This window comes from Phyllobates terribilis, unplaced genomic scaffold, assembly GCF_046119375.1.
Source record: "Phyllobates terribilis strain yellow unplaced genomic scaffold, ASM4611937v1 Scaffold_5__5_contigs__length_657084704, whole genome shotgun sequence".
Classification (NCBI taxonomy): Eukaryota; Metazoa; Chordata; class Amphibia; order Anura; family Dendrobatidae; genus Phyllobates; species Phyllobates terribilis.
In genome coordinates this window covers 531,318,977-531,463,155 of record NW_027362765.1, presented here as the reverse complement: position 1 = coordinate 531,463,155, position 144,179 = coordinate 531,318,977, and the positions used below count along the sequence as shown (strand labels likewise).

At 39.1% G+C, this 144,179-nt stretch overlaps 1 protein-coding gene and 1 long non-coding RNA gene across 14 annotated transcripts; one reads left to right on the top strand and one right to left on the bottom strand.

Moving 5' to 3' along the window:
• Positions 1-42,605: 42,605 nt before the first annotated feature.
• Positions 42,606-115,578, bottom strand: PAX2 (paired box 2). Of its 13 annotated transcripts, none has more exons than XM_073685764.1 (12): positions 114,992-115,578; positions 111,969-112,137; positions 111,023-111,220; positions 94,915-95,000; positions 93,091-93,210; positions 66,364-66,539; positions 61,996-62,122; positions 53,699-53,908; positions 49,959-50,060; positions 49,361-49,459; positions 44,888-44,974; positions 42,606-43,545 (listed from the first exon to the last, which is right to left on the bottom strand). In XM_073685764.1, exons 1-12 carry the CDS (start codon positions 115,032-115,034, stop codon positions 43,469-43,471), a joined length of 1,494 nt encoding a protein of 497 aa, XP_073541865.1. In that variant the 5' UTR covers positions 115,035-115,578; the 3' UTR covers positions 42,606-43,468. The 13 variants fall into 13 exon arrangements, with proteins under 13 accessions (XP_073541865.1, XP_073541864.1, XP_073541867.1 ...); XM_073685763.1 differs by having other exon boundaries at positions 42,606-43,526; XM_073685766.1 differs by having other exon boundaries at positions 111,969-112,134.
• Positions 115,579-120,999: 5,421 nt separating this feature from the next.
• LOC141271322 (uncharacterized) lies at positions 121,000-125,598 on the top strand. The gene is made up of 3 exons (XR_012321895.1): positions 121,000-121,333; positions 121,423-121,499; positions 125,225-125,598. It is a non-coding gene; the product is annotated as an uncharacterized lncRNA (long non-coding RNA).
• Positions 125,599-144,179: the final 18,581 nt, after the last annotated feature.

Here is a 144,179-nt window from a genome sequence, read left to right as displayed (position 1 = left end):
ACATCTAAGCAACAGCTCTGGGAGGGTATTCTGTCCTCATGCAAAACAATTGAAGCAGAAACCATCCAAAACCTGACAAATTCAATGGACGAGAGAGTTCAGAAGCTCCTTTCGAACAAGGGGTCCTATGTGAAAATGTAACATCACCTAGAATAAAGTTTTGAGTTGAAAACTGTTTGATTTCAGTTTCTAACAACCTGCTAATGCTTATAATTTCAAAAATGACCATTTTTTTGGTCTTTATTAAAATAAAAAGGTTGATCGAAAAGTTTGGGGGATCTAAGAGTGTGGCAACCCAGTAGTCATGATTACTTCGAATTCTGACAATATGAGGGTCATGCTGCATGTAGTGCAGCAAGAAGGCACTTATGTGTCTTGCGCATCTCGGAGCCCCAAAATTATTTTCCGGGCTAGATGCAGCTAAAAATTATTTTTAATTTTAAATCTGGTGAAGCTTATTATAGATGGCCTAATAGGATCAGTGCTGCACACTGCTACAAAGCCCAAATTATTTTCCAGTCAAGATACAGATAAACATGATTAGTAATTTGAAAGCTTAAAACGGTTGGTAGGGTGATTTTAACCAATCATTAAGCTTTTACTCTCCCCAGGATGACACAGAGGTAGAAAAGTCGTTTCGGATCCATGATTTGTTCATCTTTATGAACGTGAGTCTGTCTACATTATCAGTGGAGAGCCGCGTGCGCTTATCTGTCAGCACACCACCAGCAGCGCTGAACACACGTTCAGACAGAACACTGGCTGCGGGGCATGACAAGATCTCCAAGGCGTAAGTGGCTAGCTCCGGCCATTTATCCAGATTGGAAGCCCAAAAAGAGCAAGGGTCCAGTGACACAGTCGTGGCTTCAATGTTTACTTGGAGATACTCCTGTACCATCGTCTCTAGGCGTTGACTATGTGTCAGACTTCTTGTCTCCTGTGGCCTTGCAAAGGATGGGATAAAAAAGTGGTGAAATGATTCCGCAAAATTGATCTTACCAGCAGATACTGTGGTTCTGTTACGGTTTGAGTGCTGAACACTTGACGGTCCTACGGTTGGCAAGTTGGAACTGTGAGATTCACTACGTGCACCACTGGTATTTTGTGGAAAAGCACATGTAAGATTCTGCAACAGTCTCTGCTGATACTCCTGCATGCGTGCATCCCTTTCTATGGCAGGAATAATTTCTGCAAATTTACTTTTGTACCGGGGATCTAACAGTGTGGCAACCCAGTAGTCAGGATTATTTCTAATTCTCACAATTCGAGGGTCATGTTGCAGGTAGTGCAGCAAGAAGGCACTCATGTGTGTTGCGCATCCAGGAGCACCAAGTCCCTGTTGTGTTGGTGGCGAGGTAACAATCATGCTTCCTTCCTCTGTCCTCTCCCCCCAACCTCGCACAACAGAAATGTGATCAAGGTCTCCCTCATCTGATGAGTCTTCCATCAGTTCATCCTCCACTTCTTCCTGGGCTCCTGCACCTTCCTCACTAGTTTGGCTGCTACCATGCGCCCTGGTAAAATCATCTCCCCCACCCTCACATGCCTGCCGCCTTGGTGCTGCCGACCGTCTGGACCTTGCAGATGTTAGCCCTTCCGCATACAACTCCTCCTCCTCCTCTACTTCCTCCACCTCCTCTTGTGCCACCACCTGACTCCGAATTCTGTTTAACATGTGCTCCAGCATGTAAATCACCGGAATAGTCATGCTGATAATGGCATCGTCAGCACTAAACATCTTCGTCGCCATTTCAAAACTGTGCAGAAGGGTGCATAGGTCCCTGATCTGAGACCACTCCTCCAGCGTGATTTGCCCCACCTCTGAATCTCGTTGGCCCAGGCTATACGTCCGAACGTATTGCACCAGGGCTTGTCGGTGCTGCCACAGTCGCTGCAACATGTGCAGAGTTGAATTCCACCGGGTAGGCACATCGCATTTTAGCCGGTGAAGTGGCAGGCCCAACGACTTCTGTAGAGATGTAAGTCGCTGAGCTGCGGGATGCGAACGGCGGAAGTGAGCACACAGCGACCGTGCCCTCTGCAGAAGGCCATCTAGTCTGGGATAGTGGGCTAAAAATTGCTGGACAACCAGGTTCAACACGTGAGCCATACAAGGCACGTGTGTGACATTGCCCCGGCGAAGGGCCGCACCCAGGTTTGCAGCATTGTCGCACACGGCCTTCCCTGGTTTCAGGTCCAGTGGAGACAACCATTCATGAAATTGGTTCTCCAGAGCTGACCACAACTCCTCAGCTGTGTGACTCACATTTCCCAGACATTTCAATGTAAAAACCGCCTGATGACGTTGAGCCCTACTGCCAGCATAGTAAGGAGGTGTGCAGGATCCCTTCTGCGCAGTTAGAAAGCTTGTGGCATGACCAGACAGGCTTTGGGTGCAGGTGGAAGACCGAGAGGAGGTTGAGGAGGCAGAAGCAGTGGAGGAACTTTGACATAAAGAGGATTGACGCACAACTCGTGGGGACGGCAAGACTTGGACAGCAGCCCCTTGTCCTGCTGTCACCATAGTTACCCAGTGCCCAGTCAGCGACATGTAACGCCCCTGTCCATGCCTACTCGTCCAAGTGTCTGTGGTGAAATGCACCCTGTCACACACAGAGTTTCTCAAAGAAGCGGTGATGTTGTGTGCGACATGCTGGTGGAGCGCAGGCACACCTTTCTTTGAGAAGTAGTGCCGACTGGGCATCTGGTACTGGGGCACTGCGACGGACATAAGGTCTCGAAAATCCTCTGTGTCCACCAGGCGGAAAGGCAGCATTTCTGTAGCCAAGAGCTTGCAGATGGTGAAATTCAACCTTTTAGCTTTCTCATGGCTAGGAGGAAATGGTCTTTTACTTGTCCACATCTGAGGGACCGAGGGCTGGCTATTGTGCTTAGACGGGGTTGATAAGGGTGTCCCCGGCAAACTGCCGGTCTGTGAGGAAGATGCAGGCGGACATGTTAGGTTGCCTTGATCCAAAGGTGGTGCTATCGATGTCGGACAGCGCTCAAGACCAGCTGGTGTTACCACCTCCAAAGAAAATGATGACCTGCCAATCACGCTGGCTGTTGCGGGTAAAGAGGTGGCAGGTCTGCGCCCCAAAACAGGTGTGACTGCTGTCCCCCCAGTCACAGAGGATGAAGAGGCCGCGGATGCACAAGATATGGCAGACGGTGGTTGGCCCGGCCGGCTAGGCCGCATTGTAGCACACTGAGCTTCCCACTGCAACTTATGCTTCATGTCCATGTGCCGGTTCATGCATGAAGTACTCAAACTATGTATTTTTTGGCCTCTACTTAGCTTTTGCTGACAAATGTTACAGATAACACGAGTTGGGTCATCTTTATCGATCTGAAAAAATGCCCAGGCTATGCCAGGCTTAGCACCCATGCGACCTGAAGAGCCACCACGACTTGTGGTGAGAGGCAGAGTTGTGTTTGAGGATGCAGTTGTTGACGTGCTTCCAGTACTACGTCTCTGTCCAGGAAGGCGCAACCTGACCTCGTCGTCACTAGCATCTTCCTCCACCTCCTCTGCTGACCTCATCTCTTGGCTGACTGTGGGTTGACAGTAAGTGGGATCTCCGACCTCATCATCATCACCCTGTGCGTTATCACACCCGTCGTCCTCAGAGCCAACCTGTTCCTGCCCTGACAAAAAACTAAAGTTGTCGCTCCAATCAGGTATTTGAGTCTTATCATCGTCTTCCTCATTGTCTCCACCAACAGGAGTTACAGTTTGGGAATGAGGGTCTACATTATGGTCAGAACCTTCTGCGTCTGGTCCTGGATCCGACTCATAAAGATTCTGGGCATCAGTGCAGATCATTTCCTCGTCTGGATTCACAGAAGCGCTGGAGTCGACCTCTGATTCCCAGGCTATAGTATGAGTAAACAGCTCTGCAGACTCAACCATCTGTTCTACCTCATACTCAGACGGGCAGCTGGAGATTTGGGAGCTGTGAGGAAGCAAGTGCGATTTGGGTGACACCTTTGAGGACTGGAGTATTTGTGATGTTGAAGTTGATGTGGAGGAGAGCCCACTTAAAGGAGCACTTGATATCCGTTGAAGCACCTGCTGTTTTTGTGCCTCATCTGGAATTTGTAGCGATTGGCGTGGCCGTAAGAAAGGGATCTTATCACATTGTCCGCTAAAAGAAGTAGACATTTTAGTTTGGCTGGAAGATGGTCTTTCTTCTGCACCTACCCCACGGACACAACCTTTTTTCCCCTTCCCAACACGCCTATTCCCCTTTCCACCAGCAGCAGGCCTTTTTCCACTCATTTTGGTGGTTAACTAATTCACAACTCTGGAGTTGTTTGCACAAAAAAACAATGGATGGTAACCGAGCAGAGCTGAGTGGCCAAACTGTGGTATTAGGCCAAAACTATTGGCTGGGTTAGATGCAGAAAAAAATTATTTTTAATTTGCAACCTGATGGAGGTCAGTATAGATGGACTAATAGACCAAGTCCCACACACCGCTAGAAGCCCAAATATTTTTTCAGAGCTAGATGCAGAAAATTTTTTTATTCAATTTGCAACCTGATGGAGGTCAGTATAGATGGACTAATAGACCAAGTCCCACACACTGCTAGAAGCCCAAATATTTTTTCAGAGCTAGATGCAGAAAAAAATTATTTTTAATTTGCAACCTGATGGAGGTCAGTATAGATGGACTAATAGACCAAGTCCCACACACTGCTAGAAGCCCAAATATTTTTTCAGAGCTAGATGCAGAAAAAAATTATTTTTAATTTGCAACCTGATGGAGGTCAGTATAGATGGACTAATAGACCAAGTCCCACACACCGCTAGAAGCCCAAATATTTCTTCAGAGCTAGATGCAGAAAAAAATTATATTCAATTTGCAACCTGCTGGAGGTCATTATAGAAGGACTAATAGAACAAGTCCCACACACTGCTAGAAGCCCAAATATTTTTTCAGAGCTAAATGAAGAAAAAAATTATTTTTAATTTGCAACCTGATGGAGGTCAGTATAGATGGACTAATAGACCAAGTCCCACACACTGCTAGAAGCCCAAATATTTTTTCAGAGCTAGATGCAGAAAAAAAATATTTTTAATTTGCAACCTGATGGAGGTCAGTATAGATGGACTAATAGACCAAGTCCCACACACCGCTAGAAGCCCAAATATTTTTTCAGAGCTAGATGCAGAAAATTTTTTTATTCAATTTGCAACCTGATGGAGGTCAGTATAGATGGACTAATAGACCAAGTCCCACACACTGCTAGAAGCCCAAATATTTTTTCAGAGCTAGATGCAGAAAAAAATTATTTTTAATTTGCAACCTGATGGAGGTCAGTATAGATGGACTAATAGACCAAGTCCCACACACTGCTAGAAGCCCAAATATTTTTTCAGAGCTAGATGCAGAAAAAAATTATTTTTAATTTGCAACCTGATGGAGGTCAGTATAGATGGACTAATAGAACAAGTCTCACACGATGCTAGAAGCCCAAATATTTTTTCAGAGATAAATGAAGAAAAAAATTATTTTTAATTTGCAACCTGATGGAGGTCAGTATAGATGGACTAATAGACCAAGTCCCACACACTGCTAGAAGCCCAAATATTTTTTCAGAGCTAGATGCAGAAAAAAATTATTTTTAATTTGCAACCTGATGGAGGTCAGTATAGATGGACTAATAGACCAAGTCCCACACACCGCTAGAAGCCCAAATATTTTTTCAGAGCTAGATGCAGAAAATTTTTTTATTCAATTTGCAACCTGATGGAGGTCAGTATAGATGGACTAATAGAACAAGTCCCACACACTGCTAGAAGCCCAAATATTTTTTCAGAGCTAGATGCAGAAAAAAATTATTTTTAATTTGCAACCTGATGGAGGTCAGTATAGATGGACTAATAGACCAAGTCCCACACACTGCTAGAAGCCCAAATATTTTTTCAGAGCTAGATGCAGAAAAAAATTATTTTTAATTTGCAACCTGATGGAGGTCAGTATAGATGGACTAATAGAACAAGTCTCACACGATGCTAGAAGCCCAAATATTTTTTCAGAGATAAATGAAGAAAAAAATTATTTTTAATTTGCAACCTGATGGAGGTCAGTATAGATGGACTAATAGACCAAGTCCCACACACTGCTAGAAGCCCAAATATTTTTTCAGAGCTAGATGCAGAAAAAAATTATTTTTAATTTGCAACCTGATGGAGGTCAGTATAGATGGACTAATAGAATGATGCTATGCCCAAAAGATTTTACTTCACTAGGTGCAGTAAAAAAATTGGTATTCTATACACAGGTGGTATATCTTGCAACACAGATAGGCTACTCCACTGACTAACACACTCTGCAATAGGCCAAAAAGGATTAGCTTTGCTAGATTCAGCCAAATGCTGTGAAAAAAACTTGCACAGCACTGGCACAGACCTGCCTGGCAAAAACTGATAGGAACTGATGTAACCTAGTCCTGAAAAGGACTCCAATTACAATTAGTCTTTACTCCCACAATCTATCTATTTAAGAGCACAGACCTGCTTGATAAAAGTCGTAGGAAATGCTGTAACCTAGTCCTTAAAAGGACTGCAATCACAACTATTCCCTACTCCCAAGCTATCTGTATATTTGTGCGAAAATTGGCTTGAAATTAACAAGGTATAGCGCACACAGCAACAGCGGTGCCGTCTAACACGCAGCTGCAGCAGTGAGAAAATGGTGGCGACGGGGAAAATGGCTTGGTCTTATAGGGCAAGGACATGTGACATACACTGCCAATCACACATGCCCTTGCTTGTGTGAAAAAAAGCACTTCGCTTCGTGTGTGCGCTGCTGATAGGCTGACAGATTGCACCTCCCCACTGTAAATGCGGGAAAGAGAAAAAAAAATGGAGATCTTCATTGTTCCTGCAGAGATCCATCCCCTGCCCCTCCCCCCACCCCGCTGTACACTCAAACTGCGTATTAACATTAATTTTCATCATTACTGAGAAAAAATCCAGTTATGATTTTGGTGCACGAACAGTTATCGTACATAACCTCGAACAGCCAAATTTTTCTCAAATTGTTCGTGTTCGCCGACCGGCTCGAACACCGCCCAAAACAGCTCGAATTTGAGATTGGCGAACAGTTCGAGTAGAACAACGCTCATCTCTACTTAATAGCTCATTTACATATAAGAAAAAGGTAGATTTCTCTGGAATGAAACATTGGATTACAGCTATCAAGGTATCATTCTATTCAAGTTTCTATGACTTGCGTATCCATATAGATGGCTTTGGAGGGTCGATCCTGCAGACAGATCCTCTTAAACAGGTGCTGTAGCATATCAACCATTTACTACGTTTACTTTATCCTTTATAGATATCCACAGGATAAAACATTTCTGGTTCCAAATAATAATAACATATAATCCAACGTACGCCTTGGAGAAGTACTGGAGAACTATTTTTATAGAGTTTAACATTTTTTTTCCCCCACAACATAATTTCATTCCCATGTTGCAGTAGTTAATGGCTAATGCTGCAGCTTGTATAGATTTAGCTGTTTTCTGAACAGTCACTTCACTTTGCTATACATCTCAATCTACAGGCAGAGCACAAACACGTCTGTTTTGTTTGCTCCGCTTATATTGATTCCTCCATTATGAGAACAGAAATATTAGGATTTACATGATGGCTTCCTTAAATATATCCAATATTGATATTTGATTTCTTTGTATTTTGATATCTACTTGCTGTTGAATTTTTGTACTGTATTGCAAGTTTTCTTGGCAGTATGAGACTTTTTGGTCTGTCTGTACTGGAATACATCAGTGGCCGTCTTAAGACTAATCAAAAATGTAGCACAAGTACATGAATCTTAATATGCGTTCACAATTTTATTAATGTAAAATCTTTTTTGATTTTAGTGACTACCCATTGCTTTAATGTTACGCTTCTACCCAAAGGAAGAAGAGGGGGAGGAAGCTCTGCCACTAGGGAAGGATACAAGGGGGCACCCCTCATACTTGCCCTGTGTCAGAAGAGCTGCCTAGCGTCCCTAGATGGGTTCTTTCACCATGTGCTGTGATCACGTTCCTATCCCTGTCTTACCCTAAGTACCACCCTGAATAGTGAGTAGGACAGCAGAAACACTAGTCCTGCTGTATTGTAAAGACACAAAAGGGAAACAGACAGGGATAAAAGAAAACCGCAATCATAGAAAAATACTTTCAAATAATTGGGAAATTGGGAAGGAGCGTGGGAAGCAAACCAAGTGGGAATAGAGACTGGGAGACACACACACAAACCAACAACATGTAGATATCTCCTGAAACAACTGCAAACACCTTCTCCTTTCTCAGCTCACTCCTCCAGCTTCAAACCAGGTAGTTGAAAGCTATCACTGGCAACTACTAAAGTGAACAGGGGAGTATTTATACCAGAGGGGAGTGGAGAATTACAAACAGCTGAGATAACTGAGGACTGAGAGCTTCAGGAGACCAACAGGACTGCTTAACCCTTGGAACAATAGAGCAAGTGAAATCTGCACAGCTTAACCCTTGCAACACCAGAACAAGGGAAGATCTGCACATCTAACTGGAAGGCAAGGCAGATCCATCCAGTGCAGGTGCACGTGTAGTCGGACGCCGAGATCTTCTGACCACTTAACTAGAGGAGACCACTCTCTGTCGCGGTACTCCCTTGATAAATAAGGCCACGTTTACACGTCCAGTATTTACTCAGTATTTTATATCAGTATTTGTAAGCCAAAACCAGGATTGAGTGAAAAATGCAGAAGTTGCAGAAGTGGTGACGTGTTTCTATTCTACTTTTCCTCTGATTGTTCCACTCCTGATTTTGGCTTACAAATAGTGATGTAAAATACTGACCAAATACTGAACTTGTGAACGTGGCCTAATTATAATTTTATTTAAATAGCACCGACATATTCAGAAGCACTTTACAATTAAGCATGCCTATCCTATCATTGTCTATAAGACAGAAGATGTAAGAAAAAAAAGCTGTAGAATGTGTGCAGATCACGTGTACAGTAACAGATTTTTGTCCAAGAAACAGCACCAAGCCAAGATAAAGGAAGAATAGTTTTTCTGGCAGACAACTTTCACAATGACAGAGCAGTAAATTGTATAAATGAATGCAAATAACTTCTTCATGCTGGAATCACCGGTGCCCCATAATGAGGTCCTATCTAGTAACAGAACACCACCAACCATGGCAGGTGCAAGCTGACATGCCTAGCTGAGAAGATCCAATCGGAAACATCCCTGCTCTTTTTATTGTCATCTGGCTTTGCTCTCAAAAGATGAGTTTGATTGGCAGATGCATCAAGGTTCACACTTTATTGGTTTTTGCAAAAGAGCCAGATCTGCCAATTTAGACAGGGGAGTGACACAGAAGTTTCCATCTAAATGGACTAATTTTTCTATGGGGAATTCTCCAGCAGAGAACGTGGATGCAGGCGGAATCCTGTTTTGTTTTGTTTTGTTTTTTTAACAAGGACTGAATGACAAATATAAACGACAGTTCAGAGTTGACGGAACATCAGCATTTGACGCTTCACAGGGGAGCTGTGAGCGAAACAATAGCTGAGAAATTGAATTCGAATCAGTTTACAAAGATAGAGCACCGAATGGTGAAAAGTACTATTCCTTAACTGTCTCATTTCACAACTGCAGGAGAAGCATTCTTCATCACCTTTTTCACAAATGACTGGGGTAACAAGAGGGTTAGTGAAGAAGTTGGCAAGCCATTTTCGTCATGCAGGTGGCCAGTATTTCTCTGAGACTTTAGCCAGAATCCAGTATGAGATATAATTGGGGTTGGATTTACAGATACGATGTTGGTTGTAAAGCACTGCGTCGCAGAACAGCACTGCCTGGCAGAACAGAACTACCCACTGAAGCATGCTGCCATTTTTGCTTCTTGCACTGAATTGCTAGAATTTCAATAAGGCGACAGATTATTCGGCATCTTTACAGAGTAGCTGACGTTGTGCCATATGACGCAACAAACTCCTTTCTAGCCACTCTTTGTTAAATTATTACATTACATTTTTTTTTTACTTACTAATATTAATTATTGGAAATATATACACAAAAAACTGAATTCCACCCTAGGCAGCCATAAAATTATATTTAATATAATGAAGGCAGAAATGTGCTCATCATATTTTATTCCCTTCTACTGATTTTTGGAAATGCTCAGTTAGCACCATACAATTTTTACATAGATGGGCTCTTCCAGACATGATGTAAGGGCTGTTCCTCTTCCTCCCTGCATCTTGTGCATTTTTTGAATCAGTGACAGGGAAGCTGCAGCTCCATTTCCCTCCTCTCCCATTTTTAGTTTTTCATTTACTTTAACTCCTTCAAGGGAACCTGTCACCTCCAGAAACACTATTAACCTGCAGATACAGTGATAAACTGCATGTACAGTTGAAACCAGAAGTTTACATACACTAGATAAATGGACACATATGCATGTTTTTCCAAATATCTGACTTGAAATCAGATTAAACCTTTCCCGTTTTAGGTCAATTAGGATTACCATAATTTTTAATATTTGCTAAATGCCAGAATAAAGAGAGAGAGAATGTTTTAAGGCATTTTTATTACTTACTTCAAAGTCAAAAGTTTGCATATACTAAGATTACTATGCCTTTAAACAATTCTGGACTGCCCATATGATGATGTCATGTGTTTGGAAGCTTCTCATATTTTTTTGGGCAATATCTGAGTTAATTAGAGGCACACCTGTGGATGTATTTTAATGCACACCTGAAACACACTGCTTCATTGTGTAGCATCATGGGAAATTCTAAAGAAATCAGCCAAGATATCAGGATGAAAATTGTGGATTGCACAAGCCTGGCTCATCCTTGGGTACAATTTTAAAATACCTGAAGGTGCCTCATTCATCTATGCAAACAATTATACGCAAGTACAAACAAGATGGGAATGTCCAGCCATCATACCGCTCAGGAAGGAGACGGGTTCTGTGTCCCAGAGATAAATGTGCTTTGGTCCGACATGTGCATATCAACCCAAGGACAAACGCAAAAGACCTTGTGCAGATGATGGCGGAAGCTGGTAAGATTGTGTCAATATCCACAGTGAAACAAGTACTGTATCAACATGGTCTGAAAGGCCACTCTGCCAGAAAGAATCAATTACTCCAAAAGAAACCTAAAAAAGCCAAATTAATGTTTGCAAATGCACACAGGAACACAGACGTTAATTTTTGGAGACATGTGTTACACGCACGCCGCTATGTTCAGATAGGGCGAGACGGGTTTCATGAATTCTTTGGAATCCTGGGGGAACCGTTACTCAGGGCGACCATAGGCTGCAGCTTCTCTCAGGCACACGATAGATTCAATTGCTGACCAGACACATCTGACAAGAGTCTTTTTTAACGGTTTAACAGTGGAATTTAATCTGAAGCATGGCCAGAGCAATTCAGGGATATTACAGCACAATCTTCATTACAGTACAGTCTGAGTTTCTTGAGCAACCGGCACCAGTAACAATACAGTAGTTTCTTCACAAGGCATAGTATTACAGTCTCTTCAGTAGCATAATTCAACATAGATTAGATCTCTTAGCAGCACACTTCTGTGCATACACAACCACAGGCTTTTCCTTCACAAGGATACAATAGTACACAGCATTCTTTATCTTGCATGGAGATGGAGGGGAGGAGGGTTTGAAGAGGGAGATGATTCTTGTGACACAATTCCTTCCAGTCCTTATCTTCCTGCCAGATAATACTCTGCACTATTAGTTCAGGGAGTTTATCTGACCTGTGTTTAGTTTCTCTCCTGATCTGAATCATGTTCAGTTGCCTTCTGTCAGATCCAGGTAACACACCACCTTTTTCTTTGGCTTCAGCCAGACTACAATAACAAGTTCCCCACAATCCCCCTGGGGCTCTGCTAAAACACTCCATGTCTCCTGTGACTGTGTTAGCCCCTCTAGTTGCTGGAAGCAATAACACTACTTCTGCATGTCACACTCTTCCCTCCTTTTTGAATGTCGTCCTCGACATTCATCTTAATTGGTCAATCTGACTAATTCTGAGACAGTGGTGAAAGTTGAGTAACTTTATATCCAAATTGCATAACATTTATAAACATTTATAACAACCTATTCTACGACCTTTTTCTTGTAGTACTCTTGTAAGAAATAAACAATTAACACAATCAGCGTCTCTTCAGCTGGAGCTTTTCGTACGTCTTCAACCAGCTCTCTCTCTCACTAGGCCTGAACAGTTCTTCGTTTACACAAAGTCTTTTAAGGAAAATCAAAGCATGAAAACAAGTCTTTCTGACTCGCTCCCTGGGCCGTGGGGCACTCGGATCCGGGCAATAGGGGAACGATGGGGGTAGTAGTGGCAACCCGGTTCCGTGGCTCAGGGTGGTCAGACCAGTGGTAGTCCGTTATGTGCTGATGTTTATGTCCGACTACGCCACCCGTGGATTGCGGCTATTAGGAACCGCCGCTGCATGCAGACCGCTGGGGCTGATGAGGTGTGCAGCTAGGGTAGTGTGACTCCCCACGGGAAGAGTGCGGCCCCAGGGCAGTATAATGGATGGTGGGAGTGATGGTGGTGAGAGTCCCAGTGCTGATAGTGCTGGAGGAGCAAGGAGCACGCAGACAACAGGTTGCAGTCCAGGGTCTTTACTAGAACAGGTAAATTGACCCACAAACAGTCCCGGCTAGGAGGGGACCTGGATGTCTGAGAGCAACGGGGAAATTGGCCCTGGTCAGGGTGAGGGTGTAGGCCTACCGTGCTTTCTGTGCTCCTTCTGGCTATCTCCTCCTTATAGGGTAACAGCCCACGTTTCCGAGCTCTCCGTGTATTCTCGCCTGTATGGCCTGCGACGTGGGTTCCTTTCCGCTCCCAGCCTTGTACGGCTTTGCTGGTCCCTTCTGTTGTGGCAGGGCCTCCAGGCTTCTTAGGCCAAGGAATATACAGTCCCCTGCGGACTGGTTATCTGCTGGGGGATGTGGAATCCTCCCAGCCTCAGACACCAAAGTCTGGTAGATTAAGTCCTTTATCTGCTAAGACAGGCTCACTTCGCCTCTTGTCTCTGGCTTGTGGCTCTCCTCCTGCCACACTTCCTCTTAGGTGCAATACAACTTTCTGCCCCTGCTCTGCTCCGGGACACGTCTCAGTGCTGAGACAGGCCATCCAGTTCTCCCTAACCCTGCCCCCAGTACCAGCTTTTATAGAGGCAGCCAGCTCCCCCTACTGGCCTGAGACAGGAGGCACTGCATGCTAATGTTCCCCTGACTAGAGAACCTCCCCTTGCTCTCAGACACAGCTTTATTACATTTTGTGGCATCCAGGCCAGGGTGACACATTTCCACTAGGCAACATCTTCCATACTGCCTCTTGGTGGTGAATACCACTCCAGTGGGCTTACCTAGTCCATAGGCAGAGATACCTGTTTACAGTCGACAGTCCTTGGCACTTGACTTGGTTCACCAAGTGTCTCATACGTCAGCATCACAGGCCTCCTCACTTCTTGAGTCGACATCCTCCTGGTGGGTTGTTCCTCAGATACGACGGGTTCTTCGGTCACAGGAGTTTCTTCCGCCGCACTCATTTCCCGTGCTTCCTCAGATGCTCCTGGAATGGCCTCTGTAAGCTCCTCTACTTCTCCGGAATTGCCTGGTTCCACACGGTCTGGTAATTCCACTTCTCCTGAGTGTCGATCGGTCTCTCCAGTGACAGGTGTTCGATCATCAGATCTGAATTGGACTTCATCTGTACTACTGGGTACAAACTCTGAAGCCTCGGGACTTAGTTCACTCTCCTGACGATGGTACATCCCTCTCCTTGCTGTCCGAAAAATACAACGGTGTGCTCTTCTACATCGGAACTTTCAAGGTCACTATCCACCACCGGAGCTTCAATCTGTTGTGGTCTCTTAGTCGATCTCGGTCGATGTCGGTCTGCTTCTGGGAAGTCTTGTTGTGGTGGGAGATAATCACAGGGTAGTAATAAATTCTGATGGACTATTCTGGTTTTCTTGTCCCCTCTTTCCAATCGGATTTCATACACTGGACTGTCATCAGCTTTCCTCTTTACAACCACATACACCTTGGCTTCCCAGTACGAATGAAGTTTTCCTGGACCACCTTTCTCACGTACATTCTTAATTAGCACCCGGCTTCAAGGTGCCAATTCTGCTCCATATCATTTTCGATCATAGTACTCCTTACTCTTGCTCTGTCCTTGCGTAACCACTTTTGACGCTATGTTGTATGCCTCTGCCATCCGTTCCTTCCATTTCCGAACATACTCCGGATGCGTTCTGTAAGTCTCTGACACCAGAGTATCGAACATGATGTCGATTGGCAGTCTTGGTGATCGTCCATACAATAGGAAGAAGGGTGAGTAACCCGTTGCATCGCTCTTTGTACAGTTATAGGCATGTACCACTTTTGACAGAGAACTCTTCCAGTCTTTCTTCTCGTCAGCTGTTAAAGTGCGCAACATAGACAATAATGTCTGGTTAAAACGTTCCACTTGTCCATTACCCTCTGGGTGATAGAGGGTTGTGTGGGATCTCTGAATTCTACAGTACTTTCCTAGTTTGGCAAAGAGCCGGTTCTTAAATTATCTTCCTTGGTCGTGGTATAACCTTGTAGGGAACCCAAACCTCAAAGCAAATACATTGAAGATCTTCTCTGCTGCTGTACGACCAGCTTTATTGGTGGTGGCATATGCTTGGGCAAATCGAGTAAAATGGTCCATCACCACCAATATGTATTCGTAACCACCCTTGCACGTCTCGAGATGTAGAAAGTCTATTGAGACCATCTCAAACGGATACATAGTTTGGATGTTACCCATAGGTGCCCGGGTTGATGTGTTGGGATGTTTATCTTTCAGACACCCACACTCCCTGGTCACGTACCTCTCAATATGTCTCTGCATGTACGGCCAGAAGAAACATTCACGGATCAAGTTGGTTTTCCTTTCCACTCCCAGGTGTCCCATGTTTACATGGAGTTCTTTGAAGACCAACCTACGGAATACTCTGGGTAGTACCAACTACCAGTTTTGTCCTCCTTTACGATACAGGATACCGTCTTCACTGAGGTAGAGCTTCGTCCATTCTTTAACTAAAACAGATACTGCTGGTGACTCATTAGCTCTCTCCCGTTTACTTTGAAACCGATTTTGGTCCACATAAAGTAGTATTCTAATAATAATAATAATAATCTTTATTTTTATATAGCGCTAACATATTCCACAGAGCTTTACATACATAATTATTGCTGTTCCCATCAGGGCTCACAATCTAAATTCCCTATCAGTATGTCTTTGGAGTGTGGGAGGAAACCGGAGAACCCGGAGGAAACCCACGCAAACACGGAGAGAACATATAAACTCCTTGCAAATGTTGTCCTTGGTGGGATTTGAACCCAGGACCCCAGCGCTGCAAGGCTGCAGAGTATTCTACCAATTATCTGATCTTCCCGTTGTGCTCTACGGATTTTTCCTTTTGGCAGTTGTTGAATGGACAGGGAGTGATCTTGTTCTCTTGCTTTTATGGTGATTTCCACCGCCAACGGACACCACAATGGTGTGTCTTCCTCTTGATAAGCTTGCAATCCTTGGGTAGTGCTCTCAATTGCTCCCAGACTGACTTCCTCCGAGCATTCTTTCATGAACTCCTCAGGCTCTAGTGGCATTCTCGACAATCCGTCAGCATCCGCATTGCATTTTCCTGGCCTGTACTTGATGCTGAAATTGAAGTCAGCTAGTTCAGCGACCCATCACTGACACGTTGCATTCAGTTTGGCTGTAGTGAGGAAATAGGTCAAAGGGTTGTTGTCAGTGTATACCTCAAACTCTTTGCTGTAGTAGAGATAATCTCTAAATCGTTCAGAGATAGCCCATTCCAATGCCAGGAACTCCAATTTTCCGGAATGTAGATGGTAATTCTTCTCGGTGTCTGTCAATGTTCTAGAACCGTAACCAATGACTCACAATTTTCCATCTTGATGCTGATACAGGGCAGCTCCCAGTCCAACTTGAGAAGCCTCACAATGAAGAACAAATGGTAAGTTGAATTCAGGATATCCCAAGATGGGTGGTTTTACCAGGTAGTCTACTAGTTCTTCCAATACCTCCTGGTGGTCTGCTGTCCAGAGAATGGGCTGTTGGGACAAAATGGCATTGTTTCTTTTAAGCCCGGTCCTACCCGCGTTCTTCTTTTTCTCAGTGGGTGTTGTTGACTCTGCCATCCCCCTCAAGAGGAGGTATAGCAGGGCGGCAATCCTGGAGAAGTTCCGAATGTAATTACGATAGTAGGAGAGGAATCCTAAGATCTGCCTCAACTCCCCGACAGTAGAGGGCCGCTTGTCTTTTAAGGCCTGTACCGGAGCGATTTCTGCTGGGTCCATGGTATATCCTTCTCCGGACACAATTTTCCCTAGAAATCGGACTTGCCTTTTGAACAGTTGACACTTCTTTGGGGTCAACTTAACTCCGTGTTGTTGATACCGCTGTAATACGGTCCTCACGTATTCAACATGCTCCCGGAAGGAATGTGTACCACATCGTCATCCAAGTACGGCTGGCAGATATCGTCCCACAATCCTTCCAAACAGGTCTCTATACTCCTCTGAAATTCTGCTGGAGCTTAACTGAGCCCAAATGGTATGCAGATCCACTCATATAACCCCCACGATGTGATGAATGCTGTCAAGGGTCTACTGGACTCTTCAACAAACCCTTGATGGTATGCTTTACCCTGATCGAGGACAGAGAACCAGGTACTTCCTGATAGACTATCCAGCATATCTTGAATCTTTGGCATCGGGTGTAGATAAGGTGCTGACTTTCGGTTTAGTTCCCGGTAATGACAGCAGAGTCTCAACGTACCGTCCTTCTTCCTAACACAAACAATAGGAGAGGAATAAGACGACTTTGACTTTTGGACCCAACCTCTGTTGATTAGATCTTGTAAATACTCTTTCACTTCATGGTGTAATTGTTTCGGCACAGACATGTAACTTCTGGTTACTGGGGTCATGTCTTTCAAATTGATTTTCAATTGCAATGATTGGATACAGCCTATACCAGAGTCATCTTTAGAGAATACATGAAACTCTTCTCTCAGCATCTGTTTTGCTATCGCTATAACTTCAGCTCACAAGTGTTCCAGGGATACTGGGGAATCCCAGGACCCCGAGGTGGGTCGTGAAATTTCTTCCCCTGGGCAACTCATATTCATTGGTGGGGAAACTGAATTCACGGTAGACCCTTTTCTGGACTTTTCTTCCTGGTTCTACCCGGACTCCACACCTCACCCCCACCATGTGGTTTGCAGGTATGATGGTTGGGTGTCAGCCTACTTTGACTTCTTTTAGGCCCTTTGTATTCTGTGCTTTCTTTACTCTATGAATCACATTTTCTGCCACGGCATTGGGTATGGCAAGTGATGTGGCAATTGCATCCCTGACTTGTGTTTCGTGATGACCTCACTGATTACATTATAACCCGGGATAGGATCCTCTGCCACGTTCTGATCACTGGTCACGAGAAAATGTACCAAAAGCTCAATGGTCTTGCTGTTCTTTGTGGCCCTCAGTTGGAAAGTCACTTGCACGCAGCCTATGAAAGGGATTTCGGTCTGGTTGACAGCTTTGCCGTGGAGTTCCACTGATCCTAAGAGTTCTTTTAGCGTCCGAAGGCAGGTATGTGGCGGGTAGCGCCTTCTCTATTCTTCATTTAAGAGGCTCGCTTGGGCTCCTGTGTCCCACAGTGCTTTTACCAGGAGTCCATCTAGCTGGCACTGTATAAAGTACATTTCACCTTTCGCTGATGAGGTTATCTTTACTGACCGAGGAATCCTCCTCCCAGGAGTACATCGTTTGACCTCCGCATTGGGCATTAAGTAACTGATGAACCTGTCTCTCTTGCAGCTGTTGTAGATGGGAACACACTTGGGGATAGTACTGAAGCAGCTGTTTTACCTCTTGCGCTGTTCTGGGGTTTGGTGAGATTTGGATTTGCTTCTGGGGCCTCCTCCTTGTCGTGGTTACCAGTTGCCCTGCACTGGCAACCTCCTGTCTTTTAACCCAAACGACCGTGACCATTGGCATTCCGTGGCATAATGTCCTTCCTCACCACATCTTAGACAGTGGACACACACCGTACTCTGATTTGATGAATGGCACGCTTCACAAGCTGGGTATCTTCTGTTTTGGAACCCACTCCTGGGTCTGAGGGATACTGGTTCTGGCCTGGAACGAATCAACTTTTTCACCTCAATCAACTCGGCTCACAGTTCTCCTATTACTTCCTCCCAGTCAGCGCTGGCAGGCCTCTCTTTTGTTGGTAATATAAGGTTCCCTCTCAGAGGTGGCACTGGAGGGTTCCATGATGATCTTTGAGCTGGCCACCAGGGGTCTCCAACTTCAGCTGACTCATTTTGGTGATTTTAGGAGCAGAGCCTTTCTTTAACTTCTGTTCGCTCTCTGACTCCAAACTAGCTGCCTCATTCATTTTTTCATTTAGGACTTAGTCAAGAATGCCAGGATCTCCTAGGTACTGTTTCAGCTGCAAATTGATGTCTTTGCTGATTAACCCCCGTTCCCAATGATTTCAAGAACTTCTTCTGGACTAGTCCAGCATCAAACTTCTCCTCCGCTTCTACATCTCCAGATGCAAACAACAGTCTATCCTTTAGTTCAATTGCTCTGAACAAGAAACTTTGGGTGATTCATTATTTTTATGTGAGAGGTTAATGAGTCGGTGGAACAATTCTGAAGTACTCTCTTCTTTATAGGCCCCTTTTAAAATCATCTTCAGCTGTTGCAAGGTCAATTGACTCTTCATTTCTAGCATACTACGGAGGTTCAGTCCTGGGCTGATCACTTTCACCACCCCCTCAACGATCTGATCTGACTGGTAGCCTTTCTGTAAGCCTGCATCAATCAGGTGCAACAAGTTCATAAAAGACAGTTTCTCTTTCTGTTTACACTCTCCAATCTGTCCCAGGATCTTGAATTCTTTCCTTATGGTGATTTGTGGTGTTAGAGAGGAGTGTCTTCCTGATTTATCTAACCCGAGCAGGGTAAAGGTTCTGTCTGAGTCTGTCACCCGTTCAGAGGTTTTGGTCGATTCCTGCAGGGCTTTGAATTGTTCTTTCAATTCCTGTAGTTCAGTCTGCAGACAGAGATTCCCGCTCTTAGTAATTGGTGCCACCCCTCCATCCTCCAACTTCAACCTGGTTAAAAACTGTTTTAGCTCCTGGAGGAATGTCCCCATGATGTCTTCAGCTTCTTTCTCACCCAGCTCATCCATTTTTGCATTAATGGCAGCTAATAGTTGCCTGTGATTGTGTGCTTTAGAAATCTGTTCTTCTGACATCTTTATATGTTCTGCTACTGTTCTCAATTGTTCACAGGTTAACTGAAGAAGCAGCTCACTAATTCTGTCCATTTGTATTTCCACATCCATTGCTGCTAGTGAGTTTTCTTTAGGGCTGGTCCCCTTTAACTGGTGTAGCAGAGTTGAATTGAGGTGCTGTGCTGCTGTGTTTTTCCAGACACTTTTCCTCTTCTCGCTTATTCCCACTCAGGATTCCCTGTACGGGCCACCAATGTTACACGCATGCCACTAGGTTCAGATAGGGTGAGACGGGTTTCATGAATTCTTTGGAATCCTGGGGGAACCGTTACTCAGGGCGACCATAGGCTGCAGCTTCTCTCAGGCACACGATAGATTCAATTGCTGACCAGACACATCTGACAAGAGTCTTTTTCAACAGTTTAACAGTGGAATTTAATCTGAAGCATGGCCAGTGCAATTCAGGGATATTACAGCACAATCTTCATTACAGTCTGAGTTTCTTGAGCAACCGGCACCAGTAACAATACAGTAGTTTCTTCACAAGGCAAAGTATTACAGCCTCTTCAGTAGCATAATTCAGCATAGATTAGATCTCTTAGCAGCACACTTCTATGCATACACAACCACAGGCTTTTCCTTCACAAGGACATAATAGTACACAGCATTCTTTATCCTGCATGAAGATGGAGAGGGTGGAGGGTTTGAAGAGCGATATGATCCCTATGACACAATTCCTTCCAGTCCTTATCTTCCAGTCCGATAATATTCTGCACTGTTAGTCCAGGGAGTTTATCTGACCTGTGTTTAGTTTCTCTCCTGATCTGAATCCTGTGAATTTGCCTTCTGTCAGATCCAGATAACACACCACCTTTCTCTTTGGCTTCAGCCTGACTACAATAACAAGTTCCCCATAACCCCCCTGGGGCTCTGCTTAAACACTCCCTGTCTCCTGTGATGGTGTTAACCCCTCTCGTTGCTGGATGCTTTTGAAGCAACAGCACTACTTCTGCATGTCACACATGTCCTGTGGTTTGATGAAACGAAAATTGAATTTTTTGAGCATAATGACCATCGTTATGTTTGGAGGAAAAAGGGAGAAGCTTGGAAGCCTAAGAACACCATCCCAACTGTTAATCATGGGGGTGACAGCATCATGTTATGGGGTTGCTTTGCTGCAGGAGGGACTGGTCCACTTCACAAAATAGATGGCATCATGAGAAGAGAAGATTATGTGGCAATACTGAAGCAACATCTCAAGACATCGGCCAGGAAGTTAAAGCTTGGGCAGAAATGGTCTTCCAAATGGACAATGACCCAAAGCATACTGCCAAAATGGTAACAAAGTGGCTTAAGGATAACAAAGTCAATGTTTTAGAGTGGCCATCACAAAGCCCTGATCTCAATCCTATTGAAAATTTATGGGCAAAGCTGAAAAGGCAGGTGCGAACAAGGCGACCTACAAACCTGGTTCAGTTACATCAGTTTTATCAGGAGGAATGGGCCCAAATTCTGACCAACTATTGTGAGAAGCTTGTAGAAGGATAACCCAAACGTTTGACCCAAGTCATTTAGTTTAAGGGTAATGGTACCAAATACTAATGAAATGTATGTAAACTTTTGACTTTGTAGTAAGTAATAAAAATGCCTTAAAACATTCTCTCTCTCTCTCATTATTCTGGCATTTGGCAAATATTAAAAATTATGGTAATCCTAATTGACCTAAAACGGGAAAGGTTTATTCTGATTTCATGTCAGATATTGAGAAAAACATGCATATGTGTCTTTTTATGTAGTGTATATAAACTTTTGGCTTCAACTGTAAATAGCATTTAAATCATGTCTGGCTGGCTTAGTGGAGTAGCAGCTACAGGGAGAAAATGAAGTTTTATTCTCCCTGCAGCCGCCTGTTTCAAGTCATTGGGGCAGTGTAAAGAGTTGTTAGTCACCCCTTACTACACAGTGAGTGAGCTGTAGCCCACCTGGCACACTGTTAGACAGCCTGCTCTGCAGCATATGTGGCAGTGTGTGTGAAGAGCAGGCTGTCAATCAATGTGCCAGGGAGAGATTACAGCTCACTCACTATGTAGTGAGTGGTTACTGTATTATCAGCCTTCACCGCCCCAATGACTGGAAGCAAGCGGCTGCAGGGAGAATAAAACTTAATTTTCTCCTTGTAGCCACTACTCCACTAAGCCAGCCAGACAGGATTTTACTGCTGTTTACCTGTAAATTACCACTACATCTGCAGGTTAATTTCTGGAGGTGACATGTTCCCTTTAAGGACAGGGGTTTTTTTTTGTCTTACCAGTTTCATTTATTCCTCCCCTTTCTTCAAAGAGCCCTACCTTTTTTATTTTTCCATTGACAAAACCGATTGAGGATTTGTTTTTTGCTGGATGAGATGTAATTTTGAACGACAGCATTCACTTTACCATATAGTATACAGAAAAATGGGGAAAAAAATTCCAAAAATTCTGAACTTCGTAATAAAAAAAATGTGTGCTTTTTTGTGTCACCATTTTCTGAAACCCATTGTTCATTTACTTTTCTGCAGTCAGGCATTATGAGGACGTTTTTTTGACTGCTGAGTTTTAAATGGTACCATTTTGATGTATATATGATGTTTTGATAACTTTGTATTGCATTTTTTGTGAGAGGTGGCATTGACCGAAAAAAAGAAGGGTTTTCATTTTTTTGCTTATGATGTTTGTCAGATGGATTTAACAATTTCTTTATTTTCTTGGATCAAACTTTTATGGATGCAGCAATATAAAGTCTGCTTATTTTTTTAATTTCTTTATTTTTAATTGGGGAAAAAGAGGTCATATTTACATTTCTAATATTTTTTATTTTAATATTTTGAAAAACATATTTTTTTTACTTTTCACTTTTTTTTAATTCTATAGGTGACTTGACCCTGCAATAATTTTATTATTGATTGTACTATATACTGTAGTACAATAATATTGCTCTGTATAGTCCTAATCACAGTCACCTGAAACTCAGCAGGTACACCAGCTGCCATGACAAACCATCGGTGATCAGGTCATGCGAGGTAAAGGGAGATGGGTGATCAGAATCTATAATGAAAACCTTGGCAGGATCACTGAGCTTTAAAGGGAATTTGTCACCAGGATTTTGCTACCTCATCTGAGAGCAGCATAATGTAGAGAAAGAGACCCTGTTTCCAGTGATGTATCACTTAATTTACTGGGTGCAGCAGTTGTGACACAATCAGAGTTTTTACAAGTAGTAGAGCTCAGAAAGCTGCCTGTGCCCACTAGAGATGAGCGTTGTTCTACTCGAACTGTTCGCCAATCTCAAATTCGAGCTGTTTTGGGCGGTGTTCGAGCCGTTCAGCGAACACGAACGATTTGAGAAAAATTCGTCTGTTCGAGGTTATGTTCGATAACTGTTCGTGCACCAAAATCATAACTGGATTTTTTCTCAGTAATGATGAAAATTAATGTTAATACGCAGCTTGAGTGAAAAAAAAATGGAGATCTTCATTATTCCTGCAGAGATCCATCCCCTGCCCCTCCCCCGCTGTTGCTGTGTGCGCTATACCTTGTTAATTTCAAGCCAATTTTCGCACAAATCTACAGATAGCTTGGGAGTAGGGAATAGTTGTGATTGCAGTCCTTTTAAGGACTAGGTTACAGCATTTCCTACGACTTTTATCAGGCAGGTCTGTGCTCTTAAATAGATAGATTGTGGGAGTAAAGACTAATTGTAATTGCAGTCCTTTTCAGGACTAGGTTACATCAGTTCCTATCAGTTTTTGCCAGGCAGGTCTGTGCCAGTGTTGTGCAAGTTTTTTTCACAGCATTTGGCTGAATCTAGCAAAGCTAATCCTTTTTGGCCTATTGCAGAGTGTGTTAGTCAGTGGAGTAGCCTATCTGTGTTGCAAGATATACCACCTGTGTATAGAATACCAATTTTTTTACTGCACCTAGTGAAGTAAAATCTTTTGGGCATAGCATCATTCTATTAGTCCATCTATACTGACCTCCATCAGGTTGCAAATTGAATATAATTTTTTTCTGCATCTAGCTCTGAAAAAATATTTGGGCTTCTAGCAGTGTGTGGGACTTGTACTATTAGTCCATCTACACTGACCTCCATCAGGTTGCAAACTGAATATAATTTTTTTCTGCATCTAGCTCTGAAAAAATATTTGGCCTTCTAGCAGTGTGTGGGACTTTCTCTATTAGTCCATCTATACTGACCTCCATCAGGTTGCAAATTAAAAATAATTTTTATCTGCATCTAGATCTGAAAAAATATTTGGCCTTCTAGCAGTGTGTGGGACTTTCTCTATTAGTCCATCTATACTGACCTCCATCAGGTTGCAAATTAAAAATAATTTTTATCTGCATCTAGCTCTGAAAAAATATTTGGCCTTCTAGCAGTGTGTGGGACTTTCTCTATTAGTCCATCTATACTGACCTCCATCAAGTTGCAAATTAAAAATATTTTTTATCTGCATCTACCTCTGAAAAATTATTTGGGCTTCTAGCTGTGTGTGGGACTTGTTCTATTAGTCCATCTATACTGACCTCCATCAGGTTGCAAACTGAATATAATTTTTTTCTGCATCTAGCTCTGAAAAAATATTTGGCTTTCTAGCAGTGTGTGGGACTTTCTCTATTAGTCCATCTATACTGACCTCCATCAGGTTGCAAATTAAAAATAATTTTTTTTCTGCATCTACCTCTGAAAAAATATTGGGCTTCTAGCTGTGTGTGGGACTTGTTCTATTAATCCATCTATACAGAACTCCATCAGGTTGCAAACTGAATATAATTTTTTTCTGCATATACCTCTGAAAAAATATTTGGGCTTCTAGCTGTGTGTGGGACTTGTTCTATTAGTCCATCTATACTGACCTCCATCAGGTTGCAAACTGAATATAATTTTTTTCTGCATCTAGCTCTGAAAAAATATTTGGCCTTCTAGCAGTGTGTGGGACTTGTTCTATTAGTCCACCTATACTGACCTCCATCAGGTTGCAAATTCAAAATAATTTTTTGTCTGCATCTAGCTCTGAAAAAATATTTGGCCTTCTAGCAGTGTGTGGGACTTTCTCTATTAGTCCATCTATACTGACCTCCATCAGGTTGCAAACTGAATATATTTTTTTTCTGCATCTACCTCTGAAAAAATATTTGGGCTTCTAGCTGTGTGTGGGACTTGTTCTATTAGTCCATCTATACTGACCTCCATCAGGTTGCAAATCGAATATAATTTTTTTCTCCATCTAACCCAGCCAATAGTTTTGGCCTAATACCACAGTTTGGCCACTCAGCTCTGCTCGGTTCCCATCCATTGTTTTTTTGTGCAAATAACTCCAGAGTTGTGGATTAGTTAACCACCAAAATGAGTGGAAAAAGGCCTGCTGCTGGTGGAAAAGGGAATAGGCGTGTTGGGAAGGGGAAAAAAGGTTGTGTCCGTGGGGTAGGTGTTAAAGCAACAGTAACATCTGCAGAAGAAAGACCATCTTCCAGCCAAACTAAAATGTCTACTTCTTTTAGCGGACAATGTGATAAGATCCCTTTCTTACGGCCACGCCAATCGCTACAAATTCCAGATGAGGCACAAAAACAGCAGGTGCTTCAACGGATATCAAGTGCTCCTTTAAGTGGGCTCTCCTCCACATCAACTTCAACATCACAAATACTCCAGTCCTCAAAGGTGTCACCCCAATCGCACTTGCTTCCTCACAGCTCCCAAATCTCCAGCTGCCCGTCTGAGTATGAGGTAGAACAGATGGTTGAGTCTGCAGAGCTGTTTACTCATACTATAGCCTGGGAATCAGAGGTCGACTCCAGCACTTCTGTGAATCCAGACGAGGAAATGATCTGCACTGATGCCCAGAATCTTTATGAGTCGGATCCAGGACCAGACGCAGAAGGTTCTGACCATAATGTAGACCCTCATTCCCAAACTGTAACTCCTGTTGGTGGAGACAATGAGGAAGACGATGATGAGACTCAAATACCTGATTGGAGCGACAACTTTAGTTTTTTGTCAGGGCAGGAACAGGTTGGCTCTGAGGACGACGGGTGTGATAACGCACAGGGTGATGATGATGAGGTTGGAGATCCCACTTACTGTCAACCCACAGTCAGCCAAGAGATGAGGTCAGCAGAGGAGGTGGAGGAAGATGCTAGTGACGACGAGGTCAGGTTGCGCCTTCCTGGACAGAGACGTAGTACTGGAAGCACGTCAACAACTGCATCCTCAAACACAACTCTGCCTCTCACCACAAGTCGTGGTGGCTCTTCAGGTCGCATGGGTGCTAAGCCTTGCATAGCCTGGCATTTTTTCAGATCGATAAAGATGACCCAACTCGTGTTATCTGTAACATTTGTCAGCAAAAGCTAAGTAGAGGCCAAAAAATACATAGTTTGAGTACTTCATGCATGAACCGGCACATGGACATGAAGCATAAGTTGCAGTGGGAAGCTCAGTGTGCTACAATGCGGCCTAGCCGGCCGGGCCAACCACCGTCTGCCATATCTTGTGCATCCGCGGCCTCTTCATCCTCTGTGACTGGGGGGACAGCAGTCACACCTGTTTTGGGGCGCAGACCTGCCACCTCTTTACCCGCAACAGCCAGCGTGATTGGCAGGTCATCATTTTCTTTGGAGGTGGTAACACCAGCTGGTGTTGAGCGCTGTCCGACATCGATAGCACCACCTTTGGATCAAGGCAACCTAACATGTCCGCCTGCATCTTCCTCACAGACCGGCAGTTTGCTGGGGACACCCTTATCAATCCCGTCTAAGCACAATAGCCAGCCCTCGGTCCCTCAGATGTGGACAAGTAAAAGACCATTTCCTCCTAGCCATGAGAAAGCTAAGAGGTTGAATTTCACCATCTGCAAGCTCTTGGCTACAGAAATGCTGCCTTTCCGCCTGGTGGACACAGAGGATTTTCGAGACCTTATGTCCGTCGCAGTGCCCCAGTACCAGATGCCCAGTCGGCACTACTTCTCAAAGAAAGGTGTGCCTGCGCTCCACCAGCATGTCGCACACAACATCACCGCTTCTTTGAGAAACTCTGTGTGTGACAGGGTGCATTTCACCACAGACACTTGGACGAGTAGGCATGGACAGGGGCGTTACATGTCGCTGACTGGGCACTGGGTAACTATGGTGACAGCAGGACAAGGGGCTGCTGTCCAAGTCTTGCCGTCCCCACGAGTTGTGCGTCAATCCTCTTTATGTCAAAGTTCCTCCACTGCTTCTGCCTCCTCAACCTCCTCTCGGTCTTCCACCTGCACCCAAAGCCTGTCTGGTCATGCCACAAGCTTTCTAACTGCGCAGAAGGGATCCTGCACACCTCCTTACTATGCTGGCAGTAGGGCTCAACGTCATCAGGCGGTTTTTACTTTGAAATGTCTGGGAAATGTGAGTCACACAGCTGAGGAGTTGTGGTCAGCTCTGGAGAACCAATTTCATGAATGGTTGTCTCCACTGGACCTGAAACCAGGGAAGGCCGTGTGCGACAATGCTGCAAACCTGGGTGCGGCCCTTCGCCGGGGCAATGTCACACACGTGCCTTGTATGGCTCACGTGTTGAACCTGGTTGTCCAGCAATTTTTAGCCCACTATCCCAGACTAGATGGCCTTCTGCAGAGGGCACGGTCGCTGTGTGCTCACTTCCGCCGTTCGCATCCCGCAGCTCAGCGACTTACATCTCTACAGAAGTCGTTGGGCCTGCCACTTCACCGGCTAAAATGCGATGTGCCTACCCGGTGGAATTCAACTCTGCACATGTTGCAGCGACTGTGGCAGCACCGACAAGCCCTGGTGCAATACGTTCTGACGTATAGCCTGGGCCAACGAGATCCAGAGGTGGGGCAAATCACGCTGGAGGAGTGGTCTCAGATCAGGGACCTATGCACCCTTCTGCACAGTTTTGAAATGGCGACGAAGATGTTTAGTGCTGACGATGCCATTATCAGCATGACTATTCCGGTGATTTACATGCTGGAGCACATGTTAAACAGAATTCGGAGTGAGGTGGTGGCACAAGAGGAGGTGGAGGAAGTAGAGGAGGAGGAGTTGTATGCGGAAGGGCTAACATCTGCAAGGTCCAGACGGTCGGCAGCACCAAGGCGGCAGGCATGTGAGGGTGGGGGAGATGGTTTTACCAGGGCGCATGGTAGCAGCCAAACTAGTGAGGAAGGTGCAGGAGCCCAGGAAGAAGTGGAGGACGAACTGATGGAAGACTCATCAGATGAGGGAGACCTTGATCACATTTCTGTTGTGCGAGGTTGGGGGGAGAGGACAGAGGAAGGAAGCATGATTGTTACCTCGCCACCAACACAACAGGGACTTGGTGCTCCTGGATGCGCAACACACATGAGTGCCTTCTTGCTGCACTACCTGCAACATGACCCTCGAATTGTGAGAATTAGAAATAATCCTGACTACTGGGTTGCCACACTGTTAGATCCCCGGTACAAAAGTAAATTTGCCAAAATTATTCCTGCCATAGAAAGGGATGCACGCATGCAGGAGTATCAGCAGAGACTGTTGCAGAATCTTACATGTGCTTTTCCACAAAACACCAGTGGTGCACGTAGTGAATCTCACAGTTCCAACTTGCCAACCGTGGGACCGTCAAGTGTTCAGCACTCAAACCGTAACAGAACCACAGTATCTGCTGGTAACATCAATTTTGCGGAATCATTTCACCACTTTTTTAGCCCATCCTTTGCAAGGCCACAGGAGACAAGAAGTCTGACACATAGTCAACGCCTAGAGACGATGGTACAGGAGTATCTCCAAGTAAACATTGAAGCCATGACTGTGTCACTGGACCCTTGCTCTTTTTGGGCTTCCAATCTGGATAAATGGCCGGAGCTAGCCACTTACGCCTTGGAAATCTTGTCATGCCCTGCAGCCAGCGTTCTGTCTGAACGTGTGTTCAGCGCTGCTGGTGGTGTGCTGACAGATAAGCGCACGCGGCTCTCCACTGATAATGTAGACAGACTCACGTTCATAAAGATGAACAAATCATAGATCCGAAACGACTTTTCTACCCCTGTGTCATCCTGGGGAGAGTAAAAGCTTGATGATTGGTTAAAATCACCCTACCAACCGTTTTAAGCTTTCAAATTACTAATCATGTTTATCTGTATCTTGGCTGGAAAATAATTTGGGCTTTGTAGCAGTGTGCAGCACTGATCCTATTAGGCCATCTATACTAAGCTCCACCAGATTTAAAATTAATAATAATTTTTAGCTGCATCTAGCCCGGAAAATAATTTTGGGGCTCCGAGATGCGCAAGACACATAAGTGCCTTCTTGCTGCACTACCTGCAACATGACCCTCATATTGTCAGAATTCGAAGTAATCATGACTACTGGGTTGCCAGACTCTTAGATCCCCCAAACTTTTTGATCAACCTTTTCATTTTAATAAAGACCAAAAAAATGGTCATTTTTGAAATTATAAGCATTAGCAGGTTATTAGAAACTGAAATCAAACAGTTTTCAACTCAAAACTTTATTCTAGGTGATGTTACATTTTCACATAGGACCCCTTGTTCGAAAGGAGCTTCTGAACTCTCTCGTCCATTGAATTTGTCAGGTTTTGGATGGTTTCTGCTTCAATTGTTTTGCATGAGGACAGAATACCCTCCCAGAGGTGTTGCTTAGATGTGAACTGCCTCCCGCCATCATAGACACTCCTTTTGATGATGCTCCAGAGGTTCTGAATGGGGTAGAGGTCAGGGGAGCATGGGGGTCACACCATAAGTTTGTCCCCTTTTATGCCCATATCAGCCAGAGATGCAGATGTTTTATGTGCAGCATGAGATGGTGCATTATCATGCAAAAAAATGATCTTGCTGTGAAATACACGGTTCTTCTTCTTGAACCATGGCAGGAAGTGCTGTTTGAGAAAATCCACATACATTATGGAGTTCATCTTTAGCGCCTTCAGGGATCCTAAAGGGGCCGACAATCTCTCTCCCCATGATTCCAGCCCGAAACATTACTCCACCTCCTCCTTGTTGGCGCTGTAGCCGTGTTTGCGTGGGGTGTCCATCAACCAGCCATCCTCCACTCCATCCATCTGGACGGCACTCATCCGTGAACAAAACAGTTTTGAAATCAGTCTTCATGTAATGTTTAGCCCACTGGAGCCGTTTCTGCTTGTGTGAAGTGGATAGAGGAGGTCGACAGGATGGCGTATGCACAGCTGCAAACCTCTGAAGGACCCTGCATCTTGTTGTTCGGGGGACGTTGGAGGCACCAGCAGCTTCAAAAACTTGTCTGCTGCTATGAAAAGGCTTTTTTGCCGCTGCTCTTTTAACCTGACGTAATTGCCTGTAGGAAAGAGTCCTCAATTTGCCCTTACCAGCACGCACACGTGTGTACTGTAAATCAGCTACATACTTCTTGATTGCCAAGACACTTCATCCTGATCATCGCACAATGTTGATTGTAGTCATGCCTTGACCTAAACACTCCACAATTTGTTGCTTCTCAGCAGCCGACACATCCTTTTTCTTTCCCATTTTGGCAGAAAATGTAGGCTGCTTAATAATGTGAGACAGCCTTCTTAAGTAGTCTTGCCTTTCATTGGACACACCTGCCAAACTAATTAGCACAGGTGTCTGCAATTGCTTACAGTGATATAAAGAGCCCTGACACACATCACCATCAATGAGTTTAACTGACAAACAAACAAATTCTTCCCTTATCACTCCTAAACACTTTTTGCATAATAATTTGGAACACAGTGTACATATGCTTTTCCACAAAACACCAGTGGTTCACGTAGTGAATCTTACAGTTCTAACTTGCCAACCGTGGTCTGTATGGAGTTGTTCAATAAAGGGCCCAAAATTAAGATAACATAGATGGGAGAGGTCTCTATGAATAGGAATTCCTAAGTATTTGATACCCTGTGAGGGCCAGGCAAAGGGAAAGTTGGACTGGATGGAATCCTATATGGATTTGGGGAGGGAGACATTGAGGGCCTCAGACTTCGCTGCATTGATTTTAAAATTTGACCATGTAACGAAGTGATCTATTTCAGCCATAACAGCATGGATGGATATATGTGATTGAGTGATATATACTAGGACATCATCAGCAAATAGAGAGCACTTGTACTCGGTGCCTCCCACCTCAATCCACCTAATATTGGGGTTATGGCGAATTGATGAGAGCAGGTGCTCCGTCACTAGGATGTATAAGAGAGGGGACAGAGGACATCCCTGCCTTGTCCCATTGGTGATTGTGAAAGGTGATGAAAATGTTCTGATGCACCCCCTGGGCCTTGGGACACCCGGAGCCGGACCCTTTTTGGTGGATGCTGGTGGTTGTAGTCTTCGTGGCGGCGACCCGGTTCCGTGGCTCAGGGTGGTCAAACCAGTGGCGGAACTATTTATGTGGTTTTGATGTTTAAATGTCCGACTACGCCACCCGTGGATTGCGGTCAGAGTGAACCGCCGCTGCAGGGCAGACCGCTGAGGCTGGTGTTGTGGGTGCAGCAGAGCATAGCATAACTCCCCACGGGAGGAGTATAGCCTCAGGGCAGTGTATGTGGAGGATGGGGGTGATGGTGCAGGGCAGCAGCAGTAACGACACGGAGTCAGTGATGCAGTCCAGGGCCTTTACTCACAGTTCTTATTATCCAGACCACGTCTGCAGGTAACGGCTGCCCACGTCGTACTGTGCTCACCAGGTGAGGGGCTCAGACAACTCCCAGATAACTTTGGAGCGCTTCACAGGACACCCTTTGTGTGTCCTTTGTCTGGCCTTTCTTACCAACCCTTCTGTCCGGCTGCCTCGGGCCTCCTCTTGGTAAACTTGGCGCCAGTTTCCCTGACCCTATGTGGTGCCTTCCTAGCGGGTGTAGTGAGGGGCTGCGCCACATAAAATGTCAGAGCCTCCGGTTTCTAGCTGAGGGTCGTTTCCTGCCTCCACTAGTTTCGGGGACCGGTCTCCCCCTTTGGCCTGACCCCTCCACGCAGGTGGATTCGGGCGTGCGGTGGCGACTCGCCCGTCCGCACCCCTGGGATCCCTTCATTCCTCGTTCCTGGAGCCTTCTCCGCTCCTCTTCCTTCCTTCTCCCTCTTCCAGGCCTGGGCCTCTGTTACTAGGCCCGCCTCCGGAGCAGAGCTCATGCAGAGCCCCTGCTCGCTGCCACTTCTGCTCAGACTTCTCTGCACTGAACTAAGATGGTGCCCACCTTTTATACTCCCTTCTCAATGCACCCAGGAACTGCTTCCTCCCTGCTCCTGCACTACAGGGTTCCCCTTCCTCAGTGTTCCCTCCCCCCACTCCAGCCAGGGACAGGGACTGTCGTGCCCATCTCAGAGGCATATTGGTCGCCCTGCCCCACGGCAATGTGGTGTAATGCATGCAGGTGTCGGGTCCTGATCCTCACTCCATCCTTACCTGAGAGTGAGATATCACACCTCTGGGTGAGGTGCAATACCTCTGTAGCAACCGAGCCCTCAGGGTGCTAGAGTTCCATTTATCTTCAGCCTAGGTGACGTATTGTGATACAGGGCCGTGATTTTGGCTATAAAAGGGTCCCCTAGACCCCTACCCCAAGCTTTTTAAGAGAATCATATATGGCGTGCCAGGAGACTCTATGGAATGCTTTCTCAGCATCCAACGAGAGTATCTAATTACAAATTTTTAACTGCATCTAGCCCAGGAAATACGTTGTGCCTAGTAGCAGTGTCTGCTAGTCAGCGGATTATCCCGGCTGTTAAGCAAGCTACACCACCTGTAGTTTGGACACTTAATTTTTTCAAAGGAAATGCTTCGGGACCACGGGATACTCAGTGAAGAGCATCAGGAGGCACCCCAAGGCATAGGGGCTGGGACTGGCAGTAGGATGCCTTGCGGTGGACAGCCGAGCTCGATCCTTATAAAAGCTTTTTAACTGCAGCAGCTTTAGTGGACGCTACTGGAGCTGGAATTACGCGGCTGCTGGCATGAGACTTGCCCTCCAATAGATCCTTGTAAATGGATTTAAAGTGTATTCATTCAAATTAGAGAGACAATTTAAATTAAAAAGCTTAGAGCTGCCTCCACCACAGGGGGGCTCGCTCGACCCACCAGCGGACAGGCACCAGTATTGGGAGAGGGGGGCTGGCCGTCAGGGTTTACCGCGGCTCTGGCACAAACCCGGCGACACGGAGGTGGCACGGGCAGGAGCGGACTGAAAGTGTCGGCTTCTCACTTTTTGGATTTTAGAAGGGCATGACATGCCTATATTTGTGTCTCCCCCTCCTTTTACTCCTCCACCTCTTTTCTTTTCGCATGACTATATGTACTTGTCACTTTTCCATGTGTTAGTTGTGTCTTCTGAGCAGTTTGTCAGCTTTTGGACACCTTTGAAGGTGTTTTCTATGTGTTTCTATGTGTTTTTGTTTGCCTGCCATTGGTTTTAACGGTGTTCGAAGGTGTTCGACGAACAGTTCGACGAACAGTTCGGCGAACACAAGGGTGTTCGACGAACCGAACCGAACTCGAACACTACGGGGGTGGCTCAACACTAGTGCCCACACTAGGCTCTCTTTGTATATTATCTATTGTCTAGTAAACTGCTTATCAGAGGAGGGGGCAGAGCTCAAGCGCACACCAGTCCTGGCAGTGTTAATGTCCTGTGATAAAACCTTCATTGTAAGTAAACAATAGCACACAGCCTGATAAGTGCCACATTGTTAAAATCTGCATTTCAGCCCCTGAACAATAACGTAAGGAAGATTATGTACAGTGGATAGTGAATGCAAATCTTCATGGACGTTTCTCTTAACACATAGAACATCTTTATACATATTCCTTCTCTATTTCCTAAACTCATTCAGTTCTGTCTCCGTTAGTTCCTCTGCCTTTGCCACAACCCAGCACAGTTCTTCTGGAGCTTCCCTTGTCCCCAATAACGGCACTACAGTCCTGTGAGAGTCTGTCTGTCCTCTTCCCCATAGGGGACCTTCTTCTGCCACTATGGCCGTTATTTTGCTTCTCTCCTTGCCAACGCCTCGGAACTACCACACGGAGCACTGTCTTCGTCTCAAGTTCCCTGCTCTGATTTGCCACATTACCTCTTTGACGAACTCAGGACCGTACCGCTAGGCTTTCTGCCCCAGATCCCATCTCCAGAGAATCACTCACTCCTTCTATCACTTTTCCTCGTCTCTACCCTGGATCATGCTATCCTTTGCCTCAGTCTCCTCTCACTTCAGGGATAACCCTCCTCATGTGGCCCTGCTCGCTGGTCAGACCATAGGTCTGCTTCTGCTACACACTGGGCACAATCTGCCCTTCGGACAGGGAGCTGCCTCAGTCCCTTTGCTTTATCCTCTCCCACTCTGGGCTAGTCCCAATCATTAACCCTAACTCTCTCTACTGTTGGGCAGAACACAACACTGTCACTAATAACACATGTCCCTAAACACTTCACGCATTTAAATACATTACAACAACACACGTCTTCAAGGGGAAACGTTGGAAAAACTTCCATCTTCTTACACTTGCATACTAAGAGTACCTAATAACCTACAACACCTAATAAGTTCAACTGAGCTTGGAAATAATGCAGCATAAAAGTCAGGTTAGCAGAGGAGAAGATAGACACCTGGCTAGAGCTCAGCCAAGTGAAGTAGATGAAATCTACAATTTGAGACAACTGCTGACAATGCTACTTAAGATTCATGCACTTAAAGGGAATCAGGAAGTACAGAATTACTGTTCAAACTAAGTACAGGCGCTCGGTGTGTAATGCAGGTGCCGGAATGCAACGCACAGAGACACAAGGCGAGAACAGTCAGAAATGTTTGTAAACAGTTTTATACAACAGGTATACTGAAACAAGGGATTAGCAACAAGGGTAATGAACAGTGGTTTGAAATATCAGAAAAATACGAAATTTCTCAAAATAAGGCGCAGTCTCTTAAAATAAGGCGCAGTCTCTTAAAGTAAGGCGCAGTCTCTTAAAGTAAGGCGCAGTCTCTTAAAATAAGGCGCAGTCTCTTAAAGTAAGGTGATGCCCTCAAGCATGAGAAGCACCACACAAGTTCTTTAACCGTGAATTTGGCCCTAGCGGGGGTCACCGGTTATTCCCGCTAGGCCGTGAGTCTCTTTCCGGATGAATTCAATTAAATCACGTTGTGCTACTTTAGCCCCAACCGTCCCCCTCCCAACCTGAGTACTTAAACCCAATTGTCCCCGGTACCATGGGTGAGCAGTGGAAGTGACGGCCCTGCTCACGTATGCAGCTCCTCTCTGCTTGGCTGTTGGGGGCAGTCTCTCGAGCCTTGGATAGGGGGGTCCAGGCCTCGCCTGTCGGCGGCCGACGTCGGGTTCCGCGAACTCACTCAGCACAGCGATCAGGTTCCTAGTATCCTCAGCAGGCACAGCACTCGAGTCACAACTGTGAGGGATCCGGAGCTCTTTTACTGGTGCCCGGCTGGAGCACCTCTCAGGCCTCTGGATTTGGCCTGTCACACGGGGTTTCTCAGGACGCAGGGAGCACGTCTGCTCCTCTCTGCTGCTTGGCGCCAAAGACCCCTCAGGTTTGGCGCGCTGGCCTCTTATCTCTCTGAACTCCTTCCTCGAAGTCACCTGATCGGGTCCAGCCTCTGAATCTCCCCTGCCTGCAACTTCCTTTGTGTATTTTGGTTCCGCTTGACTGTCTCTGGCCAGTAGATGGCAGTCTCGCTCCATCCTTGAAACGTCATGTTGAAGTTCTGTTACAAGCTTTGTAGCTCGTTCTACAGGTGCACAGAGGCATGGCCAATCATTTAAGTGCAACTTCCCACTTGCTTGTTTTCCTTCAATCTCCACCCCATCCTCTTCTTTGATTGACAGCTCTGGCTTCATAGAACCAAAGAAGGGTGGAGATAGATGGAAAACAAGCAGGTGGAAAGGTGTATTTAAATGATTGGCCCCGCCATGATGCACCAAGCACCTGTACTTGGTTTGCACAGTCATTCTGTGTTGACTGAAGTCATTTTAAAGGGAACCTGTCATGTCCTAGTTGCTATGTACACTGCCCCCTTAGCGTTGTTAGTGATGCAATATGCATCACTATCAAGCTGTTTTTATGAAAATCGATGGTAGTATAATGATGTTATAACGTTTTATATACTTTGTCCTATCTGCTCGTATTCAGTCATTGCTGACCTTAAAAGGCCTAGGGTGATGTTGTCAAGGGTCTTTGACAGGTTACCTTAAAAAACAGACGTAGACTATTGCAAAGGTAGGCGTCTGAAGGAGATGGGAGCCAGGCAGGCACTTGTGCCATGACAGGTGAGTAATATTTGCTTAAACTCCCGGTAATTTGCCATAATGATGATCATATTAGAGATATCCAGAAAGCAATGTGTCGAAGGGTCAAACTACGAGTCTACCTGATATTGGCATACTAATTTACATCTCCAAATTGTCTAGCAAGTTATATTTATTAATACAATTCTCTCCAGATGACTCAGCTGAATGAGATTGGTAAATCCCTGCCTAGCAGTAGATGGCATTTTTATTTTCAATGTCAATGTAATCCAGCCAACTGCTCCACCATGCTTCCCTATTTATTGTCTTTTTGTCTTTTGTCTTGTCAGATAAGGACATCCTGTGCTGATTACTGAAAACTAGAAGATTAATGTGCTTTTGTTCATGATTGTATATGCATTTTTTCCCTACCTCCCCTAGATAAAAGTTCATTTTTGCAACTGGGAATCAGCACCATAACAATCAATAATATTGTAGGACAAAGGCTTTATCAGAGCTGATGGACAGCAGTGCTGGATTTACGTGCAGTACACTTTGGGCCGTACTGGCACATGGCATAATTCTTGTATATCTAAATGTCTTACTATTGTTTTAATTGAACATTTAGAATAATCAAATATGGGCAGAAATAGAGATTTTCTAACAGGCTGCAATAGGCCCCCAAAATAACGATTCCTCCGCTGTTGTTTCCCCTGCTCCTCCAGCAGCACCTTGTCGGTACTCTGCACCAGTCACTGGCTAAGCGGTCTCATGCTATAGATCTCAGCGTTACTGTTAAAGCTAGTGATTGGCAGCAGTTCACATGTGAGTAGATGGCACACAGTGACCAGTGCAGAGAAGAAAACAGAGAATGGCAAGGAACACTGAAGTAGTTCTGTTGGAGCATCTATTATTATTTATTATACATCGCACTATCATATTCCGCAGCGCTTTACAGGCATTCTGGGCACTGTCCCCATTGTCACTCAGAATCTAAATTGCCTATCAATATGTCTTTGGAGTGTGGGAGGAAACTCAGGGCTGGAACTGGGGAGTCAGTAAAGCAAACTGCTGCCAGGGGAGAGGAATTACATGTTTGTTTGTTTTTTATTTTGTGCATCAATTCGTAATGGTTTTTTGAGTTTCAAACCATTGTAACTGTTGTGAGTCGCGCAACTGTATGACCCTGAAATGACCAAGACAGAAGTTTCACTAATTGTTGCTCTAGACTGGTCCTAAAGCCTAATAAAAAACAATTAATTCTGCATTTTTTGATCTGGCTATGGACAGTGGACCAGTGCACAACTGTGTCATGAGTTGGGTCCAGTTGGCTGGACACAACTGATAAATGGAAACCAAACCTAAGATGACTTTCTATGTACACTGTCTATTTTGTGATCATGATGTAACAAGTAAACCTTTACCAAATGAGAAGGTTCACCTGGTCCATTTTGACAGAATCCGATCCTGCTCTTGGCGCATGGATAACGTATGGAGCTCTGTCATGGCCTTCTGAATGTGACCATAACATGAGTTTTTTTCAGTTTTTTTATGTAGAATAGTTGCCTCAATTTGGTCTTAGGCTACATTTCCACAATTAGCTTTTGGTGAGAATTTGTTGTTGCTGATGTTCTGCATCTATTAGATGTTACTTTCATTTTTTCATTGCATTTTGAGTGCGTTTTTTCCATGAGTTTTAATGTGTCGTGTTTTAAATAAAGCTGCTTTGTCTTTGATACTTTCTAGTATTTGGCTTTGACAAAACTTTATTGATTCAGTCATGTGCGGATTACATGCGTATTTGATGCATTTCCGCTGCGGAAACGCACTGAAAATACATGTGCGTTTTTTACCTGCAGATTTTCCACATCTAAAGCTAGTCTATAGGGAAAAATCTGCACATAGAACTCAGAGTACCTGCAAGCAAAGTTGACATGTTGCAGATTTGAAACACGCACCGCAGGTCAGTTTACACTGAGTAAAAAAAAGCACAGCGGGCTGGAGAGTACTATAAATCCCATCCACTCTGATGGAACTTTAAGACACTGCATTTTTGTTGCAGGGAAAATAAAAAGTGTCAAAAACTCACCAAAAGCTTACTGTGGAAACACAGCCTTAGACCGAGGTCACACAACCTTCGGTTCTCTCATGAGAGAATCGGGTCCATTATGGTAATGACGCTTGGCTCAAACTTTGTCAGAGTGTGATCCGATTGTCTCACATGAGAGAATCGCATCACTGGTGCGGAGAAGACTGAGAATTTAATTTCTCCATCTTCTCCATTGTTTCTGTCCGTGGATGTCGGACTGCACTCAGAAAATATCCGAGTGCAGTCCAATGTTTCACACTCACCCATAGACTTGTCTGGTATGATCATCGGATGCACCCGCAGCATGCTGCGATGGTCTTCTCAATGCGAATCGGCATTAGAAAAATATTTCAGATCAGCACTGCCCATAAAATAATATTGGGCCGAGTGCCATCCAATAAAAAATCATATAGCACTCGGCAGTGTTATGCGGTCATGTGAGCGAGCCCTAATACTACTAAATCCTGCTTTTGGGTGTGCTATCCTTTATAATGCATTATTTTCACTGTAGAAGCATAGTAACAAAACTTTGTTTAATTGCATTTTTGCCATTGTGGCAAATTTAGGGCATAAACTGCAGCAAAATATGAGTCTGATTAATTGATTTAAATGCACCAAAAGAATAGGCCCACAAGACGACATAGAAAAGAATTTATTTATCATGTGCACGAAAAAAGTTAAACAACCGAAGCGATGATCAAAGCCAACTGGCTTTAGTCAAACACGTCCAATCAAATGCTGTAGCAGAGACGCGTCTCGTGTACCCGAGTCAGAGAAGGCACACTGTTTTGCATGCTGCTTACTGCAGTTGCATCATTGCATTAGTTCAATTGAAAAGTGTTCCCTGCCTAAACTGCAACGAATAGCACTTGTACTGTATTGGAAGATCAGATCTACTTGCCAAGAAGTATGAATGGATTCATACTATTATTCGGATTACCTATGAGTATATAGTCTTGCTCCTATATACATCTTAATGTCATTCAGAAAAAATGTAATTTAGATCTGGGACTTTTCCTTGACCATTGGATAGGGTTGAATGATAAAGCATGCAGATTTTGTGTTTCTCCTGCTTTCAGTAGAATAAAAGAATTTACAAATTGGCCTTATTCCTTATAACACAACACAGAACCTTGAAATGGTATGGGGGTAAGGTTGGGTGGGTTTACTGCTGACATTGTGGAACACTGATGACTGGCAGACATCGAATATCAAGTTTTCTTTTACGTATATGCAAATTTTTGGATGTGTGATTAAAACCAGGATTGAAAGGAAGCGATGGGAGGGAGGAAGCAAGCAATGGCAAGCACCAGCCAGGGCAACATGCAGAACAGTGTGTTTGCATAGTATTCTTTCGAATGCTTCTGTCGTGTAAAAATGAGGCAAAAATGAAGTCTTAGGCTTTTTTGCAAAACCCGCATACTTTAGCGAGTCACTAATGTTCATGCTGTGCTTTATTTGAAACATAATTTTCCTTTTTTTTCCAATGAGCACAAGAAGACTTGCAACATACAGACATTTTGTTGTTATCTACATGATGAAAGCTTCGTTTAATAGCATGTGTAATGAAATGCGGATGAACTTATATACAAAGACAAAATATCCTTCACTTTACACACATCATCTTTCTACAAAGCAGCAACTGTTTTGTTTGGATGTAAAAGAAATTTAAATAATTGCCATTTTTAATGTGTTTCCGTAGAGTCCACTTGGTTTAAATTGGATTCCACCATACAATAGTACCACATAGATTTAGTGTCAGCAACACACTCCATACATAATACTGTATATGCTTAATATAAATAAACAGGTAGGAGGACAGGAATGTTCTTAGATTTTCTAAAAAATTCAGCTTAAAAAAATAATAATTATTATGTTTTTGGATGCAGACCAGTAAACAAATGATAATTTAGAACTATTACAATCCAATTATAATCAATGGTATCCCAAGCTTTGTTATGTATACAACAGAAATTATTTTATTTTTAGGAGCTGTTTTCTTCTTGATAATTAATACTGATGATTAATTTGTTGATAAAAGCTATTCAGTCTTTCTTCAGCATTGTCGTTCCTGCAGAAATTGTCAATAAAGAATATGTATTCAACTAACATGGTCATCTAGAAGCATGTCTAAGAGATAGAACATCACAAAAGGAGCAGCCATAATGAAAGACAGGCATGTAAAACTATAAATATTTTGTCGAAGAAACCAAAGGACAGTCTCTAAAAAGCCCTTCCTTAATTGTATCAAGTTTCTGTTTTGTCCATCTTCACATTTAGTTTCAGTTACAACTCTGTATCCTCTTTTTATTCCTACCAGGAACTTATGAATCAACTAACAACTTGATGTTAACAGTTGGGAGTGTATCTCTACAAGCTCTTACACTGTCCAATCAGTGCTGATAGTGTAGGGACACACCCCTTTGACTAATAAATGAAAATGCCCAGTTGTCAATTTAATCATAAAAATCTTGGAGGAATGCTACAACTCCCTATTTTATTTCAGGGATAATGCAAGTATTCACTTATTTAATAGATGAAAGTTTGAAAATGTAGGACAGAAGTGGGTGCATGTGCTTGAATTATCCTTTTGGTGCCTTATGATACATTTATAGTATCAACTATATTTTGATAGGTGATAGTTTGAAAGACGTTTTTATTAGTGATGAGCGAGCAGGTACTGTCAACCCTTTCGGCGAGCATGCTCGGGTGATCGCCGAGTATCTTTAGCGTGCTCGGGTGTTACATTTGAGTCACTCCATGTGCATGACTTGCGACTACTTGACAGCTTTAATACATGTGAGGAATGCCTAAGAAACAGGCATTCCTCACATGTATTAAAGCTGTCAAACAGTCGCAAATCATGCGCACAGAGTGACTCAAACATAATACCCGAGCACGCTGAAGATACTCGGCGACCATCCAAGCATGCTCGTAAATCTCGAGTAACGAGCATGCTCACTCATCACTACTCTTTAACAATACTTTCCCCTAGATATTTTACATGTTAACCTGGTATATTTGTCAGGTATTGGGCTCTGTGTTAAACTTTGATGGTCATCAACTAGGTCCAAGCATAAAATATGACTACATTAAATTAGTAATATATGGTACTGTGCGTCACTCCGTCAAGGACTATGGTGGCGTTTCCTTTGCGCTCCTCTTCCTGAAGTGCTTCATCCACTGAAATACATTGCATTCTGATGAAAGTCCAGAATTTAGGACCGAAATGTCAATGCAAATTGCAATTGGATTGCTTAAATAAAACGGTCGCAATTCTACTGCATACCCGAGTGCCGAGTTTTTCTCTGTACATCAAATCATATGCATTGACTAAATTGTTTGAAAAAATATATGTATTTGTAGAAATGTTATTGCCTATGTAAAACTCAGCAATCTCTGCATTTTCATGAAAAAGAAAATCTGTGGATTATGTATAGCTTTATATTGCATTCAACCTATAGCTATCTATATATTGTTTTGTATGGTGTATATTGGATTTCAATTTATTGTGGTAAGCATGCCAATTTTGATTGGTAAAAGTGTAGATGTTGAGATGCCAGCCGATCCATTGATCAAGGGGGCAGCATTGCTTGGCTGAGCATTATTTGGGATATATATATATATATATACTTTCTATAGCCCATACATTCAGAGCAAAATAATGCAGACATGAGCGAAAGGAGAATAACATCAAAGCAATTTCTGCCACTTTGTTCTAGGAATGGGTATCAATCATGTTAAAGTAAAGTACCTTTACTGTCCTACTCCTATACTCCAGCTCTTTGAGAAGATTACCTCTTATCCAGATTTTTTATCTTTACCATGTATTATGTACACTAGCCATCTTGCTTGAGAAGACCACCCCACAGAAGACTACTTTTCAATAAAATTTTGGGTTGCTGTCTCAAAAAGGTTCCTTTGTACTTGTAGTTACAGTAACATTCTCTGTGATGATCTATGTCTATCCTATATGATTATTCAACTGTCCTTTGTTTTCTTTGATCAAAACAAAAAAAAACAATCCCTCTGTTCAACTTTTAATATGGTCCATACATTGCAGAACAAAGCAAAAAATTATTTTGTTATTTTGCCTATTTTTGTAAGGTAAATAGATTTGTACACAAAAATCTTTGACCGGTTAAAGTGTATCACCCTGCTTTTTGTAATATGGGCACCATCAGCTTCCATAAATGGTTGGATATTCTTTGTCATGAATTTGCCTTCCTTAATTTCAAACATTAATGTGAGCATTCAGAAAACCCCTTCATTTCAGTTGTTCCCCTTCCTGAAGAAAGCTTTTACCAAATCAATCATAGTGTTTGGCATGCCAGTTGAGTTAAGGGCCAAACCTAACAAGCCTGGATTCAAGAGGAAACCGCATGGGACACTGTCTTATTTAAAATTAAAATATTAATGTTCATTTTAAATACTAGTATAATATTTTTTTCACAAGGAATGTGATGTTGGCCAGAGTTACCATATATTTCTCGGATGTATTGGATAGGCAGTAAAACAAAAAAGTGCCTAAAAGATTGAAAACGTGAAATATGAGTAAAGCTGCTATATCATGAATTTGTAAATGTTATATTTTAGGATTAAAATCAATGGCAATGGAAACTGTATGTAAACCACAAATCTAGGTTGTAAGTGCCATTAAGTCTAAATAAAAAATGTTGAATTTACAAAGCCATATGTTGTATTTTGTTTGTTTTTTCCCACAATGATTTTATGGCGAAGGGATGTAACAGGATCCCTTGACATTGTATTCCGACACACTAGTGCAAACAAAACAAAAAAGAGGAAATATTATTTCAAGAACTGCCTTCTTTACATATTCCTATGACATTCTCCTCCATTTTCAGCATTTTTTGTTTTTGTGGTTTTTTTATATAAAAAAATGTCTATTGTAATTTGTACAGACCTTCATGATAAAGCATAAAAACAGTGTATTTTATATATATATTTATATATTCATATATTTTATTTTTTTTTCTCTAAGTCAATTGACTTTAAAATGTCCTCCAGTCTTCTCTGAGATGATTGTTTTTTTTTTTAATTTTTCATTTTTTCGTTCACTGGTACGGTGTCCATATGGAGTTTCATGACATGCCACGCACAATGAATGGAGTGTGAGAGACAGGCATCCAATCCAAGGTAGAAAGGAAAAGAGAGGGGTTAGTTCTGAAATTCCCGAGAGAAATCACTAATGAAACACTTTTTTGATTCCTACAGTCTCCCAGTTGCTAATTGCTTCATCATGATTCCGTCAGATCTCTTCTGTCCTCTGTAGATCTTTCCAATGGTACACATTTAGATGGGAAATATTTGAGAATATCTTCCTCCTTTGATTCTTTTTCTGGCTTACAAATTAGTTTCCATCTAGTTCTGATTTACCAAATAACATTGGTTGTTCGGAGTCCTACAAAAAATGTCTTCTTTGCATTGCTGATTTGAGCATAGTAACACTGGCTAATATGTTAAAATGTTGCTGCATTAAGGTCCCAAAGTCCACAGTATAAATAAATTTATGGGCCTTTCTTCTGCAACAAAAGAGTTCCAGTGTCAGGTGTGTGGATAAAGTAAGAATGGGGAGGCGGGTGGTAGACAGAAGCCCCTGAATAGTCAGTAGTTGTAGGTGAGTGATTGTAGGAGGCATGGCATGAGACACTCCTCTTCCCAAGATGATGATGCTCACACAGGTACAATATGGAGGCCTAAGTTCTCGCCATGTAGTTTCATATGGTTTCCATGGTAACTAGTGGCGGTCATAGGCAGTGGCAGCAGTGGGAGGTGCGGAGCCCCTGGATGTGGCACTATAATAATAAGGGGAACCTGAAAGTTAACACAGGAGAAGAATGGACTGGTTGAAAGGACAACAAGCAAACAAAACAAAGACAAACACAACAAAAATACACTTTATACTTTCCAAATATACCCCAATCTTATGGTCTGTTTACACTAACCGAACAGCGGTACTAAATGACCGTCATAGGGTAAACCTTTACTGATCCGCCGTGGTTTAATGCGCACTCCACCATCTGTAATAGATCGCTCAGTGCACATAGGCGGTCATTACTCCTCCTTGCAGCGCAAGTCCTGTTTACACTTGGCAATGGCGATCCAACCATAATGATTTTTCAGCAAGCATAGAGGTGATCGCCAGCCTGTTTAAACTGCATGATTATCATGAAACGAGTGTTCCTAGGAACTCTGGTTTACAATAATCGTTCAGGGTAAATGCACCTCTAATGGGAATATGTATCTCCAAGATGCCATGTAGCTGGCAACATGCAACACTATATGATAGACACATGGTAACACACTCACTGTACAAACATATAGCCTATGGAAGATATAAACAAAGTCTTATAAAGAAACATGTCTGCGCTGAATAGTGCTTCTGTCCTGGAATAACAATTTTATCAGATACACTTTTACAAGGGGAGTATGCTGAAATGTAACGTCACTGGGTTTCATTTAAACATGTGATAGTATGAATTACTTTCCATACTTCCCACCATTTTCACAAGGACGTTAGAATACAATAATTGTACATCAGGTTTTATTCTTTCCCATTGAGGGGATTTCCCTATGAATCATTTTATGTCCAAAGTCTAAAATTGCTATTAAAGCAGAGGATTTCACAACACAAATTGCATATTTTATTAAACAGATCTCTTAGATCTGATGAGACTGGTGTATTTACTTTCAAAATCCACGTTGGAATGGCTTTATAATCCTGATATTAAGATGAGTCCAGCTATAAAGTGAAATGAGTCAAGGTGTATTCAGCTTCTGCCCACCCAGCCTCACTGACAGCTGCAGCTTGTACTGAGCAGTGTGAGATCTCAGCAGCAGGAGGGACACTGAGGAGCTGATATTCAGGTTATATGTATAGATATTTAGTTAAACTATCCCAAAGTATTATACAGCCAGTATGACATGGATTGTCAAAGTAAATAAAGTTTCCTTAACAGGTCTAAGGGATTTATATAATAATATATGCGGTTTGTATTATTGAATCTGGTGACAGGTTCAATTTGATAACTATTTTAAAGTTACATTGGTAATTTTGTATTCAATGCACTAAAGATGATATTTAATACTGGGACAACCACTTTAAAAAGCATTGAATATTAAAATGCTATATCTCTGCATTTAGATCATTACTCACTTAGTAATGCTGGATTGCTAAACCTCCATGCTTCATTGTATGTTGTGTATTGAGGATGGCTGTAGGGATTTCCGGAAAATTCACTTCCTAGAAAGTCAAAATATTAAATGTTAATTAATTTTAAGTACCTACTATATATTCATCAAATGTAGACAAAAGATAGATATTTGTTTGAATTGACCAATAAAGTTAGGTTCCAGTGGTTTCATTGGTTAAGGGTTCACAAATATTGGTTTAGTCTAATGCATTAATGCATCTAGAATATACAGTTATGTGCTATATATCATATTTAACACTAAAGGTAACAGAATGTGAGACAAACAACTAAATATGTAAGGTGAACTCAAAATTACTTTATAGTTAAAAATGCAATATACATCAGTATTCCAACTCTTCCTTGGCTGCACTATGCGACCCCTTGATGAAGCTAGGTGCGAAACTCGCTTTGGGTGCTGGTTTCCAGACTGGTGAGGTTACCTATGCCACTGTGCACGTTTACTTGTGATCCATCTTTATTTGACATGTTTCATTTCTACTCTGTTTTGGCTATTTCTTCAGCATATTTTCTGAAATACCCTCTTCTAGACCTGGACTTTCATAGGTATCCGCTTGCGATATCATGGCTGTATTTTATATATAATCTGTTGCTTCTACTTATGTGCTTACTTGCCTGATGTCAGTATCTCCTAGTTGTACAGTCTTGTGTTCTAATTATTGTAGGCATGATTTTAAATATTGTTCACATAAAATTACATTATTTTATTTTTTGCATTAATGTGCTTTGAACTCCTTCTATATAGGTTTTTTTATGCATCTACACTTATTAGTACACCTAAAAGGCTGAATAAATAAATTGAGGCTTGGAAAAGCTTTAGGAATATCACCAAAGAAGGAAGAAAAATTAATGGTAATGTCTAACATGGAACAAAATGTCATTGAGATATTATTCACTTCCTACAATGATGTAAACAAATTGCTATTTCTTCTAATATTGTATCTAACATTGATCTGATATCATGAGCCCATTATGTTACAAATATATATTATATATATTTATTTATATATATGCATACAGAGCAGATCCCATTAGTTTATTTTAGCACTACTGAATATTAGACATACGAAGGATGTGTACAGAACAGCAAAAGTTACATGTGTTTATAGGTGTGCGCAGGGGGTGGAAGCGGAATAGCGGTTAGTGGGAAGTGTTTATTGACGAGAAGTGAAAGCATGCATACAGGAGGATAATGAGTTTTTGAGCTCAACTGTGACCAAAAGGGACTGAGCTATCTCTTTGCCTGATCACTAATGAAACAAGTGTAATTTCCTCATCAGCATTGAATTTTATTTCCATACTCCCCTCTCTGTTCACCCGGCCGCTAGGCCTTCCCAGCAGTTCACTGCACCAACCTGGACTCCTTTTTCTTTAAGTCATACAGTAATGTCTCAAACAAACACTCTTGTATATTAGGGAGTGGAGCGTTAGGGGTGAAATATATGTGTCTGTTCTACAGCTTTATGCAGTGTCATTTAATGGAGCATTCACTCTTATTTGTGTTATATAACTCAGAATAAATAAACATGGACATTAATGTATTGTCAAACCTGTGCCTAGGAGAAATAGCCCTTTGTCCGTCAGATCAATACACTGTATCTATAAATATGTTCAGTAAGAAAGTACTGAACCATTAGATCTTGTTATACTCCTGTCTATAAATGTGAAATAAGATGCCTGTGATGGCAGATGACTTTTTCTAACACTTCAGCAATTCAAATAGGACCATACGGTCATGAGAAAAACGAAGTACACCCTCTTTGAATTCTATGGTTTTATGTATCAGGGCATAATAATAAATCTTTAAATTTGGTAAATGTAACCTCAGATGAGCAATAACACATGACAATTAACACCATCTCAGTATTTAATTGACAAAAACTTGGCCAAACTGCAGAGCAGTGAGTGAAAAGTTAAGTACACACTTGCTGCTTTCTTAAGAATTTTAAAGGGTAAGTAGCAGCCAGGACCTACTAATCATATGCCCTTAATTAATTGTTTATCAGCAAGTGTGACCACATCTAGAAACCTAGACGTTTTGGTAGTTGCTGGTCTGGAGCATTCAGGCATGTGTTCACACAATGCCAAGGAAGAAAGACATAAGCAATGATCTTAGAGAAGCAATTGTTGCTGCCCATCAATCTGGGAAGGCTTGTAAGGCCATTTCCAAACAATTTCAAAGTCCATCATTCTACAGTGAGAAAGATTATTCACGTGTGGAAACATGCAAGACAGATGACAATCTCCCCTAGAGTGGATGTCTCAGCAAAGTGACCCCAATGGAAGACTGTACAACCCTCACAAAAATTGTAAAAAACTCAAAGAGTCACAGATCAGACTTTAAAAGCCTCAGTTAGCATGTTAAATGTTCATACCACTACAATTACAAAAAGACTGAGCAAATATGGCTTGTTTGGAAGGGTTACCAGGAAAAAGCCTCCCGTCAGAGCCTCTTACTCAGCTAAAGCAGTCCTCCTGCTTTGTACGTACGTGGGGCAAACACCCCAAAACATGAGTCTGCAAATGGAGTTTCTGGTTTGGCTATTTATCCTTAGTTAAGTCATGTGGCAAGGCCCTTTAAAGGGTTAATGTTGAAATTTAGGATTGCTTCCTTCAATAGGTGAAACCAGAGTTAATGTCTGAGTTGGCTGACATTTTTTGCACCAAATTCTTCAAAATGCTGAATGCATTACATGAATTTAAAATTTAAAATGCACTTTATTTTTGTCCTTAACTAGTTTTTATAACTTTTAATCACCAAAAAAGTAAAAAAGTCCCACATTTGACTTAACATGTGGCAAAATGAAACCTCTACCAGAAACCCTCCTCCAGGCAGGTACTGGAGTGAGATGTACCATAAAATGCTACATTTGGTAAAAGTCACATTTCTTGAATCTATCTGAAACTAAAACACAAAAAAAAGACAACTTAAAAAATGTAGCAAAATGTATAGAGAAAAAAGCTTAAATACTAAAGCCACTAATAAAGAAACCACTACAGTAAAATAAAATAGAGAAATTACAATAATAAATTGTGACCACAATGTTATTACATGAATGCTCTTCTTAAATACTTCTTGCCTATATTGTATTTGTCATATGCCTTTTTGAAGTATCTTTTCCACAGGCATTTCTTTGTATTGTTTGGCTCCTTTTCTAGTATATTTAAGCTTTTTAGCAACCCTTCCACCATATGTCTCTTTCTACTGGATAAATAAATCCAGCTGCTTCAAAATGCATTGTATCTCTAAAACCTGAAATAGAAAAGCTTTGGAATCTTTGTCTTCTACTCATTGTGGTGGATCTTCACTTCATTCCTTTGGATCTTCCGCATCCCTAGATGTCCATCATTTTCGTTTGGCCTAGCTACTAACCACATCTATAATACCACTTTGACCAGACAAGACCAAAGTGGAGATGTTTGGCCATAATGTCCTATCCTGCATTTGGTGAAAAACAAATACAGCTTATCAATATCTACACCTCATACCAACTGTTAAGCATGGTGGTGGAGGGGCAATGATTTGAGCTTTTTTTTGAGCCACAGAACCTGTGCAACTTACAGTCATTGAGTACAGTCAAAGTATTGTAGAGAAAAGCTAAATTGGGTTGAAATTTGTCATGCAACAAGACAGTGATCATAAGAACACCAGCAAATCTACATCAGAATAGCTGAAGAAGAAAAGAATCAAGTTGTCGAACAGGCCCAGTCAAAGTCCAGACCTCATCCCAATTGAAATACTGTGGCAAGACTTCGAGCGAGCTTTGCATAAAGGAATGCCCACAAAACTCAGTGAACAATGTTGTAAAGACGAGTTGGCCAAGATTCCTCCAGAATGATGAGAGACTGATAAACTCATACAGTTATTGCTTCTAAAGGTGGCTATACAAGATACTGATTCATGGGGTGTACATAATTTTTCACTCACTGCTTCTACATTGTTGGCTAGGTTTTTTAAAATAAATAATGATACACTGCAATTTGTCAAGTATTGTTCATCTGAGGTTGTATTTACCTAATTTTAAGACCTTCAAAAATATTTTTTTTATTATGTTGTGAATGTGATATCTAAAGTCATACAATTTAAAGAGGGTGTACTTATTTTTTTCTCATGAATGCAGGTTTATTAAATTATATTATCATAATGTTCACTATTTCGCCCATAAAAAGATTTATTCTGAAGTTTTCTAGAACGTGTGATGTTCCCCAAATGCTGAAAGAAAAACTTAACTGTTGCATAAGTGAATACAGGCTACGCTCAAGACTAGAAGTTGATCAAAACAATTAAGAAAGGATAAAATCATAATACATTGTCACATTTAGCTTTGATTATATTGTTAGTAGAATCATAATTACACAATGTAAGAAGAACATAAGTAGAAGACATGACATAGATATGCACAATGTGCTAGACTCACCACTCCCAGTCCTGCAGTGAAACAGACAAGGTTTAGAGCTGGACAGACATGAGCAGCACTCCACAGGTTGAACCGAATGGTGGACCGAAACGTTGGTGCCTGTCAATGCAGTGATAATGAGATGCTTCTTCCCTGTCAATGTCCTGTGGAGTGCTGCGTACTATGTGTGTCAAGCGCTAAGAGTACCTAGTGATATACTATGAGAGGGGAAGGGATTTAATCCCCTATTAATTGTAAAATATAGCTCCGGCCCCGTGAAAGCATTCCATTTACAGTACTATGGCCCATTGCCTTCTCTGCTCAGTGGTTCCTCTGGTTGAGCGACTTAACAGCAACCAGAACTATTGGCTCTCAGAGACCTTTTAGAGCAATCATTAGATAATCAACAAATACCGTTCCCCTCAATAAGTATGTATTTGTGTGCTTAAGTGTCAGTACCGTTCTTAACCAGTATTTTCTTCCCAAAAGTGTGTACAAATTAAAGGTAGTGTATCTAAAGGTGTAGTAATTAGTTATAAAATGTAGAATTCTCAAATATTTAGCATTTATGACTTAATACTGATGTTTAAAAATAAATTGCAATACAATATTGACTTACCAGGTACCATTCCAGCCAGTGTTGAGGTTGGGTAGCTGCCTTGTCCCGTTGGAGGAACATGAGGAGGGTAACCAGGCAAGGTTGTACTTGACATGTCTCGACCTATAAACACATAAACATTTTTTTTTTAGATGGTGGAATAAATCTTAGTTTGACATAAAAATGTAATTATTATACAGCTGGCAATGAATACACACAATGTTGGGTTAAAGAATAGTAGAGCAGTAGCTCCTAGCTCGTTAGTAAATTTTATATACTACTGTATAGGATTCCAATCAATGGAAAATATGAACTTAACATTCCATATTAAAGAGGTAAAAAGTAGCTGAAAAATCGTATGCCTTAACTTTATATTGGAATAACTAACCTGTGGTATACATTTCAAGAATTTAGATTTGGCTAGATTTGATACTCCAAAAGTAAATCCTGTATTTGGTGCATGCTAAGTACAATCCTCCAGAATGATATATAGGATTTTCTAGCATATAGTGTGCTGTTAGATATAGGAAAGTGACGAGAAAATAGCACACATTCCATAACCAGTGCCAGTCATGTGTAAATATCCGCAACCTAATCAGGCATAGCAACTTGGAAGTGATGTCAATGTAGCTGAGTTTCTTTAATCCCAGATAAGACTGCTCTATTGCCAGCCAACTTCCAATAAATACTAGCCGTGGTAATTAGTCTATAAACAGAAGTTAGCAGGACTGAATCTATATGACTGTTCTTATAGAACTTTATGGTTGACTTATACTTGGTTATCAATGGCATGCAAATCCTGCAGGAAAGCTCAGCTCAGGAAGTCGGGGGTGTTTCAATGTTCTTGATCACTTCACTGGACCCAGTGAACCTAACATTCCTACAGAAGTCTGGATTACTGGTTTACAAGATTACAAATTATCTCTGTTTTTCCTAGGTCATTATAATCAAATTATTAAAGTGCATTGACTATGACCATAATTATCTAAATCCCATGTTACATGCTTGCTGTAAGGTTAAACATCAAACCTAAATATTTTCAACAATTCACAGTGATAATTTAATAATTTTTATTAGGAGAGACATTGGAAAACCATAGGCTAATGTATACATATCACCACCGTTTGCATACAACAATTTGAACAGTATCGACAAAAATTGAAAAGTTTTCTTCGGGGGGAAAAAACATTATATCAGTAGTTTGTTAACTCTTCATACACATTCATTGTCTTGAAGTTGAAGTTCTTGGAATATAAAATCAACTCACAGTACTTACTTTTCTTCATATTATGCAGTTTTGCAGTGCTGACCAAAGGAAAGTGTTGTTAAAAAGAAAAGAACTCAGTCCCACCTTGTAAATCAGGTTTTTCACTTTTTTATTTGCCACATTCATCTTTGTCTGAACATGGTTTAAGTTTTGAAGATTTGTTTTTATTAAAGGGAACCTCTCAGGTGATCCATGCTGTCCAAACCAGGGGCAGTATGAATTGTTGCCTTGGTGCATGATAACAGCCAGGTATATTATCCTCTGAAACCCTGCGGCCCCGGCTGTCACTTTCTAGCACCAACCCAGGTGATTTACAGGTCTCTCTCATGTGTACTTAGGAAGAGACCTGTCATTCACCTTAAAGCAGCTCTGGGAAGAGCCAGACAGATTTTTAAAATGTATTTTGTCTGAAAAGACTGAGAGTTTTAAAGAATAATATCCTTGGCTGCAACAGTGCATTCAGACTGCAATTCATGCTGCCCTCATTTTTTTCTCCATGGATCGACTCAAAGGTTCCCTTTAAATCCACCCTTTTTAAATTTTAGCTTACCAGGAGATCTTTTGGTTGTTACCGTCCAGCTTCTGGAGCCTGCAGTGATAAGGTATTGAACATATATTTCATGTAAATAAAGAGGAGCTTTTACCAAATCTTTCATGTTGAACTGGACCCAAGATATAAGTCACTACAGAGCAAAATAAAACTTTTTCTATATATTTCACTTCTCCGTTGCAGAGATATTAGCAATCAAAGTATTCGGCACCTAAACAGCTAATTTTTTTTTTCATTCCAAGTGGGCATTACCATAAAGATATCTCTGGGGGTGTGTACTTATTCCTCTGTCTTACGCTGACCAATCATAAAAAGAGAACAACACACTGGGGAAAGAAGAACACGCCCCCACAATAGCTTAGAACAGGCTCAGTGTATTATATTTACATGTATTGCCAAGAAGTCTGCTCTCATCACTGCATCGCTTTCAGCTCTCATTTCTGGTAGTAAGTGTGGGGAAAGAGCAAGTACTGCAGAGTTGATGTCATTACAAATAATTCTAGTAGCTCTCTTCTCATAGTACTGTCAGCTCTGCAAATCATAAACAGGCATATACATGTCTCACAAAGAGCCTGTTCTAAGCTATAGGGGGTTGTTTTCTTTTTCCTCTTGTACGTGGATGCCTGTTTATGATTGGCAAAGCTGACAGAACTATGAGAGGAGACCTACTAGAAGTGTTGGTCATGGGACTGAACTCTGCAGCACTGTCCTTGCACCTACACTGCCTGCTGAACATGAGAGCTCAAATATGTCATTTAATCACACTCAGGTCTGCTGAGCTCCAGCACACATCATCACTCTGCAGCAAGGAGTGCAGACTGTTTGTCAATACATGTCTCATGCTGAGCCTATTCTAAGCTATTGTGGGGGGTGTCCTTCTTTCCCCAGTGTGTGGCTGCCTGTTTATGATTGGTCAGGGTCAGAAAGAGGGAGAAGTGCACATCCCCAGTGAAAGCTTTCTGGTAATGCCCACTTGGACTTTAAAAAAAATTACTGTTTAGGTGCCCTATTTTATCATATGTCCAGCTTAGCATGAAAAATTTACTGAAAGATCTTCTTTTAATGACTTATTTGTCAGAGGAAGCGCTGCTCTTTGTTGAAGGTTTTCTACTTATCCACATGCATATAGCAAGAGGTTGTCTCCATGAGATAACTCCTTTAATTTGAAGCTGCTCTAATAATTACTTGCTACTATGATTCCAGCTAATAAATTGTGCTAGGAGCATTACATAGACACACCACTGTACTGATAATAAAAATATGTCTTAATCATATTTTCTTCACTATACTGTAACATCTTAAGATATAATTTATTATAGGATGTTGCATTAGGCTGGTTTCACACATCCAAGTTTCACATTCCATACTCGAAGTGCGATGCACAGACTGGCCATGGGCCTCCTAGGTATATATGAGGCTGCCGAATTTGGATCAGTAGACATGTGGCCAGTCCATGTATCGTGGTCCAAGTATGGATCAAGAACGTCAGAGGTGTGAAACCAGTCTTAAGCATATGAGTTATATAAAATAAACAGCAATTATACAAGGTACATATACAGCACTCATTGTAAAGATAAATTCTAGTTACAGAGTTTTTCAAAAGCAAGTTAGAAGCCTCCACGCCACATATTTTTGCTTTATGAACTTTTGGCTCTAAAAATATTTTAGTAATTTTTCTTCTGATCTTGCAGGTCAGGTTATGAACAATGTCAGCCTGGGGGATGATATTCCCCTGCCACTCAAGCCAACTATTCTCTGATAGTGAAAAAAATGACATATTCTAAAATCAAACAACTATCTATAAGTAGACAGAAGCCCTTGTAATCAAAATCAGGGCAATCTCTTCAGCTTATGTAGGGTGGATCTGAAAAAATATTTTCAAATAGTCAGATAAATTCCCAATTTGATTAGGCAGATGACTTATGCATGAGGGAAGTTTGGTACCTGCTATTAGTGGCTGGCTGCCGAACTGCCCGTAGGAAGGGCCATGGTGGGTGAAGGAGCTGTACGTAGGTGTGGACGCATCAACGGTGAGGGCCATCTGAAAGGGCTGAAGATCAGCCATCCCCGAGCTGGCCAGTGTAGAGGGAGTGAAGGGAGTAAGGGAGGCTTCATGAGGCTCTTGCTTTACATAGAGGTGAGAGGAGAAACTCTCTGTGAGGAAGAAGGAAATGGATGGACAGAAGACAGACAAACACAGGTTGGGTGGAACACAGAAAGAGAAAAAAATATATGTATAAATGTAAATGGAATGATAAAAGCAATAAAATAAAATAAAGCGGGATTAAAATGAGTAAAAAATGCTTCTCTATTTGGCTTGGCACTGTGTTATCTCTTCTAATTGTAATTTATTCTATCCTGCACTACATTATGGTGATGTTCTTCAAAACGCTAGAAAATATATGGTAAAACCATTGCATCAACATTATGGCCAGGGCCCTTTTATAAACTTTATAATATGCTATAATGATTTGTAGCACACAATAAGGTTATATAAAAGAGACTCAGGTTTACTTTTTAAAGAGGATGTCTTTCAAGAGACATTCATGGCATATCCATAGGTGCGGCAGCATGGAGGCTCAGTGTTTAGCACTGTAGCCTAGCAGAGCTGGGATCATAGGTTCAAGTCCCACCAAGGAAAACATCTGCAAGGAGATGCCCATGTTTTTGTGGGTTTCATCCAAGTACTTTGGTTTCCTCAAAAAAAACCTCAAAAGACATACTTGTAGAGAATTTAGATTGTGAGCCCCAATGGGGGCAATGATGATGATGTCTTTATAGCGTTGTGAAAATTAATAGTGCTATATAAGTGAGTATAATAAATAAAAATCCATAGGATATGCAATAAATGTCTAGCAAGATAAGTGCGGGTCTTACCTTTAAGACCCACATCTATCTCCAGAACTGAGGTACCCCCATCATCTGTTCCAACCAGTGAGTGGAGAAGTGGTGGCACATGTGCTGACTTTCTCCATTACTTGCTATAGAAGTTTTGAATACAAACAAGCAAATGCTCTTAGCTTTATTCAGAACTCCCATAGCAATGAATAGAGAGAGAAGGCACATGAATATATTTCTATAGAGCTGTAACGTCCCATTAAAATCTATTAAACTTAGCAAGGAGGAGGACACTTTTGGAATTTTCAATGAGTTAATGCTTCTGTTGTCAAGAATTATACATATGGTTTACATAGTCACCTTTCCCACTCTCCATAGATTTCTGCTTAAAATACCTTAAATATTTCAACCTTTTTTTGAAGACTAAGTTAAATGAATTGGTAATCTTTGTAATGCCGACTGCCTAAATCACTGCAGCATTAAAGCAAATGCTGATCGGCATGTGGATTTGCACTTAGCCAGAACCTAGAGGATACAATTTCAGAGTAAAAGCAGAAATCTTCTGCAAAAAAGAGAGGAATTACGTTGAAGTTAATTCCTTACATTGTTTATTGTGTATTTAGCAATGTTAGCAGCCCGAGGCCAATTGCTTAAGGTATTGGACTACACAGCCCCTTTAGGTTTCTATATCAGTACCAACTTATATTTAGCTGGTATTTCTTAAAATTAGTCAATCAGTTGACCAAATGATAAAATTTATAGCAATGTAAATATGTTATATCTTTTATCACCATGGTTTTTGTTACTGTATCTTATAACTCTTAATAGGATTGTCAAAACCTCTTTTTAAAAATATGCTAGTCCTCTGATCAACTGATCAAATTGTGTTTTTGCATCCCTAATTTCCAGTGATCAAAAGATGCATTTGGCCATTTTTTGGACCAAATGCACCAGAGTGATAGCCGGTCTTTATGTTCTGCTCTCTGTTCTGGCTCATAGGAGAGTTTCCTTTAAGATGTCCATACCTTTTGATAAGCCCAAATGGACTGATGATAAATGATATAACTATGAGATGCTACTAAATATCAAGAATACTTATCAATTGCTTATTAAAGAGGTTTAATGAGAGTATGTGCTTTTTTCAAGAACATACATCAAAGTCAGGACCACCTGTGGGTCTGCTTACCTGAATTCAACAGCCTTATATATGCCAGGCTGTTAAACTTGAGTCAGGTGACCCGTGGCCAGTCTGGGCCATGAATGTTGGACTCGTGAAACCAGCTTTATGCAATCTGAGCAGCCTCCAGTATCCAGTATCAGCACAAAGCCGTTGACATTGATGGGACTCTAATGACATCACTAATGTTTTGTGAAATGCTCGGTTGTGTTTTCATGAATATTTAGACAATATCTGAATATTTGAATATTGGTTCAGCATCTTGTTTAATCCATGATAATGTTCTACATGTATAAACCGCAATGATAAGGAATGACATAATGAGATCATGAGATTGACCAACATATAATTACTGGAAAGTAATATCAATGATTCCAGTTCCTTGTTCATCTGTACAGATTTAGTTGTTGCCACCTGTGATAAATGTCTGCCTTTAGAATGCTGAAGTAGTCATTCTTTAGGTTCCATCGCTAGAATTGATTCTCCCATGAAATATAACAAATGGATTTTTTCAGGACAGAGAAGACACCCAGAGCTTTTTAACAAGGCAGTTTAATCCACCAAATTATATTATTATGTTATTTCCCGCTGGCAGCCCTTATTGAATCTGCACATTTTAAATTATTTTGTCAAATAAAACGATTGAACTTGGAAAAATGATTCAGGAGGGGGGAAAAAAATATCAGCAAGTGTGAGGAATAGCTCCAATGGTGAGACTCTGATCCAAATACGTAGTGAGTCTGAGAAGAGGGTACTTAATGAGATTATCGTCTAATAGCGCGAAAAAAAAAACCTTAAAGCATCTCTCACCTTGACAAAACTACACTGAATTCGTCTACTTCCCTTCCCCATAATAATCACTCCATGAATCATTCATCTTTAATAGATTATGCAAATGGAAGGACATAAAATCAACAATGATCAATAACGCCAGGCGTTTAATTGCTCGTAAAAAAAAAAAAGAAAAACATTTTAAGATTAAGCATGATCTGCAACCTTTTTTTGGCTAATGATACCATTATTCCAAAAACTGGAGCATGGCCTAAGTGCAGGAAAATAATCCCCTCCTCCTTCTCTTCTAAAGCTTTTCCTTAATCTGTCCTTTAAAGTGTTTACCTTCATTAGTGTTGGTAAACAGCACTGAGTCTTAATGAGAGATTCTTCACTCCTCTATAGCCTGATTGAAATCCCGCATACAAGATGAACATGTTAGTACTAAGGTGCCACCTGGGAGTGTCATGCTGAGCCTGCAATGAACTTTCCTCGCACTTGGGCCGAGATGGATCAGGCAGAAGCATCTCAATGACATTGAAAAGCTGTAACAGAGAGGCTTGACATGTGTAGCTTGCTGAATATGCAATCAGATACGATAAGCCTACCTACATTCTCTTTTACCACCTTGTACACTAGCCATATCTATGCGTTGAAGGGAAGCCATTAATATTTCGCATCTGCCTTTTGACAGGAAGCATCCCAGCCTACTCAGCCCAGCTTACATAAATATACAGAGAGTTGTGACCTTGGGTAATTCACCTTACCCTCGGTAGCAGTGGTTCATGACCTACTCCTGAACTGTCACAGATAATAACAGCTGAGTGATTATTACTCATTTAATGCACTGTTCCACTACATAAAAGCCCACCAGCACCTTTGTCCCCACCTAGCTGTATAAACGTATCCAATACAGCTGCTCCGATGCACAAAACCCCAATGCCATGTAGGATATTTTAAATTACCTGAGAAGGATAATGTCTACCTAGATCAATCTAGGCATTTAAGAATTATGGCTCCAAGTTTGGTTTTGTTGATCGTACTTTTCTTATAACAATAATCAGTTTTGTCTGACATAATTTATCTTCATCTCTTGCTCTTTTGGCTTTGACATGGTTTGGGAGAGAGCACCAGAATTTTCACAGCAGCAGGAGATGAGTGTGTTGAACACTTAGGAAGCAGTGACCAGCTATCAATTCATGCGAATATGCGAATGTAGCCAATGCTTCATGTGGAAAAAAAATACAGCATCATCATACGTATGAGATGAGCTACAAAGAAGACTTTTAGAATGTGATTGGTTACAATGGGTAAGAGTGCATTTGTCCAAGCAATTTTGTAGCACTGTCCTCTTCATACAATCCTCTTTATATAACACAGTTCCCAATAAAACTGCACAGACATGCAAGGGTGGCCTTTAGTGCTTTCCTCTCTGGTTAATACACTGTGTTCCAAATTATTATGCAAATAATATTTTCTCAGATTTTCCCAAATTACCTATATGAATTGCAGTCATTGTAATTTTCCAGTCAAATAACTATTAGAGTACAATTGAAAGGTTTTTGTACAAACTGCCTATGATAACAGTATATTTTTAAAAAAATAAAAAACTCAAACTGCACTCAAAATGCCTGTTCCAAATTATTATGCACAGCAGAGTTTTCAACCTTTTCATTTTAATAAAGAACAAAAAAATGGTCATTTTTGAAATTATAAGCATTAGCAGGTTATAACAAACAGAAATCAAACAGTTTTCAACTCAAAACTTTATTCTAGGTGATGTAACATTTGCACATAGGACCCCTTGTTCGAAAGGAGCTTCTGAACGCTCTCGTCCATTGAATTTGTCAGGTTTTGGATGGTTTCTGCTTCAATTGTTTTGCATGAGGACAGAATACCCTCCCAGAGCTGTTGCTTAGATGTGAACTGCCTCCCGCCATCATAGACACTCCTTTTGATGATGCTCCAGAGGTTCTCAATGGGGTTGAGGTCAGGGGAGCATGGGTGCCACACCATAAGTTTGTCCCCTTTTATGCCCATAGCAGCCAGAGATGCAGATGTGTTATGTGCAGCATGAGACGGGGCATTATCATGCATGAAAATGATCTTGCTGCGGAATACACGGTTCTTCTTCTTGAACCATGGAAGGAAGTGCTGTTTGAGAAACTCAACATACATTATGGAGTTCATCTTTACCCCTTCAGGGATCCTAAAGGAGCCGACAATCTCTCTCCCCATGATTCCAGCCCAAAACATTACTCCACCTCCTCCTTGTTGGCGCCGTAGCCGTGTTTGCATGGGGTGTCCATCAACCAGCCATCCTCTACTAGATCCATCTGGACCATCGAGATCATTTCATGCATGATAATGCACCGTCTCATGCTGCACATAACACATTTGCATCTCTGACTGCTATGGGCATAAAAGGAGACAAACTTATGGTGTGGCACTCATGCTCCCCTGACCTCAACCCCATTGAGAACCTCTGGAGCATCATCAAAAGGAGTGTCTATGATGGCGGGAGGCAGTTCACATCTAAGCAACAGCTCTGGGAGGGTATTCTGTCCTCATGCAAAACAACTGAAGCAGAAACCATCCAAAACCTGACAAATTCAATGGATGAGAGAGTTCAGAAGCTCCTTTCGAACAAGGGGTCCTATGTGCAAATGTAACATCACCTAGAATAAAGTTTTGAGTTGAAAACTGTTTGATTTCAGTTTATAATAACCTGCTAATGCTTATAATTTCAAAAATGACCATTTTTTTGTTCTTTATTAAAATGAAAAGGTTGAAAACTCTGCTGTGCATAATAATTTGGAACATGGATTTTGAGTGCAGTTTGAGTTTTTTATTTTTTTTTAAATATTACTGTTATCATAGGCAGTTTGTACAAAAACCTTTCAATTGTACTCTAATAGTTATTTGACTGGAAAATTACAATGACTGCAATTCATATAGGTAATTTGGGAAAATCTGATAAAATATTATTTGCATAATAATTTGGAACACAGTGTAGATGAGTATCCTAAAAGTAGAGATCCCCTCTATTAACGCAGAATAGTCTAGTAGAATATTTGAAAATCTCCATAAGTGAAGCACAACCCAAAGACTATGTAAACCCCAAGTGCAATGACTTTTATTTTCTTGACTCCAGCATTCTTGTCTTTGTACATTAGTTATATGGTTAAATACGATGGATTTCATTAATTATTTTCTTCCATAAATACACTCTCAGAAATATTCTGGGCTTTCAATTTATATAGAAAGTTGCACACTAGTGGTGAAGTTGAGAGTTATAGCTGCTGGTCCTAACAACATACCGACACCTACTAATATGTACCTACTCTGATCAACTGATCAAATCGTGTTTTTCCATCCCTTATTTCCAGTGATCAAAAGATGCATTTGGCCATTTTTTTGGACCAAATGCACCAGAGTGAGAGCCGGTCTTTATGTTCTGCTCTCTGTTCTGGCTCATAGGAGAGTCCCCTTTAAGATGTCCATACCTTTTGATAAGCCCAAATGGACTGAAGATATAACTATGAGATGCTACTAAATATCAAGAATACTTATCAATTGCATATTAAAGATTGCATATTACACTATACCAAACTAACTTAGGATAGGGCTTCAATGTCTGATCGGCCGGGGTACCACAGCATTATCGGTGTCAGCGGCAGCCGGCTGGAAGCTCTCACTTGCCGAGCTGCCCCGTCTTCTGATAATGGAAGCCGCAGGGTACTACACATCCGCCTCCTTTTGATTTGAATAGGAGGCGGATGTGCAGTACCAAGCCCTAGCCACTATCAGACGATGGAGAAGTTCGGCAAGTCAGTACTTCCGGCCAGCGGTCGCTGCCCCAATAACAGCTGATCGGTGGGGGTGCCGAGTCAATCAGACATTGATTGACTGTCAACAAATAGAACAATTTTTTGATGTTCAGGAGAACTTATAGAGCCCTACCTTTAGACATAAAAGCCAAAGTGTGAATTATAGACACCCTACCTTCAGACATAGAAGCCTAGGTGTGACCTATAGACCCATATCTTCAGGTGAAAAAAAGTATTGGTGTGATTTATAGATCCTTGCCTTCAGTCAAATCCCTCCCTTTTTACATTGAAGCCTAAGTATAGTGAAGAAACTATTGGTTTGCACTCAGAGCTGTTGGAAGGTGCTGGTCAGACTGGGTAATTGTCCCAAAGTATAGTATAAGCCTTTTTGAAGCTTAAGTATGACTTATAGAGCCATGCCTTTAGGCATAGAAGCTTACATTAGACTTATAAACTCATACCTTCAGGCATAGAAGCCTAGGTGTGAAATATAGACCCTTATCTTCAGGCAAGGAAGTCTAATAAGCATGGCTTTTAGATCCCTACCTGTTTGCATAGAAGTGTAGGTATGACTTATAGGCATACACGTTTAGATTTGAAGCTCTGAAACACTTAGAGTTCATTCAGACGTCAATGATTTTTCCTGAATGCATTTGATCCAATTTTTATCAGAGTTTAGTCAGTGTCAGTTTTTACCATCAGAGTTTCAGCAGTTTATCCCGTATGATTATAAAGTTCTGTCTGATTTTTTCACGGACACATTGACTTGCATTGGTGATTTTGATCCAACACTTGGATCGATATCGGACATGTCTCTATGATTTGCGTGGACCACTCAGTTCACAAAAATGCTCAGACATGTAAACAGCCCCATAGATTATAATAGATACAAGTATTATCCTTGGAAAAAAACACTGATAGAACTCATACGAGAAAAACTGACGTGTGAATGAGCCCTTAGTATTATGCCATTGCTGAAGATTTTGTGATCACATAAGTGAAATAATAGCTCATACAGAAATAATAAATATGATTATACAGTGCTATATTAATTTTAATACGATAGAAAATAATAATCTTTAATTGGGTATATATAAATACATTTATTTAATATGCATATTAGTACTGAATTACTGAATACAAAAAAAAAAGAAAACAATTCAAAAGATACGTCAATGACAATTGTAGAAAGTAGATGTAATCTTGGATGCCCATTATGATAGATAAGTCACTTTTTGACACTTCTTTAACAAGAAAATAATCTGTACTAATGTGGAGTAAACTGTAAGCACTTCACACATTTTGTGGCACCAATGCCACATATTAATTTCAGGAGGCATTGTGTACATAGCTGTAGTCGGCTGTATTTCAACCCCAAGTGCTCTAGTACAAATCATGAACTATAGTAGCCCACAATGAAGAGAAAAGTTCACACCTTCTTTCTTGGACCCCAGATATCAAATTCGGAAATTTCAGAAAAATCTAAGGATCCTATATGTGGAGATATTGAATATACCTCATGGTATTCTCAGGACATAGTGAAATCTTTTGTTGGAGGAGTTTCCTTTAGACAGCATTGGTAAGGATTAGGACATGTCAGTATAAGAGGGAAGAGTTTGACTTACCAGTTACTACTGGGTAGCTCTGAGGTCCTGACACGTTGCTGCCTAGGTCCGCGTTGCCAGAGGCTGATAAACTAGATTTGACTTCATCCAGACCAGGGTTTAGTGCTGGAAGAGAGTACTCATTTGCCTGATGGGCCAAAAAAAAAAAAAAATTACTAAAAGCAATAGGTGTTAAGTTAAAGTGTTCTTGAAACTATACCACCTTGATGTAACAGGCTCTATGTGACTTTTGCCTTCCATTAACTGCTTAGAAACTAAACGCTGTGGTAATCTCCAAAATCATGAAAAGAGCAGACAATCACTCAATGCGTGAAGTCTATCCAGTGTTTATTATTGAGCATACTCCTTCTGAGAGTCGTAGGGTGAAAGAAAAGAAATATAAGAAATCATTGATGGTTTCATTGTAATTATGCCAGTGTTTTAGATACTTCCTTGTTAATTGATATATAGGTAACCCCAAGTGGTATAAGGCCAAATTCACAGAACTGTATTTCCTGTCCCAGTGCTACCCGTGAAAAAACAGACATCACTAGGACCAATGTTATTCACAAACCGAATATGCGCATGAAAAAAATCTCAGCATGCACTCATTTCTTCAGGGTGACAGATGAGACTAACCCATTCAAGTCTACAAGTGCGAAAAAAAAAACAGATCGTATGCAGATCAACAGTATAGCATCCAATTTTTACAGATACATTGCAATTCTTTAATATAGGAAACTGTATTTGGTTTTATAAATTTTAATAACTGCCGATGTTTAAAAATGGATGTAATGGGGATGACAATTCACATGAAAATCAAACATTTTTTTAATATGAAAATTGGACAACTTTTTATTTGTTTTTATATGAACTTAGCCTCTTTGTGTCAAAAAGGGGACTAGGAAGCTGGATAATTGTGAGTTAGCCATAAATAAACTGAAAAATTGTAAAAGTTAAATGTTTATAAAGGTCAATTTCTTGAAGGGTCTGAAGCCCAGTTGATGCTTGAGGAACAGCTGGGTTTTAGTTTCTCATCTCCAGGTTTTACATTCACATCTCATAGATTTTTCTGGTGATATATTATAAATAAAACCAAACCAAAAATCACCTGTCTTCCTAAATCATCAGCGTTTGATTTTGTGAATGATGTGCTTCATTAAATACAATGGAAGGACACTCCCTCATCACCCTGTTCTTATTCTCCCTCTTCCTGTGCACTGGGGTATGAAATTGGGGAGTGGGCCAGAGCACATGGCCAACAGAAGGGTGGGAGGGGGAGTCATTGAATTTGAAAGGGTGTCCTGTCCAAAACAATCTAGTAATTGCCTTCTTATTATGGTTTTCTCGGGAGCAGACCTTGCTCTCTACAGCTGCCTTTTCAAAGGGATAATAAACAGGGGGAACCAAAAAAGAGAGAGAAAAAAACTCTCTCTGATTAATATTACATTAAATTAAAACTGATTTTCTGCTCTTTTTTGCCCCGTTTTCTTCCATCCACGCCCCCCACCTCTATGCCTGGATGCCACAGCCTAGTCATTTCCAATTCCTTTTCGTATTGATCTTCCTGTTGAAATCAGTTTCGTAATTAGCTGCAAATTAGGCCTTCTACTGGGGGTGAAGCTGCCCCTGATTTATCACCGGAGTAATTCGCTGTGATCGGAGAGAAATTAAAATGAACTCAATTAGGCTTTAGATTTGCTTTATGGGCCCTGCTTTAAGTTTCAGGGGGAAAAAAATGACTGTGCTGGCGTTTAATAGTCTAATGAAAGTAAATAAAGGTTATCCATTGTAATAAACTCTGGGACTATGGGAAAAGAAAAAATCACACTCAAATATGCCTTTTCTTCATTTCATGTTTTATAGTTTGGGGCATTTCAGAAGATTTTTTATTAATTTCATGTTCCATTAAGACAAACAACCTTTATGATATAAACAGAAAGAGGAGTTAACGTGCAAAGAGCTGAGCCAAAGGTCTACAATTCCTTTGTTTTATATGCGGCTTTAAAGCAGAGAAAAGTGGTTTAAAGGGCAAACTTGACTAGGTTTTTTTAACTGGTGCATGGAACACTAAATAGTAAAATGTTTGATTCAGTTCAAAGTAAAGAGCTTGAACTTTGCAAAAAAAGTTATAGAACAATGGTTTCAAGAGAAATACTGAAACTTGAAAATCATAGTTTTAGACTTACTGAAGGTAATAAGCTATTAAGGGGTGTAAATTTGGACAAAAATGTTTAAAGTTACACCAAAGTATAAGCTGCTGTGATAAATTTGGTGCATTTTCAGACTGTAAGTTTATGCTGTCCAAAAATTAGATAGCATTAGTAAATATGAGCAACAAAGGTTAATTAGAGAGATCATTAAGGGACAATACAATATGTTAGTAACTGTTGGAGCAGCCTTCCGGTAAAGAAAATTATAGTTACTGATTCATTTTTGTCTTTGATACTTAGTATTCTGATATAATAGAGCAATACTAAGGGCATCCAGGGTATTTGTCCTAGGTAAGTGGTGATAGGCAGGTGCCAGCAAGTTACTTTGCATTGGCCAAGATATTTTGATACAGGGCTAGAGCTCTGACTCAGGTGGAGTAAAGCCTAGCTACTAGAGATGATCTAATCTTTTGAAATCTGATTTCACCTAATTCAGTAGTTTCCTAAAATGGGGTTTGCTTTGAATAAGTTTACTTCTAATTGCAGGTTCACAGATTGCCCTCAAAAGATGTATATAACACGCTGAGGTTTCCTAGGACTGTATCTAAAACTTATCAAGCTCTTTAACACAAAAACAGCTTTAGGAATGTCAAAATGACCTCAACACATATGCTATGAGTAGACGGCTGGTAACTGCCCATTTTTCACTGTTATTTTGTCTCACACCCACTGCACAATATATTCAGAGTTTTCTTTGGCCCTTTCTCCTTACATCTATGGCTAAACTGTGAGTTGTGACATCTTCTCACTAATCAGATTCACCCCAAATTGGTTGCTTTACTGCATTCCCTGCCTCAGCTTTTATGCAGGCTATGATAACCTATACTATACTATGTGATTGATGTGCTATACTATGTGGCAGCTGTGCTGTATTATGTGATATAACTGCAAGCAAGGCATTATTGGTAAGCCTCTGTACTTTCCGTTTAGTTTTATAGGCGTATTCCCCCTTTAAGGCCCCAATGCACATTAGATGAAAGTCAGTCAAACCCAGTGATTTCACAGGGACCAGCTGACCACCTAAAGTGTATGGAGCCTCTTGACTCCTATAAAACTAAACGGAAAGTACAGAGGCTTACCAATAATGCCTTGCTTGCAGTTATGTCACATAATACAGCACAGCCGCCACATAGTATAGCACATCAATCACATAGTATGGTATAGGCTATCACAGCCTGTATAAAAGCTGAGGCAGGGAATGCAGTAAAGCAACCAATTTGGGGTGAATCTGATTAGTGAGAAGATGTCACAACTCACAGTTTAGCCATAGATATAAGGAGAAAAGGCCAAAGAAAACTCTGAATATATTGTGCAGTGGGTGTGAGACAAAATAACAGTGAAAAATGGGGAGTTACCAGCCGTCTACGCATAGCATATGTGTTGAGGTCATTTTGAAATTCCTAAAGCTGTCCAGGTCAGTGCTCTCTGGTCGTGGACAGGAGCTACACAATTTTCCTTACCCTTCTGGATCCCAAGCTTGGCTTATGATTAGCTGGGCTGGCATGATGTCACCTGTGTGCTTGCACAGATTATGTCACACCAGGTCGGTGAATCAATTGTTGCATCGGGAAATCCAAAAGCCCAGGTTTCCAGCGCAACTCCTGTCTACGGCCAGAGATCACTGACTTGAACTGTGGGTCAGGGTTGCGTGAAGCATTCCTCCCATCTCTATTCTTCTCTACTCTTGACTCTCCCTGACAGATGATGTCTGGGAAGAGAATGATCAAGCTATTGGAATTTCAACAACCGATACTTTTGTTTCTGGTGGAGATGAACTGCTACCAGAAGTCGAGTGCAAGCAGAGCATCCATGTGTATGAGGGAACCAGGGGAGATAGCTGTCTGCCAAATGACTTTTGGGCAAACAGTTATCTCAAGTGTATGGCCAGTTTTTCACAGGATATAACCATAAATGTCTTGGTAGATGCAACCTATGAGCCCCATTTTAAACTACTATGAATAAAAAAGTGGCTACTTAAGTTCCAAAGAAAGCCGAACCTGGTTGATTCCAAAATATATAAGCCTGTAGTACTCTAAGTTGTCAATTTTTTTTAATTTACTTGTTAATTCTTAGGAAAACTAACTCACAAAATGAAATTTGTAGCAGCCAGTTGTTACCTACGGTACTGTATACTGCTTATATTCAAAAGATAGAATATTACTGTAATTTACTTTACCTGTTCTGATTTGATGTGTTCTGAAGCTTGAAAGACATCGGAATATGATGGGCGCTCAAATACTCGATCTAAGGCTTCCAATTGTTGCTGGGTAAAGTTGTCTGCACGTAGATGTTTCCGTAAGCTCTCCACGCTGCTCTGAGAATCTCCATTTGGACCAGTACCATCAGACCCATCTAGTAACAAAAGAGAACAAAGCAATGATAACTGATTGTAGCTGAGCTAGAGGAACTGCTTCATAAGGCACATGACGTGGACATAAAGTTATTTTTTGTGTTATCTGTTTAGGGACAACACATTCTATAATGTTTCATTTTTGCATTGTTTACAGTGTTCCACATAGTGAATCATAATTAGGTAGGTCATTAAAATTGGATTATTATAACAATTAGGTAGGTATTAGTGCTTCAGTTCCTCCTTCCCAACTTTTACATCTAGAGCAGAATGTCTATTGAGGATGGGTAGATGTATTTCAGCAATATGTATTACATTTCATAGTATAAATTCCATCTAGAGCAAAGTATTCTCCCATGCTGTTCCAGTGGGAATAATGCCGGGAGATTACATTAAGGCCGATAAATCTTATTCTTTGCAGGTGAATGTTGTATATGATATAATCAATATTACATTATATAGCATGGAGCAGTATCCTTCATAAGCTAATGTAAAATATCAGATATTGATTAGAGGAAGTACAAAGCATTTTGTCGGACCCTTTAACAAAGCATCATTTCGTTCACACTAGAGGAAATGGCCCATGTTGATTTCTCTTTATGTTCCTTTTAAAAATGATGGATCTGTATGTTCTAATTTAAAATGATATCCTTATATATATGTCTATACATAACACATATATGTTAACATTTATTTTTCTTTATTACTGGACAGTTAGACAATTTTCAGTGTGTTTGAGTCAATTATTAAGCATAGGGGCTCAAATATTCAGATATTTGGCTTTTTCAGTAGGCAGATTTACAGCTCAGGTTAAGACCATTGCTTAGGCTTACTTTGATTGCTGGTTCTGGTTATTTGGGCTGTTGGCCTATATTACTGGTCACTCTTAAAGAATAGTCGTTCTCTGACTGAGTGAAGCTGGGCGTAGGTTGTCTCCCTTTTGTCACGACAATTTTAAAACTAGTTAGGGTGGAATTGTCCCTAAAGGCATCTCAATCCCTTGCAAGGACTGACATTGCTGACATTTATAGGGCATAGTATAGGGGACTAGCTAGTACTAGTAGTATGAACCGTTTAGATTTTTTAACTTCATTTTTAATCCTGGATATGGTATAAAAAGTCTCACAGTAAAAATGAACTACACTTGACCTGGTAGACATTGAGATTACACACAATATATGTGTTCATAATGTAAAGTGACTAAAAGCAGATTTTCCCTTTGAGACTCAATTTTTCTATTAGGTATAGTTAATCATTAACACCAGTTATAAAATTGACAACATGATGAAAACATTGTGTTAGTATTGAATATTCTACCCCTGGCTCTACCTCCCTCCCGTATTCTACGCTATTGGAACACCCTTTAATTTCAAGATATGCGTCATTAAGATCTTGATAAATAATATCGTAGTTTAATGAGTAACCTTTAAACTCATGTAGAGGGCTATATATGATGCTAAAATAGTTTAAGATGCAATAATATATGATTTTGTCAGGCTACATAAATAGTGAGCAAACTTATGATCTACTAGTATTTCCACCAGTAATTTTACCAACCGGTAAGGCCCATCAATTGTGAAGGGCTGGTCTCCCATGGTGCAGTGGTGCGCTGTCTGCCGAGTAAATTAGTCTTTTACCAATTTTAGGTGTATAGTCGCCTGACGAAGGCTCCAGTTGGGAGTCGAAAACCGGTCATCGTGTTTTAAGAATATTCTGATAAAGCAATCACATCTATAATTGGCAAGAGACTTCTTTACTTGGCAGAGAGTGCACTACTGCACCCCCGCAGACCAGCTCTACGTTTACCCTAACCTGTTCCGAGAACTGATCAGAAAGTGTTCGTGCCACAGTCGTTCACAGAGGTAAGTGTACTGTCTGCCGAGTAAACCATTCTTTTACCAATTGTAGGCGTATAGTCGCCTGACGAAGGCTCCAGTTGGGAGCCAAAAACCAGTTAGTGTGTTTTAAGAATATTCTGATAAAGGAATCACATCTATAATTGGTAAGAGACTTCTTTACTCGGCAGAGAGCGCACTACAGCACCCCCGCAGACCAGCTCTTCGTTTACCCTAACTTGTTCGGAGAACCTATCAGAAAGTGGTCGGTGCCACAGTCCTTCACAGAGATAAGTGTACAGTCTGCCAAGTAAACCATTCTTTTACCAATTTTAGGTGTAGAGCCGAAAACCAGTTAGTGTGTTTTAAGAATATTCTGATAAAGGAATCACATCTATAATTGGTAAGAGACTTCTTTACTCGGCAGAGAGCGCACTACTGCACCCCCGCAGACCAGCTCTTCGTTTACCCTAACCCATTCGGGGAACCGATCGGAAAGTGTTCGACACCACAGTCTTGCACAGAGATGAGTGTATACTACACACCATATATCAGTTGTGTCCGGCCTGGGGTTTCATGCCTGATACGTATAAAGTTGTAAACAGGCATCCATAGCCAAATCCAAAAACTATGGTCCAGCTCAAGGACCAGTATGGTGCAACAACTGATGCGCCCAACACCAGGAAAGAATGGCATATAAATCTATGGGATCAGGTCTGGCATCCGTTTACTACCACTACTGGAAAATGATCACTCCATGACTGGATAAATGAAAATGAGGCCTGAAGCATTGATCTTAAGATTAATTGAATATATATCATATAAAGCAATGCTATGTTTTTAAAAACATAAAAAATGCAATCAAGCTGAGCCCTATATAAATACTTCAAGTGCCCTCTGTATCTAAAGATGTTGTGACTCCAGGGTTAAATACTACTGCCCTGTGAAAATTCAGAATCATCCGCTAACACACATCAGTTATAACGCACATTTAAAATCAAAAGATCAGCTTTTAAAAGAGCCATGACCCAATAGATAGATGTCTGATCTTGTATATGTGTATGTGAGCCTAGATTATTCTCGAGGAGCTGTCCTCCCTCCTCTGCTTTATTTATGCAGGGGGCCTTTTCAGATCTCGACAAATCTGTCAGTCTAAATTTGCGAGAGATTATGGCGCTCCTTCTCTTGCACAGGGAGCGATGATATATGATATGTGCTAGCCCTATTGATTGCCTGATCTGGTGGCAGAGGGCCGGCGAAATGAACTTGAAATGAACATCATGCCTCAACTCATTGTGCGTATAATACACTACTTAATCCCACATTTTTCAGCCGCTATGGAATTCAATTGATCAATCATGTTCCACTGATAGCGCTCTTTTAGGGGTTATTGCTGCTCGGCACGCCAACCAGTTATTTATTTATTTTACCCACAATGGGCTTGGGGATTGGAAGCTGGGTTACAGAGAACATGAAAGGCAATGCCATGCTGGGAACAGGAATAGAGAAACAAGGTAATTAACCTTGTGAAGCCAGAACATTTACAGTGCATGCCGTCTTATATATGGGTGTTATTAGGTGCAATGAGTATTAGGGTCTGTGTGTCTACAAGAATCGGAAGAAAAATTACACCTTTCATATTGGTTTGTTATAAATTTAAAAAATTTCAGTGGCTTAATATACTTTTTAAAATGTCTGTAATAGATATACAGTCTAATATATTTTTTTGTACAGAAGTAACTTTAACAATTTAGATGACCTATCACTGGGTCAAATGTAGCTACTTTTTGCTCTTATTTTATTCCCACTACTTCTCCTGATTATTCAGGCTTTTTTTAACCATACGGTTCCTGAGATATGGGCCTTTTCATTTAGTAATAATCTATTTATTAAGTATAGTGGCGTGTCTACGGGAGGCCATGTATTATTACCTTGTGAGCACCACCCCTGAGGTAAAGACCATAAAAATGTATTAAAAAAAGGAATACTCCAGAGGAAATTAAATCAGAGCAAAACGTGGCCATTTTTGACCTGTGACAGGTCCTCTTTAAGTATAAAGATCTTAAAGGGGTTGTTGACTTTTGGAGACATATATGAATATTTTTTTTTAATTAAATGAGTTGATTTGGGACTAAAAATCATTTTTCCAACTAGGTTGCATTAAAAATGTTGCACTGTTTGGCTTTCACAGGCTTTTTGTCTCCCTTTAACATTTAACTTTAATTTTGTCTGTGACCATAAACCCGCTGAGAGGAGCTTGGAAAAAGACAGATAAAAGAGATACAAACTCCCCGTCAGACCGCCATAGCGGGCTAACTGACCGATTCTCAGTGAACTCCTTGTGCAGACAGCAATAGACAGAGGCTATAGAATGCAAAGTTTTTAATGAAACCGCATTGCAAAAATTATTTTAAGCCCAAAATACATGCATTTAAGTAAAAAAGAAAAATGGCCCGAAAGGAGCTTTACTCTGAGAGTAACCTTCTCTATTCTAGACTCCATCTTCGCGATGACAGGGTTAAACTCCTGGACTTCCCCAGATGAATATCTTACTTTTAATTAATAATCTAATTGCAACATTGTGTCTTGTTCTATTACGGCACGTACTTGCCGGCACCTCCACCCCCACCTCCGCCGCACACTTCCTAATTCCCTCTGAAACCTGCCGGTGTCAGGCATCTTTCCTGGACACCCCCTTGGGGGCCTTTCATAGCGTTGGCAGTTGTTGCAGTTTCAAACTCAATTGTTCTCGTCGGTACTGAGGCAAATGGAGTCATTAATTACCTTCTATCAGCTGGGCTGAGTTCAGAAGGCGATCAATAACCCAGCGTTTGTCATTCACAGCAGCAAGCGAGCGAGCAGGAGAACAGCTAAACCAATACCCGCACAGAGCACAACAACATCATATAATCATAATACTAGTCATCAATACTGTAGCAGTGTTTTTCTTCACACAGATAATTCATTCCTTCAAAAACAGAAAATGACTTTCCGTTCCTCGGTCAGAGCGGAGGGAAAAGATGTAGGAAGCTTTGGTTGTGAAATCTGACATCAGTCATCACTCTTCAGCCTCCCATAGCCGGCATTGGCTGGGCATTATGCAGGGGGACGCTGCAAAGCACTTACAGCTTTCACAAATGCTTTACCTTTATTAAGCTCATTAATCATAGATTTAAGGGCTAGGCTTGCAAGTGGTATAGAAGATGTAGGCCAAGGGCATGCAGCCTATAGCATGCCGCCTGCTCCTGAACTACAACAACCAGCAGGAGTGCCTGGTAGATGACAGCTATCGTTGGCTAATGATGCCTTTATATATGGCCATGCCCCTTTACATCATCCATTATATTGTTTGGCGAATGAGGTCAACCACTAAGAAAGGTGTCAGTGAATTCAATCGTTTGTTATCAATCTTCATAACCTGCATGGACTTAATGGCTTCACACTGTCATGTCCTCCCAAAACGGAAATTATTCGTTCTTTTACATTATTGGGTATTTTTACTTAAAAATTTCCTCCTGAACCAGCACTACTCCTGCCTTAGGCAGTGCTTGGTATTGTAACTTCATTTTCCTATATAGAATTGGGGGTGCTGTTTCTTCTTGTCTTGTGGAGACCACCAAGCTGGAGTAATGAGCATTATAGACCTGGAAATTTTCCCAAAGATATGCATATTAGCTCTCCTCCAAGAGGAAGGAGGCTGTCTCTCTAGTGCCACCTATTGGAGGTTTATGAGCTGGCAATGATCCCTGGGAAAAAGATATGCATATTAGCTCTCCTCCAAGAGGAAGGAGGCTGACTCTCTAGTGCCACCTATTGGAGGTTTATGAGCTGGGGAATGATCCCTAGGAAATAGATATGCAAATTAGCTCTCCTCCAAGAGGAAGGAGGCTGGCTCTCTAGTGCCACCTATTGGAGGTTTATGAGCTGGGCAATGATCCCTGGGAAAAAGATATGCATATTAGCTCTCCTCCAAGAGGAAGGAGGCTGACTCTCTAGTGCCACCTATTGGAGGTTTATGAGCTGGGGAATGATCCCTAGGAAATAGATATGCAAATTAGCTCTCCTCCAAGAGGAAGGAGGCTGGCTCTCTAGTGCCACCTATTGGAGGTTTATGAGCTGGGGAATGATCCCTAGGAAATAGATATGCAAATTAGCTCTCCTCCAAGAGGAAGGAGGCTGGCTCTCTAGTGCCACCTATTGGAGGTTTATGAGCTGGGCAATGATCCCTGGGAAAAAGATATGCATATTAGCTTTCCTCCAAGAGGAAGGAGGCTGACTCTCTAGTGCCACCTATTGGAGGTTTATGAGCTGGGGAATGATCCCTAGGAAATAGATATGCAAATTAGCTCTCCTCCAAGAGGAAGGAGGCTGGCTCTCTAGTGTCACCTATTGGAAGTTTTTGAGCTGGGCAGTGTTCCTTGGAAAAAAAGATATGCAAATTAGCTTTACTCCAAGAGGAAGAAGAATGGCTCTCTAGAGTAACCTATGGAAATTGTATAGGCCATGCTCCATGGTAAAATTATCTGCAAATTAGCTTTGCTACAAGAGGGAGAAAGATGGCTCTCTAGTGCCACCTATTGGAGTTTTATAGTCTGAGCAATCATCCCTAGGCAATAGATATGCAAATTAGCTCTCCTCCAACAGGAAGAAAGCTGTCTCTCTAGTGGCACCTATTGAAGGTTTATGGGCTGAGCAATCATCCCTAGGAAATAGATATGCAAATTAGCTCTTCTCCAAGAGGAAGAAAACTGTCTCTCTAGTGCCACCTAGTGAAAGTTTATAGTCCAGGCATTAATCCCTAGGAAATAGATATGCTGCTTCTCTAGTGCAATCTATTGGAAGTTTTATAGGCTGGGCTTTTCTCCCTAAATTAGCTCTCCTCCAGAGAAAGAAAGCTAGCTTTCTAGTACTGCCTATAGGAAGCTTATAGGCTAGGAAATAGTCTCTGGGAAAAAAAAGTATACAAATTAGCACACCTACAAGAGGAAGAAAGTCATCTCTTTAGTGCCACCAATTGAACGATAGGCCAGGCAATGCTCATGCTCATTAATGTCCTAGACATTGACTTGTAAGGTAGCTAGCTCTAGTACTTGACACTAGACAGTTTGAATTAATTTTCTTAAATAGAACTGAGCTGCAATACCATATGCTACCCATGAACAAGAGTGGCGCTACTCTGAAATCTCAGCTTACAGACTATATTGGTATATGATGTAAAGATTAACTTTTAATAATTTTATGTTCTTATTTGTATGATTAAAAAAAACATGTGACCTGGTTAACCAGCATCAATCTAAATACTTCTCAAACTTGCTATAGCAATCCATTATGCAGTGAACTAAAGCCTACTCCATCTGTACCCATCTTGCTCTCAGTAATTTCCACACTGTAATCTTGTCTCCAAATGTGTTTCTAATTATCACATAAAGTATAACTCTAATTCTGCCTGCCGCACCAAACCAGCCTAATACATGATGAGGAAGCAGCGCAGAATAAAAGACACCAAGTTCTACAGTCGGCGAGCAGAGAAACCTAATAAGTTATGCATGAAGACAAATTGTATGCTATCACCTAGGTAGCTCAGCAAACAAGGTGAAGATTCACCAACCACATAGCGGAAATCCAGGCACAAACATTCAAGTAAGATATCGTTTATTTCTAAAAAAAAGAAAACATTGCTAGAAAATTCAATGTAAACCGATATTGGAGACATGACAGGCCATATATAAATGTGTTTTCCAGGTTGGTGTTTGCCGTCTTCACAAGCAAGGTTCAGATCCACTGATCCAGAACATCACTGTAGTCTTAGAGCTCTACTACTTGAACTTTTCCTTTCTTCTTTCTCAGTGTGGTTAGTTATAAACTCATTCCATTAGTGTCAACAACTGGATCTAGATTTTCCCACCACAGCATTTAACATTGACATGAGTGGATCGCTAAAAAAAAATCACTTCTCCAAAATATCAGTCCGAAAGTCAGTCTGATTTATTACAATTTATTCAATTTCTTCTGAAACCACCAAATTATACAATATCTCCTCTTATTTTATTACTTATTTCCTCCCATCAGAAAAAAAAAACAATTGTTATCTAACTCAGATAGTAGACAAATAAGGAGAATCAGCTGGCTCAGTGGCTAAATATTCCTGTGAAAATGTTATTTCATTTGTTTCTGGAAAAGCGGTATAACTTACAGGACATTTTTCAATATATTTATCAATTGATGTCGACTATTTTTTTTGTGAAGAAAACTAACAAATCAAGGAGCTAACATTTTCAGCTTTTCTCTGTACTCACCAATTTTAAAAAAAGTTTTAAGGAAAACATAAGCCTCCCATACATAATAGATAGCTTTTGGTCATTTTGACTTTTTCAGCCAACAGCTATTACTCACAAATCCTCCATACACAGTAACACACGGCTCTGCTGAGCGCTGCTGTGTTCACCATGAGAGAGCCGCTGCCAGACTGCTCTGGCAACAGCTTTTCTTGTGGAGAACAAAAGGATCGGTTGTTGGAAATCCATCATATCGAATCCTTCATTCCCCTGACATCATGTTTGGGTGACAGGCGGGAGGCCTTCATTCACATTAGACTGTTGGCCGAGCCTGTCAATATTGTCCGGTTTGGCTGACAGTAGTCTAATGTGTATGGGGACCATAAGGCCACGTGTACACATTAAGTGTTAGTTGAGTTTTTTTACCTCAGTATTTGTAAGCCAAAATCAGGAGTGGAACAATCAGAGGAAAAGTATAAGAGAAACAAGTGCACCAATTTTGTATTTATCACCCACTCCTGGTTTTGGCTTACAAATACTGAGGTAAAATACTGACCAAATACTGAATGTGGCCTTTAAGCCAATAAATGGTTCCATAATGGTATGATAATAGCATAATGGTTTGATAATAGCAATCATAGATTTAATGTTCATACTTTAAAATAGAGCAAATTGTGCAAAATTTCTTAAGAGGTGTGTACCTTTTGATAAATTTGACATGCAAATTGTCTCTTCAGAGAGGAAGAAGACTATAACTCTAGAGCCACCTATTGAAAGCAGTGATCCTAAAAGTCAATATCAACCCATTAACAAGCCTTGCAATATGACATAGGATAAAAGACAAACCAGAATCTCAATTTGCAGACACGGTGTTTCAGGGTGGTGCCCCTCAGCAGTGCAAAGTATGAGATCTGATTTGGCTAGGTGAGAGGCTCTGCATTGGGGTCTAAGGGTAACGTTTATCCTTGTGGAGAGTGACAAGCCAAGCCTGGCTTGTCAGAGTGAGGAGACTTATAGGCTATACATGCTCCTCAGGGAAATTAAATATGTAAATTGTCATTTTTAGCAAAATTTACCTCCACAAACTTCAAGTCTTAATTAATGTGAACCATAGACTTCCTATACTTTTCCTATTAGAGACAAGACAACCAACTAAAGTTGAGCAGTTACGTATATTAAAAGCGTTAACAAATCTTTCTCTTTTATTCTACACAGTCTTATTTTGCAAGCCCGATGGAGTCAAATATAAAGGCTTTTTCTCTTTTAAACTACAAAGTCTTATTTTGCAAGCCCGATGCAGTAGAATATAAAGGCTTTTGTAAATTACAGGGAGTGGTCTGCTGGATTTTGCATTGCAAACACAAAAGAAATGCGGCCATTGTTTCAAATATTTATTTTAGAAATATATAAATGTGTTTATTTACAGCTCAGTGAATAATGAATGATCAGACTACATGCAGGTCGCATGAAGTGCTCCATGGTCATAGCAGGGAACTCTGGGAACTGCCAGAGTCTGGTAAATATCTACGCTGACTTCTGTCACTTAATAAACTGCTTGTAGAAGCACAAACAAAAAGCTAACACAGAGGTTTGTGACCCATGAGGTTGAATGACTATGCACCTTTAGGCCGGTACAGCGCAGAACACGAGTAAGCCTGGGAGAACCTTACAAGCCAATCTCAAATGCCAGCTTTGTTAGCTGCAAGGACAGAAGGAAAGCGAAAAATTACATCGCATGCAGCTCTAACTATGCTTGTTTAGAGAAACTGCTTGCATTTATGAAGCCTTTGGTGCGGAAAGCAGGGTTGCAAATGACTGCATCAGGAGCGACAGTAGGGGCCATTAATTTCCTGTTATGTTTTCCTGTGTTGGGGGCTTTATTAATTTAATTTTACACTGTCGAACAACGGCGAGAGCTGACACTGCCACACTTTCATTTTTTTTTCATCACTTCATTCTGCTTGTCTGACATACAGCGGCAAATCGTGAGGCCCAGCGAACACAACAGGACTTCACTCTGTGATATCCATCTAATTCAGACTCACTTCTCCGGTGTTAACCCCTTCCTGACGGCTCGCTGCTACAATCCGTAGATCGCTGACTGCAGAAACTTGTAATTATGCATCGCTTGAGGCCTTAGCCGCAGCCCTCATTATACCGCAAGGTTGAATATTATTATTTTGCACCTTTTAAATGATCTAATTGGTCTCTATGACTCTCATAGAAATTAAGGATTTTTTTTTAGTTTACAGAAACCAGTTTTGGTGGGAGGGGGCTATATGTTTTTCAAATGACTAAGCTTTTATTAATATCATTAGTTTGAATTAAAGCTAAAAAAAAATAGAGTTTTTATGTTCATTTTGGCCGAAGGAGAATTCACTGGCCAATTGCTGGCTGTATTCTCAGTCCTAGTCACCACCTATATGGGATCCATTTAATGTCCATCTGGGCAAATCTTAAGGAAAATTAAGAAATATGTATTTTTTTAAACCATCATTATTGGGCCTGTCAGGTGCTTGATTATCAAATACTCTGAGTTAGTGGAGCATTAGAGTAAATTATATAAAACTTTCTTGGAACTCAGCTCAAATAAAATACTGACATACAAGACCACTTTTCTATTTAGCCAGAGGTATATACTAACTGGTTACTTATGTAATCATCTGATTTTTCTTGCGAATGTCAAGATAAGGCTCCATTTTCACATCCACGTTAAGCTGGATCCACATATATCCGGCGCTGTTTTGTCGTTTCCTTCGTGTGTTACAAAATGCCAGATGGAAATTGATGGAGGAACTGATCCCATTGATTGCAAAGGGTTCAGTCCCACCTGTCTGGCACATTATTTTTTGTACCAGAGCGGCAGAGGTACAGGTCTGTTGACCGGAATATAATGTCTCACGTAACGTTGTGATACGGCCCCAGACCAACATCTGGGAGGTAATGGGAGAAAAAAAATGATGTCAACTTATGCACATTTGCATCCATTGCGTTCCAGCCGAGTTCCATCAAGCTTAAAGAAATGAGCCTGATGCAACAGATATAAGTGGACCCAGCCTTATGTTTGTGTTTTTCACAGATAAGAACATGAACCCATTGTAGTCTATGGAGCTATTCACACGTCCGAGAGTCCACAAAATAAAAAAAGAGACATGTCCATTTTTGACCAAGTCAAATCAATGGGTTTGTGACAGCACATGGATGCCATACATATGTCATCTGAGGGCTTTTAATTTTTTACTGTTTAAAGGAAATCTGTCACCAGGTTTTTGCTACCCCATCTGACAGCAGCAGAGGCCCTGATTCTAGCACTGTGTCACTTACTTGGCTGCTTACAGCAGCTTTGATAAAATCCCTATTTTCTCTGCTGCAGATCTAGCAGTTCTCTAAATGCTGAACTCTGTACAACCCCGCCCACACCTCTGATTTGTAGCTTTCTGCCTATGCACAGAGTACATAGAAAGCTGCCAATCAGTGGAGGGGGCGGGGTTAAGGAGAACTTATGAATATGGAGCACTATAAGGCAACAGGTTTACTAGTCCTCTAGTGATAATCTCCTGTGCTGATAAAACAGTGATTAAATCAAAACTACAGCAAGCAGCCAAGTAAGTGAGACATCACTGGAATCAAGATCTTTGTCTTTATTGTATGCTGCTCTCAGATTAGGTGGCAAAAAACTGGTAGTAGATTCCCTGTAATAGGTATAGAAGATTCAATTTTGTTATTTTTTGCATACAAGAAAAACGGATGCCACACTCATGGTAAAAATGGACACAAAGACCAAAAATAGATGAAAAGTGGAACGAGCACACTGATGAAACTCTGTCTGTATTTTTCCCGCACAAGTAATAAATTGATGTTTGAATGATGCCTACATTGAGGAAACAAGTAACAGTAGTTTCAAGTAGATTTGGATTATCAGCTGCTGGATTAAGGGTGGTTTACACATGTCTTATTTTGGAAAAATACTACTTTAGTTTTTTTATGCTAGCAGAAATTATAAGTCCTTCCTTTTTATTTCCCATTTCTTTCTATTACACTTCTGGCTTAGTAAAAAAATTGTAATGGTATTTCCACCCAAATTTCTGTGTGTGAAATTACGTTTTTAGTTATTTTCCCATGTTCTTTATAACTTGGCCAAATATATAGTATATTTTAATTGCTGTCAATCAAAAGAGGACTCACAATCATGTCTAAAGAATGAATCTGTCTGGGAGTGGGCACATATACCTGTAGGTGCATTTATTGACTGACAAGTAACACTTTTCAGATATCTGTTGGTCAGTCTGCCAACCAAAGATGTACATTGCTCAATTACTGTAGGTAGTAAAGTGTGCGTCACCGCTAAGTACAGATATGATCACAATTGGACCAAAGCCTGATATACAATGCCCGATGTAGATGCAATACAGTAGAGAGAATAAATTAATATATAAGCAGCATTAGTAACACAATATGAAGTCAAAAACACAACTCATGTAACATATAGAGTCTACACTCTATATCCAAAATTACACCTGTAGTTCAGTCTTACAGTAGTATTTTAATGCGGCCATACATGAAAGTATACTCTATAGGTTCATTAAAGTATGTTTAAAGTGGTTTTCCCATGAACGAAAGTTCATTTTAATCAATAGATCTTGGAATAATAATAATAATTTCTACAATTGGATGTGTTTAAATAATATGTTCCTGTGCTGAGATAATCTTATAAATATGTCATGGTCTGATCATACCACATCTCCTGGGCAAGGGGGAAGCAAAAGAGTATACAGACATTACAGCACGGGATCACAGCTGATTCTTTTTGTGAGATAAAACATTTCACTGCCTGTTTTTAACCAATATTTTACTTCAAAGAAAGAATCAGCTGTGATCCCCTACTGAAATGTCTGTATACTCTTCTTCTTCCTCCCCTGCCCAGGAGCTGTGGTATGATCAGACCATGTTCCTGTATGGTCAGACACAGCCATTACACAGTACACAGCAGGGGCACATTTATAAGATTATCTCAGCACTGGAACATTTTATTTAAACACATTAAATTGTAGAAGTTATTATCATTCCAAGATCTATTGATTAAAATTAACTTTTGTTCGTAGGAAAACCCCTTTAAATTGGGTACAGATTTCCAGTGATAACGGAGCTAAGGTTGTCATCTGCCACCATGTGTGATATGATTATGGTTTATATGGCTCCAGGTAGAAAATACATGTAAAATATGATCGGATTTAAGTAAAAATCATTTGAATACATATAGATATATCTTATTTAATAAAGTGTTTTGTTCAGTCCTATAAGGTGATCCAATCTGACCTCTATTTTAGTAGGAACGTTTTTCAATGACTACACTATTACATGAGTCGGCTGTCATTTCTGAACACACACGGAGATGAAACTCTTATCTTTAAAACTCAAACTTCATAATCAGCCAACAGTAAATCTCTTTCCTGTAGGGAACTGTCGGAATGGAATGTTTCCAGCATGCCCAGCTCTACCACACATATTTCTATTCACTCTGTACAGCTAATACTGGGAACCTGGTGCTAATCTTACGACACATCTCCCATCATTCTGTGGATGCCACCAAAAATTCACATTGGGTTTCTGTATTTACACTAAAGACCAGTAAAACTGTGTTGTGAAGCACTGCAGATCGTAGACAATGGTAAGGATGTGACATACCAACATCACCTTTAAGGCCAGATCCATATTTATACTCACCTAATACCATTTTTGGATAAGTAGGGATACCAGTGTAGACACTATTATCTCCATCAAACTTTCCTAGGAGCCCAAAGGGTATTTGTACAGTGATATATCCTGCATGTTCTTATTTTGTGGAATAACTAGGATGACTTGCCATTCAGGGCCCTAGAAAAGCTGGGTAACTGTCTTTTAAGTTTAAGAGGATCTGTTATGAAGCCAAAAGTAATCCCCTTGGTAAGACCATAAAAATTTGCACTAAATAAAAAAGCCCATATCTCTTGAGCCGTATAGTGAGTTAAAAATAAAAAATTGAATACTTGGAAGCAGCAGTAAGAGCAAACGGGCCACCGTTCACCTGGTGACAAGTCCTCTTTTAAAGGGAATGTTTAAAAGTGGTTTTATGGGTCTGAATTGACTGTTTCTGGAAAAAAGCAGCCATGTTTTTCTTACCTCTTGTTGAAACCCTTTTATTAAATTCCCAATCATACTTCTAACCTTGTACGTTTTTGCATTGGTATGGTATATAGATAACACTTGAATAACAGCAACAGATCTCCTTCCCTGTTACTGAAATGATCATGAATATCGCGACTTGACCAAATACGAGCATGAGCGTCTTATATTACAAAAGTGATGTAACTCCATAAGGCCAACATCGTACTGTAAGTACATGATTTATTCTCCTTACCTTTTTGCATATTTTACCACTGTTGATTATAAAATGGATTATTTCTCTAGGTTACTTCTTTATCTCATTATCTCTAAGAAAATAAATCCAGAATCACTGATATGGGATGCAGTTTGTCTACAAGAATGGAAAACTACAGGCAGGTTCTATGTCTCGTGTGGTGCTCTCTTGAAGAGGGAACACGAGCCACAGCCAGTCTACATCTCTGAAAAGGTTGGGATTTCTGAGGCCGCCTTCCCGTGCTGTCAAGGTCACCAGGATTAGGTTCACCGAACGGTCAGAGCGGTTTGAGTTACTGGCACCGCCTGCTGATTCCTTTGGTGATTTTTATCCATCTCTTACAGTGTGTGGGATGGGAAGATAACTCACCTAAGTCAGGGGATCTCTAAACTTCTACAGCATATTCAGGAATGTGGGAGGGTCTCATTGCCCCCCTTCTGCCTTCATCTGAATAGCAGGTGAGTTTTTATTACCAGTTGTAATACAACAATACAAGCCTTTTTGTCTCATAGTGTAAACCCAAAAAATATTGCAGGATGCAAAAAATAACAATGATCTGTAGTATAGTCCAAGATAAACTTTCTATCCCGTTAACTTGGACTACAAAAGTTCTTAGATGCACAATGCGACTAAATAGGTATGACTTGCTGGGAGGGATAATAATTTTAGGCTTTGATGAGTGATACGTCTGTGATGCCGGTGATCCTGGGAACAGGACAGATTTCCTTTTGGTAAGTGAGACTCCTGTCTAATGACTAGGCCTTGACAAGGCCAAAGAAAACTGGCTGATCCCATGGGTTCTGTTTACAAAGCTTCTGAAAAGTTACATCCAGACCATTAACGTTTTATCAAATGTTAATCAAGTATCTAATCTCGTTTGGATATAGAGCACAGAATCTAAGAACGTTTTAAAAGGCACAATCTAGTATCTACTCCATTATTCGTATATCCCAGCCACTGTAAAAAACAGGCTTTGAACCTTGCAGTTTTCAGGATTAACTGGAACATGACTTGAAATGATCATTACAGGAAATAAATCAATTGGGGCATGATGACAACTGCATTTTATGGAGGTACTTCAGGAATAGATGCTCAGTAATGGAAAAGCAATGTTAATGCAGATATAGTTGTAGGACATAGGGCTGCTCATTCTCACCACAAAGCAAACCCATGAAAGTTGCTTTTGTTATCATCGTATGTTCTACCAATAGAACTATTCACTATCCTGAAAGTGGCATACTGTACTGTAGGTAGCAGAGAGAGGGCATTAGAGCAAATTTCAAAATGGAAACCATTATGGCTCTTTAGATGAGCCAATAATTGGTGAATGAGCATTCATATAAGGACATTTGACCTGTCTTAAGACATAGGCAATCATCCAACAAACAAGTAAAACACTTGTTCGTCAGGTGCGATGAATTTCATGCAGGTAAATAAATCAGTGTTATTAAAAGCTCATTGCCCCGTGTACACAAGTGATGTGCTGCGGATTACATGAACACTGTCCCATACACATAGAATGCTCCTTGGCTTGTGTAAACAGGCCTGTGATCGACTGCCAATCATCTTGTACATAGCTAGTCATCAGTTTTTTTTATGACCTGTACCGGCCCATCTAAAGGGCCATTATAATGCCAGGTTTTCCCCCTAGAATACAAGAACCTATTCTTTGCTTCTCCTTTTAGGCCTTTCTTTGATCTTTGGGCCAATTTAACACAGTCATACTTTTTAACAATGAAAAGGTGAATCCTACACAAGTTCTCGCCGTCCAATAGAAGAGGGATAGGAACAACCAGGGCTTGAGCCCTTCACTGCAAAAACCCCATAGAAGCCATATAGTCTACATGTACCTCATATGTATTCCCTTTTATACCACACTGTACTCTATAGGTATAAATGTGCTGGTGTGCCACCTATTATTTAGCCATACATAGCATGATAGATGGTGGAACATCTTTACCGATGCCAGTAGCAAACCAATGAAATGCCCTTTATTCAATGTAAAAGGGAAAGGAGGTTCAAATGAAGGAAAATAGGGGCAGGCTTATCAAAATGTAAAAGGGAAAGAAAAACTATCTTTGTTGCCCATAGCAACCAATCGAAGCACAGCTTTCATGTTACCAGAGCAGTTTAACAAATGAAAGCTAAGCACTGATTGGTCATCAAGGGCAACAAGGATAGTTTTTATTTTAGATGTTTGATTATAATTAATATTATATCAATTATATTATATCAATAATTATTGAGGCCTATTGAGCTCAGAAGTGAAATTCCGTAGCCATGCAATGATGACACTAGCCACTCAATATATTGAAAGTCACCCCATACCGAAAGCAGCCTAAACTGAGTGCGCCATATTGTTCTTATAGGTACATCTCAGGATACAGAGCCAACAGGTTAATTGTGCATAGCCCATAAGAATATATGATAATGAACTGTGATTGTGGACAGGGAGATAGGGTGATGTGGGTTCATATTAACTAGATACAGGGTATTATTATCTGCCAGTGGTTCCTCAGCCTACACAGGGAGGTAATAGCAGACTGCCATGCACAGAGCTGTTCAGGTAATTGGTTTATATATCTAGAAGCAGTGGTAGCAATCTCTGCACAGACAGACTAGCAGTAAAGCCAGTTCCTTAAGGCGATTTCCTTTGTCTTTTCAATTGCTTGCACATCCATGAGAGATACAGGGGGAGAATGAGAGAGTGAGAGAGGGTGAGACAGAGAGAGAGGAAAAATGTTAATTTGTGAATTAATAGCTTTTCTCAGCGGAATTGTAAATTCAAATGTCACCTAACACAACGACTGTGGCTGGGCCGCTGAAGAAGCGGTGACAAGATACCACACTTACGCTCACTCCCCCCTTCCTCAGACTCCAAGATGCTCAATTTGACTCCTCGCTGTCCGCACTTACATTAACTATAAGTGCTGACTTTCCTAACTTTCACTTGAGTGCCAAATAGTCGCCTACGGATCGAGACTCCATTTTTTTTGTCTTCTACAACTGCGGCATTAATACTTATACTGAAAATGCAACTACATGAAGCCCACAATTTATTCATTTGGCCAGTTTATCGGCTTAGAGGGCTTTTATTGACGAGCGTCAAGATGTCAGAAAATAAGCTGTTTCTCACTGAAGGGTTAAGGGAAGCACTAAGTGAGGAGGCACTGTTCAGACAAAAGGGTAGCACAGGGAGAAAAGGATTGTGCCAGTGCCAGGGAGACAGACGGACAGTGAGAATGCCAGAGGGACAGACAGCTGCTGCAAGTGTCACAGGCATAAATACTGAGGAATAAACATTTAGACGTATCAGAGTAAGTATGTGCTAAATTATGCAGAAATAATTGTTCTTTTTGGGGCACTAAGGGTTCACAACTTGTATTTATGACAGCGCATTTCTCAGGTTTTCGGAAGGATTTCACATTCTTGGGTTTTTTTGCTAGAGAGCACTAGAACGAAAAGATATCTATCATCAATCCAAAGACACACCACCATTGTCATCAGCAAAATGGCTGACAGCGCATATTTGCCTTCAAAATATCTTTAATGGTTCAACAAGGCTGTTATCATTAACCAGATACATGCTGAGGGGAGGTTTACACAATTTATGCCTGAGTGTCGAGACTTATATTTTTTAGATTTTAATCTTTAAAAAAAAAATATAGAAAGGCTTGGATCTTGTCATACAAGCTCATCCCGGCCAGCGTGGGTCTAATCAACAACTGCGTAAATTATGTGAACATTACGTCTACGTGCCTTTGATTAAATATATTAGTTGTATTTACTGTGTCTTGTTAACTAGAGGTATTAAGCTGAGTTCACACAGAGTTTTCTGAAGAGGATTTTGAAGCAGATCCACTCTAAAATCCTCCTTAAAGGGGTTGTCCACCTTTGGTAACAATTTTTTCTTTTTATTTAAATGCATGCAACTGGGGATAAAAATAATTTTTGCAATTGGGTTTCATTAAAAATGTTGCATCGGTTGCCTCCTATTACCTCTGTATTACACTGTGTATTTCTGGCTGCAGAATGATTTGACAGGGTTGGCCACATTATCTTTATTTTATAAGACGTGTTGGGGACATGATATGGTGGCATTTACTATGATATAGGTATGACAGGTTCTCCTCCTGCTCTTGTTAGTGCAGTTTTCCTCAAAGACCGCACAGCTCTCCAGTCCATAAAATGGCTGCTGGTGGAGGAGCATGTGACCAGACCTGTCCATCAGTAGTCTCATCCACATAAGAGAATTGTTTTCCTATTGGAGGAGACTAATAGACTGGTCTGGTCCCATGCTCCTCCACCAGCAGCCATTTTATGGACTGGAAAGCTGTGCGGTCTTTGAGGAAAACTGCACTAACAAGAGCTGGAGGAGAACCTATATAATAGTAAGTGCCACAAAATCATGTTCTCAACAAAATAATATGGCCAACCAGTGTAATATGGCAGCTATATAAGACAAATGGAGCAGCATTTTTAATGAAACCCAGTTGCAAAAATGATTTTTGGCCCCAAATGCATGCATTTATGTAAGAAAAAAAATTGACATCCCTTTTAAGGCTATACGCACACAGAGTCTTTTTGCTGAGTTTTTGTAGCAAAGACTGAGCAGAAAATCAAACTTTTTGAGGAGTTTTGTGTTTTTGAGAAGAGTTTGGAGAGTTTCCGCTCAGTTTCTGTTCCACAAACTCCTCAAAAAACTCTGTGAGCACATAGCCAAAAAAACAATTAAAAAATGCTTTGCATGCTCTCTCCTAATTTCAATGTGAAATCATCCGTGCTGGAATTGTTTAAAAGTTTTAACCCCTTCACGCCATGGCCATTTTTCATTTCTTTGTTTTCATTTTTTCTTTCCCTTCTTACAAGAGCCATAACTTTTTTAGATATTTGTCAATATGGCCGTAAGAGGGCTTTTAATTTGTAGGACAAGTTCTACTTTTGAATGGCACTATTGATTTTGTGCAATTCCACAAAAGTTTTTTTGTGTTTTTATTTATTATGTTCAATATATAGTAAAACTGACCTGGCAATATTATTGCCCAGGTCAGTACAAGTGTGCAGTTATCAAGCATGTATAGTTTTTTTTTTATTTAAGTGGTGAAAATAAATCCAAAATTTGTATGAAAAAAAGTTTTTGCGATTGTCGCCATTTTCCGTGACTCATAACGTTTTCATTTTTCGGGATCTGGGGCTAGATGAGGGCTTATTTTTTGCACCCTGAGCTGATGTTTCTACAGATACCATTTGGGGAAGATAACATGTTTTGATCGCCTCTTGGTGCATTTTATTGCTATGTTGCGGCGGCCAAAAAAGAGGGGTGATTTGAACTTTTGTGTTTTTTTATTTTCTTCATAATTTTGAAAACTTTTTTTACCACTTTTTACTGGCTTCAATAGTTTCCTTAGGAGACTTGAATCTGTGATCATCTGATCGCTTGTGTCATACATAGCAGGGCTTCAGCACTGCTATGAATAGCAGAAATCATGATCTCCTATGAATGCCGGCCACGAGCCAGCGTTCTCAGGAGTATCATAATAACAGGCACGGGGGTCTTCTGCAGGTCCCCAACTGTCATGTCAACCCATCGGCGCCCCGAGATAACATGACAGGGGCGCCAATGGGTGGCCGGAATGATGTGCTTCCCGCTGGAGCGTGTTAAATCTCGCTGTCAGAGATTGACAGCAGGATTTAACTGGTTAACAGCCGCAAGTGGAGCTTCGATCCACCCATGGCTATTTAAGGCACATGACAGCTGATTAAATCAACAAAAAAATACCGTCTTTCCTGAACCAAATTCAACTTGAAAAACCTCATCAAATTTTTCTGTCTCCAAAAAAACTCTTAGGGCAGGGTATGAGGCATTCCTATAACATGAACTAGCCTATTGTCTTACAAGATGCCCATGACAAGCAAACAAGTCTGATTGGTTGTATGAGTGGCAACTTTCATCTGCCTAGTTTTCATCATGTTGTCATTGTTCATTGCTTTGTATGTATATTCAGTAAAATATGTTGAAATACATGAATGCTTGTGTTACATAAAGCTAACCAGAGGAGTATGTCTAAACATGTCTTGGATGTATCACATATACAGTTATATGAAAAAGTTTGGGCGCCCCTATTAACCTTAAGCTTAATGTTTTATAAAAATTGGTGTTTTTGCAACAGCTATTTCAGTTTGATATATGTAATAACTGTTGGACACAGTAATGTTTCTGCCTTGAAATGAGGTTTATTGTACTAACAGAAAATGTGCAATCTGCATTCAAACAAAATTTGACAGGTGCATAAGTATGGGCACCTCACCAGAAAAGTGACATTAATATTTAGTAGATCCTCCTTTTGCAAAAATAACAGCCTCTAGTCGCTTCCTGTAGCTTTTAATGAGTTCCTGGATCCTAGATGAAGGTATTTTTGACCATTCCTCTTTACAAAACAATTCCAGTTCAGTTAAGTTTGATGGTCGCCGAGCATGGACAGCCCTCTTCAAATGATCCCACAGATGTTCAATGATATTCAGGTCTGGGGACTGGGATGGCCATTCCAGAACATTGTAATTGTTCCTCTGCATGAACGCCTGAGTAGATTTGGAGCGGTGTTTTGGATCATTGTCTTGCTGAAAGATCCATCCCCTGCGTAACTTCAACTTTATCACTGATTCTTGAACATTATTGTCAAGAATCTGCTGATACTGAGTGGAATCCATGCGTCCCTCAACTTTAACAAGATTCCCGGTGCCGGCATTAGCCACACAGCCCCAAAGCATGATGGAACCTCCACCAAATTTTACTGTGGGTAGCAAGTGTTTTTCTTGGAATGCTGTGTTTTTTTGCCGCCATGCATAACGCCTTTTTGTATGACCAAACAACTCAATCTTGGTTTTATCAGTCCACAGGACCTTCTTCCAAACAGAAATTGGCTTCTCCAAATGTGCTTTTGCATACCTCAGCCGACTCTGTTTGTGGCGTGCTTGCAGAAACGGCTTCTTTCGCATCACTCTCCCATACAGCTTTTCCTTCTGCAAAGTGCGTTGTATAGTTGACCGATGCACAGTGACACCTTCTGCAGCAAGTTGATGCTGCAGCTCTCTGGAGGTGGTCTGAGGATTGTCCTTGACTGATCTCACCATTCTTCTTCTCTGCCTTTCTGATGTTTTTCTTGGCCTGCCACTTCTGGCCTTAACAAGAACTGTCCCTGTATTCTTCCATTTCCTTACTATGTTCCTCACAGTGGAAACTGACAGGTTAAATCTCTGAGACAGCTTTTTGTACCCTTCCCCTGAACAACTATGTTGAATAATCTTTGTTTTCAGATCATTTGACAGTTGTTTTGAGGAGCCCATGATACCACTCTTCAGAGGAGATTCAAACAGGAGAACAACTTGCAAGTGGCCACTTTAAGTAGCTTTTCTCATGATTGCATACACCTGGCTATGAAGTTCAAAGCTCAATGAGGTTACAAAACCAAAAAAAGTGCTTTAGTAAGTCAGTAAAAAGTAGGTAGGAGTATTTAAAACAAGAAAATGATAAGGGTGCCCATACTTATGCCCTTGTCAAATTTTGTTTGAATGCAGATTGCACATTCTCTGTTAGTACAATAAACCTCATTTCAAGGCAGAAACATTACTGTGTCCAACAGTTATTACATATATCAAACTGAAATAGCTGTTGCAAAACCACCAATTTTTATAAAACATTAAGCTTAAGATTAATAGGGGTGCCCAAACTTTTTCATATAACTGTAACTAATGATTTTTATATTTTTATACAGTAACCATTTCCAAGTCAACATTATTGAAATAATATTCCCAAGTACAAAATGCATCCCATGTGAAACTGCTCTTGAAAACGTATCCAAGTTTTCAAGTTTCCAAAGGTATAATGAGGGAAAATGAAACAGACAGACTAGAGAGGTGCCAAGAAAGAACATCAATGATGCCAGAACCGGAAATATTTTGGAGGACCATAAGTGACAAAAGTACGAACTCTTAAGCTTCAGTGGTATAAAGAATGTTTCTGCCAGCTAACTAGAAGACTTGCCAAGAAGACATACACCGACACTGCCAGAAGAAGAGGTTGACAGAGCCAGACACTTTCAAGTACAGCCATATATTAGGAACGTAATGCCAATGACAAAATATTTTTGGAAAAGTATTTTACTTATCTGAAAATGAGAAGGAGCAGAGAAGTCAGTATGTCACACTTAGAAACCTTTTGTCATTGTATAACTACCAATTACCCCTAAATAAAGAACATTCTGTAAATTGACTTGATGTTGGGTTGTTTTTTAATAATCTATTGAGCCATTCTGCTAGATGGAATTCAACTTGGGACATCAGAAGTTGTCACCTTTCCTAGAGTTTTGAATACGTCTATCTACCTTGTAGACAGGGTATGTACAAAGATATAACTAGGTGGACTTTTCATTCAGGAGCCTGAAAAAACTTGGTGTGAGCTCCGTTGATTGTCACCAAAATTCCCCAGAAGCAGATATAATAGAATATAGTCGGAGCTCACACAACAGGACAATTCAAGGACTCATATTAGAACCAGATGCCTTTTCGGGGGACATGCTGTTAGATCAGAGAAGCAAGGCCTGTTGCATCTGTCTCAGTTACGTTTGGCACCAGCAATTCCACAGTTATACTCTTTAAAGAGCATGCTGTGCAATTTCAGGTAATTTGGGCCATCTTGGGGTTGCAAATAACTGATTACGTCTCTCACGTGGATCATATAATATAAGGGACACGATAAAAGCTGAAAGTCACAATTTAAAAATAAAAAACAAAACCTCTTAGACCAGCAATGTGTAACCTGTCAACACAGCAAAAATCTAACAAATCTATAAAGAGGAGAAAAATAGGCTGAAAATGATGCTGCTTCAGTCACTTCTAATACCTAAAACAATATACCAGGCTGGTTATAAATCCAAGAATAAGGCATAAAACCTGAAACATCATGAAAATAATAATAAATTTGTTCCACGACCTAGACGGAGTATGCCACCAAATTCTCATTTTAACCCGGTCGCTGTCGAATAATCATTTGCTGCTAGGATGTGATTAAATGCCGTTTGTTTAAGATATCTCCCTGTGCTTGTTTCTGTTTAACGGTGGAATCCGGGAAAATGTACAAAGGAGAATTACTTGGCTGATTTCCCTTAACTCTTTCAATAAACAAGGGAGAATAGAAGTGTTCAGCTCTCCCTCTCTCTCTAACACAGAGCTGGTGCTGTGAATCACTCTGCTGCCTTCACCCAACCAGAGAGTTTGGCTACATCATCCTGACACATAATTATCTCTACTCTTCTTAATCATCCGTGCCGCTGCTACTGTGTAATGAAAGCAGCAACAAAGATGACAGAGTAGAGGAGGACTTTCACCTTATATAGGATGGCCAAGAAGCAAGTGTATCTGCAATGTATCTATATTCCCGTAGATTTATACTTTCTTACAAGTAGTCCAGCCGCAAAATCAGAATGAAGAAATCAGAGTCCCGTTTGTTAGGTTCTAGATGGGTTAAGATCTGGCTTATGGGACAGTTATGAGGTCCAATACTGATTTTAATCAATGGCAGCCTAATAGGTGGGATAAAGTTTTATTCAAAATCAAGGGCAAGGGAATGTCTATCACAGAGGCATAGCAGGGATGTCAAACTCAAACACACAGAGGGCCAAAATGAAAAATTTGGACAAAGTCACGGGCCAACCATTATACAGTATAATGGGCCCCACATAGTCCTCCATACAGAATAATAGGCCCCACATAGTCCACCATGCAATATTATGGGCTCCACATAGTCCTCCATACAAAATATTGGCCCCACATAGTCCTCCATACAGAATAATGGGCCCCACATAGAGGTCCATACAGAATAATGGGCCCCACATAGAGGTGGTGGGTCTGGTGTCGCTGGCGAAATAAAACCACCCTGAGGGCCAAAGTTTGACATGTGTGCTCTATAGGGTCCATGGAAAATTGGAGTCAACACCATTCCTCATGGCAAGTTTAACGGTACTTGGTGGTCCTCCTGTACATAAGCCACGTAATGTAAGAATAGAAGTGAGGAGGAAGGAACTGGCCAAAGAAATAAGAAAATAAGGGTGACATCAAGCAGGATGAGGGTGACATCAAGCTTTCTCTCATTGAACTCATTGAGCTTCTGGTCTAATACACTAAAACTTCTAGTTAAAGAAGCACCCCTCCCATCAAAGTTTGTACCCTCTTAATATATTGCAATCACATTATATAGTGCTGTGTATTTACAGTTGCTCATTTAGCCCTTCTACCCGGTAAATTCTTCTCCTTTCTCTGCTCTATGTAGAAATGGGAAGTCTCTTTTCCCTGCATTTATCATCCCCCTCTTCAACTCCTGATTCAGCTGCTCTCTCCTCCCCCTGTCATAGTCCTCCATGCAGAATAATAGGCCCCACATAGTCCACCATGCAATATTATGGGCTCCACATAGTCCTCCATACAAAATATTGGCCCCACATAGTCCTCCATACAGAATAATGGGCCCCACATAGAGGTGGTGGGTCTGGTGTCGCTGGCGAAATAAAACCACCCTGAGGGCCAAATTTGGCCCACAGGCCAGAGTTTGACATGTGTGCTCTATAGGGTCCATGGAAAATTGGAGTCAACACCATTCCTCATGGAAAGTTTAACGGTACTTGGTGGTCCTCCTGTACATAAGCCACGTAATGTAAGAATAGAAGTGAGGAGGAAGGAACTGGCCCAAGAAATAAGAAAATAAGGGTGACATCAAGCAGGATGAGGGTGACATCAAGCTTTCTCTCATTGAACTCATTGAGCTTCTGGTCTAATACACTAAAGCTTCTAGTTAAAGAAGCACCCCTCCCATCAAAGTTTGTACCCTCTTAATATATTGCAATCACATTATATAGTGCTGTGTATTTACAGTTGCTCATTTAGCCCTTCTACCCGGTAAATTCTTCTCCTTTCTCTGCTCTATGTAGAAATGGGAAGTCTCTTTTCCCTGCATTTATCATCCCCCTCTTCAACTCCTGATTCAGCTGCTCTCTCCTCCCCCTGTCAGGGTCTTTTGCAGTGACTGATGACTCATACAGGGAAAATTGACTTCCTGTTCTATATAGGGTTTAGAAGGATTCAGCTAGTCAGTTTTTAATCACGTGATGTCATAGACCTAATGGAAAATAAAAGAATTAGCTGGGTAGAAAGGCAAAATGAGCAATTGTAAGTACACAGTGCTATATAATATGGTGACTGCAATATATTAAGAGGATACAATTTTGATGGGAGGGGGGCTTCTTTAATGTCACATTCACTTTATGAAGAACTACATATCTCATATATTTGCTAGAAAAATTTAAGAAATTCTGGATTTAATAGTCCTGTATTCACAGATCTAGATAGATCAGATAAGTAAGTTGTGTATACTAATGTACTTGTAACAGTGATGTTGTACTATAAGACTAAATCCATAATGGCAACATGCATTGTATTGGCCTGTCCTACACACTTCCAAGGCTCTCCAACCTAAAGTAGCAAAAAAACATCAATCGTCATAAAGAAATATGATAAAAATACACAAAACAGGCTCTAAACCTAAAATATCTCACAAAATAAAAAAAAATGACAGTAGCCATTTATATTCTCTCTAAATGCTGCATCAAATGGCGCATTTAAAATCATTAGTGATTTTTACTAATGGTTAAGAAAAAAATCTCTGAAACAGGACATTATGTGAATGGAAGGGGGGAAATTGCCTCATTCTACCAAAGCATCATTTAAAGCCCAAATTTCCAAATTGCCCTGGCCTTGTAGCCATGTGACTATGTAATGTTGCTGGAGACCAGAGTGTGATGCACAGGCTAGTGCAGGTAAGAAACCTATACAGTGGACATGTCACCAGTCCACTTCCATGACATAAGAGACTTTAAGAGCAGAAGGGTGGTGCGTGGAGGCTACAACTGATCTTGTATAGGAGCAGCTGGTATGCATGGCTTTGAAATTAGACCCTATTTACAAGAGATACAGAATAAAGCTCTCTCTTTTTCCCTACCTTCATCGCGTTTCCTTTTTTCACCATTTGAACGAGGTATACCCAGGATCCCATTTATGGAATATGAGCCTACGGGATCATTGGAGGCGCTGGAGACAGGAGGAGATGCTGTACTGGGAACTAAACAAAATGAGAAAGGACATATAAGCCTGTGAGGAGACAGCTACTGTGGATCCTTCAATAGTTTACTAATGTAAGGAAGCTTCTCTGGTATATTCCCAACAAGAGCACATACATAAGGAAGTTACTATAGCTCTTCCCTATCGAAACAAATAGTCACACACTTCCGAAACAATAGAATCAGCCATTTTGTACATAGGCCTAATATTTAGGAAAACCTACTTTGTAACCAACGACTAGTAATGACTGGTAAACAGCACTTTACTGGTTCCTGGAAAAAAATCTTAGCTGCTTTTAATAGTTTCATTGTCCACAGAATGGCTGTCTCCACTGTTACTTGTCCCAATCAATACTACTACACTGAGTGTTGTATATGAAGATGATGGGAGTGATGTACACTACTAACCTAAAATGTCAACTATTTGATAGACTATTTTGCAACTATTTTCGCTGTGATTTCCTGCAGATTGCTATAAGTTACTAATGATGCCAACTCTTAGTCAAACACTGGAACACGGCAATAGTTAATTTGGCGTACTTTTAGATCTACCAAATCGAGGCCTCTTTCTAAAGACTTTTGAAAAGTGGCTACTTAGGTGCGCACATCTTTTCTTTTTGGCGCAGATCAAAAATTAATCAATAATAAAGTCAGATTCAACACCAAAGGTAAATGTGGAGCAATGTTTTACTATCATTCATATACTGCATTAAGTACTTACAAGTTTAATTAATTGAAATAACTTTTTCTTTACCCATAATGTATTAATACAAGAAATGTGGTAACCTTCATTAATAAATGTATGACTATGGGTGAGGCATGACTAGTCTAATATCTAATACCAGGTTTCATCCAAGTTTGGAAAATCAGCCCTCCTTACTACCGCATGTGGAAAGGACATAATGGCTATCACATTTTTGGTCCTGTAGAGCGGTCCACAAAGGATTTTGCTTAAACTGGCTTTAGGCTTTCTGAAGTTCTGAACCATATTATGGCGCAGTGAAGAAATAACTTAATGATTTAATGAAAGCACCTTACAAGGCTCTTTGTAGGTAATGCAATCAATCTACAAGCACTCTAGTAATGGCTTACGGGGGTTTTTTTTTTTCAGTTTATGAATCACCAAAAAAATTTCAACACAATTTTCCAAAACGACAACAGCTTTTTTATGTCCAGTTCATAACATTTTGTTCCCTCGACTTTCCAATATGATGACACATTCTTCTATTCTGTAGCATAGTGGTTAAAAGTCGAAACCAGTGGTTACTTATTGGTACTTTAACCATCACCTTTTGCCCTTTCTAAATCATGAGTCAGTAATCACATGAATCACAGCGGAGGTTTTCATTGGGCTACTCACTAATTTAGATCTGATGACCTCATCATGACTTTCTATAGGAAGTGAATACAAATGACTGCCTATGTACAAAACACAAAACGCGCTAGCTATGTCAACATGTAATCACATAGTAGTAGGACAAGAGAAGCACTACAGTGGCCCTGCTCTAAGTATTACCACAAGTCATATTCCAAGACAGTGTAAATACCATTTATATTATATCTTTCAATGAATGCTTTAAAACATTACCAATTTTTGGAAATTTTTGTAAGCTCTACTGTGTCTTCTGTCCTTCCAAACCAAAAATGTCTAAGGCAATATTATAGTACATATACTTAAAGGAAATCACATATTGTGAATGGATTACCGATGGTGTGCCCTTGTGCGCTTACTGGTGTTACAGATCCATCTGGCGTTGGGTGAAATGGTTGCTGTACTTTTGTCCTGATGATTCTAGAGAAGACAAAACAAACAAGGATTTATTATCAATCTCAGATATATAATTGATTACTTGGATAAGTTGTGAATACTAATGTATTTGTAACAGTGATGTTATACTGTGAAACTAAATCCAAAATGGCAACCTGTATTCTTATCTGATTATTTCTGCCCCTCAAGTCATAAAAACACAACATACATGCCTATGTTACAGTCCAAACCATAGCCGGCACTCACATCTACTTAAAAGGACCATGCAGGTCTGAAACATATTGCCTGGGAGCACAGTGGATATTTCTTTTCTGCCTTTTTAATTTTTGTGCTGTTGTGTTCAACCATTTTTTATACGACTGGATCAATAAATTAATTATTTTAAGAAGATGTGAGTTCTGGCTATCGTTTGGACTGATGCTATTACTGGAGTATGTTGCCGTGCACCTGGACAGGTGAGCTGATTTCTCCTTTTTCACATTTCATAGATGACTATGTGCTCGGAATTAAAATATCTCAACTCCCACCCAAACATCTGCGAACAGATTACAAGTTTTTACTTTGTTAATGAACCCAATTTTTGATTTAATACTAAAGAAAAGATTTTCTCTTTAACACATTACTAATGACTTGGGACATGATTACAGCTCAAGCAGATTAATGCTGGCAATTCTTTTTAAGCCATAACGAGCTTTTCCTAGACAATCAAGCTGTAAAACCAGCTGCGAAAATCAAGCCAAGTTGTGTTTCGCCAACAGTATGTATGGTTATGAAATAAGTTTAAAGGTATAAAAAGGAGAAGTAGAGGTGAAAGCATCATGGCAGGTTCATAAGCAAGATTGTCTCCTATCCTACAGCATCTAGAGTGTGTTCTGCTTTCTAAACCAAGACAAGCCAGTAATGTCTTCTTATCTCTTTGATAATACATGTTTTTACAAGTTATATCAATGATATCAAACTGACAAATCATCCAAGCAGAGTGAATAAAATACAGGAACTCTTGCTGCCGCCAGGTGTATGCTCACTGAGCCAAGCCTAGGAAGATTTAGGAATATGAGGTTGTGTTACTAAAACACATATATGCTTCGCTGTATTTAATATTTGTATGTATCGGTAACATTGCCTCCCAGTCATTTTATATTTTTAAGTGTGTCCTGTGTACAAGTCACAGTCATATGCACAGCATTGACTTTTTTCTCTTCTCTGTGAACATTGCTTCGATGTAACACCATGATGTATGCTCAGACCATAACAGAAAAGATTAAAAAAAGTGTATAAAAAAGTATCTATATAAATCAAACCTTACTTGTCTATATGGAATTTTTTGCGGTCCATACTAGTCTCAAAAAATAATATTGTTCCTATAAATTTCATCATATTATATAAAAACAAAAGTTTATTGTCGAGGTCCTGTAACTAGAGATGAGCGAACCCGAACTTAAAAGTTCAGAGTTCGTACCGGTCAGTTAGTGTCTGGTGGTGCTAAACGCCTAACAAGGACTTCTCCCAGAAGTCAGTTGCAATGTTCGGAGTTCCAGGGGGCGCCCATTGCAGAAAGGGAGAACATTTTCCAGCTGGAAAGTTCAGAGTTCTGGTTCAAGTTGGGGTTCGAGTTCTGGTTCAAGTTAGAGTTCAGGTCTGATAGCCGAATCGAACTTTGGAATAAAGTTTGGGTCGGATACCAGAAACCAAACTTCCACGGGTCCGCTCATCCCTACCTATAACAACTATAATAAAGGTAATGAAACCATGGAGTTTCCAGTAATAGATTGTAGTACTCTGTTTAGACTCGGGCCTAGTTTATACCCTTTATAACCGTTCTCGGTGGCCTCTGACTTTCAAGAGAAAACAATGACTTCATTTTATTAAAAATGTCATTTATGTATCATTTTTATCATCAGTACATTCTATCTTCATTTACCTATTTGGCAAAAAGTGCTAGAGAAAAAAATAATGACATTCCATTCTGAGTTATTCTAATACTTGTACGGCAAATTTATGCTGGCATTGTACGGGAAAACTTTAGCCCTAAGCAGTTCCCAGACAATATATTCCTTATCGGCGAGGTTAGGCTGTACTTTACTTAGCCAGTGATTAATTCATAAAGTTAAATAAGTGATTTTGGGAGGAAGCCTGTAGGTGTACTCACTGTCCTCTCCTATTGATGATATCTTCATGTACTTGGCTTTGGACTTTAGTAGAGTCATTAGAAGCAGAAGATGACTTATTATTATGTATCATTATTATTTATTCTACAGTCTGAGATTAATACATTCTTCATATTCTGATCCCAGGTTTATGTGTAGGTCTGTTCAGTCATTGTCCCTTTGCTTTGGTCTTTAACACTTAAAACTTCCAAATGCCATAGTCTGACTTCATTGATTTTACCAGAGCTGTGAGGCCAGAGGATGGGGATGGGGTGCAAGCAAAGAGATTTAAATAGAAAACTATAAATTATTTCTGACAGTAAAGCAATAGTGTCAGTGTGCTGAGCTGAAGTCCTGTGTCACTATTAGATGCTTCTTAACCTGGTAACACTATAGAAAAGGTTAAATGGCTGTTGGAACCATATACCTATGGGGCTTAATGGATCCCAGAAGCAAAACAAGGGATGCTGGCCAAATATATCAATGCTCCAGGCCGCTAATATTTATCTTATTATTGACCGGGGCGCTTAGTCCATACATCTGAAACCACCTTGGTTGACATGTGGCTTTGAGGATGATAGAGAACCCTACAAATGGAGAATTATTCTATATTATTATTTTATTTTATTTTTATTTTTTTACGGTAATACCTAGCAAAATATATACACACACATATTTATGTACACATATATAGAGAGAGGCATCTCTGTATTATTACATAATTTTCCATTTGTAGGGTATTTTACCCTCTTCAAAGCCATATAATGTAAATTCATATATATTTATTGTAAATACATATAAAATTATATATATATGTATAGACGTTTATATATATGTATATATACATGTGTAACATTTACAGTATATATGTTTGTATATATATATATTTATATATACATTTATATGTGTATACATATATACACTGTGTATATATATATACAGTACACACACATTTTAGCCATTTAAAGGAGCATCAATAAAATATAATAATATTGCTATACATTGCAATAATAAAGTAAAAAAAAATCTAAATATTGGCCAAATATTTGGCTGCTATTGGTGCCGGGAATATAACAAGCAGATTTTAATAAACTATAGGTTTACATCTTGGATGTACTGAAAAGTTTTCTGTTTATTTCATTTCACTGTAGACACTTTTTTGGTTTATTCATTTGTTAGTGGAAATACCCTATTATACATTCCATGTAAACAAGAAATTCACTGAGTCAAGCACCTGAACTAATGAAGTCTGTTTTCTTATGGATTTGTGTGATATGGTTGATTGACCCGTAAACTAAAATATACAAAGATTTCCTCATACCTTACAGTGCATTCTTAGTAAGTGATTAGGAAGTCATGGAGGAATAGGTAATGACTGGCAGTTTTTTTCTTGTGATGTCATCAAAAACCATGTCATTTAAATATAATATCTTTTTATTAGTTATCGAATGACAGGAAGGGTTGAAAAACCCCTTTACAACATGAGTTGTTGATACTCCTTTGATGGTCAGTAAGCTACTGGATTAGCATTATTAAATATGTAGTTGCTCTAGTCGACTGCAACCCAACACTCTGTTGTTAGCTGTTACTATTTTACTATAACATATATATTACACCTTCTACGTGGCAATAGCTTGACAGAATATTGGCCAATGTTCAGCTTGAAAGGGGTCCAACCTCTACAATAATACCATGCAATATGCCCTAAAATAGCTGTTTTCATCCGTTAGCACACCGAAAGCAAATGTTGAAGACTTTATCTTAGATTGCAGAAAAAAGAAAGGCCTATAGGAGTGTCCTGCTTTATTTATGCCTTAATTCCCCCTTATGCTGTTTTGTTCAGACTGGGAGAGCAGAGGCCATTGTTAAAGACTTTCCCCCCAAGGTGTTCTTATCAATAGGATCTAACAATGGCTCTAGCGGACCGCTGATGTCGATATGACTTTCCCATTCAGGCGTATTCTGGTTTAGTTCTGCAGATCCAGTATAACTGATATTTATAGGGACAGGACCTATTATGTGCTCACTTGGAAGGAGAAACACTACTTTTATGCTGTAAAGAATAGCGTGAGAGCTGATATATACTATATACTGTATATACTATAAATATTGTTATCATCTTCTATAAGTATGGATAAGAAAACAAGAGTCAATACTTTATTTATATTTTTAACTTAGCTCCATAAGAATTGATTGACCGTCTGCCCTGTGCCATTCACATAAATTCAGGGACTTTATTCAGGAGTCATGTTCGTTCTATTGAATAAGCAATTTGGGAGGGTGAATTAACTGCCGTTGCTAGAAAGTCCCTGAAGAAATATTAAAATTGCTGGCAGACCAAATCAATACTCACTGAACACCCAGTATGAGTGGCCTTGGATCGTGTCTATAATGGATATGTGCAGAATCCTATGCCAAATAAAGGGGGAATCCTTTGCACTCACGTAGCTGTGCTTCGCTGTCCGTCAATTTTAATAACAACTGATCTTCTATGGAAAAAAAAGTGATTGTATTTCTTTTTCTACAAGTCCTCCTCTCTTTCCTTTGATTATTCTGAAACCAAGCGTATAGAACAGTTCAGATCAAACACATCAACAGATGTTTATAGAGTCCCTGCCCTATTACTAGCAGTTCAATGTCTGTCACATAATGACTACCTCTAAATAATAATGGAAAGTGAAGGCAGAGCTTACTAAAATCGCTAGTTTTGTCAATATGAATTGTTCGGTGAGAATCACTAAGTGCTGATGTCAGTTGTCACAACATAAGGTAATGGCATGCTCAAGTCAATAGCTTGTATAGGCCAGGTCAGGCTGTGCGCTTCAGTCAATCATAATCCAGTTGAACTGTACATCAGAAGATGTCAGCACTTTATAAATGATAACTACAAGCAATAACGCTCTTTATTTCCATAGATCTCTTATAGATCTGTGAGTCCACAAATGTAATCGTTTAGGTAATTCTAGGTGGCGCATAATCAAATTCAGCCAGTCTGGGATTAGCCTACGCATACTGTAGATGTAAGGATAAAATTCACTGCAGATAACTAATATCACTACAGCTGGGTTTCTATTTCTCTCTGCCATCAGGATCCACTTTCTTGTGCCTCAACTGACTAATTTCAAAATGGCATTAATTGTCATCCGGCTTTTTCACCGGTGTCTGCAAAATTGGTGAATCGGATCTTAAAACACAACATGTAGCATTTTCTGATCTGCCAATTTGAAGGATCTAGTACAACAACCAATAAGCCGAAAGAATGTGAACAATCCCGTAAGAATTTATGGGATCAATTCTTGCTTCAGTTTTCCTACAGTCACTCTGCAGGGGAAAAAAACAGAAGGCCAGAAAAATAGGAAGAAGGCTTCTCAAACCTCTTATAATTGGTCCCATTTAATTAATACAGCAGCAAATATGGCAGACAGATCATGCTCTATATTTACTGACATAGTAAACTACTTTTACCTTTGATAAGTGCCCTTTCCTAAGGCATTACAATGATGTTGCATTAACAGTGTGGAGAATTTGTCCATGCAAGCTCAGTATTTCCAATCATTCAGCTAACAGAGGACATTGGGTACAAGCTTGACAGACATGGCACTCCTAGTCCTGTTTAAACATTAGACATGAGTTGGAGATTAATGGAACGTATGTAATTTCTCAGTGTCAAAGCTTGTGTGCCATTGAGCAATGATAAGAGAAGGTGCATTGAATTTTTGGTCTATGAGTGTTCACTGTACCCCAAACACCTGCTTCAGATAGGGGTAAATGACACCTTTTAATTGAACAACCTGTGCCAAGAAAATAATATAGAACAAAGTTGGCACTGGCACATTATATGGAAGTTACCCAAAATTGTTATGGTACACCACTTTACATAGGCTTAAATTAATTTCCACCCATAAGTAAATTGTCTAATTTGGAACCAAAGTTGAGTTTCCAAAAATCACTGTATAGATTACATTTCACAGAATTTTCCCCCCTTTCCAATTCTACATGTAATTTTATATTTACTTTTAGAGCGTGGAAGCTCTTCTTTCATAGCATGGATTTTTCATGGTTTCCGATAGAGCTTCCAACTTGGACATGGTCACGATTGCTTCCTACAAAACTTATTTTTCAAAAGTTTTAAATTACTTGAAATACCAGTCAAAATGGCCCCTTTCTAATTAGACTTTTATAGCAAAATGTTGTAAAAATAACACCTATTTAGCTTTTTACTATTCCGTGTACGCACCATGTTTATCTCAGTAGCTTGCGTTTGTTTGCTACTATATGCTTGAGCATTACTGTTAACATTTCTTGGGTTAGGTTACTATTTAATTAATTTGTGCACTGAATGTTCCATTTTTCATTATGCCTGTGCGACATTTAACATTTTCAATGTCTTTGACATAAATAATGACACAGGTGTGGCAATGCAGCTTGTGCGCTCGCATAAAGGAAAGTAATATCTTGTTTCTTAAAATCTCTGCTTCACCTTTGCATGAGGACAAGGTAAGCTGCATCTAATATGGCTGAACCTTTGTTTGTTGAATCAGTACAAAGGCTGGTTTCCGTATATCTGGGCCGGTCTAAACATTTTTTGTGGACCTCATATGATCCTAACTGATGTCGAAATGGCATCAGTTGCTTTTTCATTGGTTTCCATTGCAAACTGATGAGCGGATTAATAAAATCCAAGTAGCGTTTATTGATACAGCTCTTTGAAGGGTCCGACTGGGAAAGAGCTGATGGACCAGATGAATGGAAACGATCCCAGAGCAAATTTTAAGATCCGTTCTCGCATCAGTTTCATATCGCCGTTTCGCTTACACACAGAAGGGAAAAATCTGGATCAACAGATACCTGGAAACCCATTCTGACAATTCTATTGTATTATTATGGACTATTACACTAATAGTCCATAATGGTTTTTGGGTTGACAGAAAGGTTGTTGGGTAGCTATAGACTGCATCTTTGACATATATTTTTGCACCCAATAGTGACCCACCTTGCTGATTATTGATTCAAACGCTTTAACAAACAGATTGAATTTGATCATGAGCACTCCAACAAGAATTGGTCTGTTATGTCACATTTTTTCTTGATTGTTCATCATGATAATGGCATGAAAACTCCATAATTTTGCACTTGGTAACAACACGGTAACTAAGCAGCTCTTAGGCTCTGTTCACAACTCATCAGGGGTCTATGTTGGCAAATGTCCTAAATTAGTAATCCGATTGTGCTAATAGGACACATACTCAAACATTCGGCTGTTATATGTTGGTATACCTTTTTGTTAACTACATTGTAAATACTTTTATGCCCCAAAATGACAAAAGTATTCTCAGAGTGATACCTTTATTGACTAACCAGAAAAAAATTATTTTTTATGGTTAGCTATTAACGGTATCACTCCGAGAATACTTTTGTAATTTTTGGGCATAAAGGTATTTACATCGATTTTTCTGGCTAACACAGTACCACAATATAAATTTGTATTGTACATCATGTTAACTACATTCAAATGTATAGTCAAGCAGATTTTTTATATAAAGGGACACATTTTCTACAGTGTAAGTCAATGGATGTATGGCATGTAGTGCATACATTGGGGCCATAAGTTTCATATACCAAACATGGGATATAAGAAGAGCCTAAATTCAGAAAGTCCAGGGTAGTATTAATGGCTATTTGCCATGGTAAAAAAAGATATTTTACATAGACATCTATAACCTAATAATACAACTATGAAAGATCATCTCCAAATGAAACACAACCCGTAGGGTAACAGCACCCTGAGTGCTGGACTTCTTTGCTTCCAGATACAATTATTAATTATGTCATCTACTTATAATATGTAACAATAGATTTAGAAATGGTTGATCCTGGCATGGTGAGACACTCAGGTCTTTATTTTTTGCTGCCGGGGTTGATCTATGCTTGCCATGTATTTAAGCAAATCTTAAATTATAAAGCAATAGTAAAAACAATGTGTTATATGAACAAGTGCTTTCATTTTATAGCAGCCATAACATTCACCGTGCAGTGGGACTGCGCACATAAAATAAAGACCGCCACAGTGGCCGTTACATCCTGCTTTTTTTTACCTAACACATTTGCTTTTGTAATGGCCTTTATCAATACTCCTGGGAGAGCGCTGAATGTTCAAATGCATAAAATAGAAGGTTTTTGGAAGAATGGATTTGTTTTGACTAATTTGCCACTGTGGTCAGATCGACGGGCGCTGCCAATGCTATATTATTATTATTACCGGCGTTATTATATTCATTTGTTTATTCATAATCTAGTGGCATGGGTGTATCTGGATGTGTTAGCAGTCATTTAGCCCATTCTCTTCATAATTGGAGCCCGTACCTTTTTTTTTGCAGAATGCCTAGGCAGCTAGTATTATTGGTCAGAAATCCATGAACACATTGCTGACCCTATGTTTCCTTACTGTGCAAGTAGTTTCTGCTGAAAAGGCACTACACAGTTGTATTATATGCAAACAGCATTTTGCCACAGTGAAATTAACCTGGCGCCCATTTCCATATTTTAGTGGCGTAACGCATGGGTGGGTGCTTTAGAAAGATAAAAAGCTGAGAGTCTGCCGGAATATCTCTCTCTCTGCTCTGCATATAGGTTCACAGTCTATTTTATAATATACATACACCTCTGTGCCTTTTTATGGTTCATTGCACTATGTCAATTTAATATCATATTGGCAAGAAAATCCTTTTTGAGGTCATTATGCGGACAGCGGCAGCCTCTCGAATCTGTTTAAGACAAATAGAGGATATGTTCATTCAGCAGTGCTAGTTTTCAGTTTAAGCCTAGCCCCATAAAACATGTAAGTATCGTCATTATTATAATTATCCAATTTCATATTGTTATTATTATTACTGATACACAGTGTTAGCGGGAAAATAAGGTTTGTAATTTGCCGTAATGTCTATTTCATCGAGGTTTTGTTCGATGGTCTGTTTGAAGCCTAACCTTATTCACTTAACAACAATCAGCATGGCCATACTCGGAGGATATTGCTTTGTAATGTAGCCGCGCAGCTTGGATTGCTTTATATATTTATTTCCGCAAACATTTGGACATGCAATGGGGATATGACCTTGCAGAAAAGAACAATGCCCTAGTAAAGCCAAAGGGATAAAAAAAAATCACTCTGGTTTTAAATAATTGCAGGCTGTTAAACAGAGAATCCTAGCATATCATACCAGTAATGGAAATAAATCCCATTGTATTTGCATTTTAATTTTCCACATAAACAATAGGCCTATAGTGTGCTGGGTTTCTAAAAGCAAAAAAAAAAATCACCAGGCTGAATTTAATTAGAAATGAAAAGTTTATAGGTGCCTCTTTAATACGATTAATGCACAGTTAACATTTATCACATACATATGCTGGATCCTGCTCAAATTGCCCTTTCTTAAGCAGCCACAGTGCATGAAATGAATTTTTCTTCACTTTTTGTGTGTGAATGTGCGTGTGTGTGTGTGTGCTTGTCTCTTGTGAGGCAGCCCGCTCTCTAAACATCTCATTAAAATGTTATGCTGATGCCAGTGTAACGGAAGAAAGACCCCTAGTTACAGTGCAAAGTTCATTAATGCTCTGCACAGATGGGTGGGATTTGCACCTGACTCCTTGCTCTCCACCCTCTATGCCAACAGTTCTAGTCGAGAGAGAAAAACAGGGTTGTGATTTTTCTTCTATGTATCATAGACTTTTAGACATCTTCTACACAATGTGGAAAATTTATACGTCTGGAAATGCTACCTGCATTAGATGCAAGCAGGATTTCACTATCAATTCTTTATTGGGCCACCATGTAATACTAAAAGTAGAGTTTAATCCATTAGAATAAATACATTTGAAGGTATCTGTCATATCAAGCACTTAACATATGTGTCTATTTACCTATAATTATGTATTTCATTAGAATACTAATGCATTTTATGCACAGTATTTACATCTATGGGCTAATATTCATTGATCGGGTTAACATAGTACTTATGCGGTAACAGCAGATCAAAGAATAATCCCTCCAGGGCCTGCATTTAATAAATTAGGGTAGAAACCAACGTAGCGATATTCTTTTTGAGGGACGTTTCTGATATTTTGAAATAAAAAAAAGTTTTGGTACCATGTTAGCCAGTTGAAAAAAGATTGCTCTCATGAAGAAAAACTAGATAATAGTCATGTAGTTATGATACCTTTTAATAGCTAACAAAAATAAAATATATAATGTTACAAACTAAGCTTTCGAGACTTCTTAGGTCTCTTCATCAGGTAGTTATACCAAGCCCGATGAAGAGACCTAAAAAGAGGTTATACCATGCCTGATGAAGAGACCTAAGAAGAGGTTATACCATGCTTGATGAAGAGACCTAAGAAGAGGTTTTACCATGTCTGATGAAGAGACCTAAGAAGAGGTTATATTAAGCCTGATGAAGAGACGTAAGAAGATGTTTTACCATGCCTGATGAAGAGACCTAACTAGAGGTTATACTATGCCTGATGAATAGACCTAAGAAGAGGTTATACCATGCCTGATGAAGAGACCTAAACAGAAGTTATACCATGCTTGTTGAAGAGACCTAAGAAATCTTGAAAGCTTGCTTTGTAACGTCATTTATTTTATTTTTGTTAGCCATTAAAAGATATCATAACTGCAAGATTATTATCTTGTTTTTTCCACTGAGAGCAATGATATTTTGAAAACTCGGGTGGATCAACATTGGCTTGGTCGGTCTGATACTCATTGAAATTCAAAGGAATCAAGTATGGCCGCAGACATGAATACTCAACCACACGCAGGAGTGACATTGCTAATCACATGTAAAAAGTCTCCAAAAGTTTGATGAAATTCTTTAATTCTGTATAAGCATTAATGATGTTGTATAGACTTCAGACGCTGACTAGATCAATGGAGGATTATTTCTTGATGGCACATAAGTCTCTTGGGGAGATTTTTATTATATTAAGTGCTACTTGTACTTGGAACCAAAGTCTATTAGCATTGGTCTAATGAAGAAAAGAGCTTATTTTCTGTATTATAGCAAAATGAAGCATATTCAACTAGCAATCCATTCTCTATCCATGCCGTATTATATGTTGGATATGTATTCAGTGGAATTTATGTTTCCCATTGAGGGATTTCCATATTGAACTATTTTGCCTTGTGCTTCCCAGTGCAGTGGATCTGGTTACAATGTTATTGATTGGTTTTTGCACAGACAGGAGGTTTTGTGCTGGTCCCTGATCTAAATCTACCTCTCTATGGGCCAATTGTTGCAAATATGGGATAGGATTGCATTCTAGACCACCCTTGATGAACCGTGCTGCATTGAATGGACATTAATAAATGGACTTGGGTTGTGTGGTGGGAAGGGAATTGAGAGGTTTCCTGGTACATTTATGGATTTATAGCACTTCATATCAGAAGTGATTATCTTATTGAGTTTTTAGTCTTTTGTGTTATTCAGCCACCAATCATCTAAATGCTTGGATATAGCCTTGATTTCTCATACATTTTTGTATTTCTTTGAATCTAAGGTTACATTACATAATAGTCTTGTAAATTCTAATAATCCTAAGCCAAGTTATTTAAGTAGACTAGTTGCAAAAACCAAAGGTGTACATTAATTTTTAGATATATTGATATGTGAAACAACCTCCGAGAACTGTTGGAACCTTACATTATATGAAATACATTGGAGGACTGGAATATTCAGGTAGGAAGATACCACATTGTTTAGAAAGTGAATATTTAGGCGATGATTTTTCTTTTCGAACATATTCTGAACACTTATTTGGCATTGGACGTATGCCTCTTTGCTCAAAGATATGGATTATCCACTTGGAGGGCAAAACAAAAATGAGGTTATCCAAGAGAGGCACTTGTTACTATATAAAGTACATGTAGCTATGAATCATGGCGGTTTACTATACATCAGTATAAGTAATCATAAGACAATGAATCACAGATGACTTCAAGAGTAAAATAGTAATCATTGCCTCTTGGAGGTAGCAGCCCACAGTTCATTACAAGTCTCTAAAAGTCCATTCACAACAACCTTATCTTAGAAATATGATATAACTAACATAGGAACAAGCAAAACTGCTTAAATTTGATAGAAGCCAAGATGAACCTTGCTCAAGTAGACCAGTGTTAAGCTAACAGTCAGTTAATCCAACAGTTGTATAAGGAAAAATGGAAGGCAAATCAGCGGCCGTGCGTAACTGCAATGACTTGGAGAATAATTCATTTTTCAAAACATTTCCTAAAAATCTGCATTAGAAGCCAAAATTTATACTTTATCAGTAAATGAAAAGTGGTAAAATAAAAATGATATTCTATAAAACTGCGCTGATAAAAGTATCTTGGTTTTTTTTTTCATTATTTTGCTAGCTCTATATTACAGTATATTGGTTTTCTCAAAAATTGGTGCCAAAAATTTAACTGCGAACTAATATGCCTTAACGGCTCAAAAAACTTCAAAACTTGAAATGAAATATATTCAAACTATAATATAATAAAAAAAATTATAATTTCAGAAACATTTTAAATAATCCGTATCTAACCCAGAATTGTATCGGCCAAATTTACTATTAATAAACAGACAACTTAGAATAAGAGAAATAGATAAAATAATAAATATATATAAAATACGCTAAAAATAAAGCGAAAAGTACGATGAAGCCTGAATTGTACAATTATCATACTATGAAACATTACAAATACAAATGCACTTGGAATTTGAAGAAATCTATTATTTCCAACAAACAGAACGCAGTAATTAATCTTTGTGACTGTGATACATTTACCATGATATATTTCTCTCGGCTACAACTGACTAAAAATTACCTTTTTGATCATCAAATAACTACATAACAACAACCGCCAAAATACTTGTAGATTCAGAAAAGTTTTAGCAATTCAAAAGTTTAAAATCAATTCAGGCATTTTATGAATGAATTGTCTTGGTGCATGAAGTCAGAGTCTCAAAATGAACATTTAATCATTTCAATTTTCAAAACATAATGAAAGTTACAATATATAATTAAATGATGAGAAAATGTGATTTAATGTCCAAAATGTCCTTAATAAAAAAAACTTTACTTATATAACAATACTAAACCCTGCTATAAAATATGGATCTGCAAATTCTGCAATAGAATTTTATACCTTTGCACATCTATGGCAATACCCTCAAGTAGCTGTAGTGATACATTTGTCACCATCATTTTAAGACTTGTGATCGGATAGCAATTATTATTCCTCATTCTATAAATTATTGAGTTTTCTTTGTATCCACTAGCCAATGAAAAGTCTTACAATCTAGACTTAGAGGATATCTCACGATGTCATATAATTCCTTTGAAACTTGTCCTGAATGCATACGCACCAGAATTGATTGCGTTATATGGGTCATATCCCAATATATAGTCTTTGGTTTTGCATAGGACTGCCTATACTTCACCAGCCCAACTCAAAGAGTTGTATTAATGATTCAATCCCAATATATAGTTTTTGGCTTGGATAGGTCTGCATATACTTCACTAGCTCAACTCATAAAGTTGTATTAACGATGCAATGCCAAGGAGTCAAATGTCAAATTCTGCACTGCTATGTATGTGAATAAGCATTTTATAACAGGAAATCAGTAAGCTATCAGAAAGACCCTGTATGAAAACGATTTCATTATTGTGCTTGTAGCTATATTTCATTGTAGGCCCCATTTACTTAAAATTATTAGCCCTAAACTAACTATCAAGTTACCAAACTACATGTTTAATAGTTGAAAAAGAAAAGGTGGCGATTCCAATTCATTCCATAGACAACCTGCTCTGGGGCAATGCGCATATTATCCAAGACATAAAACACAGTCTACTAATGCCAAGATATTAGAGAAAAGTCTGAGTGGCTTACATCACGCATTCATTGTACTGTCTAGTATAGCCATATATTAAGAGGACTCTAAACTTAGACTGTTTAAATGGCGTAGGCCAAAGGCGGATCAACAAGAGATTAAAGAGCTTAATTAAATGGTAGACGAAACTACAGAAAGTTGTGTAGTAATCATTACATCTGCTGGACTACAATACTGAAATATTCCAAGACTTTAACAATAGTCAACAGGATCATTGACATAAATATGTGAACCCATCTTCAGTATGGTACTTCATCCAAGCAATGACAATATACTGTGGTTTACAACAATGAGATATGTATTTTCTGTCCATCAACTGCACAATTGAGTGCATCTCCCTGTTCGTATAACATTAACACGCTATTTTATTTTTTTTATTTTATTTTTTTTACCGTACTAAACTGGGATAAGCTCGAAAAAAAAAAAAAATGACTGGGGGAAGTTTATTGTAAAGTGTATAATTAGTCTATCAGTATTATGTTACCCTGTTCATATCTTAATAACCATTTTAATACAGATGACACACACAGGAATAATTTCGTCAAGTAGCCCAGCAGTATATTACAATGCATGTGTGTCTCAGGGATTCTTTTTGAGCCAAGGTACATTCCAGCAGTTAATTTTACCTGCTGCTTGCGAGATGACTTGGGATAATTCCATGTCATTTGTGAAATATTAAAAACATTTAGGTAGGATGCCAGAGCAATTGGAACAGATAATATCTAAATTGTATTTTCTGCTGTTTCTGCATGGTATTCGCAATTATAGCTGTACCCTTTCCTTAGTTATGCTTTTTGAATATGTAATAGTAGTGCCCCAGATCTTATGAAAGGATAGTGAAACAATGGCATTTATGTGCTGGGCTATTGGTTCAGGGCAGGAATAGACATTAGCGGCTGCTGTAACTATATATATATATATATATATATATATATATATATATATATATATATACATATTGCTCGTATTTAAGAAAGAAAGAAAGAAAAAGAAAGAAAGAAAGATCTATAGGTATCAATTTATCTAGATAGAAAAAATAGATTGTAAGTAGCACTCCAATGGAAATCAGTGAAAAAAGTGGACTTTATTCACATAGATACATGAGATGTTTCAGATCCTCATTTGAAGCTTTTCATAAGCGTGTATATATATATATATCTTTATATGCACATATAGATCAGAGTTTAATTGAATTATAAATGCAATATATATATATATATATATATATATATATATATATATATATATATGCAATTATCTCATCATTCCAAGCTGTAGATCTTACTCTATTACTTCTAGCTTCTAGGATTACATCCGTACATATTTATGAACAAATGAAAGCTACATTTAGATACATATATTTTTTCATACAGTGTTTTCCTTCTCCATTGGAAATAGACACATAGATGACACACTACTGACTACTTAACAGGATGACTATGGTCTATGGACAGGTGTAATCCTATAATAGCAGTAATTATAGCCAGCGCTGTATGTTTTCCTGATACAGAGAAGTTTTGGTTACTTGCTGAATCCCCTGTAATCCTGCTCCCATCTTACACTTTTGCATTTGCCACTTTTAAAGTCTGTTTGGTTAAGATAAATAAACATTGGTATTTTAATGGTTCAGTAGCTGAGACTCTGGTGATTGTCTGTAAATTTGGGAGCTGTTAAATTCTTAATTACTGAGAACACTAAACATTAGATGGAATATACTCATAAACAAAGGGAAGGCAACAAAAGTGACATTTTACACTTAGATGCAAGGAGAACATTTCAATCATGGACCCAGCAGAAGAGAGTCATTTCTTTACAGTTACATCCAATGTACCAAACATAGCTCAAATATTCCAATTCATATAAAGCAATGCATAGAGAAGACAGAAGAAGCTGAGCACAAGGTCAGGTGAGAGGTCATAGAATAATGGACAGTATTACAGAGAGGGTGATAATGGTCATGTTGTACCTGTTAATGGAGGAGACGCTGGGCACAGTGTCATTGTCACAGACGCCTTCTGCTAGCAGCCTGTCCCGAATCTCCCAGGCAAACATGGTTGGGTTTTGCCTCTTGTATTCTGCTATTTTATCTACTACTTTCGGTGTTGCTACTTTAGGTTTCGATCCACCAATTACTCCTGGTTTGATGCTGCCGGTCTCATAATACCTGCACAGAGCATTTAGTTTTAGTAACACATCAATATATATATATATATATATTTCATATATATATACACACACATACATATATACATATATTGTTTTCTTTAAATGTATATATGTGTATATATATATATATATATATATATATATATATGTATATATGTACATGTAAAGAGAACAATATATGCATATATATATATTTATTATTTTTTAACTGTATACATGTACATTTCGTTATAGATGATAGATGAAACCTCATGGTCTCTTCGCTCTTAAATTTAACGACTTTTTTTGCATGATCTAATCGTTCTGATATCAATACAACAGTGATGATGATTCTATGATACTAATGGGAAAACAGCTTTTATCATTAGAGGATTTGAGCTAATTTAAAAATCAATGCATAATTGCTATTAAAGCCTTGTAATGTCATTGAAATAAGCAGTGTGGCAAATAAGTCGACAAGGATGGAAAATTATATAAAATCAGCAATGATTGGAGCATTAGACTATTAATGAAGGCTGCATACATTAGCTCCTGGCCGCATCCATACTCCATATATTCTAATTGGTAATATTATTATTCTGCAGGACATATATATAAATATATATATATATATACATATATATGTATATATATATATATATATATTGCTATCTCCATCATTCTATATATCATGTATGAATTCAATTATTATTCATTTACAAGTGAAAGTATATCCTGCCATTGAATGAAGCAAGAAGTAGCCTTACCTGCCCAGGATCTTGCTGACACAGCCATGACTGACCCTCAGCTGCCTAGAGATGTCACAAGGTCTCACTCCTTGGTGGGCCAGCTCCACTATCCTTTGCCTCACCACATCAGGTAAAGGTCTGCCATTCACAAATACCCCCCCGAGCTGGTTCACACCCCCATGCCCTGCTGGGGAAGATGGAAGACGAAAAAAAAAAAAAAAGGAGACACAAAGAGAGAAGAAATGGGAAAATCATTAGATAGACACTAATACTATGAGACCTTCTCTGTATACAACTGCATGTAAATCGATTTTTATTTTTATGTTGCAATGACATCAGCAGCATGGCTGCAACTGTATATGGGATAGGGTATAGAAAGCAAGGCTTCTGTGGAGCATTACAGTACATTGCTTATTGTGTGATGATGTTGTCAGTGATTTGTTATATATAACATTTCACAGATGAGCTGCATTACTACAGTGTAACGAGATCCATCCAGTGCAAACACGTGCTCCCAGGGACCGGGGAAACCCACTGCAGGCCACTCATATAGGGAGCTACGTACCCCATGTGTACCACCATTATACCCCCAGATATGGGGAGATCTAACAGCAGCACGTGACCCAGCACTAATAATTGCGCCAGGCATGCGCCCTCCTCTTTACATTTAATTACACCATCGCTTTATAAGTATTGGCATATGCTTAGCGTGGTATAGAGGGGCACGGCACTCTGTGATCATATCTATTCAGAATAATGGCTTCATAGAAAGTAAATAGAAAGATATACATATATATATATATATATATATATATATATATATATATCTCTGCAGTACACACATAACTATGTATAAATACAAATATATATTTATGTGTGTGTTTATGTATATATATATGTGTGTGTGTGTATATATACATATATGTGAGTGTATTTATATATATATATATATATATATATATACACAGAAAGCACACATATATATATATATACACTCACACACACATAAAGATATATATAGTTACACATAAAAACACACACATATCTGTATATGTACATACACACACTCATACATACACACACTCATATATATGTATGCAAAAACAGACACATATATAGATACAGATAAAAACACACACATATGTATATACATACACTCATATATATGTATATATATATATACACAAAACACATGCACATAAGTACACATAAAAACACACACGCATATGTATGTATATATACACATAAACACATACACACACACACACATATATATATATATACACATAAACACATACACACACACACATATATATATATACACATAAACACATACACACACATATATATATGTATGTATGTATATATATATTCCATTCTTGATTATCACAAAAAAATAAATATTGAAACTAAAAAATATGTACCGATTGGGGGAACTAAAACTGGGGAAAACTTTGCCCCTATCTATCTAGATATCTAATATTGATCATCCACCTATCTAGCCATCATTCTATCTCTCGCATAGTTTCTCTCCCGTGCAGCTGACAGTGACTTATCGACTGTGAACTTGAGGAAACTCTCATTGCCCTTCCATCGATCCAGTGCACAAATCCTATTCTCCCCAAAGATGTGCCACTCCTGCTGCCCTACTATTATAGCGTATGTGTGAGAGTGTGTAGTGCTCTTTACATTCTCATCATCTCCATGTATCCTCGTATCCTCTACACATAAGCTATACAGTTACCATCAGTAATTTTCTCAGCACCTCTGTGATAAATAATTCACTGCACCTCTGATAACTCCTATTACATATTATTAAAAGGCAACAGATGCAAAAGATTGCACATTAATAATTTACTTATTGGGTACAATAACTGCTTGTTGTTGCATATGGAATGTCGGGTAATATATATGATTGTAAGTGTGCGTTTGTATAAACTTGTGTATGTATATATATATATATATATATATATATATATATATGATGCATCTTTAATCTTTTTTACCCTAATAAGTACATAATTTATATAGTTTTAGTCCTCTCTCTATTTAGATTCCCAAGAACATGTGTCCAGACACCGCACACAAGTGCCTTTTTGATTTCTTAAAAATAATTCAACATCACAATTATTTTTAAAACTCGTTAAATGTGCACAATTATTCTAGTTTCAAGTTGATTTTATCAATCTATGCATTAAATCGACCTTATCTTTTCTTTTCCTGTGTAGTAATATATGCTTAAATATATATGCCATAAATAATTTTGGTAGTATATCCTTTTAGTCCTCATTATTACTATTTATATTAATTTTGATATTTTTCAATATATTAAATATAAATATTTTCTATATTTTTTTTTCTCAAAACCTATATAATTACCAGTAAAAATTAAAAACAAACAGGAAATGTTATATTTATGTAGTTCACATGTTTATCTCATACTGTTTGTGATAGCACTAATCTAATGGATTATTTCTGGTAAACTGAAATTTTTTTTTTGGCGATTTCTTTTTTTTTTTTTTTTGCTAAGCTACAACATGACGTTATAGCTGACATTAATGATATTTATTCTGTAAATAATATATCATATTTTATATTAATAGGACATTATTTTAATACAAAAAAAATGTTCTATTCTTATATATTGCTGCTCATTTTCTTGAGCTACTATATTGTAATACTGATTGTAGTTTTAAGTGGCATTAATGGCAAGAACCTGAGAGCAGTGTGGGTGTCTGTGGGTGCAGGAATGCAGGAGTGGACATAGGTGCTCAAAAAGCAACGAAATTGGATGGAATAGGCGGTCATAAATAAATAGTCAGTGGCTTGATTTATACACAAATGGAGCCGTGGACATAGCTGAAACCTGGCTTGCTGGGCATGTAGATGGAACAGTGGGCATGGCTGGTGCTTGAAGTGTATATGAATGGAAGAGTGGGCATAGCTGGTCATGGTCACCAACTTGCTGAGTATCTAATACATCTATGAGGAATGTACACAGGAAGCAATGGCATTAGTAGGAGCAGGGCTCCAGTACTCACGGTGCATGGCCGAGAAGGGGTCTGCCTTACAATGCATATCCATGGGGAGGCAAATGAAAGGCAGGTATTCGGCTGTAGTCGCCGTTTCGCCTCTGGACTGAACTTCAAGACTTGAAAAAAATAATCTGCACTCGTTTAAAGCTCAGACTGCTTCCCCTTTCCCCCCGTGTTGAGAGCTGGGAGCAGTAACCAAGACGAGTGTCAGCTCTTGGGACAAGCAGGATTGCAGATGCTCAGGAGATGGACACTAAAGTCCTTCAGATTTCCTGGGAAGAAGAGCCAATCTGTGGCCAGCAAATGCTTCTTCTCATGGCTGCTTCTGAAGCCTGTGTGAGCTTTGGACCAGTGTTGCAGAGGAGATCAAGATACTTGTGAGCAGTGGATGACGAAAGGTGGCCTCAGGAAGAGTTGTGCTGTCCTCTAGGTCTTTGGTTGGAGTTGTCTGACTTCAAAGCAAAGTTAACAGAGAAGAAAACAATCCAGGGGTGTGCAGAAAATCAGGGGGCAGAGCAAGGTCTTTACTAAGATGAAGCTGAAGTTGTCACTTTAAGGTGGGATGTGTGTGCTAGGAGGTTTGGCTGGAGAATGGAGCCTCCTCTCCCTGTGTGTGTCTCTCTAAAAGCTGCCCCCCTCCCTACACATACACTCACACACTCACTGCCCTCCCCCTAGAGCTGGGAGATGGATGACTTGTCAGACAAAGGGAATAGATTCCACCACTCGGTGATTCGCCAATGCAAAAAGCTGGAGCCCTAGTAAGGAGGTCCCTGGCATTACCCTGCTACTTCAAGCAGAGCACAGAGGAGCGAAGGAGGGGGCAGCAGGCACAGGAGGAGGATGGCACTAGAAGTGCACAATGTATTAGCATTAAAGACTACTCGGAGAAGTAAACTAGCAGATAAGATAAGATAAGTCTTCACAGAACAGGGGCCAGCACTCATCACCATACAGTTTCTATTGCTTATATTAACACTTTCGGCCGCATTATCGTGAGAATGACTGTGCAGAAGTGCATGGATGATGATAAAAAAGAGCAACTTGGAAAAAAAAGTTTAGATTTACCCAGCTCATTAAAAAAGCTTATTATTTATTCCCTATGGGAAGATGACTTCGATTTTTCATTAGTGTGATGGAATCAATAACAAATGTATAAAAAATCAAGTGCAGCTCTGGCTTACGTAGAAGAAGTACAGGAAAATGTACAAAGAGTTTATTAATAGTGTTAACTAGAGAAAGTCTGTTATGCAAAATTATATTAAGGATATATGTCAATCTATGAATATATAGTTTGCATGACCTATACAATAAATATATAAATATTGTCACAATGTTTGCACAAAGTCAACTACACACAGAAAAAAATTATGATTGAACTTTTAAAATTATAACTTGTCCAATAATGTTTTATATATCTATATAATCTAAGCTGCATTGGTCAGATGTATATGACTAATGCAATATATATATATATATATATATATATATATATATATATATATATATATATTTCGCACATGAACATTTTAAGAGTGTAGGCATGTTATTAATACCAGGAGTGATTATTCAAAATATACCTACATACGAGAACACAAACAAAAGTATGCAAACATACACATTGTGTTTAGTCCATTTTCACCGAATTTCCAGCGAAGTCACCTGCGTGAGAAGACTGTTTTTTCACCCTATAGTGGTTTTCTAATGAAACATTATTACATGTCCAGTCCCTTTAGACAAAGCACTTATTAGTCATTTGAAGGCTCATACAGAGCCACTGGTGCATGCTGCTTGTCCACACTAAACTCTCCTATGAGCAGTCACCCTGAACCTGCAGACTCCCTTCTCTCCAGGCTGAGCCCACACTACTGATACAATCCCCATCAGATATGCTTCTCATGTTTTCCTCCTCCTGATATAAACTGTGTATCTATCATTCATGTTCAGTCTGCAGTAAATAGATGTAAAAGCGGCCTGCAAGTGGTGTAAATGCCAGCTTGATTTAAAAATACTGTGACCAACCTGCAATTGTATTATCTGATGTTTTAGCACTGTCACCTGCAGATGGCGCTATGTGGTCTGGTTTTAAATCTAGAGATTATTTATAAGGGAGGGAAAAAAAGTTTTCAGTGCACTTTTTAACCCAGTCTAGCGGCTGAAAACTACACTTGAGCTAGGAATTGCCAACATTTCCCATCATACATAGACATCAAAGTAAAGGTTTGTTCTTTTATTTTATAGCTAAAACCTTATCTTGTTCTGTGTTCTTTTACATCAATAAACAATGTTTCCTGAAGAATTTCCTTTGGATACTGGAATTTTGTAGTGGTTGCACCTGTTGCATTTGTAATTATATTATTGAGTCAATAATGATAATGTTAAATTATAATGATATTATTATTATTAATAACAACGCAGTTGGTTGAACCTTAGCTCTTTGTGTCATATCACTAATTACTAATTACAGAAAAACCACAACCTGCAAATACAATGTTTAATACATAGGTAGGTTTTGTATTTTTAATCTAGACTCTGCAACATATTATCTCTTCTGCATATGTGCAATGTGTTATAGGAGAACATCACTATGTGACCCGATGGGGAACTGTTCAATGTTACAACCACTGAAAAGATGTGAAAAGAAAACACATTAGACAGAAACAAAATTCTGGTTGGGTTTCAATGTGTGATTTTTCACACTATACAGACAATTGATGGAAGGATCTATAAAAGGAGCTCCTTAGAACTCCTGAGGATCTCTCGCCATTTTACTACTAAATAATAAAGTGCAGACTTTAGGTTTAGTCAAATAGTGTTTGTTTATTATATTTACCTTAAATGTATAGTTGGATGGAAACTAACAAATCTGTCTATCTATCTATCTATCTATCTATCTATCTATCTATCTATCTATCTATCTATCTATCTATCTACCTATCTACCTATCTATCTCATAGCACCACACTGTCGGTATTGGTAAATATTGGTGCTGTAGGTCCTATAAATGATTTATGCTGGTGCTTTTATTTCTGGTTAGGGTTGATTGATTTGCTCAGTTCCTAGCATCAGACTTTAAATTACTTTTTTCCCTCTCTCTCACTTTCTCTCTACAGAGAACTTTTCAATCCAAAAATTTACACTTCAAAAAGGTCCCCGCCTGAGTGCCGAAATTTAGAGGAAAATAAACTTTTCTCTTTCCCAGAGAGAAACTAGTGATAGTGATCTGAGGAGTTGCTTCCTTTGTTTTTTTTTACCTTCCATCATCAATAGCACTAATGTACATTATATCTGCGGATCTCTATATTAATACTAATAATTATCATCATCATCATCACCACCACCACTGTGGCTTGTAGATTGTTTCCTATGACTCCATTGATTTAAGTTTAATCAAATTCTGTATATCTTTTTTTGGAAGTGATTATTTAATGTACAAGCTTTCTATACATTTTTGCTCTTATCTGTCAAATCTGCTACTCTGCTTTTATTCAAAGCAACTCTTCCCATTTCCTTTTATCAAATAGACAGACTTATATATATTATGCAGGAACAATAACCCTTCAAAGTTATGTGTTCCATTCATCTTTAATATATTATCATTCAGGGCAATGTTACTAAACAAACCTCACTTCTCATTTAAATAAACAAGCTTCAGGGAGATTTAACATGAAGATCCATATGGAGGTTTCCACCTGCCTGTGTTCTAAAATAGTGTAGACTAATGAAACAAACATAATCATACATGGCATAGCATACTGAGAAGGCCACATACTACACTGCCATTCCTTATCATATCACACCACATACTTATTCTAGAAGAGTATAACTGTGTTTAATGTCTGTCTGTCTATCTATCTATCTATCTATCTATCTATCTATCAATCTATCTATCTATCTATCTATCTATCTAGTAGAATATAAAACTATCTATTTATCTATCTATCTATCTTCTATAATCTATCTATATATCTATCTATCTAGTAGAATATAAAACTATCTATTTATCTATCTATCTATCTTCTATAATCTATCTATATATCTATCTATCTAGTAGAATATAAAGCTATCTATCTATTTAGCTATCATCTACCTATCTTCTATTATCTATGTATCTATGTATCTATCTATCTATCTATCTATCAGAATATAAAACTATATCTAACTATCTAGTAGAATATAAAACTATCCATCTATCTATCTTATTAATACCTTATTTATATTTAAGCTATCGGTATTGTAACATACTAAAATATGTTTAAAGTTATCTCTGGGCAATAAATTCCTAATCAATTGATACCAATTATATTGTTAAACATATATATATATATATATATATATATATATATATATATATATATATATATATATATATGTATAAAATGAAAGTATATATAATCTATTTTTGCCCCATTTATTCAGGGCCAAAAAATGCAGGAGACTGGTGTAAGACCCTGCGGAAGGCAGAATTTTTGTTCAGCTTCTGGTACAATACGGAACACCACAGGCTGCAATTTCACACTCCACAGCACAATTACCCTAAAGCTATCCCTTCCTTCTCTCATCCAAGACCCCCTATTTCCTTTGCTCTTAATACCACTGCATATGAGATCCCAGTGTATTCAGCATTGGGGACTTAGGCTCAGGTACTGCTAGAAAATAATCACATGAAAGTAAACTGGGCCAGGCAACTGTAAAGGGAAACGATGGAGTTCCTGGAATTCTTTTGCTGTAATTCTGTGTTCCCCTTAAAAAAAGGACAAATGGGCCACGCGTGTTCTTTTTATGTAGGATCCGACATTTAACCTTTTCTCTAAACAAGGGACATCTCCACAAACACACAAAACAAGAGGGGAAAGACCCTCACAACTGGAAAACCATTGTATGTACACAATTACTAGAGTGAAATAGTGACCCTTAGGACAGAGACATAAGATATAAATATAACAATGATGGGCACATCGCTGGCCATGTACTGGGGGCCTCACAGAACAAGGGCAATTTGTGTTCTCTGACTTTCTAACGCTGAAAGGAGCCAGTGTGGTTATATGAGCTTTCCCCATAAAAGTGCAAATGAGTGAATTATCCGCCTTATTAAAAGCCCCCTTTTAATCAGCAGTAATGAAGGATCCTCCTCCTGTCTCCCATTCTGCCCTTCCAAGGTTACATCGCCCCAGGCCCTAACACAAATGTTCACACATACACACAAAAATAACATTTATATAACCTCATAGGGACATGCGAGACAAAGTGGTGGAAACCGCAAAATACCTATGCACTTTTCTTCTATCTATCTATCTAATTTTTTTTAGTATTACATACACAAATATATACCACATATATATATATATATATATATATATATATATATATGGTGGTATATATTTGTGTATATAATACTAAAGAAATATGATAAAGATAGATATATATATTTTTTATTTACGCAAGAACACATATATATATACATATATACACATATAGTATAGTATATATCTGTGCATGTGATACTAAAGAAATATTATATGACTAGATGTTACACTGGTAGCATATATATATATATAAACACAGACATATATATTATATTATTGTGTGTATATATATGTATATATATATATATATATATATATATATATATATACATAAATACATACACATATATGCATATAGTATTTATTTTTTCTAGACTATACTGTGTGATGTAAGAAATTTAGGAAATAATATCATTTATAGGGAACAAATAAAGAAAAACAGATTAACAATAAATTAAAGAATAGTTTTTTAAACTTTGAAGTTTAGAGTATACACACACTTTAGAATAAACTTTTACATGTGCTCACTCTTACTTCTTGTAGAGGGAAAAGCTTTTTAGTTTTTTTTTTGTTTTTTTTTAATAATGATTAACCCCCTTTGAAAGTGAAAAAGACCAAGTTTGACGTCTAATTAAAAGGGGTTTGTTAGAATGGCAGGGAGTCATTCATCTCCAGCATGAGCTGTTAATGGCCTCTGAGTTTAGTGAAAGAGAGAAGAGAGGGATGGAGGATGAGAGGGATGATGGGGAGAAGGGTGATGAGGAGCACTGGGGCAGGAGATTTGGAGTGAGTGCAGGTAGATAGAAGAAAGCGCTAGGAAATATTCTTTATCAGGCAGAAAGGCATAGAGGTGCCAGGATGTGAGTGAGAGGAGGGGAGGGAGTGTGTGTACAGTGATCAGCCATCATATCCTCCCAGCAAGCTGAGCCTAGGGAAGGATGATCAGGAGGTCTCTGGAAGAAGAGGCAGAACAAGCAGGTGGACACAACCTCCACACTCACTGCGGGACAAGGCACACACATCTGGACACTGCTCTGCTAAGGTTTGCTCAAACTATTTATTTCCTCTATGCTGTCTACTAGTTCATATCATCCTTAATGTCCACTCCATGCTGCTCTGTGTCCTTCACAGGTCTGACCATGACACCACTCAATAAAAGCATCCTCTTCTGCTGCAGACCACTGTCCTGTTTCTGATCCACTACTTATGTAAGTTCTTCCTCTGTACCATCTAACATAATATGTACAGTATCTATTATATACGATTAATAGATTATTAGCCGCATGTTGGTTTTGTAACATTATTTGATTGAACATTATACAGATTTATCTATCTATCTATCTATCTATCTATCTATCTATCTATCTATCTATCTATCTATCTATCTATCTATCTATCTATCGACCTTAATAAGTTTCCGTTGATTTCAACAATACAACATTTACTAAAAACAAATGAAATGATAACATAACAAAAATAGAGAAATTATACTCATAGTAAAAAAAAATAACAGCAATAGTAATAGTAATAATAACGATGTCATTGCTATGTATTGTAAATACGAAATAAATATTAATATATTATTATACTTGTGACTCTTCCTCTTTTCTTTGTGAAATCGTTTTAAAGTGTAAAAAAAATGCATTTGTTTTTATATTAATTTTCATGGTACTTTGATTTTATTTTATTTGGTTGCAGTAGAATAGGCCCCTATTAGGATCCTGTAGCTGATCTATTATAGTAGTAGGGGGGGAGGCAGTAGAAACTTCTATTCTAATACATCAATTAATATAGGCAATTGGTGTTGAGGTTTGTGCCCCTAGGCTCCCTGTATGTGGGTGGGAGGAGAAGGGTCAGTCAGATCATTTGCTAATTCTTTATCCTTAAAATCCTGACAACAAGCCACTTAAAGAATAAAAGGCAGATTGAATGTCGGATTTCAACGGGAATCATATTAGATGGTGTTCAGAAGGAGCTACGTTACTAATCAGATAAGGGGACATAGACACAGGCTGCAGGTTAATCTGTTCAAAAGTAAATCAAAGCAAATCAATGAAGAAATTATTCACCGTTAAATATTAGAACGACCCTTTAAATGTATGGAAAATTCTGCTGCATGTAACAAAACATCATCGCCAGGTATCAGTAAATATGATGCGAATTGCACCATTTCTAGGACACTCAGGTCTGATATAGTCAGTCTAGTCAGTACTTAATGGGTTAATCATATCTTATAAGTTTCATAATGACGATGAAAAGTTTGGCTGGACTGTATCTGTGAAGCTCTTCCACTGCATGTCACTAGAGCCAAGAGAAAGAAAAAGCTGCACACACAGCTCACATGTTACAGCACATTATAGCTATGCTCCACGACATGAACCCCCTCCCCAGATATCCATGCTCTGAGCAAATGGCATTATTCACTATAGATAAAGGAGCAAGAAAAGTATATTAAATACTGGATAGATTATATAAATACAATACAAAACAATACAGTATAAAAAATACTATAATATCAGTGTACAATACACATCAGAAGAGCAATACCTAGTCTACCACAATGTATTACCAGTGTGATATAATATAAATTGGAGCAGCACAATTCACTATATCACTATAGTATAATATAACACAGTACTGTTGAATATTAATTTATTATATTGTTATATTAGTCTTATTCTTATAGATTATAATAAAATATCAGTAAAGCAAAGTATAGGTTAACATAATGTTAGTATAGCAATGGTGTAGTATATAGTAATATATAATTGAAGAATAATATAATGTACTATTAGTAAAGCACAGTGTAGAATCATATAGCAAAATATCAGTGTAGCATAACTTACTATCAGTTATCAGTGTGGAATAACAGTAATATAGTATAGAGTATAACATCAAAGTGACAATTTATAAAATATACTATAATTACAAGTAGCGTAATGTAGTATAAAATATCAGTCTAGCATTATATAGCATAAAATAATACATCTTTGTAGCTTAGCTTAGAATAATATGTGACTGTAGCATAGTGTGGTATAATATGTATATATCTATCTATATCTATCAATCTATTTATCTATCTAGATATATATATATATACACACATATATATTATATATACTGTAATTTATACTACACTATGCTACACTACTATTAATATATAAATTTATATACATATATACATACATTAACGTTAGTGTAACATAGTGTAGTGTAAAATATTATAATAATAAATATAATAGCATAATATAGTAAAATATAAGGTGTTACTGTGGCATTGTGCAGTATATTAAATTACTATATTAATGTAATATATTGTAGAATAATATGTTGTATATTATTAGCACTATCGCATATATCAGTGTTGTAACATTGTATATTGTAATGAAACTTTGTCATAATTGTATAAAACAAAACCTGTTCTATGTTATACTATAGAATAGAAAATGGTATATTGTCCTTTGGGTAAGGCTCTGAGTCACCCATCATTATTATAGGGTGTAAAGTAGAATAATGTGGTGTTGCAGATGGTCCCCATAGATGGGACAAGGAGGAGAGGAAGAGAGGGAGCATTGAGGAGTCCCAGGCAGTCTGATCCCATTAGCTCTGTCCTTGGGTTGAATATTTATACGGTCTGCGGGGTGAACAGATGGACTATCAATTTAATTTCATCTTCAACACCATCAGAGATTGATTTTCTACTCGCTTTTAATTTTGCCATAATTAATTGTATCATTACAACTGTTTTCTATTGATCTCCCTATTTAAAGCTGAAATGCAAAGGGGATTTCACCAGATCCTAACAACACACTCAAAAAGAAGAAGAGGAGGAGGGGGAGAGGGGGCTGCTAAGAAAGTTTACGTGGACCAAGCGTGGACACAACAATTAGGATTTCTCCTAGTGTTTTCTTAGCACCACTTGGGAGTAGAGAGATAATATTTATTAAATATTTCAAAGATCCAATACAGTGAGATTTCACTGCCATGTCATGACAAGCCAGCGAGCAGCTATGTGCTGATTCCTACTCAAATTACTACAATTTGTCAATGGTTTTATTGCATATTATCACTTTAGAATTCTTGACCTAAATGCATTAAAAATAAAATATAATGTAAATAAATTTTATTCCATTAGTAATATTTATATAACAATCTTATCAATTTTGCAATTTGTTAAGGCAAGTGTGCGACATTACAAGTACTACAGTGTAATATAAAGAAAAGCAAAAATTATTCCGGCAGCTATGAAATATTTCTATGATTACCTTCTTAAAAATAATTCGATTTTAATACACATATTATTTTTCAAGAAGGAATAATAAATATATAGAATTTTATTTTAAAAAGTATTATTACTTTTTTTCTTAAGAGATCAGAAGTTCTGAATCTTACACTTTAAAAAGTTTCTAAATGTCACATCCACCTTTTCCTCTTTGGTGTCACAGTTTCAGGTTCCTACTGCCGCCCTTGGACATGATCCTCTTTCCAAGTCAAGTTCAAAGATTCCATGAAGTAGGAGCTTTTGTCGGGTACCCCTTGTGCTGTTCCCATACCTGGGTCTTCTGTGCTCTGAGCCATTCACCTCCTGGTTAATGGGCCATTAACCACACACAGCACCAAAGCACTAGGTATGTCCAGCCTACTGCACTCTCCTCACAGCTGGGTGCCCTGGTCTCCCTGCTGGATGGAGCAGTCAGCCACAACTAAACGGTTTAGATAACTACAAAAGTGAAAGAAAAATACTGGAGGGAGATCTGTTACAAGGGATACAAGATCAAAGAATCCTAGATTAAAAAAAACTATTTCAGGAGATATAAAGCCTCATCTACTATCTAAAGTTCTCCCAGGTCAAGCTCAGTAGACTTGGAGCCTTCAAAAGTACCTAGTGAAAGTTATTATGGTTTTATTCATGTTATTTCTCTCTTTTTCCAAGTTTATTCCAGAAATATGGAAGATTCATGAAAAAAGGAAGAAGTTTCGATGGAAAAAAAAGTTTTTATGTTCAGTGAAAATGTTCAACATATTTTCTGCAGCAAACGGATAACAACCACCCTAGCTGATGTTACTTAAAGAAACATTGTTATTCAATTAGACATAGATTTTTTTTTAACATCACCAAACAACTAACACTAAGCTTAAAGCAACTCAAGATAAATCTCCAACCCTAAACCCCAATCTCCTGCACCACCGCAACCTATTGATTTAACGATGTGAGAATCTCTGTCAGGTTCACAGATGGATTCTAAAGAAAAATGAACTATTTGCGCATTGATTCTTCATTAAAGTTTCATTTATGCATTGGCTAAATTGGTTTAGAAAGTCTATTTGTGCTGTAACATTATTTTCAGACCTGCAGCTTCCAGGCAAATTTTCCTATTTGGCACAATATATATATGAGGAGAATATTAACAAAATAGTAATAATAATAATAATAATAATAATAATAAAAAAAATAAATAAATAATAATAATAAATAATGACATTTTATTTATGCTAATGTAATTGACATAGAATCATTGATGATATAATAGATTGATAGCTAGACCTCCTGTAAGCTGTTGTACAAAACAACTTATTGTATGCATTTAGTAATATGACATTTTAATCACCCATCAATGACAATTTGCATGGTATTAAATTGTCACATTTCTACCTTGACAGCACCATATCAACGAATAAACTGCTGCTTTATATTTTATTAAATATGTGCATATCTTCTTGGGAGCAAATGGAACTTGATATTAATGGGTTAAAAGGACATTGAGAAACAAATGCTAATCCAATTTAACCATCTTCCTGGGAGAGGCAGAGAGCAAAAAATGTCTTGCTGATGTGTTTATCCCCTAATCAGTTCATTAGCTATAAACAACATGACATTAGAAGTTGATATTAATTTTTATTCAGCCAGTTGATGTTTAATCGGTCATGGGAGAATGGATAAAAGGGAGGAAGATCCTCCTGGTGCAAACCAGTTAGAAGTTTGTAAAGTGTCATCTCTGACCAGGAGACAGGTCAAACAATCCAGGGGAGGAGGAGGGGTAATGACTACAAGACAGAGGAAAGAGTGAAGGACTTAAATATAGGATCGGGACTTTGGAGAAGATGCTATTGTTCACCTGGGAAATGCAATCCCTCATTATTAAGGTGACTTGGAAGGAAATGTCCTAATTAGCAGACAGAGGTGTGGTGGGGTGTTTATGACAGTGACAATGCACATTAATTGCTCTAAGGTCTACCTGTCATACATTACAGGAAAAGACAATTCAGGCTGCAGACTATCATAAAACATGCCTGCTCTTCTTTTCATGGAGCACAATAGTCAGGTGTGTGAAAATATTTTAACACTTATATTATCCAGTACTTTGCTAAATGATGTTTGCTCATGCGACTTTGTACTTTAATTACCGTAGACGTCTACATACAATTAAAAAGTGAGCAATAGGGAGGAGTCACAGCACAGAGATATAATAGAGAAAAACAGTTTGGGGACCAAAATATATACATATCAATCACACACTAGAATTTTTTTCCATGATGATGTGGAAGTTGCTGTTGTTCTGATGTGAATAATAATAATTGTAATAATAATAATAATAATAATAATAATAATAATAATTATTATTATTATTGCAGATATTACACATTACAAGCATCATGTCATGAAGTTATTATCTAAAATGTAAGAAATACAATTGGACATTAATAATTATGATTCATATTCACATTTGGCTGCTGCACATTTTGCACCAAAAAACTCAATTTGATGCATTATCTTATGGAGAAAAAGACCATGACAAATTTGGAAGATGAAATATCTTTAACAATTTTTCCAAAATATATATATAAAAATGAATAAAAGTAATTGTTTTTATAAAGATATTTCTAAATACATTTAATTAGCATATCACCATTGTTTTATCTAGGGAGGTAACCACTATAGAATTATAATGGATGCCATAATGTTACATGGACAGAAACCTGTCATAGAATTTCAGGGCAGGTGCCTGTAAAGATGTACAGTAGGAAGCTCTGGCCCCTTTGTGTATAAGAAGGTGTGCTTTCAGTGGATCCTATGATGTAACGCTGAAGATACCAGGGTGCTGATGTAAGAAGAAGCTGCTCACACTGCTGTCCACCCTGTCTATCTGATCTAATACTGGAGAAACAGGGATTCTGAGGTAAGAAGAGACTGCTCACATTGCTGTCCACCCTGTTAATCTGATCTAATACAGTTGACTCCAGGGGTGTTGATGTAAGAAGAGGCTGCTCACACTGCTGTCCATCCTGTTTATCTGATCTAATACTGGAGATGCCAGGGATGCTAGGCTAAGAAAAGGCTGCTCACACTGTTGTCCACCCTGTCTATCTGATCTAATACTGGAAAAACAATGATGCTGAGATAAGAAGAGGCTGCTCACACTGCTGTCCACCCTGTCTATCTGATCTAATACTGGAGATGCCAGAAGTGCTAGGCTAAGAAAAGGCTGCTCAAACTGCTGTCCACTCTGTCTATCTGATCTAATACTGGATATGCCAGGGTTGCTGATGTAAGAGAATCTACTCACGCTGTTGTCCGCCCTATCTATCTGATCTAATACTGGAGAAACAGGGATGCTGAGGTAAGAAGAGGCTGCTCACACTGCTTTCCATCCCTGCCTATCTGATCTAATACTAGAAATGCCAGGGGTGCTGATGTAAGAAGAGGGTGCTCACACTGCTGTGCACACTGCGTTTTTAAATGGACCTTCCTACTGCTAATACTCACAGGCACTAGTGATGAGCATGTATGCTTCATTAACCCTTTCGGCGAGCACACTCGGGTACTCATCGAGCATTTTGGCGTGCTCAGCGTTTCATTCATTGTTGCCACACCTGCAAGTGTCACGGCTGTTAAACAGCTATGACACATGCAGAAATAGCATGGCGAACAGGGTATCTCTGCATGTGTCAGAGCTGTCTAACAGCCGTGACACTTGCAGGCACGACGACAATGAATGAAACGCCGAACACACCAAAATACTCGAAAGGGTTAATAAGGAATACTGTCTCATCACTAATAGGTACCTGTCTTATTTACATTCTGTGATAGGGCTCTGTCAGTGTAACACGACGGCAGCCATTATAATTCTACAGTGATTACCTCGCTAGAGAAAACGATTGTGATTTGCTAATTATAAATATTGAGAAATTTATTTATAATGATTTATTTAAAATTTCTTGTAGCCATTTTTTTCTATTCATGGGGGCCCATTTAAGGGTATTTAATTGTTGTTCTACTACATTGATGCATGGGAGTAGGTGGGGTTGAAGTAGCAGGGGTGGATGTACCTTTCCAATTGGGTGCAATGAGGGCCCATCAAACCTCTTTGCTTTGTTAGAGCATTTTGATACAAGGTTAAAGGGCAAAGAACTGAACCTTTCCTCCAGAAGTAAAGCCTAACTACAGCTCTCTGCAAGGTTGAGAAATATTGTTCATATAACCCTGCTTCCCAGACTGGTGCACTACTTAGATGATATGTCAGTCTTTCACTGATATCCCTGTGTAAATAATCAGTGTAGCATGCACCATTGGATCCAACATGGCACTCTGCGTATCCTGAGACCATGCCATTTTTACTGACTAAAATGAAAATGGTATCATTTATTAGAAAAGGTGTCAGAGAAATTCATAGAGATAGTGTTCACAACAAACACCATATATATTAATTGAATTATGCTAAAAAAATGTTGAAATTCCATTGATAGCAGTCAAAAAAATTCAATCAACTTCATTCATACCTCTTCCTAATGGCTAAACATGTCATGATGCTGTTGTCTGACAACCTGGGACCAGGGGCTCCTACACTGTCCCTAACACTAGGGGCGCCCTATCTATCCCTGTTCCCCAGGTTACTTCAGATGGTGAAGATGCTGAGGCCACGTACCTTGCAGTTCTCCTGAATCAGCCCTTATCTGTCCCCTCCCCCACCCAGGGAAGTGGGGAGAATTAGTGTACACTACCGTTCAAAAGTTTGGGGTCATTTACAAATGTCATTATTTTTGAAAGAAAAGCACATTTTTTTTTAATGAAGCTAACATTAAATGAATCAGAACTACACTCTATACATTGTTTATGTGGTAAATGACTATTCTAGCTGTAAACGTCTTGTTTTTATTGCAATATCTACATAGGTGTATAGAGGCCCATTTCCAACAACCACCACTCCAGTGTTTTAATGGTAAATTGTGTTTGCTAACTGTGTAAGAAGGCTAATGGATGTTTAGAAAACCCTAGAAAACCCTTGCACAAGTATGTTAGCCCAGCTGAAAACGGTTTGGCTGATTTGAGAAGCTATAAAACTGACCTTCCTTTGAGCTAGTTGAGAATCTGGAGCATTACATTTGTTTGTTCTATGAAACTCTCAAAATGGACAGAAAAAGAGGTCTTTCATGTGAAACTCGACAGTCTATTCTTGTTCTTAGAAATGAAGGCTATTCCATGCGAGAAATTGCCAATGAACTGAGGATTTCCTACAACGGTGTGCACTACTCCCTTCAGAGGAGAGCACAAACAGGCTCTAACCAGAGTAGAAAGAGAATTGGGAGGCCCTGCTGCAACAAGACAAGTACATTAGAGTCTCTAGTTTGAGAAATCGACACCTCACAGCTCCTCAACTGGCAGCTTCATTAAATAGTACACGTAAAACGCCAGTGTCAATGTCTACAGTGAAGAGGCGACTCCGGGATGCTGGCCTTCAGGGCAAAGTGGCAAAGAAAAAGCCATATCTGAGACTGGCTAATAAAAGGAAAAGATTAATATGGGCAAAAGAACACAGACATTGGACAGAGGAAGATTGGAAAAAAGTTTTATGGACAGACGAATCAAAGTTTGAGGTGTTTGGATCACACAGAAGAACATTTGTGAGACACAGAACAACTGAAAAGATGCTGGATGAGTGTCTGACGCCATCTGTCAAGCATGGTGGAGGTAATGTGATGGTCAGGGGTTGCTTTGGTGCTGGTAAAGTGGGAGATTTGTACAAGGTAAATGGGATTTTGAATAAGGAAGGCTATCACTCCATTTTGCAATGCCATGCCATACCCTGTGTACAGCGCTTTATTGGAGCCAATTTCATCCTACAACAGGACAATGACCCAAAGCACACCTCTAAATTATGCATGAACTATTTAGGGAAGAAGCAGGCAGCTGGTATTCTATCTGTAATGGAGCGGCCAGCGCAGTCACCAGATCTCAACCCCATTGAGCTGTTGTGGGAGCAGCTTGACCGTATGGTACGCAAAAAGTGCCCATCAAGCCAATCCAACTTGTGGGAGAGGCTTCAGGAAGCATGGGGTGAAATTTCTCAAGATTACCTCAGCAAATTAACAGCTAGAATGCCAAAGGTCTGCAATGCTGGAATTGCTGCAAAGGGAGCATTCTTTGATGAAAGCAAAGTTTGAAGGAGAAAATTATTCTTTCTAATAAAAATCATTATTTCTAACCTTGTCAATGTCTGGACTATATTTTCTAATCATTTTGCAACTCATTTGATAAATAAAAGTATGAGTTTTCATGGAAAACACAAAATTGTCTGGGTGACCCCAAACTTTTGAACGGTAGTGTATGTATATGCAAAAACCAGAGAAACAAGGAAGGGCATACAAGGGTAAATGAAAATACCAAACACACAAAATATGCACTCACATACAACAGAGGGAGACACTGAAGGGATTTTGAGGGTAAACAAAAATAGAAGAGGATGGGTCTATGCACACAACCAAAACTCCAAGCAACAGTCACTGAACAACTCTCTTTAAACGCCTCTACCGAACACCAACACCTCAACTCCTTACCAGACAGTACAAGACTTAATACTGGCAATACAGATTGACAGAGCAGAGACCATATAGGAGACGGGAGTGGCTGATACTGCTCAGCTCAGAACTTCCAAGAAGGAAGCTACAGAGACTCAAAGCAGTTTAACTCCTGCACTGCTGAAAGAAACCAGTACCATTTAATAAAAGGGAAAAGTGCTTCTATTCAAAGCAGGAGTATGTAAACTCAGATGCTGCGGTCTTCTGGCTCCTGTCTGTCACGGTAAACCCTTAACCAAACTTTTATATGGTATACATATATATATATATATATATATATACCACAGATGTTATGTTCGTATCAGCATTCAGGCATTTGCCTGTTCAATTTGTTAAGAAAAGAAAGAAACAGAATTTGTGTTAAAAACGGATCATTTATATAAGTGATGCAAATGGAAGCAGAGCAGTCCCACTGATTAATATTGGCTTCATCTTAGTTCCAATATGTGTTAGTTTTCAGAATAGAAAAAAATTTCTGCACGCGGCACGTTGTTTCCATTCTAAAAACTGATATATAACAGAACCCAACTGGACCACATGATGATCAATGGGGCCCCTCTGCTTCTGTTTGCATTAGACATATAACAGATCCATTTTGGACATGAATTCAATTTATCTGTTCCTAAAAATGGACCAGATAAACATAATGTCCAAATACAGAGCTGTAAATAGCCTAATATCCACACATCCATGTCAGCATATGTTTCGTTCATTGATAGTATCACCTATTAAGTATTCTAGTGCACTGTCTCCCAACCTGAATTTCCTTTATATCCCCTTACAATCTGCATACTGTGCATATATTGGAGATTATAGCCATTACTACTGAAAAATGGCAGGTCACTCATACATATGTTCACTGCCATATTTCTAAGAAGAAACTGGAGGAGAACTGTAAATCGACAGATACTCCACTGTGTACCTCTATACTGCAGATGTTTTATATACAATGTATAATACATATTCGTCATTGCATGGCCATGATGTTTTATTGTCTAAAAATCTGTTCTAATTTGGTGAAAACCAAATCCTTAATTGGAGTTGACATTGGAACCAATCACGAGATTTTCCATTGAACTTTGCATAAGTTGACTTAGATGGTGGACCCTAAGAACAAATCATGTGGTAAGCCCAAGGAACTTCAATCTGATTCTACCTACAGCCTCTACTCTCTAACCAGTGGTATCTACAGGCAACATCAAATGCTTTTATTGTAGCTTTCAGAACTTTCTTCTTTCTAATTGTTGGTATAACAGACATGGCATGAAGGACTCTGTTACTTATACTGTGTCCTCTAGGGTAGTAAAGTTGACAGTCCTGGATCCTGGTTATGACCACGGCCCCACTATCAGTATTTGGTCAGTATTTTTTCTCAGAAGTGGGAGCCAAAACCAGGAGAGGAACAATCAGAGAAAAGGTATAATAGAAACACGTCACCACTTCTGCATTTATCACCCACTCCTGAGAAAAGATACTGACCGAATAATGACCAAATACTGATAGTGGGGCCGGGACCAAATACTTACACTAATAATACACTTTTAGCCCCATTTCCATAAATCTCACCATCCATTGTTAGTTCCTTTCAGAGTAGTAGTGAAATGCAGGGGAATGTCGATACCTAAACTGATCCAATATTTTTTTCATTTGATCTTTATCAGCATTCAATGTGCCTGTTGTTGCATTAAACTGGTTTTATAACTGAATCTAAAAATCTTGTATATAGGGTTTCTATTATCCAGTTATGTACACTGGAATAGGTACAGAAAATACTATTTTTATCAGTTGCTTTCTAGCTGAACACTATATATATAGCGATACTCAACCTAAAGGTGCTAGGAAGTGACATAATTTTTAGCATATGGCTCCTAACATGAAGATGACAAAGTTTAAGAAAACTGCTTGATCTAAACCCCTTTCTTGAAGCTATTTTCAAGTATGAGGTTTTAGATAAATTTAAGCCCTTCCATCTCTCTACAACTATGATTTAAAAGTGTATGTACAAGGGTAGACAGTTAAAAATTTCTGTCTTGTGAGAGGGGTTATCCGAGACTTAGGTTTTTTTCCCTATTGGACTAACAACTGCCCTGTTCTGCCCTGCGACAATCTGTCCCGGTCCAGAGCAGTCAAGGACATCTCCTACTGGTGATTCTCCTTCTTTAGGTGACATCACGTCGACAAAGCAGCACTCTGCTCTGTTGATGGGTCGTCACTGCCAATGTCATGTTGATTGACAGCAGTCACCCTACTGTCAAAAGAGCAGACCAGAAGAGAAGGTGCTGCTCTGTTGGTGTGAGATCAATTGAAACAGGGGAATCGCTGCCCGGGCTAAGGGGAGATCTTCGCAGGGCAGAACAGGCTACTACCTGCAGGTGAGGTCTTAGCCCAGTAGGAAAAAAAAAACCTAAGTCCCAGATGACCCCTTTAAGAATAGTAAAGACAAATCTGGTATGAGATTACTCATTAAAACATTGCCCCATAATATACAGTTATGGTGGCTATTCTGGATTTGATGTTATTGAGTTAGCACTTTACACCTATTTCTAAACATTTTGGCAAGTTGTAAATTCAGTTTCGGACCTAAGACACTTTAGTAAGTAAGAATGATAGTGTCTGAAATTTTATGCATGTTCCAATTTTATTTAAATATGTCTTGGCCTGCGCTCGTCTATTTAATGCGACCGATCAATCTATCTCCAGCTATAAGACCATCCATCTATCAGTCTACCCTCTTCTGTGGGCCTCCACATTCACTCACAGTACACAGGGAAATTGCCTGAATTCCCAAGAAAATTGACTGCCTGCCACAAGTTAATGGTTAACTTTACAAAGCAAACTTCCCTAGAGAATACAAGGAGAGGAAGAAAACACTGGCATTTATTTGTTATGCCATTTATTCCTGTTTTTTATGTTTTGATTTAGACTGGCTTAATACTCAGTTAAACTACATGGTATAATGTGGATAATTAGCAAGCGTCATAAAAATGCTACAGAGAAAAATACTACTTTACTCTCCAATACAGATCATTTGTCAGAGTATCCATGACATAAATCAGCAATACATAAAAAGAAGACTTGGAAAGAACATGTTCTCAAGTTATATTTAAAGTGACAGTTCCGCTTTTGTTAAACTTACACTTATGTTAAATTTTCTTATTTTTCTTATCCTATTTCAGGGTAGTGTCACTAATTACACCATACTCTGAAACTAATATCACTAGAATTTCTTAAATCAAAGAAACACATAGGTGCAATCAGTATATGTAAGTGGAAGTTCTAATATGTTTTCCCCATAAAGTAATTAAATTCTTCTTTTTTGATCTTCGATCACCGATTACCAAACAATCGGCCAATTGATGGACAAACTTACAGATTTATACAGATATTTTTTTTAACAGCCTTCTGACATCTATCTGTAATATTTGTGATTCAATAAGCCTACCGTACAGTTGAGTAACAGGCTAGGCACTAAAATCTCTGCAGCAGACTTTATTTTACATAGTTCACATGGAATTAATGAAAGATTGAATGATATATTCTTCCAATAAAAAAACAGAGCAAAACAAAATGAAAAAACAACAACAACAAAGGAATAATATAAATGTAGAAATGTTTTAACTATAAACTGAAAATAAACCGGTTACTGAACCACTTTCTCGCCAATCATTAACAGCTTGAGTTAATTTGCAATTTAAAGATATGTCTAAAGAGGTGGAATTTTAAAAAATAACACAGGCGTCAGAGTCTTAGTAACAGAAACGCTGACCTCTTTTGAATTAACTACTTAAGTGCAAATGTAAGTGAAATATATTCATAGGGGCAAAATTACTGAAATTGTCTAACAATTAGACAGCGTAGACGCACCAAATTTCTAACAGTGGTCCATGTTGTATAGTAAACTTGGTGCATTTTTAGTGCACTTTGTTGAACTTTACACCACCTCCTGGCTGGCTGACATTTTCCTCCTATTTTTTGGAACTATTTGGTACATCCAAGATCCTTTCTCAATATGTAGCAGGTGTAATAATAATAATATTAGCAAATACCTCCAATTAGAAATGTAATATAGTTCTTCTAAGTCGTTATGTCTCTTACCCCATGTGCAGGGCATTGCAGTAGTAGTAGTTATCCATGGTTACAGCCACTCATATAGTGACAGTTAAATATCTGTTAGTAGTCGTAACCATGGATATCTAAACTACTGCAATGTCCTGCACATGGGGTAAGCGACATAGCAAATCAGAACTATACTACATTTCTAATTGGAAGTATTTACATTATTATTATTGCACCTGCTACATATTGGGTTAGGATCTTGTAGATGGGAATACCACTTTAAACCACGGCCTCTTTCCTTATAAGCTACTCTCCTCTTGTTTAAGTGTCTACAACATTTAAATAAATGTGCAAAGTATCATGTGCACCAAAATTCTGGTTCAATTTCAACCAAAAATTTAAAAGAAAATCTATCCCATAGTTCTGAATTCCTATTTAAAGAGCTATTCCCAACTCAGTATTTCATGTCTGGGACTAGAAAACTGCATTATTCCTCCAACCACTGTAGGTGGAATAACAGACAGCATAGTCCGCTGTCCTATGTTGCTGCTCAACAGCAATCGAATAAATATGTTCTAAAAAAATAAAATAAAAAAATAGAACATTACAGTGAGGCTTCATACCGCTGTCATCTTCTCCAGCTTTCTTGGATTTCCTGTGTTTTCCTCTCATTCTCTCAGTATTTTAAGTACCTAATAAACATACATAACCCTATTTTTCATTTCAAATTTTCAGTGTACACATATATACATTTTCTTTCTCGTCGATGCACCCCTTACTCAGGGCTGCTCACTGGCCCTAGTGTCCCTATAGGTAAATTTGACCCAATAGAGAAATCAAGGACACATGCTTTAAAGCCGATTTTACATAGAACTACTAAACTCTGGTTTTCAAATAGTTAAACCACTGGGTAAGAAAAAGCTAGTAGCCACAATAGATGTAGACGTAATTAATATAATGTTGAAAAGCCGTGATAAAACTTGTAATGTATTTTGTACACATCGCCTAAATTACTGCTGAAAGAGAGGCGTCAAGATTTTTATGAAATTCTTGGTGTCACAAAGGGTTAAGTGGATATCTCATTACTTGGTTTAATGCTATAAGGAATAAAATTAGCCATACAGCGCACGTTTTGACCAGTTCATAAAATATGCAGATTTCAGAGATGTTCAATGTGCCCTGAAGTCAGTGATTAAAGATAGCTGGTTATTTTTTTTCTATTTGCATTCTAAAAGTAATATGGCTACCAGTCTGGGAGAAATGCAAGAAAGTCAAGAAAATGATGTGGCAACTAGTCTGGGCACCAGATGAAAACCTATAATCAGTGATGGGGCCAGCAGCTTTGGCATAAAACAAGAACCGACAATAAGTGAGTGATGGCACAAGTAGACTGGGCACGACATAAAAACCAATAAGGAGCAATAGGGCTTCCAGTCTGGGCACAACACAAGAAAGTATAAAAAATGATGTGTCAACTATTCTGGGCACCACATGAAAACCTATAATGAGTGATGTGGCCAGCAGCTTTGGCACAACACAAGAACCTACAATAAGTGATGGGAGAACTAGACTGGGCACCACATAAAAAATGATAATGATCGAAGGGGCTACCAGTCTGGACAACATGAAACAACCTATATAACAGAAACCCATATACCAGCCATGTCTATCTCATATAGAGTGTTTTGTGCCGACCTCACATCTACTCTAATTTCTTTCCCTCACCCATGTCAATTATTCTTTTTACTTGAAAGCTCTTTATAAAACAGCACTGACACAATCCAATAAATCCATGAAGGGAAATCTTAATACTCAACTTTCACATCAATAACCATTACTAAAGAAGACATATCACCTTAACTTCTTCATTGCAGAATCAATCATCTTTGAATTCTCTAATATCGTGTTTTAAAATGGGTTTTCAAAACCAGACAACCTCTTTAATACCAGTAGAATTTGGGGTTTCAATGATACTATGCAACTTAGGGCCCCTTTCTAAAAGGGGTGGTCCAAAATACAAATTAATTTTCATCCTAAAGGCCTATCTATTTAATGCCATAATCTAATCTATTTTGTAATATACTTTAATTAAAATTCCCTATCCTTCCCTAACTGCACTATCTAACTTAATTTCTTTTTTCTTTTCTTACAACTTCCTTATTTATTTAGAGGCTGTCAGTGCACATTGTAAGAATAACTGGCATGCAGAGACCAGCGCCGCCCTCCCTCAGGTGACTTGCAGGGAGGCACTGGTGTCTGCAAGCCAGGCATTTGTCTTATGATGTGCACTGACAGTGGCCGGCTCATTACTACTGAGCTGAGCTGGTGAGAGAGTGCACTGTCATTGTGCACATCACACAGAGGCAAAGAAGGGGACTAGCCCAAGCCACTGAAACAAAGGTCACTTATGTCGTTTCATGTCAAGGAGGAGGCAAGCTCTGCCCCCTGATGATGCTTCATTTGTGTATCTCAGAATGCACTGGGATTCTCAAACAAAGCGTCATCAAAAAGGAACCTGTGAAAAAAAAGAAAAAAGCAGTTGGATAGTGTATTTATGGAAGGATAGAGAGTTTTTAATTAAAGTATATAAGAAAATAGATTAGATTATGGCATTAAATAGATAGGGATTTAGGATTAAAATGAACTTGTATTTCAGACCTTTGGACAACATCTTTAAGGCAAGACTGAGAGCTGCTGAAGAATCATCTCTTGCTCTGAAGTACCTGACAATATCATCACTTATACTAATTTTAATTGGGACCATGTATTGCTACATTTTGTCTTCTCCAACACCCTTTAATGACCAGCATTTAAAAGGATTGTCCTATTCATTCTATTAGTGTAAAAATGTACCTATGTTTGTCCTAACATAAAGAAACACATACTCACCTACTAGATACTCTCCTAATTGCTGCCAGTATCCCCCACTGGTATTCTGGATTCCTCAAATGTCAGGTGACAGCTTGTAACCAAAGGAGAGATGGAGGACAAGCAGGTTTGTGTTTTTCTATATTATCACCACTATGGGGCCATTTTTATACTAAGAAAGAGTGGTGGAAAACCCCTTTCATAGTTATTTTAGTAATAAGCATAGCCACATAATTTTTGTGTACATTTTGTGACAGATACAGCTGTATGACTATGTAATTTTTTTTAAATTGAATGAAATCTGATTTTTTTTACGTTCTTGCAATAAAAGAAGGCAATATAGTCATAAATTAGCATTTTTCTTTCTATATACAAAAATAATAAAATTGATTTAATCAAAAAGACTGTCTTACATTGCCTTGCACCACATTTAGTATGTGTTTTAGGCATATTTTTCGACAGATTTGACAGAGTGATCAGGGAAAGTGTCTGGCCTAAATTGCAAAATTGCTTCACAATTTGGCATAAAACAGCATGAGCCACTCTCAATCCACTATATAACAATGTAATGCTGCATTATTGCTAATTGTATAGTAGCAAATGCAGTGAAAAGTGACTTATTTTGACCAATATTTATTATAATTGATTATTTGGGAGAATGGGAGAATATAGTTTGGCAATGAGTGCGGTGCCTTTTTTTTCTGACTGTGTATGAAATTACTTTATTGTCTCAGTCTATATCAAATTAGTTAATATTAGGACATGATACACTTAAAGTCTGCAGTGCATATTATAACAATTTGATCCATGAGATCATCTAGGACTGTATATCTATAGACAACTACAAGTATGAGAATGCACCTAAGGGCTCATGCACACTGCAAAGCCATGGACAAGGGCATAGTGGCACAAAAAGACCCTACAGGTCTGTACTCTGTGAAGTATTGTATCCATGCTCTATCACATGTCATATTACACATGTAATGGGGAATATCCAAGTAATATGGCAGGCAATAAAACACATCATGCATGGTAAGATTGGTAGCACATGGAGCTACAATATGGGCCCATACGAGGCTATGGATGCATAATGCTGTATTACACACCTCTAAAGCGTAACTCTTTAATACGGGCTCTCTACTCTCCATCATTAGCTCAGTTCTTTTGGCATGTGTTCTTCTAGCCTTGTATTATTATGTATCACATATTTGCATAACCTTAAGGCTGTGTTCACATGTTGCGTTTTTGCTGAGCTTTTTTTCAGCAGGCAAAACTTGCTCTCTTTGCAGTAAAGAAGCTGCTTACAAAAAGCAGGTTATGCTACATTTTTTACTGCATTTTTTTGCTGCGTTTTTTTTCAGGTACATTTGTCTCTTGTGCATGCTGATAAAGTTTAGTGCCCCAAAAAGCACATGATGCAATTTCCTGAGCAAAATCTGATACCTGTTTTTTTGCTGCATTTTTGCACTTACTTATTGCCTTCTATGGATGAAAAAACGCTGCAAAAACGCTGAAAGAATTGACATGCTGCAATTTTCAAAAACACAGCAGTTTTCCAAGTCAGGAAAAAACCAATGTGTGTGCATGAGATTTCTGAGATCTCATAGCTTTTGCTGCTACTGTAAAACGCAGCTTAAAATTTGCATAAAAAACGCAATGTGAGAACATAGTTTAACATAGATAAAATATGGATAAATAGATATCAGGTAACTAGATAAATATATCTAAATGTATTAAATGTCATTCTGTTCAAATGAAACAAATTGATGCAAAGAGATTAGATTAAAAGGAATCTGTCAGCAGGATTTCACCCTCCCAAACTATTTATATGTGAATTTAGCTCTTTCAAAGACAAGTCCTGCAATACCTTTACATGGCCAGTCCGTTCATCAGACCGACAGTCTCTATGCTGTGTGACTTCAGGCAAAGGAGCCATCAGTTAAGGAAGAGGAGTCGGTGCTGGACAGGGAATAGGGCTGGAGTGACAATGGCTTCAGATCTACCATAGCCCTTAAGCTTCATTTGCATATAACTTCAAATGCTGATTTCTCGATGACAGAGGTAAAGGTATTGCTGAACTTGTGTTTGAGAGAGCTTCATGCTCATATAAAGTTTTTCGATGCTCTAACTGATGTCAGAGCTGCATCTGTTGTCATCCAGCTTTGCTTTTTATGACCAGTTTTATAGCAACACTAATCAGCTTGATCCAAAAAGCAGCATATAGTGGGTTCTGATCTAACTCTTTGAAGGGTCATGTGCATCAACTGATGAATCAGGTGAATGTGAAAGATCCAATTGAAAGCTATTGATTGATCTTGAATCAGTTTCCTTCTGGCATTACATTTCAAAGCCAAAGGGGGAAAAAAATTCTGATCGATGGATATGTGGAAAGGCAGCCTTACTTGCTATATGTACCCACTGGGTTACTAATAGGTCTAATCCCTGGAGCAGTCTATATTATTATTATTGATAAACACACTTTTGTAGGTACAAAAATTAAAAAGATCCTATTGCTCAAGGATGGGTGGAGAATAATCCTTTAGAAGAAGAATCCTTTAGTTTGCAGATCGTGACAGGAAGGATCAGTAGATTACAATGAAATTTCTCAATATTTTGGAATTTTCTTTACATAATGTAAAGCCCTCCTGAACATCAGAAATACCCATTTTTCACCCAAACAGTACCAATTAGTGATGAGCGAATGTGCTTGAATAAGGGGTTATCCGAGCACGCTCGGGTGCTGAGTAACTTCGGCCGCTCGAAAAATAGGCTTGAGTCACCGCAGCTGCATGTCTGTCCGGCAGCCACACCACATGCATGGATTGCCTGTTTGTTGGTCAATCTATGCATGTGTTGCGGCTGTCTAACAGACATGCAGCTGCGGCAACTCAAACCTATTTTTCAAGCACGCCAAAGTTACTCAGCACCCGAGCGTGCTCGGATAACCCCTTATTCAAGCACATTCGCTCATCACTAGTACCAATCTATTTAATATAATACTTGTTCTTCAGTATGGGCTACTTGAACAAACAGTACTACTTGTATTGTAGTTTCCCCTTTAGTTAATCCGTGATTGAACAAGAATTCCTGATTGCAAATTGTTGCACAAAAGTGTAGGTGTAAAGCACAGTCAGGCCCAGGTCCTGCTCTGTCACCAGTCTATTCAAAGGCTTGCTGGCACATAGCGAGGTGAGGTACTAGAGTTAGGGACCATCCTCATTGGGTACACCTTGCAGTGGGGGGATGGCTTTTATGCTCTTTTGATCAAAATGATATTAACTAAGAATCCTCTTTTATTTACATGTATTACTATTATTTATTTTCTTTCTGCAGGGTATCTATTTATTGTTTTGAAACTAGGATCTGTCTGTTAATATCCCTTGTGTGAATGTGCACCTACACATTACACTTAGGCTATGTGCCCACGTTGCATTTATGAAGCAGAAAATTTCTGCTGCATAAGGCTGTGTGCCCACGTAGCATTTTTCAAGCGTATATGCTGCGGAATTTCCGCAGCGTAAACGCTTGAAAAACGCATGTATATCCGCACCCCATGGTCCCCAATGGGATTCCGCAAGTTCTATGCACATGCTGCGGATTTTTCCGCAGCGTTTATGCCGCGTTCAAAAATCCGCAGCATGTCATTTAATTTTGCGTTTCCGCAAGCGGAATTGCCTTTGTCCAATGCATAAAAAACGCAAGGCAATTCCGCATGTGGAAAACGCGTGATAAACGCGCGAAAAATGCGCGATAAACGCGTGCGGAATTCCGCATGCGTTTTTCCGGGAGAGGACTTGCATTTATGCAGCAGAAATTTTCTGCTTCATAAATGCAACGTGGGCACACAGCCTTATAACTTCCCCCTATCTATTTTGAGGCCTGCAAGAATATAGGGAGGTAAATTACGAGAAATAGGGACCATCTTTATTGGGTACACCTTGTCGTGGTGGAATGGCTTCTAAGCTCTTTTGATCAAAATGAAGTCAACTAAGTGTCCTGTGTTTTTTACATGTATTACTAATATTTACTCTACTTACTGTACTGTTTAATGTTTTTTTCCTAGGTTTTGTTAGTTATTGGTAAAAATGTTTCCATTTCTTTCTTTATTAAGGCTGCGTGCCCACGTTGCGGATTACAAGCGTTTTTGATGCGGATTTTCCGCAGCGTAAACGCTTGTAAAACGCTTGTTAATCTGCACCCATGGTCCCCAATGAGAATCCGCAAGTTCTATGCCCATGCTGCGGATTTTTCCGCAGCGTTTATGCTGCGTTCAAAAATCCGCAGCATGTTCATTAATTTTGCGTTTCCGCATGCGGAATTGCCTTATTCAATGCATGAAAAAATGCAAGGCAATTCCGCATGTCGAAAACGCGTGAAAAACGCGTGATAAACGCGTGCGGAATTCCGGGAGAGGACATGCGGAAATGAGGCAGAAATTTTCTGCTTCATTTACGCAACGTGGGCACATAGCCTTATAATGACTATATAGCCCAAATGCGTTCATTCTGCAGCACTGAATAGATTGTCATCACTTATTGTCCCTAAATTGTTGTGCAATCTTAGTTCACTAAACTAAATACATACTAAACTAGCAATGCTTTGAATTGTGGAGGAAACCATACTACATGCTACAATTCACACTAATTCATGGAGAACATACGAACTCTATGCAGAAGTTACTTCTATTTGAACCTAGGGCTCCTTTTTTGCAAGGTAATTGTGCAAACCACTGAGCCACCAATTACCCTTATTCTCCAATCTCTCACAATTTAGTATAATGCATTACTTCTCAAACTATGAGGTAGGTGTCACCAGTGATGTGCCTCAAGTTTTTGGTGATACTCATCTAAGAAGTCAGTTTTCATAAAACTGATCATAAGCTGCACAGGACTTTCTTTGGCTATAGCAATAACTGGTTTAGTAACATAATTGACTGATTTGGGTAATATTTTAATCATAGATGAAGAGTGAAATGGTAAACAGAGCCATATGTTTAATTTTCATATGGACTTTGGATCGTGAAATCCAGACATCAGCTTATTCTGGCTTGTGAGACTCCGGTACAAAGAGATTGAATAGCCTTCCTATATAAAAACACTGCAGTAATGCATTAAATGTAAATGTGTGCTTAAAAATACATATAATTGCAGACAAGTGAATTGACAATAGTTTAATCTAAATAGATTATTTTCAGAATAAAACAGAGAAAAAAACGATACATTTTGAAAACCTCTTCATATTCCTGTGAATCAAAGATGAGGGAACTTGACAAAATGAAAGGTTAAAATTCAGACAATATTATTTTTTAAACTATCGATTTGAAGATTTCTTGTATTAAATTAATAAGTCTGTAATAATGTAGTTTGATTTTTTTATCAGAAGAGGTTAATGTTGCCACACTTTAGGGATGAGAGGAGTGAAGTGAAGCGAGATACTGCTTTTTAAACTGACACCTTCTTGTTTTATTAGAAGACATTATTATTATCAGACATCTGCAGGTAGAGAATTAAAATTAAAATCGCTTTCAACAATTCAATACACTTTTTTATCAGCCATCTATCTGAAAATCATGAACATTCATCATCTGAGCCATTCTCCCTGAAAACAAGAACCCATTCAAATTTTATACAAATTATCATATTTATCATAGTCTGGAACTCCAGAGTAACATCTCTGCAAAGTGTCTGCAGAGTCCCCGGGGAGTGGAGGAATTCACTCATATCTGTTACTGCCTGAAAATCATTCTTCCTTTTCTCGCTGTCCCTTCCACATTCATTACTTCCCACTGCCCCAGCTTGCAAGAATAGAGTAAAATGATGAGAAAAAAAGAGTAAATAGCTTGTCTGTAATGACCAGTTATATAAAAGTATATATTTTCACCAGCTTATATTGTTACTATTATTACTAGTGCCTGTTTATTTGATGCACAGGAAATTTTTAGCTGAATATGATTTATGACAGTTTTTTACTTCCATATGCAGTCAGTATCCTGTATAGCATAAAATGTCTATACATATTGACATTGGTTTTCATATGATTATAACCAGTAAGCAGATCATACCGGATAGATGAGCTGCATACAACTTGCCCAAAAAAGGAAATGGAAAAAG

What these genes read in the sequence shown, in the direction of transcription:
- PAX2 (XM_073685763.1), bottom strand. Translation starts at nt 115,034, where the DNA reads ATGGATATGCATTGTAAGGCAGACCCCTTCTCGGCCATGCACC. An exon ending in AGCGTCTCCTCCATTAACAG is followed by an intron (nt 95,001 to 111,022) that starts GTACAACATGAC and finishes TGTCTTCTCTAG; the next exon opens with AATCATCAGGACAAAAGTAC. An exon ending in TCACTGCAGGACTGGGAGTG is followed by an intron (nt 44,975 to 49,360) that starts GTGAGTCTAGCA and finishes TTGACTTTCTAG; the next exon opens with GAAGTGAATTTTCCGGAAAT.